We start from the raw sequence: 136794 nt of genomic DNA, 5'->3' as shown, positions 1-136794 counted from the left end.
GTGTCTATCTCTGTCCCACTTCAGGTCTCTCCCATTTCTCTTTGTATCTCTTTTCATCCATCTCTCCCTTCCCCTATATCTGTCTGTTTCCATCTCTATGTATCTCTATGTATCCCTGTCTCTCAGTTCCCTTGATAGAAGGGCAGTTGTTTACTTGAAACCCTGTAGACAACTAACAAATCATCCTGACACAGAGTAGAAGGGCCGTGGCGCTCACCTACTCCGTATTTCTCCCTTTCCCAGTGTAGAAGAGGAGGAAACTGAGGCCCAGAGATGGGTGGGAGGGCCTCTTCCAGGTCCTCACAGAGATGCAGGGGCAGAATTGAGACCCAAGCTTAGATCTTAGGACTCTCATGGGGACTCTGGCTCTCTTTCTTTCCCCAACTGTGGGTCTCAGTTACTTCTCAGCATCTATGACAGGACAAGGTGACCTGGGCTACTCCCCAGCTGCTGCCATTCCCCATTCTGCCTTCTCACAGGTGGAACCCTCACTGAAGCAAGAGGATCCATGGTCACAGTATGGGGCTCAGCTTCCCCAGAGCTGGGCTGGATGGAGTCCTGGGGCCTCATGGGTCAGGAGGCCTTGTGGGGAAAGGGTGGTGTTACTGGGAGGACATCAGTCAATGGGTCTGGCTATGGACAGAGTTCAGCCATGTTCCCATAGTTGGCCCTAGTTCCTGGGAACCTCCATCCCAGGGCCCTTCCAGAGAGCCTGGTGGTGGGATCTCTACTGGCAAAGGCAAGGGCTTTTCCTGCTCTCCACCATGAGACCCTCGCCAGAGGTGTCCCAGACTCAATCTCCCCTGTCTTCTCTCCCCATCTCTGGCAGAGTGGCTGTGATTCTAGGAACATTGTCCCAAAATAGACAGGGAGATGGACAGGTAGTGTCCATTCACTGATCACTGACATTTGACTGTTTCATGTGCATTGACTTTGGAAGATGGGTACTGTTATTGTCCCACTTTACATATGAGCCTGGGGAGAGTTGTAGCTGGTTAGTGGCAGAGCCTGGCCCCAGGCCAGGGGGAGTAGAGGGGGTAATTCTGCCTTCACAGAACTTAGGAGGGAGGCTGAGGGTAGGTTTACTGCAATTCCAGGCCTGTTAGGTGGGAGGCCCAATGAAGTAGTCAGCTTTCTGTCCTTTAGAGACTTCCAGTGAGTTTGAATACCAGGGATTCTGACCTTCACATACTGAGAAGTTGGCCATATAGGTCCCAGAAAGTCTGTGAGTTTGAGATTCTGGGATCATTTGAATCTAAGAAATGATGTTCTGTGATTCTGAGGTTCTGGCATAGTACCATTTAAAGACCCTGAGGGTCCCAGTATCTGTGGGATCGGCATGGCACTCCCTAAACTTCAAATCTTGGACTTATCCCTAACCAAGAAGGGCCAGGTCTGCAGGGCCCAGGGCTTGTCATGGTGGCCAGATGGACGTCACTCACCACATCCGCCGGCACCCACATCACCACACCTGGGCCAAGCCAGGTGCAGGATGGGCCAGCCAATTCTCGGAACGAAACCTGTGGGGTGGGGTGTCTGCCCCTTTGTCTTCCTCCTTGGTGCCGATGAAGCCCAATGCATCCGGCCGCCATGACGTCAATGGCGGAAAAATGTGGGGAAGTCAGAGGCTCTGACAACAGGGCCCAGATGCAGACCCCGATATGAAAATACAATCTATGTCCCAGAAACATCCTCCATGTGTCTTCTGAGAAATAGTCAAAAAGGGACGCCCCAACAGACAGTGCAGGAAGCTGGCTGCCCAAGCCCGGCCCTCCAGTACCCCACCACTAGACAGACCATATCCATGTCTCCTTTCTGAGAATGTATCTCTGCTTCCCTGAGTTGAGCCATTCCAGATGTGTTTGAGTAGGAGATTCCTTATAAAGTCCAGGCAGCTTCAGAAGTGACCATAAGCCATCTCTGTGGACCAAGCCAGAGGAGTGGAAAACATCCACTCATTCACTCACTCACTCACCAAAATTGCTACTAGTTTGCTCCAGCTTCTGTAATGAAGTACCACAAACTGGGTGACTTAAACAACAGAAATTTATTGTCTCAGTTCTGGAGGCCTGATATCCTAGATCAAGGTGATGACAGGGTTGGCTCCTTCTAGGGCCGTGAGGAAGAAAGTATGCATGCCTCCTTCCCAGCTTCTCATGATTTGCTGAGAATTTTTGGCATTCCTTGACTTCTAGAAGCATCACCCTGATCTCTACTTTCATTCATTCACTCATTCTTTCGCTTGCCTCCTCATGGTCACTGATGTTCTCTCAGGCCCTTGTTTTGAGCCTACACAGACCCAAACTCCTATTTCTCACTGTATAGTTCTAACCCCCAGAGGAGACTAAGAGTTGTGTATTTAGATTTTCACCCCCACCTCCCTGAGCACCACAGCTCTGACAACCCCCATGGGCTGATAGCAAAGAAAGGAAGGAGCAACTTCTCCCCCAGAACCCTTCTTGTATTCTCTTGGGCTGTTCTCAGCAGCTCTGTGCCCAATGCTGTGCTGTAGGTGGGATAGGGAGACACACATACATACAGCCCCAGTAGGGTACATGTGTAATAGATACACACACACACACACACACACACACACACTTTCTGGAGAAAGAAGTGGAGCTCTCAAGTCACCATGAGACTGTGGAATGCTGTACCTAGGTGTCCCCTTCAATAAAATGGAGATTGGATGAGGCATTCCCTTCCAGCTCTGACTTCCTTTCACGCTGGGATTATGGGATTCTGAGAAACTAAGGCCCTACACTTGGGGAGTTTGGGGTTCTGGAGCCATTATGACAGGCTTTCTGGATTGGCCTTGGATAGGGGAAGAGAAATAAGAGAGGGCATTCCAGGCAAGCCAAACAGCATACTCAAAGACTTGAAGGTCAGCTGGGGATAAATTCCTGTGAGGGCTGAGTCAAGGAGCTTCCACAGGTGCCGGGTCAAGAGAGATAGTCTCTCCTTCTCTCTGGCACCCTCCATGCCAGTTCTGTGCAGAGCAAAACCCAGAGGTGACCAGACCCTCCCTACCTCTGCCTGAACTCTAGACTCCTTTACCCATGTGCTCACTCAGCATTTCCACTCATATGTCTAATGCCAGACTCTTCATGTCCATTCACACCTGGATCATCACCCCTTTACCCAGCTCCCCTCATTTCTGCCATCTCACATCACATCAGCTCTGTCCCTCCAGCTTCTCAGGCTAGTACCCAGAAGTCACCTTGACCCTCGCTCTCTTACCCCCAGATCCAAGCTACCAGAAAATTCTCCTGGCTCCACCTTCCAAACATACTCAGAATCCACCCACTTCTCATCATCTTGCTACTGTCCTGGTCTGTGCCACCATCATCATTTACCTGGCCTGTTGCCTGGTAAATGCTTCTCTGCTTCTGTCCTTGTCTTCCTAGAGTCTGTCCCTCTCACAGCAGCCACAGGGATCTTTTGAGTCCATGCCCCCCTGCCACTCAAGTCCCAAATACTGTCCCAAATACACTCAAGTCACTGGGGTAAAATAATGCTTCCAGGAGAAAATCACAGATCAGCTCCAGTGGGATCAGTAAAGGTTGTGTGGCCTATACCAGATACAGGGAGGACCAGAGGGCTAAGGCCTGAAGACAAGCCTCATGTGATGGGGGAAGGAGCTGAGACCTACCCTTGCTGAGGCCCGACAAACCACCCCAAACCCCCAACCTCTCTCTGGAGGACACATCCCTACCAGGGCTGTACCATCATGTGCAGCTATGTGCTATCCCTTTGCAAGACTGCACATGGGGCATGTGTTCCAACACATGCACACCTGTGTTCCTGACAACAGTGTGTGTAAGCACATGCATGTGCACGCACACATGACCAGAGCTGAAGTCCAGTTGTGGCAGTTGTGGGACTTTTTGGGACATGTCCCAGCCAATGCTCTCTCTGACCAGAGGGGGTGTCCGCATGATTCGGGTGGTTGGGTATTTTGCACACCCCTCAGCACATGTATAACTCTTTCCCCCTGTGTCTCCACAGCCTGACCTCGGACACAGACCCAATGCCCAACCCCAAGCCAGCCAAGCCCTCGGCCCCTTCCATGGTACTCAACCCATCCCCAGGAGCCTCACCCAGCTGGAGGGCTACACCCAAGGCCTCAGACCTGCTGGGGACCAAGGGCCCAGGGGCAACCTTCCAGGGCCGGGACCTCCGAGGTGGGGCACATGCCTCCACGTCCTGCTTGAACCCCATGCCACCATCACAGCTGCAGGTGAGGCCCAGGGCCCATGATGGAGCAAGCAGGGTGGAGTACCTGGGCTTACAGGTGCCGACCTTTTCTTTGGCACTGGGCGGGGGGCCCAGCTGGGGCACAGGAAGTGGTTTTCTGGGTCTCAGGCAAGTCTGTGACTTATGCAGATGTCACAGGGCCAAGAAAGTCCCCACTTAGCAGGTCTCAGATATTCAAGGCTCTCCCCAAACTCCCAATCCCTTTCTTCAGGAGAGGAAATCCTATCATAATCCCACAAGCATGGCCATGTGTCCTCATTCCCACGTGACAGAGGAAAGGTCTGGGGCCCAAGGAGGTGGGATGACAGAGTTGAGGCCAGCTCTGCCACGTATTAGTTTGTTGATCTTGAGAAAGTCACTCAGTTCCCCTGAGCCTGAGTTTCTACATAGGTATAAAGGAGACGGTCATAGTACGTACCATGGGGGCTTGTGGTGAGGAACATATGAATTTGACATGTAGAGCAGTGAGGCTGAAGATGGCATCACTCTTGCCTGCCTTCTCCCCCAGCTGCCCTCAGTGCCCCTCGTCATGGTGGCACCCTCTGGAGCACGGCTGGGTCCTTCACCCCACTTGCAAGCACTCCTCCAGGACAGGCCACACTTCATGCACCAGGTATCGACCTTGACTGGGCAGGGGTGTGAGAGAGCTGGTGGGGGAATTGGGGAGGGAGCTAGGCTGGACAACAGTCCATATGTGCCCCTAGCTCTCAACAGTGGATGCCCATACCCGGACCCCCATGCTGCAGGTGCACCCACTGGACAGCCCAGCTATGATCAGCCTCCCGCCACCCACAGCTGCCACTGGAATCTTCTCTCTCAAGGCCCGACCAGGCCTGCCACCTGGTAATACTACTCCCCACAGCTCCACAGAATGCTAGAGCCCCCAAGTCCTTGAATGTGAGCAGTGTAGGCTGCTGAACCATGGCCCTCAGGTGTCAGATGTCAGGTTTTATCATCTTGGAAACTCCAACCTCCAAAAAATGTCAGGCTCAGAACCTGAAAGACACATAACGTCAAAATCACGGAACCACAGATCTCTGCAGAGTTAGTGAAAAGGTCAGCTCTTACAAATGGCAGCCTTTGAGCTGCTCCGCCAGAAACCTTGGATGCTAGGAACACCAGAGGCTTAGGAGGGTGGGTAGCTCAAAGGAAGAGGCCTTGTGGGCCACGTTCCAGAACCCAGCCCATAGTATACAGAAGTCCCCTGTCCCTACCCACAGGGATCAATGTGGCCAGCCTGGAGTGGGTGTCCAGGGAACCAGCCCTGCTCTGCACCTTCCCAAGCCCCAGTGCACCCAGGAAAGACAGGTCAGTGGGCAGGGTTGGGATGGACCCTTGCCTTGCCATTCCTTCCCCTGACACCCTCTGTCCCCCCAGTACCCTTTCAACCATGCCCCAGGGCTCCTACTCACTGCTGGCAAATGGCGTGTGCAAGTGGCCCGGATGTGAAAAGGTCTTCGAGGAGCCAGAGGACTTCCTCAAGTGAGTGGCCCAGGCCCATTCCAGTTCAGGGGAGTCCCCACTCTGTGGAAGGAGGTCTCAGCTCAGGCCTCATCCTGATAGGTAGTAAGATAAAAGAGGCAAAGGCTGAGAGTGAGAATTCAAATCCAGGCTCTGTCACTTACTAGCTGTAAGATTTTGGGCAAGTTACTTAGTTTCTCTGGGACTTGGTTTTCTCATCTGTACATGGGGCATAATAGTGTGTACTATTATTTACTTCCATTTTACAGACAAAGAAATGGAGGCCAAAGAGGTTAAGTGTCTTGATCAAGATCACCCACTTCCTAAGCAACAGAGCTGGGATTTAAACACAGCCTCCAGAATATGCACTAACTGTTTTGCCCTGCAACCCCTCATGCCAACACACCAGCCTGATTTAGTCGATCCCCAAAGTCCCAGCTCCTCAAAATAGCTGTTGCTGCCTCTCTTTAGCTTCATAACACAAAAATACAACACACATACACACACCTTCTCCAATCCTACCCACCTATCAATGGTGATCTGTCCTCTTCACCACCAGGCCTGCCCTCTACCTGGAATGCCTTTCCTGCTCTCACCTCCCTGGCTGCTCCCAGCTTGCCACTCTTCCAACATCATCTCCAACACCCTGGCCAGGCTCAAGTGGCAAGCTCAGGTCTGGCACAAAGGAGATGCCAAGTAGCATGTGTTGAAGGAATGAGGGGTGTGAGAGGGAGACTGAGGTAGGGGGGTGGGAGGCTGAGACACCTCCCAGAGGGTCTGAGCCCTTCCCACTCAGAACATTGAGCCAATAGGCCAGGACCACCTGCATGGAATCTTCCCCCTCCCCAGGCACTGCCAGGCAGACCATCTCCTGGACGAGAAGGGCAGGGCACAGTGTCTCCTCCAGAAAGAGGTGGTGCAGTCTCTGGAGCAGCAGGTGACATGGAACATGGGGTAATGGTGGGGGGATGGTGGGCGAACCTTATGCCCACCCTATACCCGAAGCCAAGCTCACTGAGGATGGGGCTAGCATGAAGAGAGGAAGTGGAAACGGCACTCCCAGGGAAGACCATAGCCTGTGCAGGGGTGGTGGAAAAAGGCCAGGTTGAGACCTCACTTTGTACCTGTCCTCACAGCTGATAGTGGAGAAGGAGAAGCTGGGTGCTATGCAGGCCCACCTGGCTGGGAAGATGGCCCTGACCAAGGCTCCATCTGTGGTAAGCTACCCTAGGCTTGATATTGGCACAGACTGCTGGGGAAAGGGGGTAGAGAAGAGGCCCTGCAGGGTGCAGGGGACCTATCCTTACATCCAAGCCCTGGGATCTCTGAACCCGTTTTCAGCTCCAAACATGCCCAAACTTGAGAATCTATCCCCTTCCCCTCACAAACCCTCTAACCCTAACCTCTTAAAACACCGTAATCTCGTTTTCAAAACAAAAGCAAATAGCTAGACACTGAACACAGACCGTGTGTCACTGGCAGGACCGTCAATATAACTTGCTGGGCCCAGGGCAAAATGAAAATGCAGGGCTTAAATTTCAATATGGCAACTGCAGAGCATTAAACAAAGTACAGAACCCTGTGTGGCTGTACAGGTAACATGCCCACGAGGGGTCCCTGAGTGACAGGTACTGCTTCTGAACACTTTGCTGGTATGAACTTATTCAGTCCTCATGATGCCACTGTAACATGGGCATTGCTATCATCCCTAACCCACAGATGAGGTTACACTGAGGCCAGGCACATTGAAGTGACTCTCCCAAGGTTGGGTAGTAGAGGAGCTCGATTCAACCCCAGCCTGTGGCCCCAGCATTGGTGAGCTACACACACTAGTGTCCACACCACGTTGTGAAAAATATGGCTCATGCTGCTTTGTGGGAATACACATCAGCCTGGAGTTCAGAAGAGGGCGCCCTTGCTTTTTAAAAAACACTTAATTATTTAAAATTTAAGTGGAAAGTTTCAGCCTCTGGGTCACCAGCCTCTCCCTCCCCACCCTCCCCAGGTGTCATCTGACAAGGGCTCCTGCTGTGTTGTAGCTACTGGCACCCCGGGCACCACCATTCCGGCCTGGTCCAGCCCCCAGGAGGGCCCCAATGGCCTGTTTGCTGTGCGGAGGCACCTCTGGGGCAGCCATGGACATAGCACATTCCCAGGTAAGGATGGTCTGTGCCCTGCATGGTGTCCCTGAACCCCTAATCCCCAGGCTGGCATCAAATTGGGGTGGGGGATCTCCACACTGCTTTTCCCTACCACCAGTACCTGGCCTTTGGAAAAACACATCCGTTTGAAGAAGTTTCCTCTTGGGGTTTCCGTAGCCTGCAAGCTCCCATTATGGTCTCAGATGTGTAGCCCTGTCTCCCCTGGGGATTGGGGCTTGCACACTATCCTGGGGGTTGGGGCTTCAGCTATTCCGTTTGGTCATCAGATGGGAGGGAACTACCTATGTAGTTTCTAGGGACTCTCGCTCTCCCCTCAGCCAAGGGAAAGTGGGGCAATTCATCCAAGTTCGCCAATCCCCTACTACACAGAAGACCTAGCTGGTTGGTGGGTTTAACAGGGATCAGGACCCTCAAGTATTATGCTGGTTCTGTCACCAAACCAGTTACATCCTTTTGGTGTGCAGGTTACTTCCCTCCTTTTAAACCTCATAGAAAATAAGCCCCATTTTTGTGGGAGTGGTATAGAGAGTGATACAAGTCATGTCAGGTACTCAGCAAACAGTATTTGTGATCATGAAGAGTGGAGGGTATGAGAGAGCATGGGGGTGGGGTTAGATGGAGCCTGACTCTTCTCTTCCCTTGGACAGAGTTCTTCCATAACATGGACTACTTCAAGTTCCACAACATGCGGCCCCCATTCACCTACGCCACCCTCATCCGCTGGGTAAGCAGGCAGCTCAGGCCAAGGAGAAGGAAGAGAAAGAGGGGGTGGGGACCTGCCTCCCAAAGTCCCAGCCTCCCTCTAAGCACCCCCAGGGAAGATTCCTGCATGGAAAAAAACAAAAAAAGCATGCTTCAGGTGTAAAGCCCTATGCTGGCTTCACCCCGGACCCGCTCTTAAACCTCAACCTAAATCATCATCCAGGCCAGGGCAAGCCAAATTCGGGCCGTAAACCCATTCCTTTTCACCTCATCCCCATACCTATTCTGCCTTCCTGACCTATAAAATCCCCCCAAAACTAACCTGATCTCTGCCCTTTGCCCTGAACCTTTTCCAGGTATTGCTCTAATTCCTTCCCCAGCCGCAATATGTCAACACATCCCCCAGCTGGACCCCATCCCTAGCCTCTTCATTGTAACACCTATCTGACCCTTAACCTCACCCCATCCCAACCCCTTCATCTGAATCTCCCCAATGCCTTCCCAGAACCTTCACCAGAGCCCACCTGGACTTTCATCCTAGGCCCACGCCTAATGCCAATTCTGAATCTTAACCTAATTCCTATGCAATGCTTCACAGTCCTCTACCCAGACCCATCCTGACCCCTAACCTCATTGAAGTTGTAATCACTGCCCCCTTAACTTAACCCCATTCCTAAATCCAAACAGATCAAATTCCCTGACTCTTAGCTTCACTCCACAACTAACCCCATCCCTGCCCCTTAACAACTATACACAACTAACCTCAATTTCACCACAACTACCTTCATTCTTGACCCTGAACCTAACTATATCCTTGGCCTATAAAATAACTAAATAACTAGGCTTATCTCAGACTCCTAACCTAATGCCACACATCATCCTGTCACATGCCCTTCAAATAGCCCTAGTCCATCCCAGCCTGAATCTAACCAACCCCTTCCCTGATTTTTAGCTCTGCCTGGCCCTTTACCCCTTCCAAATCCTTAACTTGACCCCATTCCTGGCCTTTAACCTTCCAAAACCTTGAAATCTCACCACTTAGAGAACCCCCACTCCACCTCCACCCCAGACCTTTAACCTAACTCCAGCCCTAACCCTGAGCTAGGTCCTGCTCCAACCTCAGCCCTGATCCCTTATGTAACCCCATCCCAGCCAATTTTTACCCCACTTTTAACCTTGTGTCTAATCCATTGCCTGTATACCATCACTCTCCCTCCCTTCTCCTGTTCCCACAATTCCACCCCATGTCAGATGGCCCAGGGTAGGCCACTGTCCCTCTCAGCCCAAATTTAGAGGAGCATCTCCCCTTACTACCACACACCCTAACTTCTAGGCCATACTGGAGGCTCCTGAGAAGCAGCGGACACTCAACGAGATCTATCACTGGTTTACACGCATGTTTGCCTTCTTCAGAAATCACCCCGCCACCTGGAAGGTTAGTGCCTCTGGAGGTGGCAGGGCTGGAATAGCCTCAAGTGCCACCGCGGTGCTGGGCCAAGCTGGGAAGGCCTGGGGCTAAGCTTTCAAATGTGATGGGAAGGGGCAAGATGTTGGTTTTGGGTAGGGACTGCTGCGCTCAGAGGATGAATGCCCACCCAGTCCTCCTACCCGCTGCCTGACTGGCTGGTCCTCCTTCCACAGAATGCCATACGCCACAACCTGAGCCTGCACAAGTGTTTTGTGCGAGTGGAGAGTGAAAAGGGGGCTGTGTGGACCGTGGATGAGTTTGAGTTCCGCAAGAAGAGGAGCCAGAGGCCCAGCAGGTGTTCCAATCCCATTCCTGGTCCCTGACCTCAAAACCAAGGAAAGAAGGAAGGACGGGGCCAAACTACAGGGCAAAAGTGACTAGGGGCAAGGTTAACAGGACTTGGACGTGCTCGCAGGAACCAATTAGTATGTGTGCTGACTTGCCTGCCTGGGACCCAACTACCTAGATGACTATCCCCCTGGATCTTATGCTGTGCACCAAGGCTGCTCAGAGGGGCCCCAGCCCTGCAAACCCACCCCTGACTCCACTCCAGCCCCTGCAACAGGCTCTCCAGGCAAACAAAATATTCACAATCAACCACACACGCACCCTCCCTCAGTCATTCACAGATGACCTCGGGCTAGAAAAAACACAGGTGCTCACAATACTGTCCATTAGACTCCTTACAAATTCTCAAATACAACGAGCCTGTCAGTACACTTCAAATCTGCACAGTTATACAGACAGTCACACCCAAGTAGTCTTGTCAACCCGCATACCCCAAAGCATACAACCACAGCCAGCCTTCGGGCCCTTTGGTGTACTGTTACATGAGGTGTGTCTTGACACCCACACAGAAGCAGCTTAGTGCCTTTAGGGTCTCAGGTTCTAGAAAGCCACAGGGACACATACTGCTCACACAGGGTCTCACACAGCTCCTGACACATAAGCTTGGTCACACAGCCCATTAAAACTCACCTGCACACCATACTCACACAGGCACATCCACACAGTGCCCCAGCGGGTTTCTTGAGTCCCATGCAGACACACATAGCCACATACACTTACTCGCCAAAATGTACCGTGTCTCACCCACCACCCACCCCTGCCCCACCCTGAGCCCTGTGCCCCCATCCATGCCTCAGCTTAGACTACAGACAGAATCCCTCTTTTATTTGGGATCCAAGGCCCCAACCCTCAGTATCCTCCCCAATAAACTGCAGCCAAGCTCCCACTTTCTGGATGTCTGCCCCAGATAAGGGTTGGGGTCAGGTGGGCAGGAGTCACCACAGTAGGAGGGACTTGGCAGGAAACACAGGACAAGCGCTTGGTCACCGCCTCCAACACCCCAAATTCCTGCTGAAGCCTGGGGTGGGGGAGACCTCTGCCCAGAGACCCTCAGGTCTCACGGACCCGCCCCAGGAGGCTGGCATTCTCCTGGCGAAGGGCCCGGTAGTCCTCTTGAATCTTCTCCAGGTTGCTGAGGGTCTTCTTGCCCATCTCCATCTCGATCTAAGGAACATGAATCACATCCCTTCAGTGAGCATGGCCTCTTTCCCAGCTCCTGCTCACCACACACTCTGTTACAGGCACTCAGGGCCCTTCCTGGGCTCCTCCCATCCAACCTCCGACAATAGCCTGCTCTGTCCCACTGCCAGGCCTTTGCATGTGTTGTCCCTACACCTAAAGCGTTGCTTGCTATGTAGCAGGATTACCCACCACATACTCAAGCTGAAGCCTCTGCCAGTGGCCCTGGGAGGCAGGCATATGAACCATCAGGACAGAAGCTGGAACTCAGAGTAGGCAACTTGACTGTCCCAGGTCAAGTGCATGGCTAAGGGGCAAGGCAGAGACTCCAGCCATAAGCTGTGTATGGTTCAATAGCCTGTCTTGGCACAAACCAAGGAGCTGTCCCCTGGCCTGCCTTGGTTTTCCCTCCCAGCCCTAGGCCTCACCTGCTCCTCAAGGTCGCGAACCTCCCGCATGATAGTGCCTGTGTCCTCAATGGTTTGGATAAGCTGGCTGCAGTTCTGGGGACAGTAGGAAGAAAAGACTTACACTCTAAACTGGCTCCTCCCAAGGCAGCCCCTGAGGCATGCTTCCCCCAATCACCTCATGCAAGGCAGCTAGATACTTGTAGGCCTTCCGAACAGCATCATCCTTCTTGGCATCCTGATCAGACAGAAAGGACCTCAAATCTATCAGTCGGATGCCCCTACCCCCCAACCCCCTACACACCACCTCCGGGAACCCACAAGGCCACCCTCTTCCACCCCCATGACTTCATCCCCCAGGGAGCAAAGCCAGGCCCCAGCATCAGTGTACCTACAAGTCTCACACAGGGCCCAGGCCAAGTTGGCCCATGAACAGATGGGCAGGCAGCAGCCCAGCCCCACACCACCCCTCTATCTGCCCCATCTGCCTCACACCTTGAACACAAGTTCATCAGTCACCGCAAATGTCCGGTCCAGCTTCCCAGTCAGAGAGTTGATTTCCTTCTGAAGCTCCTTTGTGTCAGACAAGATCTAGCAGAGATCAGGGCCATGAGCCTATGTCTGGGGTGGGACGGCTGACCGACTAAGGGCATTCATGTGCATGCACTCACATCCAGACAGGGCCTATGTCAGTGTGTCAGGGGTGGCTGGAGTGGACTGTGTGGGACTGTTCTGGGTCATGGTGTAGCCAGATAGCTCTACCTGTCAGAGGGCGCCTGAGGTCCCTATGTGGCCATGCTATACACATCTGCCCTTTGGACATGTCTGCCCATATGACCCACCCTCTAAGACCATGGCAGCATACCTTAGTAATCTCTTCCTTCTGCTTCCGGATGTTTCCCACTATCTCCAGGATACGCTGGGTATAGGCCAGCCTGGACACGTCTTTGGGCAGGGTCTCCAGCTCAGACACCTAAGTAGAGACACAGCAGACACTCCCCCAGGACCCATACCTAATGCACTCTGAGCCACCCAGGGCCCTGGCACGGGCCTTACCAGCTGCTTATAGACCTCCTCTTTCCTGCGGGCCTCCTCGGCAGCTGCCCGAACACTCTGGTGCAGCTCTTGAATCTCTGCCAGCCGTCGAGAAGATTCCAGCTGCCAGGACCCCATGGGTACAGGGCAGTGAGCAAAGCTCAGGGATGGCCCCCTAGGAAAATACCAAACCTGCCCCACCCACAGCCCAGGACCCCACCACTTACCTCTCTGCAATCCTGGAGCTTTCGTAGATGGCGGTATTCAGCAAGGAGAGGGACCCGGTGCTTTTCCCACTGGCCCGCCAAATGGATGACCCGCTGGGCACTGCTCTCTACCACAAGCTGGGAATGGTGGTAGGAGGGTACAGGTCATACAGGCTGGGCCCTTCCACCTCTGACCCTCCTGGTCCAGCCCCAGTACCAGCCCTACCTGCAGCTTGGCAAGGTTGGCAACCCCGTCTGGCAGCAGCTCCACCGCCCGGCTCTTTAGGCGCAGGGCCTGCTCCCTCTCCGCTGTGCTGAGCTCACTCTGCCGACACTTGGCCTCCACCTGGTACCCCAAGACTCAGTATCAGTTGGTGGGGGAGCTCAAATACATACCGCAGGCTCCTAGCCCACACTGAGCCTGGAAAGCCCTGGCCTAGCCCAAGCCCCCATAGATGATGACATACCCCTCTGGCCCCTATGAAGTTCGTGACCCCCTTCTGATATTGACAGAGACCTATAGGCACCAATGGGCACCCAGAGGCCCCTATGATGTCTCCACCTCCACACTTACCCCCAGAAGCCCTGATGAGCCCCATAAGCTCCTGCCTGTACCGATCCATCATGCCCCACAGATGCCCAGAAATGCCCACAAACCTCCTAAATCTCACAGACACCCACAAGGCCTGACTAATGCCCACAGACGCCTTTCACACCCACAGGTCCACCAAGCCCTGGAACCATACATCCCCCTGACACCCTCACTGATTCTCCTGAACTCTCAAGAACCCCACATATCCCCACAAAGGCCCTCATGAACCCTTCTGACATCTGCAGACCTCTACGGAGTACCTCTCATCCTTCTCAAGTCCCCCAAAGCCCTCTAGGCTAGACTTGTGACCTGACCCCAGACGGCATCCCCTCTACCACCCCCACCTGCGCAAGGCTGATTCCCAAGGTCTTCATGTTGGCTTCAACCTCTTCGATGTTGCGATTCACTCCCTCTAGCTGCTCCTGAAGGGCCTCCAGCTCCTGCTCCTGAGCTGCCCATGTGTCCTGAGAGGAACAGGCCAGTCAGGGTGGGGATGTCACACCCAGTAGACAGGCAAGAGCACAGGACACCCCTCACTGCTCCACTCACCTGTTCAGGCCACCGGGAGGTGGCTGGCACATCTGACACCTGAGCTGCTTGGGCCTCGGGCTCCTGGAGGAGGAGGAGGGGAGCATCCTCACTGTTGAAGAAGGCCTTGCCCCTCATAGCCCAGCCTAAACACCCCCCCAAAAGTATCCTTCTAACACCATACCTATGCCCACTCAACTGCTAATGACTACCAGGCTGTGACTATATGAGGATCAAGGAATTCTATGTGGCATCAGACTAGAATGTTTGCTCATAAAGAAACCTCCCTGATCCTGACAGCTTCTGCTCACCTGGCCCATCTCTGAAGCCCCAAGTTTCCATGAGAAGGATGAGCGCCCCTGTGGGTGACCATCCAAGGACAGAAGATATACCCGGAGGAAATTTCTTGGGGAAGCTTGGAGTTTGCACAATGAACACCCCTCTACCCTTATGGTTCCCACCCCTCAACCCTTTCTCCACTGAAGTCCCAGAGAAGTCAGTGGACCCCCTCTGGATACTAGCTCCTAGTGCAAAGAGGCCATGCCTGGTGGGAACATAGGCACTTGTGTGGATAAAGTATGATGTTCGTACATAAAGCAACCCTCCAAGCCAGTCTTGGCCCTATCAACATGCCCAATATCCATGCAGTCCCACCCACCAGAGAGAAGGTGAACTTCTCTGAATGTGTGAAGCGAGAGCCCTTAGGAACACCAGTTCTTGTCCCAGCACCCCAGGCCTGCAGCAGCTCTCCTAGGTCTCGGGCTTGTGGAGAGGGACCCAGCTGGCCCCACGTCTGACGCAGATACTCAGCCAGGTGCTTCTGCAGCCGCTGCCTCTGAGCCTGCCTGTCCTCCTGAAAACAGAGGGTAAGGTAAAAGGGTCAGGTATAGAAGCCCCCTGATCGCCCCAGGCCCTGCCTCCTCCAGGGAGCCACGTGACAAGGTGCTACTGACAAATCACACCCTCCAGCTTCTCCCACCAAGGGGGCACTGGACCCGCTCTCTTGGCTCATCAGTCTGGGAGCTCCCCCAGTGCAAGATCACCTCCTCATCATAGCCATGCTTCACCTACTCACTCCTCATACTAGAGGAGAATGTGGGAAGGTGGAGCAGTAAGCCTGCAGCCCCCAAATCAGAGAATGACGCAGAAAGAATATGTGGAAACAGGCAGAGACAAAGTCAGAGGTGCTGAGCAAAGGAGGAGGTGGAGGCAGAGAGTGGAAGTGAGAGAGAGAGATACAAGAACAGGAGCGGTTTGAGGACAACAGAGGAAATCTGATTATGAATGGTGCTAAGAGATCATCGTTAATTTTGTGAAGTAGGAAATGGCCCAGGGGTTACGTTAAAAAGTGAATGTCCTTATGAGTTAAGAGACATATGCTTAAGCATTCAGAGTTGAAATGACATGTCTGGGATTTGCTTTAAAGTGAAACTGAAAAAAAGTTGGAGGAAGGAACAAGTATGAAAGACACAGGGATGAGGACTGGGGGGGTGGAAATGGGAGGGAGGTGGGGAGACGGGGTGGGGGGGCTGGGATGGGAGAAATAGACAAAAAAAACTGTACTTGAAAAATAATTAAATAAAAAATTTTAAAAAAAGTTAGAGGAGACTAGATGAAGAAAGATTAGCACAATGCTTATAGTTGAAGGTGGGTGACAGGTACATAGGACTCATTAGAATGTTATGTCTACCTCTGTATTTGAAATTTTCTGTAAGTTTAAAAAAGACAGAAATAAAGATAGAACACGTGGCGGGGGGGAGCGGAGCGAGACAGTAAGACAGTTGCAGAGGTGGGCAGAGGGGCCAGATACAGGTAGACAGAGTGGCAGAGACACATCACAGAAATGAGGAAATAGAGGGGTGAGAAACAGAGGCAGCAAAAGCACAGAAGGAGAAAGTGACCAGAAGAAATAACGCAGAAATCTTGAGACAGAAGAAATAAGCATTACAGACAATGGCAGAGACAAAGAAAGAGTGAGAGCCTCGGGGGTGAAATAGGGAGGATGGAAGGAGATCCTGATTGTTCTGGCTGCTAGGAAACCTTGGGCACGTTTTCCAGTCAAACACACAGAGCACTACTGCCACCTGTATCTTAAAACAGAAAATTGAGATTGTGATGATATCAACTTGTCCGAAGTCCACAGCCTTTCTGACTCCAATGTTCTTGCAGGTGGGGAGCCAAGTACTAGATGCATGCAGAGGGGAGATGATGAAAGAGAAAGACAAAGTAGGAAAAGGAGAAGGGCAGAGGGCCGATGGGAGATAGAATGGGAGCAACGATGAGCAGGGACCTCCACAGCAGGGAGCTAAGCATTGGGCAGCACCTGGCTAGGAAGGCGAGATGTCCTGTGGACCCAGTCCTTGTCACCAGGGTGGTCCCGGCCTGTGTGCTGGCAGAGCTGAATGGCATGGCATTCGAGGAGCGAGGCCACCCTCCCAGCAGGATGAGGCACCTGGGCTGGGGCTGGTAGTAACAGGGCACTTGCCTGGAACTCTCGGGATTCTGGAAGCAGGAACAGAGTCAGTCAGCTCTCCCACCCACCTCACCGCGCGCCTCCACCTTTCTCCCCAGCACCTCCCCCACAGTCCCACACTCACCTCCTTTGGAACTCAACTCAGGCATGACCAGTCTACTGGCATGGAAAGGCTTCTGGGGGGCTGAGCCCTGGTGGGAAAACAGAATTAGAGCCTCTAGGATGAATTGTGATAGGAAGCACTGGCGGAAGGGGGCCAAAAACCTGAGCACCCAGATGAGACCAAGGAAAGCCAGGTAAAAACAAACAAAGATCAACAGGTGTTGGGGGTCCCACCTGGAGGTGCTGCAGTTTAGGGGTGCGAAGGAGGGGTGGAACCCAGGGCAGGGCCAGCTGGTCCCTAATGTGGCTCCCAATAGCTCGGAGAAGGATAGCTGAGTCACCTATCGGGGGGGAGAGGAGGGAGTGTCAATCAGGCGACAATGCCACAACTCCAAAAATACAGACTATGGGAAAGCAACCATCTCTCCCTGACCCCCATCCCAGAGATACATATCTATGTAGCTCTCAAACTCACACTCAGTCATTCAATAAACACTCACTGAGTACCTACTATGTGCCAGTCACTACTCTAGACTCTCAGGTTATCTCAGTGAACAAAATGATAAAGACCCTGCCCTCCTGGAGCCAGCAGGCTGGTAGAGGAGATCACGACTCATGTCAAAAGGACAATACAGAAAACTGTCAGGTAGTGATAGGAAAGAAGGATAAGGACTATTGAGAGGAGGATGTCATTTTAAACAGGGCAGTCCAAGAGAGGCCTCCCTGAGGTGACATGTGACCAGAAACCAAGAGACTATCTCAGGGGAGAATAATCCAACAAGTACAAAGACCCTGGGGCTGGAGTACACCTGGCATATGTGAGGGACATGAAGGAGGCCAGAGACAATACAGCAGGTGAGGGGGAACAGGGCAGGAGGCAAGACAGAGAGGGCCCTCCCAGCACCAACTCACCACCTGGTTCATCCCAAGTCCCGGTCCCTTCCCCACGCTCTGCATCCCCTCTCCCAGCCCCAATTTTCCTACCTAGGTCTTCTGAAGACACATACCCCCGCCTCCTATCTGGCAACCTCTTTACCATTTCTACCTCTCTCAGCCCCTATAACACCCAGGAATGCCACCCTCTCCCTTTGCCCTCACCATCCCCCAGGTACCCCATACCTGCAGGCTGGTCTGCATCCTCAGAGGCATCAGTAGGCAGACGCTCAGCCAAGAAGAGAAGCAGGTCCCGGAGATCAGGCTCACTGGGGTAGAGGAAGTTCTGATAGCCAAGCTCCAAAGGATAGCCCAGGTCCTGGGGGTTGGGGAGGGGGCCCCTATCAACCAGGCAGGCAGGCTGCTCCTGCCCTGGGAGCCCTGGGCCTAGACCCTAAATGCTCCCACTCTCTTACCAGCCAGCACCCTCCCACCCTCTCCTTGGTTCCTCAAGGCTTCTAGGTCTCTGCAGGAGGAGCCATAAAGTGATTCTAGTCAATGTTACAGAGAGCAAGAAATAAGATTAAAGCTCTAGACTTTCTAACTATGGCTCAAAATCCGAAGATCATAAAAGAGAAAATGGGTATTTCTGACTACATGAAAAGAAATAAAAATTTTAAAGGAAAAATATAATAAGCCAAGTGAAAAGACTAATGACAAGCTGGGAAAAAATATTTGGAACTCATACCACAGTGAATAAAGTGCTTAAAATTAAAAAGAAAAAAAGACCAACGATGCAACAGAAAAACAAGCAATAGGTAAGAACAAAGTTTACTGAAAAAACAATGAAAACATCTCTTAAACATATGGCAATATGTTCAACCTAGCTTAAAAGAGAGACATAAATTGAAGGAACACTGAGAGACTTTGCACAAGCATCAGTAATCTGGAACAACCTGAGGCTATTCCTGGGGTGTGCACTGGGAGGGAGATACTATCACTAAGGCAGTGTTCCTGCCCCAAGCCTGAATCTACTCATGAGAAAACAGAACAATTCAGACTGTAGGGCATTTCAGGATACAAACCCCCTGAACACTTCAAAAACATTTGTCATCAGAAAAGAAACAAAGAAACAAATGCAAAGGAGGACTATGGATATTTAAGATTACAGGTGTAACAATGAAATAAAATGTAATCCTTGATTAGACTCTGCAGTTTAAAAAAATAACCATAAGAGATACTTTTGTTACAACTGGGGAAATCTAACTACTGCTAGACCTTAGATACTATAAGATTGCATAGATGTGATCATAGTATTGTGGTTATGATGAAGAATGTCCTTTTGCTTAGGAGAGGCATACTCAGTTTTAGGTACGGAATGTCATGATGTAAACCACTTTCAAATGGCTCAGCAAAAAGAGCGTGTATGTATATATGTATATGTAGGTGTGTACATGTTTATATAGAGAAAAAAGAATTGAGCAAAATGTTACAATACAGGAAGCTAGAAGAAGGGTAAAGAGGTATACACTGTTCTATTTTCATTTTTCTTTACATTGGAACATTTTTTCAGGTACAAAGCCAGGGAGGGAAAAACTACACTGACATACCATTTCTTACTTACTGAATGGGGGAAAAAAATCCAAAAACCTGACAATACATTCAGTGGGAGAGGGTGTGAAAAAACAGACATTCTCTCATATATTGTTGGTGGGAATGCAAAATTAAAGTCCCAGTGAGGGTGAACTGGCAAACTCTAACCAAACTACATATGCATTTACCCTTCCACCTAGCAATCCTACTTCTGAGAGTTTACCATGAAGATATGCCTCCAACAATTTAAGAATATATATGTACAAGATTATTCCTTACAACATTCATTGAAAAATGTTGGAAACTCCCTAAATGTCCAAGCATAGAAGAGTGCTTGAATAAACTCTGGTACACACATACAATGGACTACTACTATACAGCTGTAAAAAGGAAAGATATTAAGATCTCTACTATTTGATATGAAATTATTTCCAGGATATAATCTTAGGTTTAAAAAAAAGCTAAGAAACTAGGTATATGCTTTCTTTTGTATAAGAAATAGGGAAATGGAATATATATTCACATTTGCTTATATCTGCATTTAAAAAAACTAAAAAGATACACAAGACACTAATCAAAGTAATTCCCTTATAGCAGACAGGTAGAGGTAATGGGGTGAATGGTTGGGTATGTGAGTAAGATGTCTCAAGGTATCATACTATTTCTGTCACACCATGGCAAGCTCTTCTCCTCTCTTAGTAGTAAATTACCCTTTACGTAGTTCGCAATTTTTTATATTAACATATCCCTGTTTAAACTATTGCTGGGGTTTCTGCCTCTAGACTGGACCCTGATTAATGAAATAATCTACCCAAAACAATAAATACTTTTTTAAAAAAGAGATTACAAGCTTTGGAGTAAAAAATATCAAAGTTGAAATCCAGCCTGTGCTACTTACAGGCTATAAGGCCTTGGACTGGATATTTAACCCCTAGAAGCTCAGTTTTCTAGCTGTAAAATAGAGCTGATAGTTCTTCCCCTATGTGGCTGTTTTAGGGGATAGAAGGGCCCATCAGGGTTCTGGGTAGGGACTGAAAAATGGGCCCAGAAATAAAGCCTTTTTGTGCCAGAGTTGCTGTTGGTCTGAAGCTGCATGGATTCTGAAATCAGACTTTCCTTAATTCATATCTAAGTTTTGCCTCTTACCAACTGTGTGAGCTCAGGCAAATCACTTAACCTCTCTGAGCTTCACTTTCCTCATCTAAAAAAAAAAAGGATATCAACAATACCTACTTCAGAAAGTTGTCATGAGAATTAAATGAGTTTAACACCATTTTACCACAGTGTCTAGCACAAAGTATACACTCAGAAAACATCATTATTACACACATATGTGTGTACTGGTTCACGACGTAAGATATATTTATTTTGGAGGGTCAGGGTCAAAAAAGTGAAAAGCACTGGCTTTTAAGCTACTTTACTTTGAGTTTTTTCCAACATCTGCAGTCAAAGAGTTGTGACTGATACAGAAACTCATTCCAGGGGTGGAGTGTGTGAAGTGACAGTCATCAAAATGTGGAGGTGGCTGAGTCGCAGACAATGGTGGCAGGAATAGGGCATAGGAAGAGGCAGATGCCAGAGTGTGGCAGTGCTGAGCCAAGGTGGGCTCCAGGGACAGCTCACAGCTGGATTAAGAGACACCCTTTCTGCTTGCTGTGGACATACTGAGGCTCAGGGGCCAGACCATCCCAGGAACTGAACTCTTGATCACTGAAAAAGCCATACTCTCAACCTCACACTAAATTTAGTGTGAGCAAAAGTAGGTCAACATCAAGTCCAGTGGGACTCTGCACTGAGAGAAGAGAGGAACAGAGAACTGGGGAAGCTGGACTCCCCAGGTTTTCCTTAACATCTCCCACTATGCACTCTCCTTGCCAAACAGAGGACATAACTTCCCCTTTAGTGCCATCCTTGAGAATATAGCCCTGGGCTAGGGGACAGTCTGCCTCATAATGCTACCAAGACTCCCAGCCAGAAGAACTTGAGAACTTCTGAGAGATAAATGAGCCTGAGAACTAAGGGATGGGCAGAGCCCTGAGGTTTATTGCCAAGAGACAGACACTCCACAAGCAAGGTCCAAATTCAAGAAACCTGACCACGCTGTCTCCTAGGTCCAGGTGAAAGTGTTCACTGTAGTCATTCTATTGGCCCTCCACCACCAATACTGGGTATACCAGAGTTACATTCATTCTGTTGCCACAGATTGCTGGAATGCAAGCAGTGATAACCAGGCCTACCCAATAATAGTAATGCCGCTTACACAAAGCTTATTATAATCCAGCTTTTCATTTAGTAATGCATTTTTAATCCTTATAGCAACTCTATGAGGTAGGTATAATTTTTACACCCATTTTACACATAAGGAAACTTAGGCCAAAAGAAATTAAGAGACTGGCCCAAAGTCACCAAGCTAGTGAATCAGGAGAAATGACATTACGGGGAGCCCTTGGATTAGTAACAGGACACAGGTCTGTACTGCAAAGGTGTGTACATCAGCAGGCACATTATCCAGGTGGAGACAGTTTTGCAATTATTCTCATGAGAGGCAGGATGTGTGTGGCTGCCACAGGGCAGAGTACAGTGTTAGTGCAGACCCACTGTCTTCAGTTAACCATCGTATTTTCATTTGGGTAATCATCCCTCCCCCTACTCCATGTGATTCCAAGTAGCCAATCATAGTGCCCTACGGATGACCAGGTGATCAGGCTGGACCAATCAGAATACATAGTGATTAATTTAGGAATGACCCCAAGAACCAAGGAGGGCCTTTTCTGAAACTGGGAAATGGATACTGTAGTGGGGGAAATTCTTGGTGTTAAGCTGAAAATGCAGGAGCCAAGGGCACCCCAGGCACAAACTGGATCAACTCATTTAATGCTCATAACAACCTGAACTTTATCACTTCAATTTCACAGATGAGAAAATTAAGGTCCACAAGGGTTAGGATCCCAGTTAGCAAGAGGTGCAGTGAGGATATGAACTAGTCAGGCAGTTTGACCAGAGAGCCAACAGCCTTCATGTTAAGCCACAAAGGGAGGTGGCAGAGAGGAAAGGCAAGAATTTCAAAGGAGCTTGGTGACTTTGTGAAGGAGGAAGGAAGAGGCTGTGTGCACTGGGAGGAGGGCACTCACCATGCAGGCCTGAGCCAGGCTCATGGCTAGGCGGAAACGAGCAGACATAGCGAGAGGCAGCAGGGGGCTGAGGCCGGAGCCCACAGCAGGGTTGATCACACGCAGGCAGCAGACAACAGCTTCTACGACCAGCTCAGTGGTGAAGGCTCGTAGGGTCTGCACTTCTGGAGGAACTGCCCTGAAGAAAAAAGGGGACAAGCTCAATGTGGGGGGCAATGAGAAAACAGGGATCGGGCTGGGCTGTGCTGCCTTCTGGAAGCCCTAGTCCTGGGGTGGGAATGAGGAGAATGTCCACAGTTCAGACAGGTCCCGGGTGTTGGTAAATGTGATTTCCATTTGGAAAACTAAGAACTGAGAATGTCTTTGGGTCTTAAGAACTTGGTGTAGGAGAACACCGGATGGAAGGGAACTGAGTTGAGAAAATCTCAAATTTCCCTATGCTTAAAGGCTCCAAATTTCTGGGGTCTGGAAAGGGCAAAAGGCCTATTGTGACATGATCTTTGAGATTATGTGTCCCCAGATATCATGTTCCCTTAATGTCAGGGGCCCCTAAATATTGAGCTGCTTGGGTTTTGAGACTGTATGTTGGGAGGTTGGGGTTTTCAGAAGTTCCAAATGTCAGAATTCATGAATTCAATATCTCTATACTAGGCGGATATTAAGACCACCTACTTTCAAGCAATCCAGAAATCAGGCTCCCTACATGTTGGTATCCTGGGTTTTCAGAGCCCTCGAATGCAGGAGTCCCATTGTGTCTGGGTCGCCCAGCATTGAGTCCACCAGATTTTAGGGTCCTGGGGTTTTAAAATCTCCAGGTGTGGGAAACTGGGTTTGAAATTTCCAAAATATCCAGTCCCACGGTTTTTTGGAGTCCCTGAGTGCTAGGGTCCTGGGGTTTTCAGTTTCCTGGTTCTCAGGATACAGGTGTCTCAGAATCTCCAGGTATCAGGGTCCCAGGGTAGTGAACTCAAGATCCACAGATTTCAGAGTCCCGGATCTTGAAGTTCCAAGGTTTTAACATGTCAAGGTGTCTGGATCCTTGACTTTGGGGTTTACCAAATGTCGAGTTTGGGAGGCCCCTATATGTCACTCTGTGTGTGTGTGTGTCTGTGCGCGCGCGCGTGTAAGGGGAATGGGGGTTTAGGATCCTGCAAGTTGGATCCTGGATGTCAAGGTCCAGAGTTTTAAGGTTCCCGGGTGACTGGGTCCGGAGTTTTGGAGTCCCGGATATGGGCATTCCGGGGTGGGCGGGGGCTGTGTCCTTACGTGCCGGCCTGGCGCAGGGAATGGATGAGAATTCGGTCTGCCTCCTCCATGGTGAAGCTATGTCCGGGTCTGGGGCTAGGTCCAGGGCCGGGTCCCAAGCAAGCGAAGAAAAGAGGCGCAGCTGTTGAAACCCAGCTCCGCGCCCCAGGTCCAAGGAGTGTCACGGGCTGCCACCGGAGAGCCGGGAAGTGTAGTTTCGACAGCGAGTGCAGAGCGTCCTGGTGCGGATGTGAGCGCAGGCGTGGATTAGCAATGGCTGCTAGGAGTTGTAGTTCTTCCGCCTACATTCTAGTGGGCACTTCCAAGCGTGCAACCAAATATAGCTTGTGTATGTGCGCACGCATGTGTTTTGCGTGTGTGTGTGTGTGTGTGTGTTGGGAGGGCGGGATGGCGAGTGACTTCTTGATTCATTCATTTAAGGTGGCATTCATCTTCTAGATTGTAGAAGTGTACAGACGCAGGGCCCTTAGCACAAAGTGTCCGGAGTTGAGTCTCAGCTCTTTTGCGCAAGTGTTTAGCTCAGCTTGCTAGACGTGCAATAGTGGGTAGGTTAAATAACCTCCCTGTTTTAGTTTCTTCATCTGTAAAATGGGGCTACAGTAGTCTCCCCACCCTCATGCATGGTTTCACTTTCTGCTGTTTCAATTACCCAAGATTAACAGCCATCAGAAAATATTAATTGGAAAATTCCAGAAATAAATAATTCATAAGTTTTAAATTGCACGCCATTCTGAGTACCATGATGAACTCTTGGGCCACCCATCTCCATCCTCCTCCCCTTCCCCCCCCCCGCCCACGCAAATCACCCCTTTGTCGCTATATATGCTACCTGCCCATTAGTTACTTAGTAGCCTTCTCATTTTCAGAAACATTGTTGCAGTATCACACTGCTTGTGTTCAGGTCACCCTTATTTTACTAAATGATGGCCCCAAAGTGCAAGAGTAGCAATGCTGGCAATTCAAATATGCCAAAAAGAAGGCATAAAGTGTTTCCTTTAAGTGAAAAGGTATGTATGCATAGGAAAAAAACATAGTCTATCTAGGGTTCAGTACCATCTGTTCTTTCAGTCATACACTGGGGGTGTTGAAATGTATCTCCATGTGTAAGAGGGGAACTACTGTATCTGCTTCCTAAGATTAAAACGAATTAACTCATGTAGAGCACGATATAATATGTGCCTGGCACATAATAAAGAAAAGAGTATGTAAGTTGTAGTTACTACATACCCATGCATTCAATAAATGCTCTGTTATACATATGTATACACTCCAAAGAATGATTACACAGTAGCCATCCATATAGCCATCATTCATTAAAAAGACCACCCTGTCTCCACTGCTCAGTAGTGCCATATATGTCATAAATCATAAATTATGAATAAATATATGTGGGGCTCAGGTTTGGAACTTTAATTTTTTTTAATTACTGTAGCTTTATAACAAGACAATATCTGATGTGGCAAATCCTCATCTTGTTCTTTATCAAAGAATTTTGGCTTTTCTAGGTCCTTTGTATATCAATATACATTTTAGAATCATTTTGTCAAATTCCATGAAAAACACTTTTGAGATTTTGTTTGAGATTGCATTAAATCTCTAGATCATCTTGGGAAGAATTGACATCTCCACAATTTTGACTATTTCAATTAGTTAATTTAATATATCTCTCCACTTACATTGGTCCCCCTTAATCACTTGATATCATTTGATAATTTTTTTCATGGAGCTCTCACACATATATTGTGTTAAATCTATTCCTATGTACTTCAAATTTCCAATACTGTTGGAAAAATGATATTCATTCTTCTCATTTTAGTTTCTGACTGTTTTGTGCTGGTATATATTTGTAAAAATATTTTTTAATCCATTGCCTATTCTGTTGCCAGGCTCTGATCCACCAATGACCCATCTTTGTCCCTGCTCACCCTCCCTTGTTATGGCTCTGCCCTGTGGCCTTAATCCCTGCAAAGCTGGGTGAATCGAGAGGGGATGTTTGCAGATGGCACTTCAACCTCGAAAGGAAGATGTCAGCATCTGAAGGCCAGAAAGGTGAGAGCAGCCTTCCCCCCCTGCAGATCCTTTGAGCAAGCCTGGGCTCTGCTCTACCCCTGGCCCCTCTGATTCACCCACTGCCCACCAGGACCCCAACCTTGGAGAGCCACCAGGTGACTAGAATCACCTTGTTCTCATCCCAGCCAGCCCTAAACACAGCCATACCTCCAACCCGTGAAGCTCAGCCTGACCTAGACACTGCCCTCTGTGGCCTCCAGGCCCCATCTACTGCCACAGTTCCTAGCTGAAACCCACTCCCAATTCTGGCCCTAGCCCCTATCCTACCGCCCACCCATCTTCAATTCCAAAGCTAGCCCCGAACTTAATCCTAACACAAACCTTACCAACCAGACGGCAAACCCCTGTTAAAATCCAAATCCCAACATGGATACAGACCTTGCCGTGAGTTACCCAACCCTAACCCCAACCCCTGGTTGTCAATACCGTTAGTGAGTGCTTCTCTGACTTTCCAAAATGAGTGCAGATCCATTTTTAAAGGCAAAAGAAATTGGAAAGAGAGAACACACATTTAATGATGGTGGTAAATTGAGGGCTTGCAGTAAGAGGCTTCCTGGGTTTGACTACCAATTCAGCCACTTCATCAAATCACTTAACCTCTCTTTTTACATCAGTTTCCTAACCTGCAAAATGGAATATTTGCTATGTGCCAGACAATCTTCCGAATACCAAACTAATTTAATCCTCACAACAACCCTATAATGTAGGTTCTCTTATTGTCATCCCATTACACAGATAAGGAAATTGATGCTCAGAGGGATTATGTAGCTAGCTCAAGGCCACACACAGCTAGCTACCAAGTGGTAAAGTCAGGATTTAAACTCAGAGAGGTTCTTTCCTCCAAAGCTGGGGCTCTTATTTTTTTTAACAATTTATTTATTTATTTTTAGAAATAGGGGAAGGGAGGGAGAAAGAGAGGGAGAGAAACATCAAATAGAGCTGGCAACCTCTGGCTTTGAGGGATGACAATCAACTGAGCTATGCCAGTCAGGGCTAAAGCTGGGGCTCTTAACCAGGTCAATCTACTGCCCCTCAGAGGCTGAAACAAGGCCATGGGAATCCAGAATGGCCTTAGCTAAAACCCTGGTGCAAAACTCAGATCCCATCCAAACTTAACTTCAGCTCCAACTTTGATACTAATTCTAATCCCAGCTCATTCAAATACCTAGTCCTAACCCTAAATCATAACTCAAGCACACTCTACTCCCACCTGTATTTAAACCCAACCCAAAAATCCACTCATTGAATTTAACCCTAAATCTGCCTCCTGCTATAAACTTAATGGTACCCCATGCCAATTTAAATTCTACCCTCAAGTCTAACACCAAAACCTACTTCTAACTTCTCTTGGAAATGTAATCTCACCCTCCCCTATAAACTCTCACTCTACCTGCAATCAACTCCAACACTAACTCTTACCCCTCAGTCCTTAACTCAGTTACCCCTAACTTTTCCTAATTTTACATGTTCTTTTCTCCTCCCCTCAGACAGAGGGATGGGATCCGGGAGGAGGCAGCCATGGTTGCCCCAATACCCTGTCCCTCCTGAGTTGATTTCTTCACACAGATATCACCCCAGAGCCCAATCCAGCCAATGAGGCAGGTCCTGGTCCTAAATGGGGGCTGAAACCTGGGCCTCCAGAATCAGGTGGTGAAATCAGCGAGGCATCAGGCCTGGGGACCCCTAAGCGAAGGACTCAACACAGTAAACACAAGACAGTGACAGTGGCCAGTGCCCAGCGGTCACCCCGGGCTCTCTTCTGCCTAACCCTGGCCAACCCTCTGCGGCAATCCTGCATCAGTATTGTGGAGTGGAAGCATCCTGCAAGGCCAGGGGTAAGGGTCACCTGGGTACCAAGAGTCAAAGATTGGGTCACAGCTGGAATGGAGGAGGGCTAAGGTCACCCGGAATCAAGGGTCAAGTACTGGCTTCAAGGGGGAGTTGAGAAAAGTGAAGGTCAGTCACTAGGGGTTCAAGAGTCAAGGAATAACATTATGGAAAGATTTAAGGATGGCTAAGTTTTCCAGGGGGGTCAGAACCAAGGCCTTGGACATAGCAGGGGCTGGGAATGTCAGAGCTGGTCACCTTGGAAGCAAGGGTGAGCATTGGGTGGGGAGGGCCCCAAGGGAATGTGGGGGTTCTGAGGCTGCTTTGCATGGGTCCTTGACTGTGGCCTCCTGAGGCCCTTCGACATCCTCATCCTACTGACCATCTTTGCCAACTGCGTGGCCCTGGGAGTCTACATTCCCTTCCCAGAAGATGACTCCAACACTGCCAACCACAACCTGGTAAGGCTTGCTCCACCCTGACCCGCCCTCAGATACAGACCCAATAGAACCACACTTCAAGTCTTCCAGCCAGGCCCCACCCTTCTCTGATTCAGAAGACCCATCCCTGCCCGGCCCCACCTTCTGTCCTGGCTGCACCATATACCCACAGCCCAGCCACCCTCAATTCCCAGCCCAAATAACTCCCCAGTCTCCGGCTTCACCCCCAGGAGCAGGTGGAGTACGTATTCCTGGTGATATTCACTGTAGAGACCGTGCTCAAGATCGTGGCCTATGGGCTGGTGCTTCATCCAAGCGCCTACATCCGCAATGGCTGGAACCTACTCGATTTCATCATCGTTGTGGTCGGGTGAGCGTCTGCGGGGGACACTCTTACTCTAGTTCAACTTCCCACCCCTGGCCCACTGATTTCGGAGCTCAAAGAAGTGACCACTTTAAACTGCCCCCATTCAGCAGTCAGAATAAGGAATATTAACATATTTTGTCTGTTTGCATTTTCAGTTAGAGACTTATGCTTTCTTGAGGAAAGGGGAGGGATGGGAGGGGGTGCCAAGGCCTCATCCCTTGCTCCCCCCTCAGGTTGTTCAGCGTGCTGCTGGAGCAGGGCCCCGGAAGGCCTGGAGATGCTCCGCACACTGGAGGGAAGCCGGGGGGCTTCGATGTGAAGGCGTTAAGGGCATTTCGGGTGTTGCGGCCACTGAGGCTGGTGTCTGGGGTCCCAAGTGAGTGTAACGCACCCCCGGGATTGGAGGTGGGGGGGGGCAGGCAGAGGACTGAATGGATCCCACACCTACTTCACCCGGCCTTTGCTCTCTGCAGGCCTGCACATAGTACTCAATTCCATCATGAAGGCGCTGGTGCCACTTCTGCACATCGCACTGCTCGTGCTCTTCGTCATCATTATTTATGCCATCATCGGACTCGAGCTGTTCCTGGGACGCATGCACAAGACGTGCTACTTCCTGGGATCTGGTCAGCTAATCTAACCCTCCAAGGATAGGACACGCCCCCTCCACTGGCTCCTAGGCTCCACCCTGTTCTCAAGGAAACCCCAATTCCAAAAGCTTCACCCTCAGGCTCAGGCTCAACCTTCGATAAATGAGCCCAATCCTTACATTCAAGACTCCACCCCCAATCCGAGACTAACACCATCCTCTCGATAGTAGCTCCACCCTATCACAAGAATCTACCCTCCAGTCAAGGCCCCCCTGCCCTGGACTTAGACTCCATCCTCCAGGACTGGACCCATATACCCCGCCCTTTCATCAAGACCCCCAACCCTTGCCTCCACCCCCTTTTAAAGAGACCCTCCAAAATTCACAAGACGCTGCCCTCAGGATGATGCCTCACTCTTATTTACAAAATTCTACCCCAAGATTTACAGTCCCACTCCCCAGATCGCTGCAGTAGGGACTCAGCTTCCCAGTGGTTCAGAATCCTGACCTGGCAGAGTCAAGGGCTAAGGGTTGTCCTTGATTTAGAAACATCTAGGACCCTGAGTTGAACGTCCCAGATGGACAGAGCTACAGGGGTGGCTGTGAATGTGGTGGGTGTGTCTGAGCCCAGAGCTCCAGTCTTCCCACAGAGTTGGAAGCAGAGGAAGACCCATCGCCCTGTACATCTTCCGGCTCAGGACGTGTGTGCATGCTGAACCAGACCGAGTGCCGTGGGCGCTGGGCAGGGCCCAATGGAGGCATTACTAACTTCGACAACTTCTTCTTTGCCATGCTGACAGTCTTCCAGTGTGTCACCATGGAAGGCTGGACTGATGTGCTCTACTGGGTGAGGTGGGAGGCGGGGACACAGTTCATAGGCTGCACTTGACTTTCTTCCCTGACCTCAGGCAGGAGTATCTGCATACCCTGAGGAATGCATGCCCTCTCTCTCCCCAGATGCAGGATGCCATGGGGTATGAGCTGCCCTGGGTATATTTCGTGAGTCTTGTCATCTTCGGGTCCTTCTTTGTCCTCAACCTTGTACTTGGCGTCCTGAGTGGGTGAGGAGCCTAGACACTCCCCTCATCCTGACCCTTAGCCTATGCCTCTTTTTGAAAATTTCTGTCAACCTAAGCAATCTTTGAAACCCACCTGAAACAACCCTTCACTCATACACTCAACATTGAACATCTACTGTATACAAAGCAGCATTTTAGAAAAGGAGCAAGAGACAAAATCCCTCCCTTCCTGGATATTACATTCTGAGAGTAGAGACAGACTATACACAATAAGCATACACAATAAATAATATACATGTAGTGTTTTATATGGAATATGTGCTATGGAAAGAAAGGAAGGGTAAAAATAAGAACGTGAAGGCTTCTGGCCAAGATGGTAGAACAAGGGGGGGGAATACGTGTGTATTAATTTTTTATCAAATCTACAATTATATTTTGGATTTATGTCACATTTGCAAAAGTTGCAGTTGAAGGTACATTAAATGGTCTTATGCCTTTCCTTAGTATGTATTATTGTGGATAATAAAAACATGTTTGCCAAGGCAAAAAATAGGAAAGGGGAGATCTTGCAGTTATAAACAGGGACAGTCAGGACAGACCTCCTCAGGAAGGTGTTATTTGAATAAAAATATGAAAGAGATAAGAGAATGATCCATGTGGCTATCTGAGGAAAGACCGCCCCACACAAAGGGAACAGACAGTGTAAAGGCTCCAAAGCAAGAATGTGCTTGGTGTATTTGAAGAACAGCAAAGAGGCCAGTGTAGCTGGAATAGGGAAGGTGAAAGAGCGAAGGTGGTTCCTCGACCTCACCCTCTATCCTCCTTCTTCAGGGAGTTCTCCAAGGAGAGAGAGAAGGCAAAAGCACGAGGGGACTTCCAGAAGCTTCGGGAGAAACAGCAGTTAGAAGATGACCTGAGGGGCTACCTGGACTGGATCACACAGGCAGAGGAGCTGGACATTGAAGACCCCTCAGCTGATGGCAACTTTGGTTCTGTGGCTGAAGAGGGCAGGGCTGGCCACCGTAGGCAACCCCAATCTAGCCCATTCCCTGCTCCATGCAGGCATCAAATGTGGGCTGCCCTCTGGAGACCCAATCCCCACCTGCGACAACTCTTGACCCAGCCTTCAATTGTGGCCTAGGATACAGAACCCAGACCCAGAACCAGATCCCCTTCCCAACTGTACCCAGAATAAAGACTCCAAGTACCCCCCCACACACACACACACACTCATAGCCCTAACCCCACCTCAGGCTATGCTCCACAACTGTTGTCTCTATCCCACAGGGCCACAACTGGAAGAGCTGACCAATAGGAGACGTGGACGTCTGCGCTGGTTCAGTCACTCCACCCGCTCCACACACTCCACTAGCAGCCATGGTGGGGGTCCATCCAGGTTGGGGAGCAGGGCAGGATGGGTAGGCAGAAGAGAAAGCCAAGGGTGGAACCCAGGGGTCTTCATGTGCTGACCTCTGTTCCCTGCCAACAGCCAGCCTGCCAGCCAGTGACACTGCTTCGATGGCAGAGACCCCAGGCGATGAGGAAGAGGAAGAGGGGGCTCTGGCCAGTTGTACACACTGCCTGTGAGGGTCCCGAGCCCTTAACCCCTGACTCAGCCATAAAAAACCCAGTCCAGATCCTCACTGCAGTGCTTACTTTAGCTTCCAACCTAGACCTCAGCCCCTGACCTCTGACACCAGCCACTGACAACTCCTCAACCCCTATGACACCCACCTCCCATCCCCCTCTTTTGCAGAAACAAGATCATGAAAACCAGAGTCTGGTAAGTTGGGGAAGTTATGTGACTCCTGGACTCCATGACATTATGAGCCCCACCTGAGTTCCCCAGGGCAGACTGAGGTAGGTGATCTCAGCCAATGGGTTCTCCTTTGCTCCCAGCCGCAGCCTCCGACGAGCCAACCGAAGCCTTAGGGCATGCTGCCGGAGGGCTGTGAAGTCCAATGCCTGTTACTGGGCTGTGCTGCTGCTCGTCTTCCTCAACACACTGACCATTGCCTCGGAGCACCATGGGCAGCCTGTATGGCTCACCCAGACCCAGGGTGCGCCACCCCCCCAGCACGCCACTGCTCTCCCCCAGCCTCTAATTCCCTCCACCCCAAAAGCTCCAATGCAGGATCTCTCAGGTGCCTCAGACCCCCAGACACTGCCTTCCGTGCAAGTAAATGCAGGAACCTTAGCTGGTCCCATCCCACCTTGTAGTTTACACTTATATAGTACTTGCTGTGTGTGTCAAGCTCTGTTCTCAGTGCTTTACATGAACTAACTCAACTTCTCTACACCACAACATTATGGGAATTAATTACTAAGGCACACAGTACTGAGCACCAAAGTACCAAAGAGTTAAGTGACTAACCCCAGGGCTCAGCTAGTGAGTGACAAATCCAGGCAGACTAGCTCCAGAGTCCATGCTCTTAACACCACACTGGAAAAGTTAACCCCTCTGTGCTCCAATCTCCCTATCTACAAAATGGGGCTAGTAATAATATTCACTTTGTGAGGTGGGTAGGAGGATTAAATTAAAGTGAAAAGTGTTTATAACATTGCCTGGCCTACATGAAGCTAAAATTTTATGAGTGGTAGCCCTTACTAGTATTCATTTTAATCTGAACCCCAACCTTAATGCTGAGCACACTTCTAACTTCAATCTTCAAACCAACCCCTGTCCTAACTAAAACCCAGACTCTAACTCTATCCTTGAATTGGAGCTTTCCCAAACTCATGAAGGTGAACTGAGGCCCCACCCCAAATCTTCCCCTCACCCCAGCTCAAAACCTCGATGAGTCTGACCTGCAAATTGACCCTATCCCTAACCCTAGCCCCACCCCCAGCCTGTCTATTCTGATACCATCTACCCCAGATCACCCCATGACCCCACCTTCCCACATGTCAACACAGAAATTGGCCAACCCCTTCCCCTCTCCCCACAGAGTATGCCAACAAAGTGTTGCTCTGTCTGTTCACGGTGGAGATGCTCCTCAAGTTGTATGGTCTGGGCCCCTCCACCTATGTTTCCTCCTTCTTCAACCGCTTTGACTGCTTCGTGGTCTGTGGGGGCATCCTGGAGACCACATTGGTGGAAGTGGGAGCCATGCAGCCCCTGGGCATCTCAGTACTCCGATGTGTGAGACTCCTCAGGATCTTTAAGGTGACCAGGTATGTGTGTGGCAGGGGGAGAACTTGAGCCCCAAACATAGACCCCAACAGTCCCCACCCAGCTCCAAAGATAACTTTATCCATATCCCCATTTAATTTGCAAATATCCATTGAGTGCCTACTATGTGCCAGGCATCTTTCCAGACCCCAGAGAAACACCAGGAATCAAAGCAAACACAAGTTTCTGCCTTCATGAAGATTCAAGTTCAGTGGGAAGATGTCTACTCCATTTCAATCCTGTTCTTCAGCCTCAACCCTGTCTCTGAACTCAACTCCATACTCATGCCCAACCCAAACCCCATCCCCAACCCTCAATTTTAACACCATCTCTAGCCCAACCCCCAACAACTTGTCATCCACAACTCCATTTACAACCCCAACATCCAATCCTAACGATATCTCCAACCTCATTCCTAATTCACAGGCTCATGCCCACCACTAACCACAAGCCCCACATCCTTAACTCCTAACCATCAGGCAATCTCCAACCACAACCCTGTTCCTAGCCCCAGGTCCAATCTTATCCCCATCCTCTCCTCTGTCCCAACCCTCAACCCCAACTTTATTCTCAACTGGATTATCTATAGCTCCAAATACTCCCCAATCCCTAACCCCAACCTCGACCCCAGTTGCAATTTATAATCCCAACCCCAGTCCTGATCCCAACCTAAAGCCCAGTTCTAGCTCCATCAATTTCCATTTACCCTCTATCCTAACCACACCTCCCATTGCTCCTCTAATGCTTAACCCCAGTCTCAACCTTCTCCTTTCTTCTTACTCTCACCTCACCCCAGCTCCAAAATCACTTCTAACCCTGACACCAAAGGTCATTTTAACCTATTCCACCCCAATGCATCCTAAGTTGGATCCCTGCCCTGGCTCCTGACTCACCACTGGACATGTCAACCCTGTTCCCTCTATCTCTGCTGCAGACACTGGGCATCTCTGAGCAATTTGGTGGCATCCCTTCTCAATTCGATGAAGTCCATCGCATCCTTGCTGCTTCTACTCTTCCTCTTTATCATCATCTTCTCCCTGCTCGGCATGCAGTTGTTTGGGGGCAAGTTCAACTTTGACCAAACCCACACCAAGCGAAGCACCTTTGACACCTTCCCCCAGGCCCTCCTCACTGTTTTTCAGGTGGGGCTTGGAAACCATGGGATGGGTGAGTCAGGGACACCTTAGGGTGCAGAGAGGGTCCCAAGAGCTTCATGGTCAACTGCCATCCCCAGATCCTGACGGGTGAGGACTGGAATGTGGTCATGTATGATGGTATCATGGCTTATGGCGGCCCCTTCTTCCCAGGGATGCTGGTGTGCATCTATTTCATCATTCTCTTCATCTGCGGCAACTGTATCCTTGGAGCCTTGGGAGAGAGTTGGATGGTGGCAGGGGTGGGGGTGATGGATAGGGGAACCTGGGCAGTCCACAGGCAGGCTACTTCTCCATCCTTTGCAGCCTGAGCTCACCCCAGACATACTGCTGAACGTGTTTCTTGCCATTGCTGTGGACAACCTAGCCAGTGGAGATGCAGGCACTGCAAAGGATAAGGGCAGGTGATGTCTGGTTCCAACCCCAAGACAGTCTCTCCCTGGATCCCTGTGTGGAGACCCCCAGACACATCCCACACCACCAGAGATGCCTCAGTCACCCTGGCAGTCCCCACCCCAGACCCAACCTGCCAGTCCTCATTTATTCAACATGCATTTATTGAGCACCTGATTTGTGCCAGGTCCTCTTCTAGATTCTGAGCAAACAGCAGGGGTCAAGGTAGACAAAATTCTCTCCTTCATAGAACTGCCATTTGAGCTGGGTAAGGCAAGCAAAACACAAACAAATGAATATATAGTATACTTTAAATATATGTAAATAATATGGGACAAAGAAAGAAAGTGAAATAAAATAACAAAGAAAAATAAAAATTGCTATTTTAGTTAGCGTAGTCAAGGAAGGTCTCTATATGGAGGTGACAGTTGAACAAAGAGAGCTGAATAAAGTGAGAGAGTGAAGTATGCAAATATCTGGGGGAAGAATGTTCAAGGCAAGGGGACATCAAGTCCAGAGGACCTGAGGTGATGATATTCTTAGCACATTCAAAAAGAAACACCAGAGAGACCAGTGAATCTGGAGTGGAATGAATAAAGGGGAAGAGTGGTAGATGGTGAGCTCAAGTAAGGGAATAGGGAGGCCAGACTGAGAGTGTTCTGGGCCACAGTGAAGACTTTGATCTTTGGTTTTGGCTTGAGTGAATGGGAGCCATGGGAGGGGTGTGAACAGAGGAGGGATGCGCCAGACTCAGGATTTAACAGGATCCTTCTGTCTACCGTGAGAACAGACTGTGGAGACAAGGGCGGAAACAGGGAACTTTTGTGGGGTCTAAGAAAGGTCTGTTCTGACTACAGTGCTCCTCCTCAGCCTTACCCATCTGCTGCAATCCTTAGCAATCACTGCCCACTCATCATTTCCTTACACAGGGAGAAGAGCGCTGACAGGAAACCCTCACAGGAGAATGGAGCTTTGGTGAGTTAGAAACCTAGACACTGTCTGCACCTCATACTACCAGAAATACCTGTCTATGTGTTTGTTTTTAACTCCAACCTCTGCCTATTCAATCCTTCATTATTACATCCCTGTGTGTCTCCCCCACCATCAATGACCCCCATCTTCCTGTTCCCAGATGCCTGCTGGAGAGAATGAGAAAGAGGAGGGTGCAAAGAATGAAGAAGCAGGCAAGTGACCAGGGCCAGGTGGAGAAGGTGTGGGACCCTAGGGACAACACCCAAACAGAGTTCTTGATCCTTGAGATCTTCCTGTCTGTACAGCAGCCTTTTCCAAGATCATCTCAAAAACAGTGGGCTTAGTGTGTGGCCGTCAACATTGGGACACTGAAATTAAAGATTAACAGATGTTTTATTTTACTGCAGAACTTCTCAGCCTTTATTTTATAATAGCATGTATATAGCTGTGAGGATGGCAGTGTTTATTCAACACACATTTGCTGAGTTCTTACTTGTCCCAGGCACTGCTCTAAGTTCTGGGAACACAACAATGAACCAAACAAACCAAAATCCTTTCTCTGAGGAGCTGACATTTTGGCAGAGAGATGGAAAGAATTTACCATGTAACAAGCACTGTTCTAGGTACTTTACATACATTTCCCAATTTATTCTCTCTTTTGATCTTCTGGTACCAGGTGTGGAAGAAGAGGAGGAGGAGGAGGAGGAGGAAGAAGAGGAGGAGGAAGAGGGTGCAGGGCATGTGGAACTTCTGCAGGAAGTTGTACCCAAGGAGAAGGTGGTGCCCATCCCTGAGGGCAGTGCCTTCTTTTGCCTCAGCCAAACCAACCCGTGAGTGCTGGGGGTGGGGGTGGGGGGAGGAAAGGCTGCGGTAGGTGGCGGGCCAAGGAGCAGCCAGAGTTCATCCAGGCATGTTGCAAAGACTGATACAACAGGCCTGAGCTGCATCCCTTGGGCTCACCCAATCAACTCTGTGGTCCTGGGTTCTAACCATGACCCATTCCCAACTCGCCAGACTGAGGACGGCCTGCCACACCCTCATCCATCATCATATCTTTACCAATCTTATCCTGGTATTCATCATCCTTAGCAGTGTGTCCTTGGCCGCTGAGGACCCCATCCGAGCCCACTCCTTTCGCAACCACGTGAGCCTTTGGGGGGGGCACTCCCAGGAATGTCCTAGTGGGCACAAGCCAGGATCAGGGTAGAGAGAAGGCGAGGACTCCTATCTGGGCAGAAAAAGAGGGGCAATAATGGCAGCCTTTACTGTATGTGCAGCACACTTGCACAAGTGCCAAGGGAGAGATCAGTATTCAGCTGAAGAGAAAGCTGTGCTCAGAGAGGTTGAACAGTCCGAGTGCACCTGTGTAGCTGGGTAGAGGCAGAGAAACCCAAATTTGAATGCTGGTCTTTCTGATGGCCAAACCTTTTGTCTTATAAAGAAGTTCTTGATAATCATGAGGGAGGAAAGGATGGAGGGAGGGAGGAAGGGACAGCAATGCATAGAGAGGTACACGTGTGTGTGGACATGCATGCACACACACACCTAGGATACCCCTTAGCCATGACTCAGTGATTCCCCCTCTTTCTCATTCCCCAGATTCTGGGGTACTTCGATTATGCTTTCACCTCCATTTTTACTGTGGAGATTCTACTAAAGGTAACTAATGGGCCTCTATTCATACCCCCAGTTACCCCAACCCACTCCCTACCCACCCCTGCAGCTCACCTCTCCTGTTTACATCCCCTCCTACCCCTTCTATCCCCAAATCTGGGGTCTAGCCTGATGACCTCTTACTCCCAGATGACAGTGTTTGGAGCCTTCCTGCACCAAGGCTCCTTCTGCCGTAGTTGGTTCAATCTGTTGGATCTGCTGGTGGTCAGTGTATCCCTCATCTCTTTTGGCATCCAGTAAGTGACCCTTTGCCCACCCCACTCCTCCAAGATCTGAGGCCAGGTCCAAATCAAGACCTGAGGACTGCTTCCTCCCCAGCTCTAGTGCCATCTCAGTAGTGAAGATTCTGAGAGTACTCCGAGTACTTCGGCCCCTCCGAGCCATCAACCGGGCCAAAGGACTTAAGGTAACCCCCACCCCACACAAACCCACAGGACCCAGGCCCTGCCCTGCCCCTAGGGCCAGAATCACTGGTCAGATTGATCATTTGCATTGATGCATGACCACATGAAACCACTCATGCCTCACCACTGGCCATGCAATCTGACCCATGTTCCTTAACCAATGGTCACATTTTTCTACTCTGAGTACCTGGTGTGTGGCCACATATCCTTACCCAGCAAATGCTTATTCCTGGCTGGTGCCCACATGCCCCTGTCCCACATCACTGCCCCTTGATCACATGTTCCTAATCACACATCGCTGACCCACAAGCACATGTTTCTGACCCAAGTCCCTGAGACCCATCCAGAGTCCCTGCCCCATGTCTGCTGTAGCCTGCAGTACCCATTAGCCATATTTCTGGGTACCTGCAGCACGTGGTGCAGTGTGTGTTCGTGGCCATCCGGACCATCGGGAATATCATGATTGTAACCACACTCCTGCAATTCATGTTTGCCTGCATTGGTGTGCAGCTATTCAAGGTGGGAAGAAACACTGGAGGGAGGCCCAGGCATGGATGAAAGCGGGGGTGAAATGTGCACCTACTTGACAAATATCCTCCCTACAGGGGAAATTCTACAGTTGCACTGATGAGGCCAAACACACCCCCCAAGAATGCAAGTGAGTGGCCAAGACCATGCTCTCATGGAGCTCAGGACCCTTCCCAAAGGCCACAGAAGCCCCTAAAGGTCACCAAGGCCTTTGAAGCCCCTAGAGCTTCCTCCCAAGAACTTCAGAGATACCTCAGATTTTATCAAGGCCTCCAAGACTCCCAAAACTCCCCAAGGCTCCAAGATACACCATCAGAACTCTCCCAATAATGGCAAAGGCCCTCAGATCTCACCAAACCCTAAGAACTCCCCAATACCTTCTCCAAAACCCTCTCTGCATTCCCCAGAGTTACCTACATTCCACTATGGACCTCCCAGCCATCCCCAAACACCACTTCCCTCCGCTGCCATGCACCACCCAATCCTCCACTTTCATCTAATGATTCCTGTGGATGGTAGTGCTTACAAGCATGGGCTTTGAAGTCAAACATTCTTGGTTCAAATCCATACCATAACACTTCTTAACCTTGTGATTTCTTACATTTCTTAATCTTGTTGAGCCCGATTTTCCACAACTAAAAAATAGGGATTTTAAAAATGCAACTCTCACAAGATTTTTTGTGAGAAGTAAATGAATTGCTACATAGAGAGTATGCTACAATGTAAAGTTATTATGTATAAAGCCTGGTGCCATGCCTGGCATAGACTTAATGCTGATCAAGTTGGCTACTATTTGTATTACTTTTTTCTGGGTAGTGATGAAAATGATGATAATGGTAATGAGAGCTAACATACAAGAATGGGGAAAAGTAGGTTTACAGTTGTAACACAAATGAGTAATACAATAATTAATAAATAATAATACAATAATAAACTGTGTTTCATGTACTCACATCTGCAAACCTATTTTTGCCCACCCCTGTATGTGGTGCCAACTATGTGCCACACATTATTTTCATTAATTGGCCTAACTAATCCTTGTAACAAGTCAGGAAATACATTGGTATTAATCCTATTTCATGGATGGGGAAAACTGAAGCACAGAGAGGTTAAATGCTTAAGGTCACTCAATGAGTAAGTGGAGAGGCAGGATTTGAACCCAGGCTACTCAGCTCTACCACTATGCCCTGCTGCCTCCATGCCAGGAGGTCCCAGTCCCAATTCCATGGCTCCCCACCCCTCCTCCCCCACCCAGACTGTCTGCAACATCCACAGGGGCTCCTTCCTGGTCTATCCTGATGGAGATGTGTCACGGCCCCTGGTCCGGGAGCGGCTCTGGGTCAACAGCGATTTCAACTTTGACAATGTCCTTTCAGCCATGATGGCTCTGTTCACTGTCTCCACCTTCGAAGGCTGGCCTGCGTGAGGGACAGGGCCCCGGGATGGGCAGGGAACAGAGAAGTACATAGAGGACTGGCTTAGAATCTGCTGAGGATGGGTGGGAGGGTATCTTCACATGTGATAAAGTCTCCCTTGAGACTGAATAGGGTTTTCTGGGGACTGGTGGGCATGTCAGAAGATGGTGTGGGTCTCCCAGTAGCTGGCTGGGGTGCTTTGGGAACCTGGGTGGCTGGGGTCTCCAGGAATTGGGTAGAGATCTCTGAGGAACTAGGTGGAAGTCTTGAGAGTACTGAGTAAGATTTAGGTGGAGGCAGATAAAGTCATTGCCTGGGGAGACTGGTTGGGGGGGGTCTCAAAGGAGATGGAGTGGGAGATTCAGGAGTTTCCAGAGAACTGCACAAGTCTATGAGGAAGTAGTTGGGGATTTCTGGGGGTATGGAGAAGGAAATTCAAGTTGACAGGACAGGAGATTTAGAGATCTTTGGGGGGCTGATGTGAGAGTTCTGGCAAACTGCCTGGGGATTTCTAAGTGGATGGAGAAAGGGACTTGTGGACGGACCTGTGGGAGTGTAAGGGATCTGGGGTGCTTGAGGGCCTTGTGGAGGTCTCTTAGGGTATGTGTGGAAGTCCTAGATGATTAGGTCAAGGGATTTAGGGATCTTTGGGGTGCCAAACAGGAGATTCTGGGGTGTCTATAATAAGCAGTCTGGGGAAGATCTCAGGGGCCTGGGATATCCTCTCACCTGCCTCCACTGGATCCCCAGGCTTTTATACAAGGCCATAGATGCACATGCAGAAGACCAGGGCCCTATCTATAATTATCATGTGGAAATCTCAGTGTTCTTCATTGTCTATATCATCATCATTGCATTCTTCATGATGAATATCTTTGTGGGCTTCGTCATCATCACCTTCCGTGCTCAGGGTGAGCAGGAATACCAAAACTGTGAGCTGGACAAGAACCAGGTGACTTTTGACCCCTGATCCATAACCACCAATCTCCCGCATATACCTTCTTGCCTCGGGACCCCACTGCTCACTCATGCCCTATACCCATATGCAGCGCCAGTGTGTGGAGTACTCTCTCAAGGCCCAGCCACTCCGCCGCTACATCCCCAAGAACCGACATCAGTATCGTGTGTGGGCCACTGTGAACTCTGCTACCTTCGAGTACCTCATGTTCCTGCTCATCCTGCTCAACACAGTTGCACTAGCCATGCAGGTCTGAGCTCCCCACCCTAACCCCTGCCAGACATTCTATTCTATCCACACAATCCCATGGTGAACCTTTAGAAATGCTTTAGGCTGCAAGTAACAAACCCCCCACTGACAGAGATGCTATAAAGATATTTGCCACATTTCTTCAAATTTAAGATCAGTAATTGTAGGTTGCATCCTGACTTCAGAAATCTAAGAATGTGAAAAAGAAATGGCAGGTGGCAATTGTAAGTTGCCATTGATTGTGATGTGCACCCCAATTTCAAAGATTCTTAAATGTGAAAAAATGTGTATCCTAGAGTCAATGAAATATGGTACTTACCTCACATAACATGAAGTGTAGAGGTAGACTGTTTGCTCACTGGTCATCAAAGACCCAGGCTCTATCTTTCTGCCCCATCATTCTTAGTAAGTTGGCTTTCATGCTCATGATTGTTGCCTCATAGTCACAAGATGGCTGCCACAGCTCCAGGCATCAACACTACATTCAGAGCATAAAAAGGAGGGAAGGTTGCATCAGAGGATCTTCTTCATTTGAACCTTTTATTGAAAAGCAAAAATATTTTTCAGAGAAGCTGCCCAACCAACAACAGACTTATGTTTCTGTATCAATAAAAACTAGCTGCAAGGGAAGCTAGAAAATCAAGAGCTGGGCTTTCCCTAAAAAAAAAAAAGAAAGAAAAGAAAAAAAAGAAAAGAAATCTTACCATTTGCTACAATACAGATGAACCTACAGGGTATTATGCTAAGTGAAATAAGTTAGACAGATAAAAACAAATACCATATGATTTTTACTTATATGTGGAATCTAAAGAACAAAATAAGCAAATAAATAAAACAGAAACAGACCCATAGATACAGAAAACAAACTGATAGTTGCAAGATGTGGAGGGAGTTGGTGGGCTAGGAACAAATTGGTAGTTACAAAATAGTCACAGGGATGTAAAGTACAGCATAGGGAATACAATCAGTAATATTATAATAAATATGCATGGTGTCTAGTGAGTACTAGACTTATCAAGGGGATCACTGTGTAAATTATATAAATGTCTAACCATTATACTGTATATAAATATAAAATAATATTGAATGTCAATATAATTGACAGATTTTAAAAATTGGTCTCCCCAGTATCCATAATAGGAAGCAGATAATGTGAGGGATTTGGCCAACCCATAGTGCCACCATATCCCCAGACTGTTCTCGCTTCTAGCCAGAGAACATTTAGTTAGGGATGGAGGGGAATCTCTGCTTCAGGCTCTGCCCCCACACCTAATTTTCTCCTCCAGCACTATGAGCAGACTGCTCCCTTCAACTATGCCATGGACATCCTCAACATGTTCTTCACTGGCCTTTTTACTATTGAAATGGTGCTCAAAATCATCGCCTTCAAACCCAAGGTGCTCCCCAGCCCTAGACTCACCTGCACTAGATGAATTCTTTGGGGTGGAACTCCTTGCAGAGCTCTCAGGGGGTGGGGGCTGCAACCAGGGAATCATGAGACTACAGAATGAGAGGGATCCAGATGCAAGCCCATCATGTGGTTCAAGCTGGGCCTTGTCTCCCCAGTTCCACCCCCACTACTGGCTCCCTACCCTAGCTTCCTAGATCTGAGAAGACAGGACTCTAATTTCCTCCTGCCTACAGCATTATTTTGCCGATGCTTGGAACACATTTGATGCTCTTATTGTGGTGGGCAGCATAGTGGACATTGCCGTCACTGAAGTCAATGTGAGTACTGGCCTCTCCACTAACCTACTCTCCCCCTACTAACCTTTCCCCACCTCAACCCCAGGGCTTTCTTTCAAATGTGTAGGTGACTCACTCCCCTTCACCTCACTTGTGGAGACTCAGTGCTCCTCATGCTAGCTCTATCCTTCTAAGTCCCTGTTGAGTTCAGCCAAAGTCCCCTCTACCAGCTCCCTAATTATATTTGCAACCTATCCTCTGGCTCCACCATCACCTAAAATGACTCTGTTATTTCTATGATTGCCTTCATTGCCTCTACATCACCCTTCGTTGGCTCCGTCATCTCCACCAACTCCTGCTTTGGCTCCATCATCTCTTGTGATTCCTTCATTGACTCCATTTCCTCCATCATCTCCAACACTGGGTCTTTCACGACTCTGTCATTACCACGGACTGCACCATTGGCTCCATAATCTCCTCCATTGGGTATTACATGATTCTATAACCTCGACTGACAATGCTGCTGGCTCCATATCTCCATCACTGGCTTCTGCATTGGATTCCGCATGGATTCTCTCATCTCCATCATCTGTATAAAACAACTGATTCCATAATTTCCTCCATTGGTTCCAATATCTTTCCTCTGTAATTTCCTGTACCCTCTCCTCTCCTTCCACCCTCATTATCAACTTTTCCCACAACTATCTTGATCCATACCACATAACCTTCCCCATCATCCCTTACCTAATCACTGTACCATCCATTATCCCCTATAACTGTTTATCATTCTTCCCTTGTTCTTGGGCCTGTGATCACATCATCTCTCTCACCTCTATCTTGGCCATATCTCCCTCCAGAATGGTGGTCATCTTGGCGAGGTACCCCCCCCCATTACTCAACGGGGATTTCTGGTTCTTTCCACACATACCCTTCCTTTCTTTTTTTATTAAAGAGTCCTTAGAAATGCTCCCTGACCACCCTAGAGCCTGACTTCTGATGGATTTAGGGGCTGGGGGGCCCAAACCATGAGGCAGGGAGGTGAGTGGGGCAAATGTGGGCTGAGCATACCCATCACATTCCCAACTCCAGAGCTCTGAGGACAGTTCCCGCATTTCCATAACCTTCTTTCGCCTCTTCCGAGTCATGCGTCTGGTCAAGCTTCTCAGTAAGGGTGAAGGGATCCGCACATTGCTCTGGACATTTATCAAGTCCTTCCAGGTAGCCACCCCATCCCTTTGACTACACCTTGCTCCTAGCTCACACCTCTCAGCCTGCCACTTTACCAGCCCTAGAACTGTATCTTCTAGTGTGCCACACCTGCCTACACCTTACCATTTCCAGTTTTCTCTCTTTTCTAGGCTCTCAAGTCCCAACATGGCTTGGCCTCACTGACCTTTTTCTATTGTATTTAATAGTGTATCCACATTTGGGATATACTGGTAGTCATGACATAGGCTCTTGGGGGATGGGCCACATTTCTCAGTAGGCCTAGGCTTGAGGGAGCAGGGGATTCTGGAGATTATAGTTCTCTGACTGGACCTGACTATTTATCCTCCTGTCCATCCCCATAGGCCTTGCCCTATGTTGCTCTTCTCATTGCAATGATATTCTTCATTTATGCAGTCATTGGAATGCAGGTGAGTGGGGACCCTAAGGAGCATCCCTTAGGCACTTCTCTGCTGAGGGGAGACAGGTAGGAATAGCCTAAAAGTGGGATTGGTGGGTGGGAAGACAAACAGACATGCTGGATGACACTGAGTCAATTCACATATCTGTAAAATGAGATCAGCAGTGCCTGCTTGTCAGGGTTGTGAGGACCCTTTGGACATTAGGGGTTGCAAATTGGGTGGCAACCTGTAAGGGGCAGGAATTCACCCCTCTGACATAGCCCCTGTGTGCCCACAGATGTTTGGCAAGGTAGCTCTTCAGGATGGCACACAGATCAACCGAAACAACAACTTTCAGACTTTTCCACAGGCTGTGCTTCTTCTGTTCAGGTGACATCTGTCCCTCTCCCACCATGTCAGTCCCCAGTATGCTCTTGTGGGCCCCAGCCTGCCTTAGCTGTAGAAATAACAGGAAAGCATGTGGTTCCATATTGTCTGAGCCCTTTCCTGGCTATAATCTGAATATTTTAGAATATTCTAGCCTCAGCCATCCTTTTTCTGCCTGTAAGATGTATCCCCTTCTTAAGTGCCCCATATGTAAAATGTGAACATGGCAGTCATTAATATGGCATGCCAGCTTTTTAAATGTCAAAATGCTATTTGTGCCAGATATAGCCCCTGGCAGGGAGTGGGTCATCTCCTAACCTCTCCAGTGCCCATAATGCCACTTGCCATGACTTCATACCCTCCCCTTCAGGATGACACTCCTATGTGATCCCCAGGTGTGCCACTGGTGAGGCATGGCAGGAGATAATGCTTGCCACCCTTCCCGGGAATCGATGTGACCCTGAGTCTGACTTCGGCCCTGGCGAGGAGTTTACCTGTGGTAGCAATTTTGCCATCGCCTATTTTATTAGTTTCTTCATGCTCTGTGCCTTCCTGGTGAGGACCATTTTCCCATAACCACCCCCAGTGCCATATGTGCTGGCCCTGAAGTGTCTGGGGATGTCAAATGAGGTGGGGAGCCCAAATCTTCAGAGTAGGTGAAAGGGCTGGCCTGTCAACAAGATCAATTCAGGAATTCATGACCCAGAGAACATACAAGATTACCTCAGCCTCCCACCAACCCTCCACATCCTGCTCTGCCCTCGACCTAACCTCTCTGCTCACTGGCCCACAGATTATAAATCTATTTGTGGCTGTGATCATGGACAACTTTGATTATTTAACCAGAGATTGGTCCATCCTGGGCCCCCATCACCTCGATGAATTCAAGAGGATCTGGTCTGAATACGACCCTGGGGCCAAGTATGCCCTCTAACCCCATACCTCTTATCCCAGAGGACAGTGCACTGTCCCATACAGTCTTCCAGCCCCAGAACCTCTGGCCTACTCCTCCCATCACCCATTCAGTAGATGCTCCAAGGTCCCCACTGCCCCTGTCCTCTGCCTTCCCCTCCCCAGTGACTGCCTTTCAATTCTGCCCTGGAAGGCCCTGTGGGGGTTGGTGGGGAGAGGTAGCAATGAGCTGGTGGGTCCTTGACAAAGGGCTGGAAGGGCTGTCTCCAATCCAGTGGTGCCTCCCACCCACTCTACCTGCCCAAGGGGCCGCATCAAGCACCTGGATGTGGTTGCCCTGCTGAGACGCATCCAGCCACCGCTGGGATTTGGGAAGCTGTGCCCACACCGAGTGGCCTGCAAGGTCTGTGCACCTGCCCACTCCCACCTTGCCTCTCAGACAGCTGTCCACCATCTGGCTGGGGTGGGCAGAGACTTTGCCTTAGATGAGGAGAAGGTGGTTGGTTGCATTATCAAAGGTTCTGCAGCTGGGCATTCATGCCTGCATCTAGGGCATTTGCCCAAAGTGGGTTTCATGTCCCTGATATATACAGAGACTTGTGGCGATGAACATGCCCCTCAACTCAGATGGGACGGTGACATTCAATGCCACACTCTTTGCCCTGGTTCGGACATCCTTGAAGATCAAGACAGAAGGTGGGGGGCGGACAGGAGTGGGAGGGTCCCTGGGGAGGCTGCAGGGAGCAAACAGGAATGGATGATGGGCCCCACTCCTAGCTCTGAAATTCAAAATGGGTGACTTTGGCTTCTCCAGACTCATTTCCTCACCTGTCCAATAGGGACAGTGGGTAACGGCGGTAGATGCTTGTGAAGCCCCTTCAACAGTGAGGGAGTGGCTGTGAAGGGCTCTTCCTATTGGCTCATGCCCGGTGCAGGGAACCTGGAGCAAGCCAATCAGGAGCTGCGGGTTGTCATCAAAAAGATCTGGAAGCGTGTGAAGCCGAAGCTACTAGATGAGGTCATCCCCCCTGCCGACGGTGAGCCATCCCCACCCCAATCCCTGAGCTGGCGTCTGAATGTTAGATCATTGCTCATCAACACAAAACCAGAACTGACTAGGGTAGGGGCGGTGAAGGGGAGCCCATGCTGTGGGTAGAATGGGAGGATCAGTGAACCCCTAAGTGACTTTGCTTCCTCTCCCTTGCCCCCCAGAAGAAGACGTCACCGTGGGCAAATTCTATGCCACATTTCTGATCCAGGACTATTTTCGAAAATTCCGGCGGAGGAAAGAAAAGGGGCTACTAGGGGCTGAGCTACCCCCAAGCACCTCCTCTGCCCTTCAGGTTTTCAGAGCAGAGTCTGGGTGGGTGGGGTATGTGGGAACAGTGTGGCAAAGGCTAACTGCCCTCTTGGTCTTATGGAGCCCATGTCACAGATGAGGAAACTGAGGCCCCAGGACCCACAGAGGGTCAGGGGTAGCTGAGGGGCTCCTTCCTCCACCCCACACTCCTGCATGGAAAGCAAGCTCAATAAAGGGGGAGTTTAGCCCCTGAGCTGTCCTGCTTCCCTATTTTTCCACACTCACAGGCTGGTCTGAGGAGCCTACAGGGCTTGGGTCCTGAGATCCGGCAGGCCCTCACCTGTGACACAGATGAGGAAGAGGAGGAAGATGAGAAGGACCCAGAAACAAACCAAGTGAGAACAACAAGTTTCCACTTCCCCAGGATTGTAAAGTACTCACTCAATCCCCTGAGTGTATTTGACACTGCTGCTAAGGAGAAGCATTCCCTCCTACCCCCACAATAGACAACTGTTTATTTGGTACCTACCACCCACTCAGTATCGGAGGGCAAGACCCAGACTCAGCCCAGTCCCTGGGAAGCTCATTGGAGATACACTATATGACCAAGTGACTTAGATATAACATGGATGTAACACTCAGTCCTGTGACTCCCACAGGCTCCGATGGACTCCCAGCCACCATCTCGTAGGAGCTCTGTGATTTCTGTGTCTCTACCTACTGGGGACAAACTTCCACATTCACTCTCCCTTGGACCCAGTGACGATGATGAGGGTGCTCCCAACTCCAGACAGTCCAGTGTGCCCCAGGCTGGATCTCATGCCCAGAGGTATGGTCAGGAGTCTGAGGGAAGATTGTGAGGGAAGACAGGGACTAGCCACTATATGGGAATAACTTCAGGGCGCATAAGAGTGAAGACTTCTAGTGAAATTTAGGAAAGATAGGATGGATTCAAGGGCTCAGGTGGGAATAAAGGGGAATAAGAGATTCCTGTGAGAAAGGCAATGCAAAGGTTTAATACAAGAAACACATCATGTGGAACTAAACAGGTTTAAGTTCAAATCCTGAATCTGTCATTTGCTGAGTGACCTTGGGTTAGTCACTCAGTTTTCATGGTCCTCAATTTCCTCACCTGTGAAAGGAGGATAATAATAGCAACTTGCCCTGGCTGATGTGGCTCAGTGGACTGAGTGCTGGCCTATGGACCCAAAGGTTGCTGGTTCAATTTCAGGTCAGGGCATATGCCTGGGTTGAGGGCCAAGTCCCCAGCTGGGGGCATGCGAGAGGCAACCAGTCAATGTTTCTCTCACACATCAATGTTTCTCTCCCTTTCTTTCTCCCTCCCCCTTCTATAAAAATAAATAAATAAATAAATAAATAAATAAATAAATAAATACATAAATAAATAAATAAATAAATAAATAAATTTTAAAAATAATAGCACCTTATCACATGGGGATAATGGAAGGATAGAATAAGATCACACCTGGCTTTTACTTTCCAACACCCCCCCCCCCATTTCCAGTGTTGAACTTGTTTCTCTAGCAGACCAACTTTGATTTTTTTTAATATTGAGTCTTTCCAATGAGAAAAACATCTCTTAAAAGAAATCCCAGTATCACTTTTAAATGACAGGTTAATTTTATGTTATACAAATTTTCCCCCAATTAAAAACAAATTAGAAGTATGGTGTTTCTGTAAGGGAGGGGGCATAGCACGAGAGGGAACCAGGGACCCAGAACCACACATTTGGGAATCTGTCTGCCTAACTTGCCTCTCCTTTCCCTAGAAGTTCTGGGGCTCTCATTTTCACCATTCCAGAAGAAGGAAGTTTTCAGCCCAAGGGATCTGAAGGGCAGGAGAAACAGTCTGAGGAAGAGGAAGTCCCGGGCCAGTACTCTAACCATGACAAGTAGGATGAACCCATGTGTGGGAGGGCAGGATTAATGGCACCGCATCGCCCCTTTCCAGGTCTGAGCTCACCCCCAGGCCTCCCTCCTTCCCATACAGGCTCTCCTACTTAGATGAACAGGCTGGGACCCCCCCTCGCCCAATCCTTTTGCCATCTCACAGACCCCAGAGATATATGGATGGGCACCATGCCCCACGCCGCCGTCTGCTACCCCCAACACCTGCAGGTGAGAGCATGCGTGGATCCCAGGGAACCCCGAAGCCCAGAAGGACAGAGAGCTTGGGATGCAATGACATTCTTCTTTGCCCCTGGGCATCCCCTATACTCCCACTCTCAGGTCAAAAGCCCTCCTTCACCATCCAGTGTCTGCGTCGTCAGGGAAGTTGTGAAGATTTACCCATCCCAGGCACCTATCATCGTGGGCGCAACTCAGGGCCCAGCAGGGCCCAGGTGAGGTGGGGTGGGAGCAATACAGTTTGAATTTATCAGACCCACTGCATGACAAGCCCTTCTGAAGAACAAGGCACATATGAATTCACATATCACTCTACCTGTGAGGGGAGTACTGTTATTAGTCCCAGTTTACAGATAAGAAAACAGAAGCCCAGAGAGACTTACCCAAGATCACACAGCTAGTAAGTGGCAGAGCTGAGATTTAAACCCAGGTCTTCTGTGCTCATAAATAAACTCAAGTTTAGTTTATATACATTCATTTTGACTCCAGTTGTGTTTGGGGGCAGGTAAGAGGTAGGCACAGAAAAAAGTCTTATATCCTCATACCCCAGCCATCAATTACTGTTGCTGTGTTTATTCTGGTCCAGGGTTCCTGGGCAACCCCACCTCAGCGGGGTCGGCTCCTGTATGCCCCACTGTTATTGGTGGAAGACAGTGCAGCAAAGGAGGGATACCTCAGCAAATCCAGTGGGCCACTTTGCACCTTCACCTGTCTGCATGTGCCTGGAACCCACTCAGACCCCAGCCATGGCAAGAGGGGCAGTGCTGACAGCCTGGTGGAAGCTGTGAGTCCAGAAAGGACATGGGAAAGAGGGATGGGTGAGAAGAAGAGGAGGGGGGAGCTTGAGAAGGAGGGAAAAATGGTCCCCACAGAGGAAAAAATGGTTCCCTCTGTGCTGTGCACATAGCTCTCCCTTTGCTCTGCAACTTGTACTCAGCATGACATGTGTGCCACTGTCCCCTAGACTTCCCTGCACATCCTTATGGGTACATCATTTATCCACACTGATCTCTCTGTGCATACTGCTTTGACTCCATGCTGTGCCCTCTGTCAACTTTGATTCTATCTGTGCCCCCAGGTGCTCATCTCTGAGGGCCTGGGCCTCTTTGCCCAAGACCCACGCTTCGTGGCCCTAGCCAAGCAGGAGATTGCGGATGCATGTCGCCTGACGCTGGACGAGATGGACAGTGCTGCCAGTGACCTGCTGGCACAGGGAACCAGCTCACTTTATAGTGACGAGGAGTCCATCCTCTCCTGCTTTGATGAGGAGGACCTGGGAGATGAGATGGCCTGTGTCCATGCCCTCTGAATTCCCACCCCTACCCTACTGCTCAATAAACTTCCTGCCCTCTCCTCCCCAGAAGGAGATAGGCATGGACCACACACTTGGATTTTGATGTCTTTGTGCTCTAGGCCTAAGGCTGCCCGGCAGCCCCCATCAATCCATCCCCACTTCAGCACTGAGTCACTGCCCACACACGGGTATTTCCGGAAACCAGGACAGCTAGGTCTGATTATTCAGCGTCAGTGACGGAGGGAGGAGGAGGAGGAAGAGACAGTAGCCCAAAAAAAGCTGGAGACAGAGTGGAGGTGGCAGGGTAGGGGGACAGCCCTGGACAGAGATGGAGGAAAGAGAAGAAAGGGGGCTTGGGTAAGGAATGCAGTAAAGTCAGAGATCCCACAACAGGTCAATCGGGTCAGACTGAGGAAGGACACACAGATGAGAAGAAAAGGATAAACCAGAGGAGAGTTCTGCCAGTAGAAAAGCCTGGAGATTAGAACTGACCTGGTAGGTGATGTGTCAGGCAGAAGAGTCCTCTGATGGCATCGGGAATTTCAGGAGGGCTAAATTGTGATCATCCTTTCTCCAACTTCCCATATTCTGCCTGAGAAAAAGAAAATTTAAATCCATTGGCAAAAGATATAGGTGACAGCAAAGGATGGGGCTCCCAATCTGGGAGAACCCTCTTAGGACCCATTTAGCTCTTTTGAGACCAGCAAAGAGTAACCCACTCTCTTCCCACACAGATCTCAGGCCTTCTTTTTCTGCTTCTTGCCCTACCTTTAGTCACTGCCCAACACGTGGGATCTCATTTGTTCAGTGCTATTTACCCAGCATTTACTTTGTGCCAGCCACTGTTCTGAGTTTCCCTCAGAGCAAACTGAGCTGGCTGAGACATGTAACATGACTTGTCCAAGGTGGTAGTAAGCCCCTCTCAAAGGAACTGAAGGCAGTGCTGAGAGTGGCATGGAATGGGGCCACCAGTGGGAAGGGTGTGACCTAGGATCTCCCCCCAGTTCTCAGAGCAGGGCTTTCTCATTGTATAATTTTTGTCAATTGAGCCAGTACTGAAATTTGAGGAAAGTCAGAACTGGAGACCGGGACTCAGAATAAGAGTTGCACTCGTCCTTGAAACAAAGGTTTAGAGTGGTCGGGCTGGTGTATTGTGGGAACAGCAAGTCATGGTCAGGATGTACAACGTGAAGGAAGATTGTTACAGGATGAGGTGGGAGAGGCTATCTGAGGCCAGATGATGCAGAGCCTTTCAGTGCCAGGCCCCAAACCCTGGGACTTTTCCTGAAACCAGTGGGGAGCCACGGGAAGGATTTAAGAAAGGTAGTGACATAGTTAACTTTGTATTTTAAATAGATGCTCTGTTTGCTGTGCTGAAACAGAAGGGAAGGGAAGGAGACTGGAGATGCTAAAATTAGCAGGAACAATGGTCGCCTTAGCCAGGGGAGGTGGCAGAGGAGATGGTGAGGAGTGAGTGGATTCCAGAGATGTGTAGGAGGTAAAACGAACCATTTATTTGGCCCTGTGCTAAATGCATTACAGTGATTATCTTGTGTAATCAGTGCAACAACCTTATAGGTACTGTTTTAAACCATCTTACATGTCCAAAGTCATACAGAATAAATATTAGAGGTGACATTTAAATCCAAGCAATTGAATGTCAAGACCTATGCTCGTCCCCCAATAATACAATAACTGAGAAGTATCCATTATGTATCTGTGTGAATTTGAGTGTGTGCTTTTAAAAATAGGTATACATTCAGATGATTCATGATTCAAAAGGTACAAAGGAGTATACAATGAAGTTTCCCTCCCTTCTGGAGGCAACCAGTGTTACCAGATAGCTTTTATGCATGCATAACATGTGCTGTACCCATAAGCAAGTGGCTAAGAGTAACAGATGCTGGAGCCAGACTTCCTGGACTCAAATCTTAGTTTCTCCAGTTACGAACTGTGTGACCTTGGAAAATCCTTTCACCTCTCTGCATCTTAGTTTCTTCACCTGTAAAATGAAGATAGTAGTAGTATCCTTCTCATAGGGTTGCTGTGAGGATTTAATGAGTGATGTGAGTGAAGCTCTCAAAACAGTGCTTGACACAAAATAGCCACAATTTAAGATGTTATTGTCTCTATAATTAAGATATAATCCTCCCTTCTCTCTGTACCCAATCCTCCCAGTTTGGCATCTTGCATGTCAACTAAATATCTTGGTGATCATTCCATATTTCCATACTATTAATGACAGTTGCATACTCCATTTTGTATAACTGTATCAGAGTTTATTGAAACAGGTCACCAGTAATGAGCACTTACGGAGTGTCCACTCTTTCTTATTATAAACAGTGCTGCAGTGTACCATCTTAACACATACATCTTTTAGCACATGTATGAATCCATCTGTAAGATAAATTCCTGTAAGTATAAATGGTGAGCCAAACACTAAATGGATCTGTAAGTTCGCTAGATTTTCCAAAATTACCCTCTACAAAGGTTATACCAATTTAACTTCCGCAGGCAACTTATGAGAATGCCTGTTTCTGGGCAACTGGCCAATGTTGAGCATTAACAAACTTTCCCATATTCACCATCCTCAAAGATGAGAAACAGTATTTTAGAAGTTTTTATATACATTTCTTTTAGTACGAGTGAGTTTGGAGCATCTTAAATTCCAGCTGTATTTGTGCACTGGATTTTATTGCATGGCAGTCACCATTGACTTTGGTGGGCCTAGTTTTAGTGGCATGCAGGAGGCGTAGTCCAATTAGGAGTGGGCTGAGGAATAAACAGGCTGTAAAGTGTAGAATTAAAGTAGGCAAGAATTTGACCTAAGAGAAAGAGAGAAATAGGGAAGATGGTTGGAAGTGGGAGGGATTTTAAGATGTGCTTAAAATACAGATGAGAAGAAACCCTCAAGACCTTGAACTATGTTTAAATTACAGGGATTTGGGGCACTGCCAATTACTAGCTGGGAGACCTTATGCAAGTCACTTAACCTCTCTGGGGCTTATTTTCCTTATCTGTAAAAATGGAGCTAACAGTCCTTACCACATAGGGCTGTTGTAAAGGTTAAATGAGTGGATACATTCAACAAACTCAGTAAAGGGCCTGGCAAAATGTCATACTGTAGAACTGAACTGAACGGTCCTGCTCTCCCCAGACTTCCACCTGTGTTTTCAGAGAGATAGATCTTCCTTGAACGTTCTAAGGGTTCCAGTTTCGGGGCTGGAATGGCCGCCAGTGACTTAGGTACAACCTCGGTGCGCAGGCGCGAGTGGCCAATGAGGTGGGGGCGCAAAGGGAGGAGCTGCGGCTGTCTCCGCTGTTCTGACGATCACACCCCTCCCTCCGCCGCTGCACTAGCCCTTGCAAGCAGGCTCCTCCCGCCCCCCGCATTGCTGATGCTGCTGCTGGCCGACATGGACGTGGTGAATCAGGTACGCGATCCAGCACCGCGGACAGAGCCCGAGGCTGCAGGGCCTCCCTGCTCGGGGCGCAGCTGATCCGCTGACACAGAGGTGGTGACCAGGGTCCTGGCCATGGACATCCGGCCACCCACGCTGGGCCGGGGGTCTGCGGCAGACGAGGGAAGAGGGAGGTAAAGAAGGAATGCGCCCTTTGCCGCAGCGAGGGCTGTCCTCACTGCCGCAGCGGGGGCTGCCACAAGCTCGGTTCTTTTACAGGCCTCCGGGAAGGGAGGAAGAGGGAGTCTTGGGGCTAGGGTACAGACAAGGGGGGAGAATGGGGAGAGTGGAAGGAAGATAGGGGTGCTGCGGATGAGCCAGGAAATAGAGCAACAGAAGGTGTGAGGGCGGGGGATGGGAGGAGGGCGGACAGCTGCCCCTCCCAGAGACCGTACCCTGGTAGAGAACCACTCCTTCCCCCAGAGTAGACCAAGGGGGTCGATCTGGTTTTGCCACTCCAAAACCCCTAGTCTCCCCTCCCCCAGACATATCCAGTAAAGCCATGTCCCAGCCTTCCCCACCTTAATCAGCCTAGACCCTCTGCCATCTCACTCTTCTCCAACACATTAGAACCTCACCCTTCCCTAACAAGTACCAACCCCTTCCTATCCTCATCACCCCAGACCACCCTCCATCACCACCATGTGACTCACCTTTACCGCTGCAGACCCTTCCCCCCATCCTAATGAATCCTGACTCCTTCCTCACTCATTCTACTGGATTCCTTTCTCCATCTGACTCACCTTTACCATTTCAGACCCTCTCTCATTCCCTAACCCATCCTGACTTAACCCCATCTTCCTCACCCCTGACCCTCTCTGCCAGCTACCTCACCATCTCTCCAGATCTCCCCGCCAGTTCTGAGCTCCCAGGGTCTTCTCTTAGGGAAGCTGTGCCCACGCTTGCCTAAAGTGTCACTCCTCTCCAAACGAATGTCCTCACTCCTTCCTGGAGGTCACATGCCCTATTCCCAGGGGTCATCATCTGATGGCGCCCCTCACCTCCCTCTCCATCCTCAACAACCCCATCCCCTCCCCACCGTTTCTCTCCTCAGCTGGTGGCTGGGGGTCAGTTCCGGGTGGTCAAGGAGCCCCTCGGCTTTTTGAAGGTGCTGCAATGGGTGAGTGTGGTCTGGACCATGGGGAGAGAGGAAGGTAGGTAGTGGGATCCGGAAGAGCAGGGATGGAGTTGGGGTGAGAAGCAAGCAATGGATGAGTGGAGTGGGGGTAGAAGGGGATGGTGGGATTATACTCCAGGGTGAAGTCCCAGGGGCTTGGTTGGGGCCAGAGAATGGATGGCCTGTGAAGTGACGTCACATAAGGCCAAGGGTACCCCCGTTGTGAAGTGGCAGATTGTGACGTCCTACCTCTTCTCCCGAGGTGAGAGAGAGGAAGGGGAGGTGGAGCTTGCAGCTGGTTGCTGTGGGAGAGATGCAAAGCCAAGAGAAAACCTGAGACAGTGAAAAAGAGGGAGAGAATGTGAGACAGTGAATGATGAAGATAGAGATGGAAATACTGAGAAAAAAGAAATACAAGAGATATGACAGAAAGGAGACAAACAGAAAGAGACAAAGAAAAGGTAGTCAGACACAGATGCACAGAGAACAAAGATGCAAAGAGAGATAAACACAAGAAGAGACGCAGAAAATGAAAAGGGGATGGGGAGAGAAAGAGACAGAAGAGGCACCAAGAGAAAGGAGGAAAAGAGAGACTGATACACAGAGAAAGGGCAGTACAAGAGAGACAGAGAGAGCACCATACAGAGACCAAGTGAGAGACAGCAGGAAGATAGCAACAGACAGAGAAACAGAGACATACATTCACACAGCGAGAGGGGAAAATAGAGAGAAAGAGACACACAGAGATACTAGAGAGGCAGAGATACAGAAGGCAAAAAGACATCTGAGAAAGACAAAGACACATAAAGAAACAGAGATACCAAGAAAAATAGAGACAGAGAAAAAGAGACAGATGGAAATAGAGACATAGAAATAGAGAGACTGAGACAGAAGAGAGAGAAGAAGGGAGTCAGAGCATTGCAAGGCACAGACAGAAGCACTAGGAGAAAGACAAGAAGAGATAGCCACACCCCTGTAATCAGCTTGTCCTTGGGCAGGATGAGCCCTGATTAGGGAATGGGGGTGGGGACCGGTCCATCTGCTGCTGCCTGTGCTGGGTCCTGATCTGTCCAGAGGAGGGCACCCCCACCCCACGTGCACACAGGCTCACCATCATGCCCATTCCTGCTGCCCAAGGTCTTTGCCATCTTCGCCTTTGCCACATGCGGCAGTTACAGTGGGGAGCTTCAGCTGAGCGTGGATTGTGCCAACAAGACCCACAGTCTCCTCAACATCGAGGTTGAATTTGAGTACCCCTTCAGGTGTGCCCTCACCCTAGCCCACCCTCGGTACCCTGACAGACCTGGGAGAGGAAGGGGTGGGGTGGGGCTGGACAACACCTTCTCCCCAGTGGCTCCTGCCCAGCCTCTACTCCAGGAGACCATACCAATTCAGGTCACTGCACATGCACTGAGCACCTACCTTGTGCCTGGCACTACTCTGGATATCTAGGACATGTAATGAGCAAGGCAAGCATAGGCTTCTCTACCTGTGGAGTAGTCTTCTCTCTTTCCTACTCCTTCACTAATAAACGTTCACTTAAAAAAAAAAGACAAGCATAGGCTCTTGCCCTCCAGCTATGTTCTAGTGACGGGGAGGGGCAGGAGACAGGCAATAAACAAAGTTCAAAAGTAAAAGTATATATAGCCTTAACACAGTAGGTTCTCAACGAATGTTAGCTGATATCATTATTTAATTCCCAATCATTCATTCCACACACATTTTTTTTTTTGAGAATCTGTTGTACTGCTCAAAGTGCTAGTGAACCAAACAGGCCAAAGCTCCCTACCCTCATGGAGCCAACATTATAAAAATCAATTAATAAAGAGGATAATTACAGATCAGAAGAAATTCAAGGGAAGGATCCTCATGCAGAGTTTTATGATAGAGAATAATGAAGGGGTGCTCTTTAGCTATAGGGAATGACTAAACCCAACCAAACAATTCTGATATTTCTTGAGCTCATACTCAGTGCTCGGAGCTAGGTACATGGGAGTGAGCAGAGGCAGGCAAGGTTCCTGCCCTAAAGGAGATATTTACTTCCTTGCTGGTGGGGAGGCAGAGACCCACAAACACAATTTCAATGAAGGCTTCTGAGGCTCCTCCACTACTTGGACAAATCACATAACTGCTCTAGGTCTCAATTTACCCATCTATAAAATGGAGTAGTACAGGGTTATGATGAATATTAAATGAATTATACTTGTAAAGTATTTAGCACAGTGCCAGGCACACAATAATCACTCCATAAGTGTTTGTTAACATAAGGAAAATAAGTAAATTCAAGGGACTCGGGAAAGAGGTCATTCATTGAGTCGGAAATTTGAGGCGGGGTAGCACTAAGGGTGAATGGAGGCTCAGGAGATCACTCAGGGTGAGAGGGCAGAGTGAAGAGAGCAAGCCCAGCAAAGGCTCTGAGCAATGGTTGGAAGAAAAGGAGGTGCCGGGGAGGTGTGGCCTGAGAGGCAGAAGGGCAACCAAGGATCCACCAGTTCACAGAAGCCAGGGAAGAGAGTATGGGGAGGGAGAGTTGGCAGCATGGGATAGTGCTGAGAGCAGACACTATGAGAATCAGAAGACCACGAAAACATATTGGCACCCCCCACACATTCCCCATGCCTAGGACCTCCGGTCCTGAGGATCTACCTTTCACCCACAAGTCTCCCACAAAAAAGTCTGTGCCATGGATCCCTCTGACCAACCTACCACTGTCCCAATACCCCCCAAGGGCCTTTCAGTCCCCCTTGCGTACTCCCCTTCCAATCCAGCACACTAGAAACCCAGCAGCTCAAACCCAGATTCAACTCCTAGCTCCAACATTTAACAGCTGCACAACCTTGAGCAGGTAACTTAACCTGGCTGAGATTCTGTTCACCTGTAAAATGCGTATAATAATACCTGCTTTAGAGAATTACAGGGGAAGGGTCATTAAATGAGGCATTTATACAAAATAGTAGGGGATCAATAAGTAGAAGCTTTGGGACCTTTGCTACACAAGGGCACTGGCACTGTTTGCTTAGTCTCAGGATCCTGTGCCCCATTCTGAGGTGGGTTCTGGGACCCCACCCCAGTCCTCACCACACACATTTTCCCCTATGAGTCCCTCCTCCATAATACCACAAGGAAGGCCTTAGTCCCGTGCCTACATAATCGGATCCTCCTCCCCTCAAATACACACATCCTGTTCCAGGATCCCTTCTACCTTCCTGTCAGTCTGTCTCTTCTTATTTTGTCATTTCTGGGCTCTCCTCTGCTATGCATACACTTCTTTTTCTTGGGGAGCTGAAGTAGAATGAGAAGAGTCAGTATGATGTAGGGGGAATCACAGGGTTCAAAGCCCAAATGCTACCATTCTTTCGCCATCTGTATGACTTTCGGCAAGCTAATGTACTTCACTGAGCCTCCGTTTCTGCCTCTGTACATTTTATTTAATAAACATTTATTGAGCACCTACTATATGGCAACGCTGTTTTAGGCCCTAGAGACACAGCAGTGAACAAAATAAAGGGCAAAGGCCTGCCTTCTTGTAATTACAGCAAAAATCAAGGGAAAATGATATGTCAAATGAGGTATCACTGCTACACTGGAAAAAATGGATCAAGGAAGGGGGCTAAGGAGTGCTGAGAGGGAACTGTTGAATTTTTAAGAAATCTTTATTGATGAGAGAGAGAGAGAGGGAGAAAGGGAGAACCCAAGACCTTGGTGTACCTGGACAATGCTCTAACCAACTGAGCCAGAGTGGGAATAGTTGAATTTAATTTTAAATAGTAAGATCAGGGAAGACCTCACTGAAAAGGGGACAGTTGAGCAAAGCTTGAAGGAGATGAAGGGAGCAAGACATAAAGATATCTAGAAGAGCATTCCAGTGCAAAGATCCTGGGGTGGGGAGGTGCCTGGTATGTTCTACAAATAACCAAATGGCCAAGGTACCTGTGTTAGAGTGAGGGATGAATAAAACTTCTTTCACAGCATGCTATGAGCAGCCAATGAAATGTGACTGGTACACAATAGGTGCTCTGTGGATGGTTATTTCCTCCTCTTTTGGGGATCTTGTTAATCTGGGGGACTCATGACTGGGCAGAAGGGAGGGGGAGGGGGTTCTTAAAGTCTGGGCCACATCTACCCACCTCTCTCTGCAGGCTGCACCAAGTGTACTTTGATGCACCCGACTGTAGAGGGGGCACTTCCAAAGTCTTCCTACTAGGAGACTACTCCTCATCAGCGGAATTCTTTGTCACCGTGGCAGTCTTTGCCTTCCTCTACTCCATGGGGGCTCTGGCCACCTACATCTTTCTGCAGAACAAGTACCGAGAAAACAACAAAGGGCCCATGCTGGTGAGCCCCCACATCCACTTGTATGCAAGGGCCCAATGGGACACAGAACCTCAAAGAGACAGCCATGTTCATAGGTCACACCAAATCCCAGACTGGCCCACCTGCAGGCAGCTACCACCCCATGTTACTGCTGCTGCTGCTGATGCTATGAATATCAGGAACACTACATTACAGAGTGACAGAGACACATTCATAGCCCACACAGAGTCCCAGACAGGCCTACACCAGGAAACCTGCCACCTCTCACACAACCACACAGTCTCAATGAAAGAAAGGAGCACACAGAGGTTCACTGTGACAGTCATGCTTGTCACGCCACACAGACACACTGATTCCTACACAGCTGTACTCATATACCCTCATCCCAGACACAAAATGACACATATTCCCACATTCAGATGAAAGTGGAAAGACACAGATTTGACAACCGTCCCTCAGAATTCCCTCATACCCACATCCTCTGTGTCACGCACAAGCCCAAGTTAGGAGGACCATCTCCAAGTGAGTGTTAGGGAAAAGGCAGGGGAGAGAGACAAACCTCTTCTGGGGGACCCCCTTACCAAGAAATCCTGTAACCTAAGGAGGCCCCACAGCCCAGCAGGAAGCAGACCACTCACAGTGCCATTTTCCTCTCTCCTGCCCATCCTAGGACTTCCTGGCCACGGCAGTGTTTGCTTTCATGTGGCTGGTTAGCTCATCGGCATGGGCCAAGGGGCTGTCGGATGTGAAGATGGCCACAGACCCAGAGACCATTATCAAGGAGATTCCTAGTTGCCTCCAGAAGGAGAATACATGCAAGGAGATAAGAGACCCTGTGACCTCTGGCCTCAATACCTCCGTGGTGAGCCCTGGGAAGCTGGCCAGGCTGGCTAGGGAGGGGAGATGGGTCACTTACAATGTGGGGAGTGGTGGAGATAGAGAATGAGGAAATTCAGTGGGTATCCAAGAGGGCTCCACAGAGAAGGCATACCAGCAACAAAAGCCTAGAAGGATTCGATAGCAATTGTAACTACTGTGACACCACAAACTGTGTCCAAAAGAGGAATATGACATCTTCTGTCCAATTAAATTTTGGAGATCTGGATCCCAGCCCCAGCCTAGTCAAACTCTCCAGCAACTCAGTACCCTCTGGATCCTGTTTCCTTCCTTACACGCAAAATGAGTAACTTGAAATACTTCCCAACTGGACGCCCCCTACTGACCAGAGTCTGTGTGAGGTCAAATCCCAGCTCTGCTACTTAAGTTTTGTGACCTAAAAGTAGTTAGCCTCTCAGGCCTCGGTTCCAGCATATAAGTTGCAAACTAAAAATAGGTCCTGTTCCAAAGTCGAATATTTAGTGTGCTAATAATACAGAGTGCTTAGAAAGGGGCCTGGCATATGGCAAATCAAATAAAAGTGTTACAGGTGTTGAGATTCCAACTCTGCCATTTGCTGGCTCTGAGACCTTAGGCAACTTCATCTCTATGGGCCTAAAATCTTCAGCTATAAAGTGGAGATATTACTTCCTGTCCCCAAATTGCATTATATTGTATATGTTTATTTTATATACATATAAAACATATTTTGTATTGTCCAACATGTATTTAATATAAAAGTATATACTGGGTTGGCCAAAAAGTCCATTTACTTTTTTCCATAAGACACTTTTTCATTTTCACCAATAAGTTTATTGATTTGGATATTTTGAGTATGTCGGCTATCTCCCGCTATTGGCTTCAAGTGGGTAGAGGCCAGGGGTGCTGCTAAACATCTTCCAATGCATAAGACAGCCCCGCAGCAAAGAATTATTTGGACAAAATGTCAATAGTACCAAGAAACTTCACAAACCACTTTTTAAAAAGATTTTATTTATTTTTAGAGAGAGGAGAAGGAAGGAAAACAGAGAGGGAGAGAAACACTGATGTGTGAGAGACCATATTTTGCCATGTATAATGTGCAGTGTTTTGCTAAAATTTTTCAGGGAGAAATAAGGATGCACATTATACATGGGTGGAATTATTACATGCCATGGGTATAATCCCATGTATGATGTGCACAAAAATGGGGGCACATTATACACAGCAAAATAGTATATCAACTGGTTGTCTCACACACAAACCACTTCTGACATGTTCAATCGGTCACAGCACCTTCTACACACACTGCATGAATCTTTTGTGTGTTCCAGTTGCGTTTCTACCTTTCTTGGGAATAATAAAGCTTAATACGCTGAAAATATTACTTTTCTTCCATCTTCAGTATTAAAATGGCTACGACTACACAAAATTCACCAATTTGATAAGTGTCTCTTAAATGCACATGATATGACAGCTGCCACAGTACAATCTAACAAAATTGTTTCTAATGAAGTTAAAGACAACTAAGCACTATTAGAGCCATTGTATGGAAAAAACACTTTGGCTAACCCAGTATTTATATACTTTATACATTTGTAGTTATACATACATACGTGTATTACACATCTATTAGTGATGTTTACCTATTTAATCAAGTGTATGCTTAATATTTCACTACATCACAAAATTAGATTTACTGTATTTTATACATGTATAAATGTGCATGTGTAACTTATAAATGCACAAACATATAAACAAATGTACATAATACTACTCTTCAACAACCCAGGAATCTGAACTCTAACACGCCCTACCCCTTCCCCAGCAAGGTGGTTTTTTCTGCCCATTGATGTTAATGCGCTGGGACTCAGGCGCCTGGATTTCAGAAACTACCACCCTTCTGGAGCCCGCAAATCCGAGCCCAGCGCGTGCTGCCTCAACGTTTCCCGGGGCGGCAGAAGCAATGGGTTGGGGATGACAGCTTGGCTTTATCTCCTCTCAGGTGTTCGGCTTCCTGAACCTGGTGCTCTGGGTTGGCAACCTGTGGTTCGTGTTCAAGGAGACAGGCTGGGCGGCCCCATTCCTACGTGCACCTCCTGGCGCCCCTGAGAAGCAACCGGCGCCCGGGGATGCCTACGGCGAGTCGGGCTATGGGCAGGGCCCTGGTGGGTATGGTCCCCAGGACTCCTACGGGCCCCAGGGCGGCTACCAGCCCGACTACGGGCAGCCAGCCGGCGGCGGTGGTGGTGGCTATGGGCCTCAGGGCGACTACGGGCAGCAAGGCTATGGCCCTCAAGGTGCGCCCACCTCCTTCTCCAATCAGATGTAGTCTGGTGAGTGACAAGCGACGGTGCGGCCAACGAGGGTACCAGAAAGAAGGTGGGCGGGTCAGTGAACCAATAAGAGTCCATAGTAAATGGCACGTGAGATGCTGACCTAAACAAATGAGAGTGGGGGTTTGAAAGAACCAATACAGAGGCGCAGCTGCAGGAGAGTGGTTCTTGAAGATGGGCAGAGTGAGGAGCCAATGGGAGAGGTGAAGCCACAGCTCAGAGGGAAGGAACGGAACAGAGAAACCGGCAAAGCAACCAATGAAAGGAGGGAATAGCAGAGGGACTTGCGTAGTGGAGAATCAACAGAGTGTGGGAGTTCTGGAAGGTGGAAGTAGTCTTAGAAGTGATTGATAAGCTAATGCGTCATGATAATGCAAATAGATGCTGAGGGTAAACTGGCTTGGATCGTAAAGATCCAACAAGCTCGCCTGTTTGGGAGGAGGCGTTATATCTGCCACCTCTCCTTCAACTCTCGAAGCTGAGGAGGTGGTGTGGAATTTCAAAGAAGGCAAAAAGGGATGGGGTGGGGGCATTGGAAAGGCTTGCTGGCCTTCTTGCCCGACCTAAAAAAGTGAGATTTCCTTCACATATGATGGGGGGGGGGGAATGGGAAGAAGAGAGTAGGGGATAGCGTGAGAAGGGAAAATCAAGGAGGTGGCAACAGATGGGTGGAGGTAGTTTCTTGCACTTTGGCCAGAATGGAAAAGGCAGGGAGGAGTTTATTACACATCCCACATCTAACTCATCAAAAATTCCTGTTGTTCCCACCTTCAAAATATATTTATAACCTTCCCACTTCTCACTGTCATCTCCTCCAAACATCTTAACAGGTTTCTACCCCCATTCCCATTCCCATTCTGTTCTGTTCACAGCACTGGGAGGGATACCATTAAATCTTAAGTCAGGCCACCTTCCTCCTGTGCTCAGAGTGCTGCCAGAGCTCCCATCTCACTCAGATTGAAAGCCAAGGCTTCACAGGGCTCTACCCAATCTAACCCCTCCCCTCATCTCTCTGACCTCTCACCTCCTACCACTGCCTCCCCGCCAAACACACATACACTGTTCCAGCCACACTGGCCACCTCGATATGCCAGGCACAATCCAACTTTAGTAGTGCCTTGCCTTAATACTTGCTTTCCTCCTGGAGTTTCACAACCACACCCAGCGATAACCTCACCTGGCCAGGTCCTTACGAGTCCCCTTTCTTACCGCTCTCATAGTACCCTGTGCTTTTCTTTATCACAGTTTGTAATTATCAGTTTATATGTTTATTGACTGTCTCTCCCACTAGACTAGGGGATGTGACCGTGACTTATTTATGCTGTACACACATCACTTAGAGCAAACCAATGTTAAGAAACATTTATTGAGGAAATAAATAATAGAAACAACATGAGACTTTTTATTCTTTGCTCAGAATCTTCCCATGACTTACACCTCATCCAGAGTCAAAGCTAAAGACCTCACAACCTAGTCCTATGTGACCCCATTACCTACTCTCTGATATCACCTCCCACCATTCTCCCTTGCTCATTCCTCTCATGCCCCACTGACTTCCTTGCTGTTCCTCAAAAACACTAAACATAGTCCCACCCCAGGGCTTTTGCACTGGCTCTGCCCTCTGCTAGGAATGCTCATACCCTATCCCCACACCCCACTCCCAATCAGTTCTTCTATGTGGTCTTCTCTGACTACCCTACTTACTACGGCAACCTTCCTTCCCTACTGGCACTCCTAATCCCCTCACCCTGGTCTACTTTTTATTTTTGCATTTCACTTATAATCACCTTAAGTCTGTCTCCCCTGCTACAATGTAAGCTCCACACAGATGAAGATCTTCATTTATCTCAATATAGTTTATAACCAATGACTAGAACAGTTCCTGTTAACAGACTTTTTGGGTTAGGGAAGTGAGGACCATAATTTCTTTGGTGCCTAGCCTGGTGGGGAAAATATATCTTCCCAGTTGGGGCAGCTGGGATGAACTGACTCCAGGAATCTGAGTGAAGGGAAAAGGAAGAAAAGGCATATCAGGCAGAGGGGAAAGCCAGGGTGAAAGCATAGCAACCCAGCCCCTCCCCAAGGGCAGCACCTGTGTCTGGACCCCCCTCTCCTTTCTTTGTCTTTTGTCTCCACAGGTCAGTGGAACCCAGGAGGACCCCATGGGTGGGCAAGAGCTCAGGAGAAGGCCTGCCCCCCCTTCTCACCTCTATACCCCAGGTCTCCACCTCTCAAGCCAGGAGACCCTTAACTGTCTTTCATTATATATATATATATATATATATATATATATATATATATATATATATATATATATATCTCCTGTCTCCCACTCCACACCACTCATACATTAGGGGCTCAATCTTTAGTGAGCCCCTCTCTTACCCCTAGCCCTTTCCCTGCATCCCTTGGCCCCTCTCTGTTCCCTGGCCCTGTACCCTGAAGTTGGGGAGGACTCTGAAAGAGGGACAGGGAGGAGACAGACCTTGGCTATGTGGGGAGGGTAAGCTTGACTTCAGACTCTCTCCCCTCTCTCCCTTCCTTCCTCCCAACTCTGGCCTTGATTTTTTTCAGCAATGTTTGAAAAAGGACCATTACAGAAAAATTCAACCCTAAGTGGGGTGGAAGGGGGGAGAAAGGCAGAGATTGGAGAGGTTGGGACCCAAGGTGGTCTTGGAGAGGAGCTCTGGTGGAGGGGACTCGTAAGCAGGGAGTTTGGTTCCAGACATACTGGAAGTGTAATGTAAAGGAGAGGGGTGTCCTAGAGCATTCTGGAGGGGAGCTTGGAAGGAGGCTGAGGGTGAGATTCTAGAAAGATCGGAGCTTTGAGTGAGGCAGCAGGTGGGCCTCAAAGTGATCAAGGCTTGTAGTAGGACTTAGTTATATGGAAGGGATGTGACTTGGGGACCTGGGGACAGGGTTTGGAAAAATGCTGAGAGTTCTAGAGGGGTGGGGCTTTAACCAGGCAGTAGGTGAAGCTCCAGAGTGGGCAGGTCTTGGATTGGGACCAGAGTTTATGGGAGTGGTGTGACTTGGAACATTTGGGAGACTGAGTTTGATTCTAAAGAGGACAGGCAGGAAGGGTGATTCAGTAATGGGCTGCTGTTGGAGTGAGGGCGTGGTCCAGATTCTAGGTGGGGTAGGGCTTAGAGTGGGACATGCCTGGTGGTTTCAGAGGGGACAGCCTGCCCAACCACTCCGCAATGGAGCAGTGAAAAGAATATGTTTTAAAGTGGGCAGGTTTGACAGTGGCTAAGGATTGTTGAATGGGTTTTGTTAGTGGTAGGAAGAATGTCCCTGGCCAAGACAAGGGACTGAGAGGGCCTGTTGGAGACCTGAGAGGTAGGGCTTGGAGGGTAAGGGGTGGGATCCAGAGAGAAGCAACCACACATGCCCTTGCCCACCCCACCACGGGACTGCTAGGTAATCAGAAAACAGAGCCAATGGGCCTCTGGGGCCAGCCCACCCCTCTCCCCTCTTCTCCTGCCTCCTCCCTCCCTCCACATCCCACCTGTACCCGGGTGGTTGGAGGCCCGGTCTGGAGCCCCTCTCCTACACCTTATGCTGTGTCTGTGATGTCGGTAGTGCCTGTGACCGTGTGTTGCCATTTTGTCTGGCTGTGGCCCTTCCCCCTCCCCTCCAGACCCCCACCTTTTCCCTTGCCCTTCGGTATTGTTTGAAGACTCCCTCCCAAAGGAAGAACAAATATGATTAATTATCCTCCTCTAAATAAACTCCTCAACCAACTAGTACCTCTGACTGGGACTTCTCAGTGTGTCTTTTGGGGGGACACAAAGGGAGAGAGGAGACAAGGTGAAGGGAAGCTCCATCCCTGACCTGCTGGACACTGTTCAAGTCATCTCACCATTTTAGGCCCCTCTAACAGTAGCGAAGCTTAAGTCATGCTCTGAGTAGCCCTGCGCAATGCCCCACTACTGGCCACAGAAAGCCCTGTCTTTCAAAAGTTCGGTTCTATTTCTGCTCCCTTAGCCATGCGCCTTCTCTGCCCTGCCCTCAAAATTTCAAGTTCGAATAGGACCCCATACTTCACAGGGAGACTTCCCTTTACCAACACCACTCGTATTCTTTAGACCCTACTGTCTCTTCATTTCTTTGCCTCTCCTCCAACTAGAAGACCGGGAGACCCAATAGGCTGCAAGGTCGGGAGGCGGAGCGCTGGGGTGACTCGTTATTTCATTCATTCATTCTTTTTAACCCCTCCAGGCTCCTCCCTTGAGCAAGGAGAGGCGGTAAATGTCTGTGATGTGCGTAATGGGGCCGGAGGGGGCAGGGAAATCCCTGGCGCCTGCGATGAAAGGATAGGCTGATCGCCGCCTCCGCCACGGCTAATTAGAGACCCCAACCAGGCGCCCGAGTTCTGACTGCGGGTCTGGGACCCCTTCCTGCCGGCCCCAAGGCACAGCAAGGCCTGATAACATGAAAGAGAGACTCCCAGCTCTGGAACTGAGCTCAGGGAACGGGATGTCTAAGAAAAAAAAAAAAACAAAAACGGGAACAGGGGAAAGAAGTTTACCAGATCTTCTCAGGATTTAGGGGGCATGACAAGTGGGGTGGGGACGGAGAGGGGAAGAGAAGATGGTAACCTAGTTAGTGACTTTAACCTCGTTATAAAACTCAAATAATCCTGGCTCTGAATGGATGGGAGCGGGGCGTGTGGCGGTGTATAAGCTCTACCTCTCTAATAGAGGCGAGGGAGCACCAACTGGGGCTGTAATGGAGTTGGGGACCATTTTTTCAGCGTTCATCGGAATAAAGAGTCCTTGGAACATCACCAGTGGAGAAGAGACCAAGGGGGCTTTAACCCCTCCCGCAAATAAGCATCCAAGATAAATGGACATAAAGCGCCAATACAAGTACCCTAGTGCACCACGTCTTGCATTCGGATCGCTACTTCCAAGTCGCCCTTCCTCCATTACAGTTCTCAAGCCCTAGAATGTTTTGTGAGAGGCCACGTGGCATCTTGGGGTTCTAGGGTGCGTGGCAGGAGGGCAAGAGGGGAGCCGCCCCCCCCCTCCCCCCCCCCCCCCCCCCCCCCCGCACAGCGCTCCTGGACTGCGTGCCCTTCACCTCTAGGCAGGGGGCGCCTTGGCCAGGGAGAGACACAAGCCCAGGGGCGGGCGCTGCGGGGCGCGCTCCTCCCCCACTAGTGTCAGGTTTACGGAACAGAGCTTCCAACCCGGACGCGCGGTGTCCTGGCGGCTGCGAGGATCTCATTCTCCTGACCTGGCCCGTCTTGACCCTGCCTGGGCGCGCCATGTTCGTACGTGGGTCCCGGAGGCGCCGCTCTGGGCGTTCGGTGAGCAAGACTCAGTGCAGCTTCAGGGCTTAGGGGTAAACTGAGGCCCAGGAGAGGGGGCAGGGGATAGGGATAGTGAGGAGGTACTCCACAGCAGGTTTGGGAATTCCCATCCCCAGAATTTCCAAACCAGAGGGGCTGGGGCTACTGGAAGCCTGTGGGTAAAGGAACGTGAAGATCTGGTGGCTCGCGTTCCCTAATCGCCCCTTCGAACTCCTTTATTAGCATCTCAAGGACCCGGTGTGCTCCCCTCTCATGTGAATTATGGGAAGGGATTCTGAGGACCAAAAGATTGGGTCTTGGGTTCCTGGATTGAGCAGGGTCCTTTCCAGCTTCTGAGGAAAGAGATTTCCCCTTGTACCTTGGTGGAAAGTGAACTGAAGGGTGAGGTTCTACACTCCTGGGGGCTGGAATACTGAAGGTCAAGGGATTGGAATTTGGGGTAAGAGGGCTTCTAGGCTTCCACTTGAGCAGACAAAGTTTTACTTCCTACATAAGAGGGTCTCCTTTTTTTTTTTTTTTGGTGGGGGTCTCTAAGTGGAGCATTGGTTTGGTGGTCCGGAGTAGTGAATAGCCTCAGGATATGAGGGGTAAGGTCCAAGGCTTCTTGGGGCAGCGTTTCTGAATGGATCAAGGGCCTCCGGAGGTCCTGGAGGAGGCTCTCCAGTTCCTTGAGTAAAACCAGGGCTTGGGGGAGTGGTTCATGTGTGGACCTCAGCTAAGGATGAGGTCTCAGACTCCTACCCCTGGAACTTGAGTGCTGCTGGCCTCGTGGGTGGAGAAGGGGCCGAGAGAGGCCTTCGGGGAGAGACATTCAGATTAGGGACTCTGAGTTCTGAGTGGGGAGAGTACTCTAAGTTTTGGGGGAGGTGTGTGAGGCCAGGAGGAATCAGAGGTCTGGCGGAGGGGGATCCTCTGCTGGGTGGGGGAAGTTGCGGCCGACCCGGGAAGGGGAATCCCTTGAAAAGGGGGCATAGAGGGAGGTGGCCTCAGCTGCCCCTCCTCTATCTCTGTTATGTTCCCCTTCCCTGAGCTCTGGGTGCTGTCCCAGCCTGCCCAGTGGTGCCCTAGTAAGACAGGCCCCGGCGTGCGGGCTCGGGCTCTGGAGTGGAGAGGAGGGCGTTGACTTTTCCCTCCCTGCCTCGGTGCCCGGCGGTATCCTGCGTCTGTCCGCTCCCCCACTACAGCCTCCCGAGGCAGAGGACCCAGACCGAGGCCAGCCCTGCAATTTCTGCAGGGAGCAGTGCCCTGGCTTCCTGCTGCACCGCTGGAGGTAGGTGACTATCGAAGGGAACCCCCAAAGACTTAGGCCACACCCCTGGGCATTAGCTTGGTCCACAGAGGAAGCTCAATCGGGAAAAGAGCCTCACACTCTGATTCAGAGCCCCACCTCCTGACTCATTCCCTATTGTCTGATTCCCAGGAGAGCTCCGCCCATAACACAGCCCCGCCTCGGAAGTGTCCTCCCCACCCATCCCAGTCCTATCTCATGGTCCTGGGCTCTGAGCATCGCCTACTGACCTCCAGCCCCCTTTTTTAAATTTTAAAGATTATATTTATATACTCTGGTTTCTCTTCAGATCGCATAAATCTTTCGCCTTTTAAAGATTATATTTATTTCCTTTTTAGAGAGGGGGGAGGGAGGAAGAAACAAAGGGAGAGAGACACCAATGTGTGAGTGATACATCCATTGGTTGCCTCTCACACGCCCCCAGCTGGGGACTTAGCCTGTAACCCAGGCCTGTGCCCTGACTGGGAATCAACACTGAACCACACCAGCTAGGGCAGCTCAGCCCCCTTCTTGAGTTAGGAGCAGCTTTCCCAGACTCCTGTGCCCTATCCTACTGGATCCCAGTACCCAAAACATCCCATAACATGCCACAAATAGGGCTCTATCCAAAAGTTCAGAGTCTCAGCACAGGCTAGAGCCTACCTCCAGGGAAAGTTCTGCAATGTCCAGGGCCTGTCCTGAGGGGAAGCTCTAATGTATAACTCCAGTCTCAGCCTCAAAGCCTCACCCCTATTCAGGCCCAGGTCCCAGAGCTGAAAGTAATGGGCCAGCCTTGAGACCCCATGGCTCCATCTCTGCACCTCCTGTGCCTAGGCTCACAGCCCCAACCCCTCTCAGCCCACCCTCAGGCTCAGAGTCCTTTAGTGGTTGTAATCTGCATGTTCCTGCCCCTCAGTTGGACTTCCTTGGGCTGCAGAGGGGTCCAAGTGGACTACTGTTTAGTAATTTGCCCCCATCCTGGCCCCTCAGGAAGATCTGCCAGCACTGCAAATGCCCTCGGGAGGAGCACGCTGTGCACGCAGTGCCTGTGGACCTGGAACGCATCATGTGTCGGCTAATCTCAGACTTCCAGCGCCACTCCATCTCTGATGATGACTCGGGCTGTGCCTCAGAGGAGTATGCTTGGGTGCCCCCTGGTCTCAAGCCAGAGCAGGTGACCAGAAGGCATCACCCACTGTTGCTCTCCAGTGGGTGCACACACATATTTCAAGTGGAAACCTATTTCTGGGGTAACACTAGGGTGTGTGGTCAGATGCCTATCTTTTTTTAAGCCTTTGTGACCTAGGGATAATCAGACCCCCAAAACTCTCAGGGAACCCTGAGTGGTCACTCAGCCAGTTCCTTGGATTCTGTTCACCCCGCTCCTGTTTTACCCTTACCTAAGGGTTTATCCTGGCATTTCATTCACCACATCTCTATTGATTCATTTATTCAACAGCTATTGAGTGCCTCCTGCATACCAGACACTGTTGCAGGCACTGAGGACAGGCTCCAACAATTAACAAAACTGTGTGTGTGTGTGTGTGTGTGTGTGTGTGTGTGTGTGTGTGTGTGTACGCCCCCACATAGAGGTTAGATTCCTGAAGGGAGCAACAGCCAGTAAGCAAATCTATACAAATACATCAGATGGTGAAAGATCTAGAATAGAAAAACAGGGAAGGGGTGGAGACATGTTAGGATTGTAAATACAGCACACAGGTAGGCCTCTGTGAGACTATGATGTTTGAACTTCCTGAAGGAGGTGAAGAGGGAACCATGCAGAAATCTGAGGCTAGAGAGATCCAGGCAAATGGAATAGGTAATGCAAAGGCCCTGAGGCAGGAGTGTGCTTGGCATGTGTGAGGAACAGTGAGAAAGCCAGTGCACTGGAGCAGAGTGAGCCACAGGAGAATGGTTGCAGGAGGGGTCAGAGAGATGGCAGGGGGAGGGGCACAGAAAGGACTTGGGCTTCTACACTAATGAGGAAGAAGCCACAAGAGATTTGTGAGCAGAGAAGGGATGCGATTTGTCTTAAGATTTAACAGGATCCCTCTGGCTGCCAAGCGTAGAACAGACTGTAGGAGTAAGGGTAGAAGCAGGGTACAAGTGAAAGGGAGATTACTCCAATAGTCTAGGTGGCCAATGACGCTTTTGGCGGTGGAAGTAGTAAGTGGTGGTCGGATTCTGGTTATATTTTGAAAGGAAAGCTGAGAGAATTTGCTTGAGGGTGGGAGAGAGAAAGGAGTCAAAGATGACCTTAAAGGTGCATGGATTAACTGATATGGGTTGAGCCAAGGCAGGAGTGTGTTTGAGGTCTAAGCATAAGTTTGGTTTTGGTATCTGCAGCTTGAGATGCCCATTTGACATCTGAGTGGCCATGTTGCTTGGGACTCAAGGGAGAGATTGATCGGAGCTAGAGGCATGTATTTGTGGGGCATTAGCCATGAGAGAGTATAGCTACAGGGTTGGATACAACTCCCAAGGGACTGAAGGGAGACAGAGGCAAGAGGACGAAGGATTGAGCCTGAGGACCCTCCCACATTCAGGGGTTGGTTAGTTGAGGAGGAACCAAAAGAAAAACAGAAAAGGAGCAGTAAATAGGTTTTTGTGAGGTTTTTTTAGAAGAAGGAAACCCAGGACCATGTGGTGTCCTGGAAGCCAAGGGAACACAATGTTTCCAGGAAGAGGGAGTCATCAGCTGTGTCCAGTGCTACCGATGGGTCAAGTTGGATGAGGATTGAAACCCGAACAATGACTTTAACAATGTGGATGGCATCAATGACCCTGATAGGAATAGCTTTAAAGGAAGGGCAGGGAAGACTGACTGGAGTTGGGTGTATAGAGAATGAATGGGAGAAGAGGAAGTGGAGACAGTGAGCGCATGTAACTCTTTTGAGGAATTTTTCGGTAAAGGGAAGGAAGAGAAAAGCGGAGCAGTAGCTGGTGGGAAAAATGGTGTCAAGACGTAAGAGAACTCTTGGTATGTTTGGGAGGTAACAAAAATGATCCAGCCTGTAGGTAGGAGAAATGAAGGGAGTCAGGAGACATTCCCTCTGATGACTTTAATTTTCTCAGAGAAGTAGGGACTCATCATTCCACTGCATTCCAATTACCCCTAGTCTCAATGGTTTTCTCCCATCCTCCACATCCTCCCAGGTATACCAATTTTTCAGCTGCCTCCCAGAGGACAAGGTCCCCTACGTCAACAGTCCCGGGGAGAAATACAGAATCAAGCAGCTGCTGCACCAGCTGCCCCCACATGACAGTGAGGTGAGGAGAGAGAAGACAGGAAGGGCATGCCAGGTAGGGGGCACAACCTGGGAAAATGGCAGGCAGTTGGAAAGAAATGGGCAGGATCAGAGGTGAGCTGATCTGAGGTGAAACATCTGAAAGGGCAGGGGCAATCAGGGGACATCCCTTGGCAGAACCACAGCTGGGACTTGGGAGAGGTCAGGGGTGGGTATTTCAGGCAGGAAGCAACAGCTATACAAAGGCCTAGAAGTAAACTTTTTGAGCATGGATGGAATTTGAAAGAGGGTAGCGGGGCTGACATCAGGGGAGGAGCCTGGACAACCTCCACTACCCCAGGCACAGTACTGCACAGCACTGGAAGAGGAGGAGAAGAAAGAGCTCAAAGCTTTCAGCCAGCAGCGGAAACGGGAGAATCTGGGGCGAGGCACTGTGCGAATCTTCCCTGTGACCATCACTGGGGCCATCTGTGAGGAGGTGAGCTATGGAGGGCCTCAAAATGTGAGTGGTGCCTTTGCTCTAAGCCCTGGGGTTCAGGTCCCATATCCCTATCCCTCTATTTGTCAGGGATGGCCTTAGAGTCTAAGGCCTTCCCGCCAGTGCTGTGTGTAGGGCCCCCTGGTGGATGGAACCTGTCCCTCAGATCCCACTGTTGGGTGTGGTCTGTCACTGAGGAGGCCCCAATGGACCTTCTCTATTAGCTTCCTGCCTTCAACAAAGTGGAGGCTGTTTGTCTGGTCCCCTTGTGGTTGAGCCTTATCCTTAAGAACCCACCCACAGGGGCGGGACCTATCCCTAGAGCCAGCTGATGGGTGGAATTTGTCTCTAAGCTCCCCCATGAGTGGAGCCTGACCTTAGATCCTACTGTTAGGTGGGGTCTGTCCCCACAGTTACCCCACTGGGCCTGGCATGTTTCTATGGTTTCACCAACTTCCCAAGGGCAAGACTTGCCTTTAAGGCCACCCACAATGAACAGGGCCTATCTCTAAGGTTTCCAACAAGAGCATGGTCAGTTTCTAAGGCACTTCCTTCCCCCATGTAGGCAGCGCCTGTCTCAAATTTACCCCATGGGTAAGGCCAGTCACAAAGGTCCACCATGGGGAAGGCCCAAGTATGACACAGACCTTGGCTGATCCTCATCTAACCATCTTGGTGAGGGTGACAGTGTTATTTATCATCTGGCAGTGTGGGAAGCAGATTGGAGGTGGGGACATTGCAGTGTTTGCCAGCCGAGCAGGACTGGGTGTCTGCTGGCACCCCCAGTGTTTTGTGTGCTCCACGTGCCGGGAGCTGCTGGTGGATCTCATCTACTTCTACCATGCTGGCAAGGTCTACTGTGGTCGTCACCATGCCGAACGCCTGCGCCCACGCTGCCAAGCCTGTGACGAGGTGTGTGCCTCTCTGCCCAGGGGTCGGGGTGGAGGGTGGGCAGGGCCGGGGTAGGCCCTGCTGATGGCCACAGATGGCCTGCACTCCACCCCCCCCCAGATCATCTTCTCCCCTGAGTGCACGGAGGCTGAAGGCCGGCACTGGCACATGGGTCACTTCTGCTGCTTCGAGTGTGAAGCATCGCTAGGAGGTCAGCGCTATGTCATGCGTCAGAGTCGCCCCCACTGCTGCGCCTGCTATGAGGCCCGCCATGCAGAGTACTGTGACGGCTGTGGGGAACACATCGGTGGGTTAACATGGCACCAGACAGGGGGATGGATGAACAGCTGACCCGCAGCCCCTGCTTTCTCCTGTTCTCCACCCCCAATGCCCTCCCCCGCTTCACTGTTATCACGATACTCTCAGTCTAGCCCAAGCACTATAGCCCTATACCCTTCACTGCAAGTCCCATCACTGATACCCTCCATTTGGGGAGGTGGGGCCATATTTTCTAAACCCCACCTACACAGTGCAGACACCACTATATATCTAGGCCCACCTCCAGAGTGACCTCTAATTCCCAGTACCCCAGGGCTATCCTTTCAGTCTAGCCCCATTTGGGAGGAGTGGTATGTGCCTGGAGGCTCTGCCCTAGTTTCCCCCCTTGCGGTCTCCCCTACACCCTTAAGCTATACCCCATTCCCTAAGACTCTTCTCCATTAACCTGGAAAACCGATTTTGAGCCAGTGTGTGTGGCAGGCACACTGGTGTGCTGTAAGGATTTTAAAAATGTACAATACCTGACTGCTTAGTCAGGCCACGGACATCTCCCTTAGATTGTGAAATGAAAAAAAATGACAACAGCCAACATAGCAATAGTCTTCAGGTGTGAATGAATCAACATTATACCCATTTTTGTCAGATTGGCAAAAAATCTATTTTTGGGTGTGCCACAGGTGTTTACTAATTAGTTTATGTGTGCCGTGAGATGGAAAAGGTTGAACACTGCTAGCCTAGATACGTCATATTTTCTAAGCCATATCCTACTCTTTAAGATCCATTCCTTTCCCACCGAGGCCACGCCCTACCTTCTAAGCCTTGTTCCCACCACCCAGACCTCTTTAAATCCACTCTCCTTTCACCCGAAGCCACCTTTTACTGTCTAAGCCTGACCCACATCTTAGAGTCAAATGCTCACCCCCTACTCCGGGAGGGAGCAACTGGGAAAGAGTGGGGGGGGTCGGGGGGAGCGGTAGGGGACATTTATCAGCTGGTTTCCAGGTGAGGAGAGTGAGGAACCCTATCGTGAGGACCAAACCTCAAATGTCCTGCTTTCTGCAGAGAAGGGCCCGTTTTTTTGGAAAGGTGGTGGGGAGAGGGCCTCTTGGGGTGCTCTGCCTCAGATTCCTGCTCTCTTCTGTGGAAGGGCCCCATTTGGGAGAGGTGGAACATGCCTGGGGGCTCTGCCTTAGTTTTCCCCCCTCTCGGTGTCCCCACAGGCCTGGACCAGGGCCAGATGACTTATGAGGGCCAGCATTGGCACGCCTCAGACCACTGCTTCTGCTGCAGTCGTTGCGGGCGAGCCCTGCTGGGTCGCCCCTTCCTGCCACGCCGTGGCCTAATCTTCTGCTCTCGAGCCTGCAGCCTGGGGTCGGAGCCCACGGCTCCAGGGCCAGGCCGCCGCAGCTGGAGCGCAGGTACAGTCCCTGCACCACTTGCAGCCTCCACAGCCTCTTTTTCTGCTGTGGAGGAGACATCTGAGCTCACCACCAAAGACACCAGTACTGAGCCAGAGCCTGGTGAGTTAACCCTTGAGTCCTGCCCAGCCACTCCGAGTCCTCCCCCTCCCCCAACCCCAGACCCCTCGAGGTGACTCACCCAGGCCCTTCACCTGCTACATCCCTGGCCATGCCCCCAAACCATTCCAGGCCTAGTCTCCACCCAAACTACACCCCCCACCCCCCCACCATGAACCCTGGTTCTGCCCTCTTCTGTAGAGGGCCCTTCCCTATTTCAACTTGTACTGCCTGAGTTCAAGTTCCTCTTCCTCCTCTCCAAACCCTTGACCTTCCACCCTATCAAAAACCTAATCTGTACCAGCCTATTCCATGCCCCTTCTGTCAAAGCCATGTCCCCTTGCACCAATCCATTCCTGCTCCTATGTTCCAACCTCACACTCCCCTCCATTCAGAGCCTGTCCCAGGCCTCATATTTCCTAGACTCCCCACTTCACTACCCCTCTCTGACCACTGCCCCAATTTCCCAGTCCTGATAGGGGAAAGCAGGCCCTTCCACAGGGCTCCTCTGGGAGGCGACAGATATAGGGACTCCCTACATCTCTCTTTCCAGCTGCAGGCCCCAAGGAGCCCACCCACTTTCTGAGAGGGGCCCCTCACCGACACTCCATGCCCGAGCTGGGGCTACACAGTGCTCCTGAGCCACCCTCAGGGACCCCCAGCCAGCTGGACCCTGAAGATGGTGCCTTCAGTCGACAGAGTGCCCCTCGTGTCAGCTTCCGAGACCCTCTGGTGTCTGAGGGAGGCCCTCGTCGGACCCTGAGTGCACCTCCAGCCCAGCGCCGCAGGCCTCGCAGTCCCCCTCCCAGGGCCCCCACACGTCGCCACAGCCACCATTATCTCTACCGCCACCGCCACCGCCACCAGTCTGGAAGACTTCACCACCATCAGTGTGACTTGGGATCCGGGTCTGACTCAGAATCTTGCTCTAGCTCACCCTCCAGCTCCAGCTCTGAGTCCTCAGAGGATGATGGCTTCTTCCTAGGGGAACGGATCCCACTGCCCCGGCACCTGTGCAGGTCCGTGCCTGCCCAGGACACTGCAATGGAGACCCCCAACTCTCCATCTCCACCGGCTCCTGCAATTTTGGGCCCAGGGATGCCTCGCCAGGCCAGAGACAAGAACTGCATAGTGGCTTGAAGGCAAGGCAGTCCTGGGAGGTTCTATTCCTCCATTCTCAAGTCAGTAGCTAACTTGAGAATACATCCCCTTCCTTCCTCCCTCTGTGCCATTGAAGTAATTTCATATTTGATGTAAAACAGGCCTGGCTTTTTTACCTCCTTGCTGTAGCTGTCCACATTCCCAATTCTTCCCCTCCTGATGCTTGAGATTTATCTATACTTGATCAAAGGATTAATTTATTCATTATCATACAGTCTAACAATCTGTTTATTATTTATTTATATTTATCCCTCCACAGAACCACCACCTCTCCACACTGAGGTTTATTGGAGTGGGCCACAACCTAGGGGCTGGACTGTGAAATCTGAGGCACACTTCTCCCTCATTTTGTGCCTGAGGTGGAGGCATAAGTCCAGGCAGAACTGGTGTCTGCTTTTGGATACTTGACACAGCCATAAAGGTGGCCACACCCAGGATGGTTGATTGGCAGGCTGAAAGACAAATTCTGATAAAGGCACTTTTACCTCAATTAGGGGACTGGGAGTTTGGCTAGAAGTGTTTGTAGGGTTGGGGAGGAGTCATTTCAATGGAAGTGTTATTTGCAGGTTGCAGAGAGAAATGAAGGGAGTTCACCTACACCGGGCCATCTGCAGGGTCTGCAAGTGAGGAAAACATGGAAAGCAGTTGGGGTCCATATGCCCATTTGACAAAAATACTGAAGCTTATGGTACTTATTGGCACTAAAGTCATAAGTACCAGCAAAGGACAAAGCTGGCATTCATACCCTTGGGATACCCCTTTCCTTCTCTCCTCAACCCCATCAACAACACACCCCTACATAGACACACACACACACACACACACACACACACACACACACTTACTTACTTACTTACTTACCAGTAGGGGCTGCTGTATGTCTTTGCTGCCTCAACGGGAAGGTGAAATAGGCATCAAAGCCAAAGAGGCACGCAGCGATTAGGCCCATCACCTGGAGGTGGGGATGGGAGTGAGGGGGTTGAATTAGGCTGGTCAACCTACTGGGCCTCATACCTCCTATCTCCAGGACTTCCCCGTGCTGGGATGGTGACTAAAGCCCCAGGTTGCGAAGCCAAAGAGCCCCAAGAAAAGATCAGGAAACTGGACTCTACCCCCACTCTCCCTTCTAGTACTGCTCGACACGGTATAGCCACATGGTGGCCCCACATACAAGTGGCACCATTCAGTGTACATTGAGACAAAGTTCTAGCAGATGGCAGTCTAGTGTGTTGACAAAGATCCTGTGTCAGGCAAAGGATAGCCCTTTTCGGCCAACAATGATCTTGAAAGAAAAACCAGGGCCTGGGCCAGACTTTCCTGCAGACACTGAGGACAAGTGTGGCCTGCTGTGGGTCACATACTTTCTGCCATAAGCAGAGACAGAAATGGCCCCTAGATTCTCAAATCTCTTTCTGTGCTTTGGAGCTGCCTTCACAGCGTTTACCCCTGCAATGATTTTGGAGTGGTTTCCTTTCTCAACGAGGACGACAATGGAGATGATCAGGTAGAGAATGGCCGCTACGAGGGCTCGGAAGAAATCCTGTAAGGGGTAGGGAGAAAAGGGAAGTCAGTGTCCAGAGTACCAAGACAATCCCAGCTGTCCGGGCCCCTCCCATGCCTGGCCATTTCTGGCCCCTTTCTCACACTCCAAGGCCAGTTGATGATCTGTATCCTGGTGTTCAGGTCACACATGTAGATGACAAAGAAGACAGCGGCAAGGATCATCTCAACCACTGACAGAGAGGAGTATGCCGATGTGGAGGCAATGAAGCAGATCAGAATCACCAGGCACAATATCTGGAAGGACAACATGAGGAAGGGGTCCTCCATCAATTCCTAGGGCTGTGGGGATGGGTTCAATCAGGGGTCTCAAACTCAGATGCCTACCAGGACTGAGAAGATGACAAATAATCATTGCTACACACTTGTGTTCCAAATACTTTTCTAAGAGCTGTACAAATATTAATTCACTTGATCATCCCAACAACCTAATATGTTGGGTACTGTTATTAGTATGTTTATTTTATAGGTAAGTGAGACACAGAGACGTTAAGTGACTTGCCCAGGGTCACCCCGCTAATAAGGGGTAGAGTTGGGCACCTCAGTTCCTCCCTCTTTCCAAGACAGGGGCGGCCTGCAGGGAGTGGCCCCGCCAGGTATTTTGAGAGCACTGTTGGAGCCAGCTTAGGGCCTTGACCGGGGCGGGACGTGCAGTTACTCCGGCAACCCCTTTGGGAAGCGGTGAGAGTGACAACGGAGGGGCAGGGCTCCGGTTAAAGGCACCGCGCCCCATTTACAAGTGAGTCAAAGGCGGTGCCCTCTTTGAGAGGGGCGGGAAAACGAGGCTCGGGATAGCTAAGGACCTCCCACCTCACCACAGCAGGGCGAGAAAGAACCGGGGAACGGCGGAGCACCCTACCCAGCGGGACAGGCTTGGGGCTCCACCCCAACAGACGCCGCCCCTGGGCGCGCTGCCAGCCCGCCGGTCCGTGCCCAGGCCGCGCCACGCCCTGCCGCGGGATGCCCCCCACCTCTCACCCCTCTGACACCCCTTCAATGATCCCACGGGTGAGTCCATGCGGTTTCCCTCCACGGCGTCCCCCATATGTACCATGGACACCTGGCCTCATCCCTTTGCCCAGCAGCTCCCGACCACCTTCTTCAAACCCCACTGACTTCTCTGCGCCCCTGGTTTTGGGCCTCCGCCACTAACCCACTTCCCCCCAGTCCCACTGCCTAGGGTCTCGGGCCACCTGCCTCACCTGCCTCGCCCGGGGCCACCCGGTTCCGCACGATCCGGCCACTACACCCCGCTTTTGCCCACCCGCCAGTTCAGGGACACTCACAATCTCAGCAAAGAGAAGAATTCCTTTGAGGGTGCGTGCGAAGTTGGTGCAGGCGGCCCAGCAGCCGGGGGCCGAGAAGCGCTCGGAATCCGCCATGGCGTGGGCCAGAGTCCCTAGGGGCGCGGATGATCTGCTCGCTTTCTCGCAGGTTCGAGGACACACTGCACACTCAGCCGTCTAGCCAGCCGTTTGGCCGGGGAGGGGGCCCAGGGCCCAAGAAGGGAGTGAATCACCACGCGGAACAGAAGCAGGCGGGGCCTTAGGGGGCCGGGCCAGGTGGCTGCCGCCCCGGAAGCCCCCTTGCCCCGCCTGCCTGCCGTGGATCGTCCCCACCCGTAGTACAGCTACTGGGCACCTCTTCTCCGGAGATGCCAGCCTTTCAGGCTTGGCACTTCAGGGTACCTTGAATGGTAATGGCGAGACCTTTCACTGTTTTAGAATACAAATGTACCCGAAGCTGCTACATCTCAGAACCGAGGGGAGCTTGCCTTTGGGAGGGAGTGACTTACTTTTCTTTGCTATAGGAAAAAAATAGTCAAGGTCCTATTGAAACTCAGATATGTTTCCAGAACTCGGAATATTTCAAATTTTGAAAAAAATTTCCCAGTGCATATATGATATATTACTTAACAGTCAGTGGGGAGTGAAGCTGCCCCATTTTTTTTAAGTTAATATTTCCTTCAAAGGTGTGAACATTCACAATAAGTGGAACAAGTTAGAACTGAAAATTGTGCCTCATAAAGTCAGGTCAGGTTTTGTAACCAAATGGTGTGCCAAATGGTGGGAAAACTATCCGTTTCCAGAGCTTTGGGGAATTCAGAACTGCAGATAAAAGATGGTGAATTGTGGAATAAAACTCTTAGCAGTGATGGGAATAAAACCTCTGGTGCACAGACCAAGAGAGAGCAGGGCCTGGTGAGCATCAAGCTGCTCTGTAAATGGAGGGAAACATCATCAATAATAGTGTCAGAACCCAGGGTCTGTCTGATTCTCTGTTCTGCAATCCTAGGGAAGTCCAGTTTTCTGGTTCTGAGGAGGAAGGCGATCAGTCCAGCCCTAGATGAAGAATGGAAAAGGATCATGGGTTTTATTACTAGGAGCTTGGCAAGATGAGGGGAAGGCTTCTGGAGTGCCAGGCTGGGTGACAAGGCTGACCACATTTGGAGAGTATGTTACCCTGAGCAAGTCATTTCCCCTGACTCACCCATTTCTACATGTGAGAGAGGCAGCTGGTTACAGGAATCTGGATCTCCCCTGAGATGTGCTGGGAACCACACTCTCTAGTCTGAACATTGGTTTTATTCCCATCTCATTTGAGGAGGCAAGGGTTGTGACTGGAAGGCCAGGATAGTTCAATCCAACAGTTTGCCTTCTCTCCATTTCCTAGCCCCAGGCCCTCAAAACCAAAGAAGGGGCTCCCCTCTTTCAGCCCAGTGAAAAAGTAATTGGATAGTGGAAGAGATGAAACATACTTTTACCCAGTGTTCCATGTGTGCTTTCCCACTCTGTGAAGACATGCTTGAGTTTCTAGAACATAACATACTTTGCTATGCATCAGGGCTTTTGCACTTGATGTTCCCGCTGCTGTCAATGCCCTTCCCCCAGACCTTTCTACATCTGGCTTCTGGTCATTCAGGTTCCAGCTCAAATGTTAGGTCTTTAAAGAGGCCAGCAGCCCTTCATAATTACCTTCCCCAACATAACCTCCTTACTGTCTTCATAACTCTCATTTCCTTCTTTTTTTTTCTGATTTGTTTATTTATAGAGAGGGGAAGGGAGGGAGAAAGAGAGAGAAATACTAATGTGTGGTTGCCTCTCACATGCCCCCCACCAGGGACCTGGCCCACAACCCTGGCATGTGCCCTAGACTGGGAATCAAAGCAGCAACCCTTTGGATCAGAGGTCAGTGCTCAATCCACTGAGTAACACCAGCCAGGGCTCACTTCCTTAGGATATTAGTAATTTTCGTATCTCTTCTGACACGTCTTGTCTTACCCTCAGTACATCAACTACACAAGGACAGAAATCTCTATGTTTTCCCCCCAGCATTTCCCTGGTGCCTATCACAGTGCAAGGTAAACAGTTGGAGTTGATTCATACTTCTCAAATGAAGGTGAGATTAAGGCTGGGGAATCAGGCCTTGATTAAATCTTGCTTCAACACCCCCACCTAGCTACATATACTCTTTGTGCCTCACTCCCCTCCTCTGTGAAATGGACATATCAAGATTATTTAATAGATGTGTAAGCAGATAGAAATACTGCAAGTGAAGCCTGTAGCAGGGATAAGGCCAAGTAAATGGTGGCTGGGGTTACTATTGTTAGTCTCCTGAACTGGGGCTCAGCAGTCCTTTCCTTACTTCTGTAGAGCCATACCTCTACCAAGCTCTGAGTCAGGGTTCACTTCTTCACCTCTTTTTTTTTAAAAAGATGTTATTTATTTATTTACTTTTAGAGATAGAGGAAGGGAGGGAGAAAGAGAGGGACAGAAACATGGATCAGTTGCTTCTCTTGCACCCACCCCCAACAGGGGTCAGCAAACCAGGCATGTGCCCTGGCTGGGAATCGAACCAGCCACCTCTTGGTTTGCAGGATGACGCCCAACCAACTGAGCCACACTGAGTTGGCTCACGTCTTTATACCCCAACTCCCAGCCTTTGCAGTCCTTCTCTCCTCCCCAGGGCTGCCCTGGATGCTCACACTCTGGTCCTTTAATTTCTCTCCCCACTCCTGGCCCCTCCCCACAGGAGTGAAAACTGCCCACTGACCACAGCTTCCCTTGTTGGGGAGATGAGGCCAAGTGTTCAGGATGTGGTGACAGCGAAGGTGACTGTACATTTCTGGCCTCAGACAGCACCAGTTTGGGGGCTACCCAGATTGGAGTCCTGCTGGCCATATAAGCCTGGGCTTTAGGGGCTCTGTTCCCAGGATGGAGGAAACTCTGGCCTCTCCCAGGACCAGGAACGCCCAGTGTGTGGCTTGCGCACACAAGCACGGCTGCAGTTTGTCACCATCTATGGAAGAGGGGGGAGCAGCCCAAAGGTTCTAACAGCTGTTTTTAGCCCAGCCCGCTGAGTCACACCTACCTGGCTCCACCCCAAAGGGCCCCAGGGCCCCAGCCTTTGCCCTGAGGGTGTCAGGCCGGAAGTAAGAGACCACAAGCTCCTGAAGAAGGAAGCTGCCCAGTTTCTAGCCTTCCTATCCAGCCACTGCCCAGGGTCTGGATGATTCAGGGCCAGGGCTGCGGGTATAACCGTTGTTCTCTCTCTGTAACAGGCCTCCCTCTGCATTCCTCACACACACAAAATAATTATCTGTGAGCCCTGCACACCTCCAAAAAAAAAGTGAAATTAATGACAGGGTAGAGAAGCAGGAGTTGTCAAAGAGTGGGGAGAAAGCATGCTGGACTGAAGACCAGCAGAAGCAAAGCCCCTCCAGGAGCATGAAAGAAACAGCATTTATTAGTGATTTCAAGAAGAGGCCCTCTTCAAAACAGGATTGACCCTCCCCCTCCTTTGCTGGGTGGACTTGGGAGCCCCACCCAGCCTAGAGTACCTTGGCAAGTCAAGACAGATCGGCAGATTTATTACCTCCCCACCCCGAAACGCCAGGCTGGCAAGTCTGGAAGGGCTGTGCCACTGACACCACGAGGGGAGTTTGGGCTGGTCGACTGTGCAGCAGGAGGGGGGACAAGGCCAAGTGGTGGTTCTGCTTGCAGTGCTAATGCATGGCTGATGGAGCAGGCCAGATTCAAGTGAGGCAGTACCAGGTGAACACGCAGCCATCAGATGTTAGCTGATGCTCAGTGCCTCCGCCTTCCAGCTGCCATCTCCAGAGCAAGCTGTGTGGCCCCTGGGACACCTAGGGCCTGGGAGAGCCGTTCCTGGCTAGGCACCAGCCAGGGTCCTGGGGAACCCGGGGATTGGTGGTCGGTGTCCCTGGGGCGGAGCTCAAGAGGAGGAACAGTGTGGCTGTCAGCTGCCCGCTCTGGGCTAGGTTCTGGGCTGCCCCAGGTCTTGGGTGTTGTGCAGGATTGAGGCTGCTGAAGCGGGGAGGCGCTGGCCCTAGATCTCATCACCTCTGGTCCCCCAGGATCTGGGCTGCAATCTGAGAATGGTAGGAATGCAGATTAGATTAAGTGACAGGGTAGGGTACAGAGAGCTGGGCCCCTGGGTGGCCAGAAGAATCTTAAGTGCTGAGGGAGACAGAGACAACACCCATGAGAAAAACCTTCCATTAAGGCCTGGATACACCCCCTCAGGAAACAATACCACCCTGCAAGACCCCCAATATCTCCTTTCCAGAAACCCAGCCCCTCCTGGATCCAGAACACACAACTCAGAAATCATTTCCCACAATACCCAAAGGAAATCAAACCCCTCCCATCTAAGTTCTCAAACTCTCCCCTTGCACAACCCACCTCCCTCTAATCCCTGCCCTTTCCCTTATGAATCCCTTGTCTTTAGGTACTAGACCACCTAGCCTCTACATCCCCATGCCATCCCCTACCTGTGAATACGACTCAGCCTTCTTCTCCAAGGTCCAGGACCCTTCCTTCCGAACACCTGCTTTTACTGCAGGCCCCTTCCTTCCTCCCCTTTCCCACTACTTCCCTTCTGAAATCCACCTTTATTCTCATCATGGGACCCTGCTAGCCCTGATGCCGCTTTTGAGAATGCCATGTCCCTCTCACAGACACCAAACTCCTGGCCCTCCCCACTGAGACCACCAAACCCATCTCACTCAGGACCCCAGACTTTCTCTACTCTGCAACCCTCTCCATCCTCTCAGAGATCCGAGACCCCTCTCCCCTGGGAAACCCACCGTCTCCTTTCCGAGGTCTTCCCTCCATCTCAGGCTTGCTGGGGTGGGTATCAAGAGGTCTGATCAGCACGAGGTGGAGCCGGGACCCACCTGTGCGAATTCGCTCCACAACCTGGGCATGGGTAAGGCCCTGAGTTGACTCTCCATTGACATGGAGCACAAGGTCACCGGGCTACAGGAGTACAAAGTGAGGGGTGTTTTAGGAAGGGCAAATTGAGAGCACCCCAACAAAGGATGAGGTTGGGGTAGCACCATGGAATGGAGGGTGCCTTATGGCTCACCTGCAAACGACCACAGCGCTGTGCCGGCCCGTCCTTCAGGAGCCCACGTATTGCCAGTGGAGTGTCTGTGCCTGCATCTCGGCCTCCACTTAGTGTGAGGCCAAAGCCTGCAGAACCACGAACCAGCTCCACACAGAACCGACTAGAGGCCTGAGGTGGCTTTGAAGCACAATGTGCCTTAAACTGAGTCACTTGGGATGGCGCCATGCATGTACCCAAGGTCTCTGACTGATGATGCTGGAGTAAGGACACAAGTGTACATACATTGCCAGTCTCTGGGCACATGGCCTCGATTAGGAGGACTAGGTGGTACCTGAGGCCGTTGTTCCATGAAAGTGGGATTAGGCAAGCGACTGTCCGTGACCTCTATGTCCGCAGAATCCAGCTCGTTAATGGCTGGGGGATGAAAGACGAAATCCAGGGTCCAACTGCATGTAAACTACCTAGGTCCTACCCCATGAGTTGTCATTCTAGCCTTATCTCATTAACTTGCCTCTAGATTGCACAGACAGAATCGCCCACCCATTCATTTAGTGAGGCTTTGCACACTGATATAACTGTCTTGATCCCGATTTCTTAAATAATAATCCTGGGCCCAGCTATTTGAATCATTCCCCATACCTTCCTACCTCCCTCCAATAACATGCAGACGCCAACCCCCAAATAAACCATAGGGCCACCTTGGAGGGTGCATAGCCAGGATTTGACCCCTGAACAATTCCAGGATCCACCCTTTTATAGCCTATAAATCTCAACCAATCCTGTCATTTCCAGCCCCACCCCAAGCATTTACAGGCTCTACCCTAAGCTAAGTGCCCTCCATTTGGAGCCTTCTTCACGAAGATGAGGATCCTCGTATCCTTAACTAATTTTCCAACACTCACCTACTGCAATAACCCTCCCAGTGTCACTTTCTAGAGGAATACGCTAGGATAACGATAAGTCTCGGCCACCTCAAATACCCCTCCCAACCCGGTCCTCCTAACCTAGCTGCACTACGACCCCGCCCCCCGGAAAGGCCCCGCCCTCAACACGCACCGTCCTTGGGACGCAGGCGCAATGTGGCACCCGCCCTGCGAACCAGCGCCGCCACGTCCGCCGCAGCCCGGGCCGCAAGGGGGCGCGCGTCCAGCCGCGACAGGAGCTGCCGGGCGCTGGGGCTGGCTCGCTGGGGAGCGCAGCGGCCTGCGCGGGAGGGGGCGGGGGAGAATAGGTCAGCACAGACCCCCCGAGCCTCGGTGCACCCCCAAACTCCTTTACGTCCGAAGACCTAGATGCTCCTCAAGGTCCCCGGAGCCCTCAGACCCTCCCTCGATAGTTCCGAGGAACAGTCGCTGACTGTCCCTCTCGTCTGCCGCTAGCCCCAGCCATCGCCTGTGCTCCCGTGGACCCACGCCGGCCTTCACGATATCCCTGGCAGCAGCTATTTGACCGCAGTATTCCTGGACACTCCGAAGACCTTGTGACTATCTCTGGAACTTTCCAACTGCCCCTTCGTCGCCCCTGATTCCAATCTCTTACCCCCGCAAATATCGGGAGGGTCCCCGATTTCCCCAGATGTCTCAGAGAACACGGTCTGCCCCCTGTGGCCCCGGGACTCACGACTCACCCTCCAGATGCCCTGGGCAATCCTCGTGGCCCACGCCGGGGCCCCAGATTGCCCTCCACTTATCCCCAGCGGCCCCCGCCTAAGCCCCTGGCATTCGCCGCAGACCGTGAAGTGCTCAGGCATCCCCAGTGACCCCAAGCAGACCCCTCCAGCACATCTCCCCGGAGACTCCTGAGAGCCCCCGGAGCTGGTGCGCAGCCCCGTGGCGCGGGTGCAGGTGCTGATAGGGGGCCTCGAACCCAGCCTGGGTCGCTTGGCCCCTGTCCGCAGCCGCCGCCGCCACCGCCGCCACCGCCGCCGCTGCCTGGGTACCAGGCTGCCTTGTTTACCACCTGTCTGAAGGGAACGGGAAGGAGCAGACAGGCGGGGCGAGGTGCGGTGGGGATGCGCCCATCTCACCCTCACCCCAGTACCTCCTCTGCTCCCCCTAGGGTCCGTGGTGCCCCCCGCACGCGGCTCCATGACCCAGAGTGGTCCGGGTGGACACACAGTCGCCAGCGACACGTTCTGAGCGCCCGCGGGCGCGCGCGCGCGCACTCACCTGGCTGCCAGCCCGGGCCTGGACGCCGTGAGGCCAGCCTGTTCCGTGCCGGACACCCCAGCCCGCGTGATGACCTACCTGGCGGCCTGCAAGGAGGCGTGGCTGTGGGCGCCAGCGCTTGGCCTCGCTCTGCCTCAGGGACGCCTCTGTCATCCCAGGACCCTGGACTAGGGTCCTCCTGCCATCCAGAGGACGTTGTTATTTCATGTGTGAAAAGGGGAAGTTGATTTCCAGAGACGTTAAGGGCCCTGCTTGAGCCCTGACACCTAAAAACGGGATGCAAAACCGGAACCCAAGTTATCTGGGAATTCTGTCGCCTCCAACAGACCTTTGCACATAGCAGACACTCATTAAATATGCCATGAGGATCTGCCTAAGCCAATCCCTACTGAGGATCTGGAAGAGTATGGGCGGCTGTGGAGGGGGGCCATCCTTGGAACCTTTGGGGCCTTGGGAGGGTGTATGGCCCTGAGCCTGATAGGGTTGGAGGCTCAAAAACCGGGGAAGGATAGGCTCCATGGAGAGTGCAGAGACAGTAGTAGGGTCCTGGACTTGAGGAGGCTTTGAAGGCACCTGGGTTGCAGGGGATACCAACCAATGAGAAGGGAGAAATGAAGCCCTTCCTAAGTTTGAGAAGCTGGAGGTGGGATCTGGGGACATAGGCCCAAGGGGAGAGCACCTGTGCATAGTACTACTGTAGTGGAGGGAGGAATGAGGACCAGTGAGAGATGGCCTGTGGCCAACACTTTGTGGAGAAAGATACTGAGGGCTAAAGGGGCTCAGGCACCTGCCCAGAGCCCAGCAGCCAATTGACAACAGTACTGGTGTCAGGCAGCTAGCTCATCCCCAACATTCACTTGGTCCATGACTATTTCAATGTGGGCCGTGGACATACTATGTCCTGATGTCCATTATGGCTGGCTGGGCAACCTCTCTTATCTACCTGTCAGGGTCCCACTGTTGTCATAGGTGAAAGGGATTGAAGGTCTCTGTTTTCATTCCTCCTACAGTCCCCTGCCTCTCCCGCCTCTGACATGGCCTTGTCTGTGGAGGTACATACTGGACCTTCTTCACTGCTCCACCTCATTCTTGAGACTTCAAGCATTGCAGATGGAGGGAGCAGCTTCCGTTCCTGGGCTTGGGGTTTTCAGAACTGATGGACGGGGTAGGGAGGTGCTTACAGATTGGGGAACAAGAGACTGAGGTCCTGCAGATCCCTGATGGGCGGACTTGCAGACCGCAGCATTATTGAAGGGCCAGAATGCATGGATGGTGAGGGGAGGCTGCCAAGCACTGAGAAGCCTCAACGCTTCAGAAAAAGGACAAGGAGCTTGACAACTGGATGGATGCTCAAGGGTCTGCAGGTGGGGAATTTTTTCCAGAATGAGAAATGCTTCGTCCTGGAAGATTCTGTGAAGCAATAGGATGTTCAAGGACAGCCTCTAGGATAAATTGTAGGCGCATGAGAGGGGATTCTCTGAGAGCCAGGTCAGAAGGGATGCAAATCTGGGGACAGTAGCAAGAATTGGGGTTGAGGTAGCAGTGCTGGTCACTGAGAATGCTGGCAGGGTTGGGGAATCCAGACAGAAAGCAGAGCGAGGCCAAGCGCTGGCGCCCACAGCCACGCCTCCTTGCAGGCCGCCAGGTAGGTCATCACGCGGGCTGGGGTGTCCGGCACGGAACAGGCTGGCCTCACGGCGTCCAGGCCCGGGCTGGCAGCCAGGTGAGTGCGCGCGCGCGCGCCCGCGGGCGCTCAGAACGTGTCGCTGGCGACTGTGTGTCCACCCGGACCACTCTGGGTCATGGAGCCGCGTGCGGGGGGGCACCACGGACCCTAGGGGGGAGCAGAGGAGGTACTGGGGTGAGGGTGAGATGGGCGCATCCCCACCGCACCTCGCCCCGCCTGTCTGCTCCTTCCCGTTCCCTTCAGACAGGTGGTAAACAAGGCAGCCTGGTACCCAGGCAGCGGCGGCGGTGGCGGCGGCGGCTGCGGACAGGGGCCAAGCGACCCAGGCTGGGTTCGAGGCCCCCTATCAGCACCTGCACCCGCGCCACGGGGCTGCGCACCAGCTCCGGGGGCTCTCAGGAGTCTCCGGGGAGATGTGCTGGAGGGGTCTGCTTGGGGTCACTGGGGATGCCTGAGCACTTCACGGTCTGCGGCGAATGCCAGGGGCTTAGGCGGGGGCCGCTGGGGATAAGTGGAGGGCAATCTGGGGCCCCGGCGTGGGCCACGAGGATTGCCCAGGGCATCTGGAGGGTGAGTCGTGAGTCCCGGGGCCACAGGGGGCAGACCGTGTTCTCTGAGACATCTGGGGAAATCGGGGGACTCTCCCGATATTTGCGGGGGTAAGAGATTGGAATCAGGGGCGACGAAGGGGCAGTTGGAAAGTTCCAGAGATAGTCACAAGGTCTTCGGAGTGTCCAGGAATACTGCGGTCAAATAGCTGCTGCCAGGGATATCGTGAAGGCCGGCGTGGGTCCACGGGAGCACAGGCGATGGCTGGGGCTAGCGGCAGACGAGAGGGACAGTCAGCGACTGTTCCTCGGAACTATCGAGGGAGGGTCTGAGGGCTCCGGGGACCTTGAGGAGCATCTAGGTCTTCGGACGTAAAGGAGTTTGGGGGTGCACCGAGGCTCGGGGGGTCTGTGCTGACCTATTCTCCCCCGCCCCCTCCCGCGCAGGCCGCTGCGCTCCCCAGCGAGCCAGCCCCAGCGCCCGGCAGCTCCTGTCGCGGCTGGACGCGCGCCCCCTTGCGGCCCGGGCTGCGGCGGACGTGGCGGCGCTGGTTCGCAGGGCGGGTGCCACATTGCGCCTGCGTCCCAAGGACGAGTCCTAGTTCCGTACTGGACTACGAGTATCTACAGGAGGTCTATTTTATTAACATTACCAGAGCTTGTCGAGTATTAAATCTGGCACCAGTAGGGGTCATTGACATGTGTATTATTTATGCTATTTGTTTAGCTTTACATCTTTATGCTTATTATTGTACACAACTGGCATTCACAGATTTTTTAAATTATCTTGCCCGCACTTCCCACAGTAGAACACAGTCACGTGCACAAAGTAGACAATCAATAAATGCCTGTGAAACACCTACACGAAGGAGCAAATACCTGGCAAGAATGAGTCCACTTCCTACCACTCCTACCTTCCTGAAAAATTACATTTCCCCGTGTGCTTGGCGAGAGGCGCTTCTATGAAGTTAAAGAGCAACACTTCCCACGGCCAGGTATCCGCCCACGTCTGTCAGATGCCGCAGTGTTTTGTGGGAAAAGTAGTTCTAGAGGTCGTCCTTCGGTCCCGGCAAACTCAGCCCAAACTAAACTTCCCAGCAAGCCTCGCACTCGCCTGGGAAGAGCTGCAAGATGGCGGACCCCGAAGAGGGTGTTTTGCGGTCGGCTGGACACTCCACTGCCCCAATTTCATTCAGCTTCAGTCGCACGACCGCCCGAAAACGGCTGACAGACCGGGGAGACGGCGTGGGTGCGGCTCCAGAAGAGAAGGATTTCTTGAAGACCGTGGAAGGGAGAAAATTGCAGAGGTGATGCTCTGGGTCTTTCATCCCTTGGAAATAGGTGCGGTGGGTGCAATCAGAATTGATTGTCTTGGTGACAGTGGCCTGGAAAGCCTATCTGAGGAAACTCATGGAGGCGAGCAGGCGGGAGTTTGTAGGACAGCTGAAGAAATTGAGACTGATGGCCGTGGGGATTGACAAGAGAATACATCCTGAGAGGCAGTGTCTTTAGGATTTGGGAACCCTGAGGTGTATGCGTTCTGAGAAAGAAAGGAGAGAATGACAGGACCCTTAATGTCTCAACTGAAGTGGTGGGGCTTCTCCGGTATGGGAAATGGGATGGAGTGGCAGATCGAGGTTGGGGGAGGCCATCATCAGCTTAATTCGGAAAGGAGACGGAGTAGTATGGTCAGTGGGTGCTGAGCCACACACACCCCCACCCCCGCTTAATTCTGGGGGTCTGAGGAAAGGAGAGACTTCACGAAGAGAATCTACCATCAGGAGGTTGGTGTGGAGCCTGGAACTAGAAAGAGTCTGGACTTAAGGTGGTGATTTGTGGGTCATTGTGGAAGCCATAGACTGAGGACCGATTCCTCAAAGGCACAATTAAGAGTTGGGGGTAGAGGAGGGAATCCAAAGAAGGTACCATCAGAGACATAACTGGAGAACCAGACAGAACGGAGGGAGGGCGTGGTTTGTGGGACAGGGTGGGGGTGAGTTTGGCTCTTGTATTTTCTCTGAACGAAGGGGTGTGGTTCAGCACCCACTGACCATACTACTCTTCAGACCTCATTCCTCTGTGTCCGTATCAGTGTGAATCCCTCAGAAGCCCCCAAGGAACTCGTCATCCCTTTAATTCAGAATAGCTCTCGAAGACAGCCACCAACCCAGGCCCCTGGCCCATCCACAGATGTGAAAGCCACAACAGATGGGATACTTTCCCAGGCTGTAAAGGAGCTCATTGAGGGTGAGTGATCCCCCTTTGTCTTGCTCTGGTGAAGGAGTGGGAGAAAAGTAGAAGGATATGGTGGGATCTTATTGTTCACTCCCATTCTTCCTTAGAATCCAAGAAGTCTCTGGAGGAGAGAGAGAATGCAGGTGTTGACCCCACGCTCGCTATCCCTATGATCCAGAAAAAATGTACCCCCAACGAGGAAGGGTCAGACAGCGAACCCCAGGCTGAGACAGTGAGCTGGCCTCTCACCCCCTTCTATCCCAGCCTCTCTTTTCCATGTCTGCCAGCCTTGCCTCCCTGTACAAATCAAGGAAAGTCTGCGTGTACTACAGGCCTGCTGCCTATTCCTTTCTCCTTCTATCCTTTGGAGTGTTGGAGAACACCAAGGAGACCGAACATGAAGGAGTGGAATGAGTGATAGGGATGGGTAGTAGATGAGGTCAGAAGTGGGGATTAAACCAGGTAGGGCCTTGTGGGGCATGGTGAGGACTTTGGATTTTACTGTGAATGAGATGAGAGCCGTGAGAGGGCTCTGAGCATAGAAGGGACAAGACTTATGATTTGACAGGATTTCTCTGGCGCTTGTGAGCAGAACAGACTCATAAGCAGGAACGGAAGCAAGGAGACCAGTAGTCTGGGCTAGAGATGATGGAGACTGAGACCAGAGCAGTAGGAGTGAGACCTGGAAGGTCAGGTAGGGTTTAGTGAGAAAGGGAAGAGCAGGATGAGTACTCCTAATGGCAGCAACAACCCAGGCAATGGCATGGTGGCAGGAAATCGATGTGATATATCTCTAATAGTGAGGGAACTTATGGGGTGTCTGGAGTGAGTATCAAGAATTGAGCAGGTGATGATGGGAGGTGAGAACATGAGGTGAGGGTTATGTCTACAAGGTTTTTGCCTTTCATAGCTGTGGACTCAGTCTTTTACCTCTTCGTTCAGTCTTTCATAGCTGCAGACTCAGTCTTTTACCTCTTTGTTCACAATTTTTTTTATTTTACTTATTTATCTTTAGAAGGGAAGGGAAGGAGAGAGGGAGAGAAACATCAATGTATGGTTGCCTCTTGTGTGTCCCCTGCTGGGAACTGGCCTGCAACCCAGGCATGTGCCCTGACTGGGAATTGAACCATGTTCCTTTAGTTCCCAGGCTCGTGCTCAATCCACTGAGCTACACCAGCCAGGGCACAATTTGTTTTTAAATTTTTTATTTTTACACAGAGGGGAAGGGAGGAAGAGAGGGAGAGAAACATCAATGTGTGGTTGCCTCTCCTGTGCCCCAACTGGGGACCTGGCCTGCAACCCAGGCATGTGCCCTGACTGAGAATCAAACCAGCAACCCTTTGGTTCACAGGCCAGCACTCAATCTACTGAACCACACCAGCCAGGACCACAATTTTTTTTTTTGGAGATGCTTCTTTGGGAAGCATCTTTGGACCTAGTTTTCTTACAGCCCCAGACCACCATCTCTTTTGACTGAACAGTTCTCATTAGCCTTCAGATGTTCTCTGGTTTCTTTCATCATAAAAAAGAAAAAATACTTTTACTTCCCTCTCCATTCTGTTCTACCTTTGGCCTCATTTTTCTCATTTTTCCTCCTCTTGCAGCATTCCACATCCCAATTGATCACGGTTTCATCCATCCTTCCTCTCAGCCAATTTTTCTTAAAAGGTACAAAAGGGAGAAAAAATTTAAATTCAAAAAAGAAAAAAAGAACACCTTTGACTCCCTCTTTATTTTCTACCCCATAAACTGGTGGCAGCATTCTGTCATGTCCCTTTCCAAAATACATGTAGAATCTGACCACTCTTCCCCATCACTACCACCAGCCAGCATGCTGGTCTGAACCACTAACATGTCTCATCCGGACTATTACAGTTTCTTACTTACTTTCTTTCTTACTCCTTGTGGCTGCCACCCTCTTGTGACACCTGCCAAGCTCTCCTAATTAATTTCTTTTTTTAATTGTTTTATTTTATTTTTTTAGTTTAATTGTTGTTCAAGTACAGTTTTCTGTTTTTTACTCCCATCCCAGCCCACTCCCCTCCTAATTAATTTCTTAATCACTTCTCTGCCTCCACATCTCTGTTTCAGTCAGGTTGACTTTCATGATGCTTTTCACACATACCAGATCTTCCCCTGCCTCAGGGCCTTTGCGCTTAACTGTTCTCTCTGCTCGAAACACTCTTTCTTATATCCTCATGGCTCTCTGCCATCTCATTCTCGTCTCTGCGCAAATATCAACTCAGTGACAATGCATTCTTCATCTTTCTCATCTCCTTAACCTGCTTAATTTTCCTTCATATAACGTATTGCAACCTGACATGTCATGTTTTATGTATTTTATGTATTCTGTGTCCTACAACTGGAACGTAAACCCTACAGGGGCAGGATTTTTTTGTCTCTTTTGTTCACGACTTTATCCCTAGTACCTAAAACAGTACCTGGTACTGGGCACCTTGTAAGCATTTGAAAGACTGACCTGGAATATTAAAGGAGGGATGGCAAGAGGAAATCCCTTGCCATCCCTTGAATCCTGACTGGTGTGGCTTAGTTGGTTTGGCACTGCCTCTCAAACCCCGAAAGGTCGCTGGTTCAGTTCCTCATTAGAGTACATGCCCAGGTTGTGGGTTCAGTCCCTGTTCAGGGCACATGCCAATCAATATTTCTCTCTCATATCAATGTTTCTCTCCCACATTGATATTTTTCTCCCTCTCTTCTTCCCTTCCCCTCTCTCTAAAAATAAATAGGTAAAATATTTTATTTATAAAAGCCAACTTGAACTGACTAGAAAAGAAGCATTGAGGGTCACCAATAGGTGATAGCAAATTCATGTCAGAGGGCTTATGATAAGCAGAGCCTGACTGTCGTTCCTCCACCTGAACCCACAGGTGCCCAAGGAGGCCGATTACGAGGCAGTCCCTGTGGAGGCGTATGGACTGGCCATGTTGCGGGGCATGGGCTGGAAACCTGGCCAAGGCATCGGCCGGACCTTCAGTCAGTGAGTTCTGGGGCAGGGCGGTGGGGACAACAGACAGGGCAATGAATGAGACCCCTGTGGTTATCGTCCATCCAGAACCATCTAGGCATGGGACGGGCACGTTACCATCGTAACCAATTCAGTAGTCTTTTCCACTGCTGTTTCAAATTCCTGTTTGCCCTTTGAAACTCCATAATGGGATTTCATTTATGGAAAGATTGCCTGTCTGGGCATCGGCTTCCCTATGTGAAAAATGGGGGCTCCTTTCCTCCCAGAGCAGGCCCACATTTTTCCTTCCCCCCCTTCATCTCCCAGGTGCGTTACCTTTAGCTTCTGTCTCCTAACAATGTCCCCAGCTTTAGTAAGTGTACATCAAAATTTTTAAAATGAGGATAATAACAGCATTGACTTCCCAGGTCTGTTGTGATAGTTCAGTAAAATTATACATGTAAAATACTCACAGTAGATGCTGACCCCAAATAAGCATGGATAGACATTTGTTATTATCACACAGACTTATAATCCCTTCTCTACAGTTCTAAACGCCAAAGAATTCTGAAAACCAGTTTTTTTCATAAATCTTTTGGCAGTGAAATGTGACCGGAATTAACATAGAGTGTTTTATGGTGTGTTTCACCTGCTAGGTGTGAATATCTATGGTTTTCCCTGTACAAATAGTATATTTGGTTACACTATATATCTTATGTAATGGATGGCATACATAGCACATTATTATGTTGAACCGAATGAAATTGCCATTTCTGTAGGTCAAAAGCAGTCCTGACATGAGATGGGGGAGTATATTCTTAAAAATACAGAAAGGGTGGGATCTGGGTAGGGGTTGGGGGGTAGAGCATTGAAGACTGTAACATCCCCCAACAAGCTCATATTCTGTGCTCACTGCAGAGTGGTGAAGCCTCGTGTCAACTCACTGAGGCCCAAAGGGTTAGGGCTGGGCGCCAGCCTGACTGAGGTCCAGGCCGTGGCCTCCAGCGGTCCCCACCGCCTGCCAAAGCCAGATGAGGAGCAAGAGAAAGATAAGGAAGCCCAGCGTCAAGGACTGGTTCCCGGAGGAGCTGTGGTGGTTCTTTCTGGCCCTTACCGAGGCCTCTATGGGAAGGTAAGGAACCAAGATATGCTGGGAGCCCAAGGCAGACAGCAGGAAAGATTGCTGTGAGGCTCAGAACTAAGAAGAATTGGGTTTGGGCTAGAAAGCCTGGAAGCCCTTGTCTTTTAGGCCTTCCTGGCTCATTGCCTCATTTGCTAACTCAGGACCACTTGCTGGGTTTTTCTGAGCCTCAGTTTCTAACTAAAGGAGAGAGAATACTATATGCCACAAGTGCCCTGAGGATTAAATGCTTCAAGTATGTCTAAGAACCACAGTCTGGTAGGGGTGATAGAAGGACTCATCCCAGTCTCAGACCTCAGGGATCCAATTCAGCTGGGAGAGACACAGTGATCAAGCCTGGGCTTCATTCTCGGGGGTCACAGTCTGCTGCAGAAGACACAGGGGTCAGGCCAATTAGAGGTAGGGGTGGACAGCTTGGTCCTAGAAATGTGGGTCGAGTCAGTTCAACCTTTGCCTAACTTCTTCCTCTCAACACTTCAGGTGGAAGGCCTCGACCCTGACAATGTTAGGGCTATGGTTCGTTTGGCTGTGGGGAGCCGCATGGTAACTGTTAGTGAGTACTGCCTACAGCCTGTCTCCCAGAAGGAATTTGACAAGAACTCCTCAGATCTCAGTAAGTGAGCCTCTTACCTAGCTGTGGGAATTGGAGAAGCATCCCAGAGGGTGGTAGGGCCTGTCTCGGGCAGGTGTTAGATCTGCAGAGGGGAGGGGCAGCCAGGTAGGCCTGGCAGGTATGCTTGGTCAGAGGTCAGGAGATGAGAATGGAGAGAGTGCTTTCTTCAGTTTGATTGAAGAAAGGTTGACCTAGTAACCCCAGGTCTCTAGCCTCTTTCCGAAGGAGAAGAAACAAGCGTGCAAACTAGTTTCTACCCCTGGAGGTCTTTGTCTATTTTAGGGTGATGAACCTCTCTTTTGCTAGGGAGTGAGAACAGCTAGGACTAAGGCTGAACAGGGGAGGGAGGCATTTTAGGCATGTTGGTAGAATGGGCAGTTTAGCAGGTGGGAGCAAGTGGAGTTCTCCAGGACGCCTAGCCCGCGCTAAGCAGTTGACTCAGGTAGGCACTGTCAGCACAGGCTGGGGCGATAGTAAAAGGAAGACTTCCTGAAGGAGGCCACAGCAGTTGAGAGGAAGGGGAGACCATTCCAACAGTCCAGGCAAAGGCATGATGGTAAGAGGGCACACTTTGGTGGATGAGAGGTGGCCCGAGGCTGAGGTGTGGCCTGGAAGGAAAGATAGTGAGACACTGAAGCTCTTTCCTGGTTCTCCTCACACCCTCTTGAATAGGCCAGGTGAGCAAAACTTATCCAGGTCAAAAGAATGGAACACCCTCGTCGTCGTCACTGAAGGCCTTCCAGAATCAGGACCCCCTCACCCGGCGGGGAACAGAAGAGAGGAAGCGGAAACACCTTCCAGACCGGTGGGGCCCTGGGCATCTTGGATGGCAGAAAGAAGATGGGGGAGGGTGGGGAGGCTCCACAGTCAGAGAAGGCTTCTGGGGCAAGGCAGATGCATAGAAGGAAACTCGAAACTGCAGTGTGGGAGGGTTTTATAGCATCAACAAAATTGAGGTGACCAGAATGCACATCCAGCTGAGCTTGGTGTCTGCCCCATCTCCACAGGCAGGACAGGCCTCCATCCAAGAGTGAGAAAGTGGCCTCCAGGAGACAGCACTGGTTGCACAGGGACCTGCGTGTGCGGTTTGTGGATAAACTGCACAAGGGCGGGCGGTATTACAACACCAAGGTGGGTACCCCACAGCCTAGGTTTGCTTCGTCCCCCAGGGATTGAGCCTCTTTCACTGTCTGACATTCTCTCCTCCCCTGACCCTTTCCCCAGATGACAATCGAAGATGTCGTCAGCCCAGATACTTGTGTATGTCGGACAGATGAAGGCCAGGTCCTGGAAGGTGAGCGCACGGGATGGCCACTGGGTTGTTATCATCCTAGAGGCTGATCAAGAAGGCTGTCTGCCGTAGCTGGGTGTTTCAGTTGATTGGAGCATCGTCCCATACACCAAACAGAAAGATTGTGCATTTGATTCCCAGTCAGGGCACATACCTAGGTTGCAGGTTCAATCCCCAGTCGAGGCACTTATAGGAGACAACTGATTGATGTTTCTCTCTCACATCGATGTTTCTCTTTCTCTCCCTCTCACCCCTCCCTCCCTCCCTCCCTCCCTTTCTCTGTAAAAATCAGTAAAAACATATCCTCAGGTGAAATTTTTTTTTAGAAAGGCTGTCTTAGGCCAAGAGCCTGCCAAGGCAAAGGCTGGGAGATGGGGCAGAGTTAAGGTTTTTTGCAAGGCCCAGCATCCTAACACAAATTAGACACTTATCTGAGCCTCACTTTCCACATTTGCAAAATTAGTATGGAAATGACCTGTTTCTCCTATTGTGACTGGTGCCCTATTGGGGTGTGTATTGAGCTCCTCTTACAGGGCAGGGCTTACAACATGGTCACAGTAGGCAGCGTCTGTTGTCACCACCACCCATCACCATAATGCGTAAATGCCTCCTTTAGAACAACTATTGCTAGGAACTGTTCCTTAGGTTTCCTCATCTATGAAATGGGGTGGTGGGACTCCCATCCGTCAGTAGGGTACAGCATGGCCGCAGGGAATACAGAAAAGGCCCTTCTGACAAGACTGTGGCTGGGCCGGCCCTTGGCGGCAGACCTCACTCCCCTCTCCTTCTCTGTAGGTGTCAGGGAAAACATGCTGGAGACCCTCATCCCCAAGGTCCAGGGCAAACAGGTGATGATAGTGCTGGGACCACAGGCTGGAAGGGTGAGTCTCAGACCTGGGAATGGGGGTGGGAGCATGCAGGGGATGTGCTGGGGTCAGGGTTGGCCTAGCTGACTCTGCCTGTCCGTATTCTAGGTGGGCCGTCTGCTGGGCTGGAACAGAGAGCAGAGCCAGGCTGTGGTGCAGCTGCAGAGAGAGAATCGGCTGGTAGAGCTTCACTATGATGCTGTCTGCGAGTACAGGGGCCCCAGTGACTCAGACGAAGACTGAGCCATGGACTCATTCCATTCCCCCAGGCAGTTACCTGTTCTGTACAGTTTGAAAAGCCTACCTTTGTGAAGGTGGGGAGGCCATTGTCCAGCCTGTACTTGGAGTGCAGCCCTGGGACAGGGACAGGACACAAAATGGATAGACCAGAGGGAAGCTGGAAACAAACCTAGTACTTACCAGCAGTTAGTATAAAATAAAAACCATTTCAAATACTTAGTAAAATAAAGAGCTCATAAATGGTGTGCTGAGCTGTGAGTGGAGGTGAGAGCCACGCTGAGGTGGGAACCATTTCATTTTTCAACCCCATTGCCCTGCTTGGGCTGCCACACAGTTTAAAGGGTCCATCCATCCGGATGGCTCAGTTGGTTGGAGTGTTGTCCCATATACCAAAAGGTTGCTGGTTCGATTTCTAGTGAAGGCACATGCCTAGATTGTGGGTTTGATACCCAGTCAGGGCACATACAGGAAGCAACTGATCAATATTTCTCTCACATCAATGTTCCTTTCTGTCTCTGTCTCCCCACCCCTTCCTTTTTCTCAAATCAGTTAACATATCCTCAGGTGCAGGTGAAGATTTAAAAAAAAAAGAAAGGATCCATGCCCTGACTGGTGTGGCTCAGTGGATTGAGTGCCAACCTGCAAACCAAGGGGTTGCTGGTTTGATTCCCAGTCAGGGTGCATGCCTGGGTTGTGTGCCAGGTCCCCAGTAGGGGGTGCATTAGAGGCAGCCACACATTGATGTTTCTCTTCCTCTCCCTCTCTCTAAAAATAAATAAGTAAATCTTTAAAATAAAAATCCCTGGCTGGTATGGCTCAGTGGACTGGGCACAGGCCTGTGAAGCAAAGGGCTGCAGGTTCGATTCCCAGTCAGAGCAGATGCCTGGGTTGCGGGCCCGGGTCCTCAGTGAGGGGTGTGTGAGAGGTAAGCACACATTGATGTTTCTCTCCCTCTCTTACCTTCTCCTCTCTCTAAAAATAAATTTTTAAAAATATCCATTTGGTAACAAGCTCACTTGGAACACAGAAGCTATGAAATTCGTTCCCATAAGCAGATAATACAGAGTCTGGAACATGTCTGGACAACTTTCTAAGCAAGAGTCCTAATAGTGACTCTGCTTCTAGTCTTGGTGCAACACAGATGCCCAGATGATAACTTGAGCCAGTGATAGGAGTCAAGAGGAAGGGAAGCATCTACCCATGAATGGCATGTGTTAGCACCACCTTCCAGGGAAGCCAGTGAATCTCATGGGCCCTATTTTAGTCCCAAAACTTGGGCGTGAGGGTAAGAAACTTTTGTCTCGAGTAGAATTTCTCTGGTTGCTCCAGGTAACTGGATCCTAAAAAGATTGCCAAAGACAAAGAACCTTCAAACTTTTCTGTTTAGTGGTGTGGGATACAAAATCAGCAAGGGAAGTCAGCTCTAGGCACAGTTGTTTCTGAATCATCCCCAGTCACTAAGTTAAGTTGTTGATGTAATAAGTACAATTTGAGTTAGATCTAGGCCACTGGTAATAAAGTCCAAATGGGTTAGAAGGTGGTACAGTGCTGAAGAATTTAAACACCCCTAGAGCAGGATAGTAAAGGTAAGCTTCCGTCCCCACCACCAAGCAGATGCAGACTGCTGTTTAGAGCCTAAATGAGCTGGCCACATCCATGGCCATGTGCTCCTAAAAAAACAGATGACTAGAAAACCTTCCAATGTTTACCAACTCCAGCATGAACTACACTTGCGCAGACTGATTTACTTTTTCATCACCCCTAATTAATTCCAGAACGCATATGTGTTTTCAAGATTGTCCAAACAAGGTTGTTCAGGCAGATAGGGACAAACCTGTACTCCCAGTTCCTCCAGTTCACCAGTCATCGTGATTGCACACTACCCTTTGAATTCCATGTTTGGTTGTATTTTAATCCTGGGGGGAAAGGTTGGGATTCTAGAAGTTCCCAATTGGGCATGTTCAGTAGTCAGCTTCCTACACTGTATGTGCTTCACCCAGTCAAGAAGGCCTACTCCTTTCTCCAAATCATAATAAGTCCATCTTGTTAACACTCTTGAGAAGGGCTCAGATCTCCCAGGGGGAGGGCACTGGTCCCCTGTGTCTGCCCTGCAACATGGCATGACCTGGCAGTTTTGGACAATCCCTTCATCTCCTCCATGCACCATGATACTTAAAATACATCTTTCATCAGATTCTGATTTCCCAGAATTAATGTCTCTTCACAGCCTGTTTTTTAAAATGGCCTGAAGTTCTTGAATACTGTCCCATGTCCGGAACACTGAGCCCTAGGCAGAGTGCCTAGTCCCCTCTGACAGACCATAGGGCCTTTTTGTGCTTCCCCTGACAGGATCCCTCTTGGTCCTTCAGTTTGAAGACAGAGCTCGTTTACATTCTGAGAAGTGTGGACAATATTAGGTGCCGTTCCCAATCTGCCCCTTGTTTATTGTGCACAGACTTGTTTCTTAAGACCCTTTGAGTCTGCACCGTTCTCTCTTGGCCTGCTGCTTGATGTTTGCCTGCTGCCAGGGTTGCCCCTTGGGCAATAGTTACTGTAGCAACAGTTTCCATGAGTCTTTGAATTCTCCACGAACCACTCACAAGGTGGGGACTGTGATCCATACAATCAGTCCAGACCGGATTCTTCGATATTACAGGGACTGAGCAAGATGTTGGTGAAGAAGTATCTGCCTCTTCTGCCAAGTCCCAAAAGTTTCCCTGGTGGCATGCTGCCTCTGTTGAAAACCGTGCAGACACTGACCCAGGAATTTGTGGCAGCAAACTCAAAAAGCAGCTTCTTTGGCCCTGACCAATGTGGCTCAGTTGGTTGGGCATCATTCCATGAAGTGAAATGTCGCTGGTTCAATTCCCAATCAGCGCGCATGCCTGGGTAATGGGTTTGGTCCCTAGTTGAGGTGCATGTGAGAGGCAATCAACTGATGCTTCTCTCTTGCAACAATGTTCTTTCCCTCTCTTTCTCCCTGCATTTCCCTCTCTTTAAAAGAAATTTTTAAAAAGAAGTAGCTTTTCTGCCTTTCATAGAGAAGTAAATTATTTGGGTGTTTGGGAGTGCCTTCTGTGGCTGAGCTTCATGGGTTATATAGAGGTAGACTCTTCTGACATGCCTTCTTCAGCCTGGGTATGCTCCTCTCCACTTCCATATTGAGGCCTCTTGATCTCCATGTCTGTAGCACCACACAGAGGGATAAGTACCTGACACCTTAGAAAGCTACATGAAGCGGGTCTTCACCAAGTTTATTCAACAAGCATCTGTTGATCCTCTACTGTATACCAGGTACTGTTCTGCATCTAGGGATACAATACAAAGTAAATGATTTCATCCAACAAATATTGAGTCCCTACTATATGCCAGGCATGAATCTATGTACTGGGGGTACAGCCATGAACAAAGAAAAGATCTTTGTCCTTGTGGACCTGACATTCCAGTAGGGCTGAGAGATGATGAGTGATAAGCATAAGAAGGAAATTATTCGGGTGATAAGAACCATAGGGAAAAAGAACAGCACGATAAAGGGGATCTATGGTGGGAAGATGGCAGGATTCATAGGATGACCAGGGAAGGCTTTACTACAGAGGTAACACTGAGCAAAGAGAAGAAGGAAGTGAGGGAGCATAATGCAGCTATCTGGAGAATGAGTGGTCCAGGAAAGGCAAACAGTGAACATGCTGTGTGGTGAGATCATTGCTGGTGTACTAGGGGGACAGTGAAGAGTCCAGTGTGGCCACAGGGAAGGAAATGAGGGAGACAGAGGTAGGTCAGGTCAGATAGGCAGTGCAGTGCTTTGAGGGACACACACACTTTCACGGCCACACTTAGTACACCTGCCCCTTCAGTGCTTTGGTCAGCCAGGCTGATATTTGCTTTTTGGAACTGATTCTCCCACTTGCTGCCCAGTAAGTGTATTAGCCTCAGTCTTGGGAAGTATCTGCCTTCTCAGTCTTCAGAGGGGTCTTTGGTCCCTGGCTTCCACTCACCCCTGGTCTTTTACCACTTCTTTGGGAGAGTTATCATTGCCTGTAGATCACCAGACACCAGCAGAGAAAGGGGAGAAGCACTACATGTGTCCTCCAGTTTCCTTACAGCATCTCAGTGAGAGAACTAAATGCCACGACTAATTTTGTTTTTTGCTCACTAATCTTTTGGGAGTTCTGATTGTCCTCATAACATCATCCCATCTGGTAATAGCTGTTCATATTTGGGGCCCTAAGAGATTATTTTTCATGCCTTCTATCAGAAACATCACAGAGTGATATGGACACGGAAAGAGATGTTGGTGGCCTGTGCAGGCAGAAGAGGATTGTAGTATTTCTAAAACAAACAAACAAACAAACATGTATATACCTGTGAAACCATCACCACAATCACGACAGTGAACATATCTTTACCTGCAGAAGTTTCCTCTGCCCCCTGATAATCCCTTCTTTCTGCCCTGCTCTTATCCCCAAGCAACCACTGATCTGTTTCTGTCATTATAGTTTGCAGTTTCTAGAGTTTTCCATAAATGAATCATTGAATATGTACTCTTTTCTGTGTGACATGCTTTACAAAATTATCAGAGATTCATCCATGTAGTGCCATGTATATTCACACAGCATAGAATCCACCTCTTTATACAATTCAGTAGTTTTAGTGCACTCAGAAGGTTGTATAACATCACCAATATACACTGCCAGAACATTTCATCACCTCTAAAAACAAACCCCATACCAATTAGTACTCACTTTCTGTTTTCTCCTCCCCAAGGCCCCTGGCAACTACTCAAATACTTTCTATCTCTACAGACTTGCTTATTCTGAGTATTTCATAAAAGGAATCACAACCATACAATATGTGGCCTTTTGTGTCTGGCTTTCTTCATTCACTATGTTTTCAAGGTTGGTGCATGTTATAGTATGTGTCAGTACTTCATTCCTTTTGTGGTTTAATAATATTCCATTGTATAGATATACCACCTTTTGTTTATTCATTCATCTGTTGATGGGGATTAGTCTTTGTATGGACATATACTTCTTTTTCTTGTGGGTACATGCCTAGAAGTAGAATAGCTGGATCATATAATAACTATACTATGTTTAATATTTTAAGAAACTGCCAATATCCCAAATGTCCAGCACAATGTGGTATATAGTAAGCTTTCTATGAATAATTGCTGTATAAAGAATAATTGACTTATAACACACACAAAAAAAACCCCTGCCAAACTGTCTCCAAAGGCAATCATACCATTTTACATCCCTAATAGTGTCAAAGTTCTAGTTCCTCTTCATCCTCATCAATTTTTGGTATGGTCAGCATGGTTTTTTCAAAATTATATATTTTTATTTTTTTAATTTAAGCTCTATTGTATTTTTTCCATTATCATTTAGTCCCCTTATACTTCTCTCCCCCCAGCAATAACCACTGTTGTCCATGTCCATGAGTCCTTTTTCCTTTCTGCTCACTCCCTCCACCCCCTAATCTTCCACCCATTAGCTGTCATCTGCTCTCCATTTTGAGTTTGTCCTCATTTTCCTTGTTAGTTCAGTTTGTTCATTAGATTCCACATATGAGTAAGATTATATGACATTTATCTTTCTCTGACTGGCTTACTTAGCATTATGTTCTCCAGGCTCATCCATACTGTCGCAAAATTTTCCTCTTTTCACAGCCAAGTAGTATTCCATTGTATAAACGTCCTATAATTGTTTTAAGTATGGTCAGCATTTTGATTTTATCCATCCCGCTATGGCCATACCACCTGGTATGCACCCGATCTCATCTAACACTTTTTTTAAAGCATCATTCTCTTCTAATTCTGACATCTGTGTCCATTCTAGGTCAGTTTCCATTTATTATTATGGATCATGTTTTCCTTTAAAAAAAAAACAAAACACCTTTTTCCATGGCTGGTGTAGCTCAGTGGATTGACTACTGGCCTGTGAACTGAAAGGTTGCAAGTCAGGGCACATGCCTGGGTGCAGGCCAGATCCCCAGTACGGGCCGTGGGAGAGACAACGGATTGATGTATCTCATACTTCTCTCCGTCTCTCACTCCCTTCCCCTCTCTAAAAGTAAATAAATCTTAGGGAAAAAATAGTATGGTAAATGAAAGAAACCAGTCACAGAGGACTACTTGCATATTGTATAATTTCACTTGTATAAAATGTTACGAATAGGCAAATCCATACTGGAAAGGGCAATGACTGATAAGGGGTATGAGGTTTCTTTTGATGGTGATGAGAATGTTTCAGATTATGGCCTGATTGGTATAGCTCAGTGGATTGAGCGCAGGCCTGTGAACCAAAGGGTCGCAGGTTTGATTCCCAGTTAGGCACATGCCTGGGTTGTGGGCCAGGTCCTCAGGAAGGGGGCACATGAGAGGCAACCACACATTGTTGTTTCTCTCCCTCTCTTTCTCCCTCCCTTCCTTTCCCTAAAAATAAATGAAAAAGAAAATGTTTCAGATTGTGGTGATGGTTGCATACCTCTGTAAGTATACTTTATTTTTAGTTTATTTCTTTGTATAGTTTTTATTCACTCTCTAAGAAAGGAAAGGGGCATGGTGTGGTGAGATACACCAGCTGTAAGTATACTTTACTTTTTTAAAGATTTGATATATTTACTTTTAGAGAGAGGTGAAGGGAGGAAGAGAGGGAGAGAAATATCAGTGTGTGGTTGCCTCTTGAAGGTGCCCAACTGTGTAACCACTGTGTATCTCTGAGCAGTCTCAGAGATATGGCAGTGACAAAAGCCCAACTGAATTAAATCAATATGATCTGGGACATGAAGAAATATAGCATAAAGCCCTGGCTAGTGTGGCTCAATGGATTGAGTGCCAGTCTGTGGTGAACTGAAAGATCACTGGTTTGATTCCCAGTCAGGGCACATGCCTGGGTTACATGCCAGGTCCCCAGTTGGGGATGTGGGAGAAGCAACCAAATAATGTTTCTACCCTCTCTTTCTCCCTCTCTCTAAAAATAAATAAAATTCTTTTAAAAAATATAGCACAAAGAAGTCCAGAAGCCTGGCTTTCCTGAGGAGCATAGCAATGGAGTCACTCCATGGATGTTAATAACACAGTACGTGAAACCATCTAGAGAGATGGCCATCAGTAGAGGTACAGCTGAATAATGCTACATTTATTCCACAGAATATCATAAAGTCAGTTTAGATGGATAAATTAAACAGATGTCCACAATATATTAATAATTTTTAAAACAATACTTGGAAAAAAACGATGGGTGGATTATATCAATGCCAATATCCTGAGTAGTATTTTAATATAGTTTTACAACATGTTACCTTCGGGGAAAACTGTTAAAGTACATGGGATTTCTCTGTATTATTTCTCAAAACTATGTGTGAATCCACAATTAACTCAAATTTTAAAAGTTGAATAAAAAAAATTCCATTATGTACATAAATAGGGACTTTTTTCCCAGAGTAAACACACCTCTTGCCATCAAAACACCATTTTCGCCCTGGCCGGGTAGCTCAGTTGGTGGACCAGATATGCCAAGGTTGCAGGTTTGATCTCCGGTCAGGGCACATACAAGAATCAACCAATGTTTGCATAAGTAAGTGGAACAACAAATCGACGTTAATCCCTCCCTTCTCCTCTGTCTCTAAAATCAGTAAAAAAATTTTAAAAGCCCTAGCTGGTGTGGCTCAGTGGACTGAGTGCCAGCCTGCAAATTGAAGGGTCACCAATTCAATTCCTAGTTAGGCTTGTGGGCCAGGCCCCCACGGATGTTTCTCTCCTCTTTCTCTAAACAAACCAAGAGCTGGCTGGGGAAAAAAAAATCCCATCCCAGGTTTCTCAAAGACAAGAGTGAACGATCTCAACTTCTTAAGTCTCCAGAACCGCCCCACGCCTGGAGGGTTCCTAGTCTTCTCTCTAAGCCTGGACAAACTACTTGTTAACAAGGCGCAGCCAATGTAGCCCACCTCCGAGGTCCGAGTCTCATTGACCCAGGAAATTGACGCCAGTAACCCCTCTGCGCAGGACCAGGGTGGGAAATCCTCAGCCCTTTCCCGTTCAGCAAGGGGAAGACTCTCTAGCCCACCCCTCTTCCTTCCTCTCAGACTCGTGGCCATGGCCTTGCCAAGCCTCCTCCACTCTCCGCTCCTTCCTAGCAGAATGCCATTTTCACTCGCGTTGTTCCAAAGCCACAAAATTTGGACCAGTAGGGCTGCGGTCTCATCTTCCAGCCGAGTTGAGTCATTTCCGGTGACAGATTCCCTCCCCCGGAAGTGAGACCAATGTAAACACCGGAACCGGGCGTCAAGGCCCTGGAGGTCAGAAAGCCGGGCCGCGGGCGGCACCGAGAACAGTTCTGGGGGTCGAGAGGCGCAGAGGTCAGGTCAGTACACGTGGAGCGGAGCTGGGATATAACCTCAGAATTGTTCGGGGTTTGGGGTTAGGCTGGAGGCTTTTTGATCAAGGGGCTTGGTGGATAAGGGGATCTAGAACGGGGATCTTGACGGGGCGCTGGTGTTGGAAAGACTTTGAGGTCTTGGACATGAATAAATGCTGGGGACTGGAGGCTTTGTCCGAGGCATCTCAGGGCAGGGTCCTTGGGTGGCGCAAACCTTCGGGACAGGAGTCCAAATAAGGAGATCTTGGAAGATGGGGACTGTCAAAATAATGGATCTTTGGGGAATGAGGTGGTGGTGGGGGGGAGGTAGTACAGGGAGGGGAAGAAAGTGGGCGAGGCTCTTGGAGCACAGAGAGGCATATGCCTGGGAAAAGGTCTTGGGGAGGTCCGAAACTGTAGGGAGTGTGGGGGGTCTAGGACCGACATCTTAAGGCCTGGGGCAGGAGTCTGGGAGGTTGAGTTATCTCAGGTAGGGATTTTGGGAGATGTGTATCCTGGACAACGGTCTTAAAGGGGTAGGGGTGTCCTGGGGTAGGATCATGGAGAGAGGTTAAGGGGTTTGGAGGAGGAATCTGTCAACATAAGAAACTCCAGACCAGTTGAGAATTTGTATGCGTTTATTTGAGCCAAAACTGACTACAGTTGCCAGGAAACAACATCTCAAATGCTTTACAGAATAATAGTTTGCAGTTTCTTTTATGCATTTGAGATTAAGATGAGACCATAAAGAAGATTACACATGAAGGTGGAAGAAATCTAGATGAGGACCAGATTAGAAAGGGAGTCTGAAAGGTGGTATTTCAAAGGTGCGTTAATCTAGATTGAAGAAACTATGGACAGGGCTTGCTTAAGGCAAAGATAAGCCTTTTACTAAAGAAGTTACATGCCTGGGATGTGACTGCCTACCATGACCTGCCCAGTTAGGAATTTGTAATCAGATCATCCAGTGAAGTTAACGTTCTATAGAATCCCTTTTTTTGTTGTTCACAGATTTTAGGGAGACAGGATTCCTGGGGGTAGGTCCAAGTCAACCCATGTTGAGCTTGGGGACTTCAGAGCACATTGAAGAGGATGTCCCCAGGGTAGGGAATTTGGAATGATAGGGGATTCTGACATAGGGTCTTCAGGGCATAAGGGAATCTGGGGAGACATCCCAGAGTGGTCCTGGTTGGGCAAAAGTTAGCCCATCTCACGGTAGTCAAGGAATCCTGAAAGGGTTTGGGGAAACTTGTGAGGAGGAAAGGTGTGAGAGCACTCTAGGGTGCTGGAGTAGGTTAAGGGGTTCAGAAGGGTATGAGGAGGGGCGTTCCTGTGAGTGGTGGACCAACCACAGCTGGTCTTAGGGTCAAGTCATGCAGGTGCAGGAGGAGGTGGATGTCCTACCCTCCTGTCCCCATTTGTTGACAGGTAGAGTTGGGTGCTAGATTCAGGTATGAAGATGAGAAATGGGTGGGGGTGACTCCAGGCCATATTGGGCATTGGGGCCAGGATGAACTGGGATTGGACTGGAGATGTCACCAGGTCATTTACTGTCTTATTACTTTCTGACAAGCCATTTGTGAGGGCTGTGAAGTAAGGAGGAGGTGTGGGGTCCAGGTAAGAGTAGCCTTGGAGCTGGGGTCAATCAAATGTGAGAAGATAGGGAGGTTCCTGGCCATACGGTTTGGAGTCTTGGGAGTTTAGAGTGAAGACCCCAGGACTCTTCCCTCTGTTTTTGCCTTCTTTGCAGTCCTGCTGGGCTTAGTAGAGTGGGAGGTAGAATAAGAAATCAATTAGGGGCAGGAGTTCTAGGACTTGGAAGGCAAACAGACCACAGGACTCTCCCCAACCCTACCCACTACCTACCTCCAGGAAAGCAATCCTGGATCATGTCCCAGCAGCCACTTCGAGGAGTGACCAGCCTGCGTTTCAACCAAGACCAAAGTGAGACTTGTGCCTATACCCTTGTGGGAGGGAGGGAGGGAGGAAGGGTGAGAATGGTCAGAGATGGTTGTTAAGCAGCCCTGGCTTCCCACCTGGGCATCCTTTGAGGCAGCCTGGATTCCTCCCATTCCCCAGGCTGCTTTTGCTGCGCCATGGAGACAGGTGTGCGCATCTACAACGTGGAGCCCTTGATGGAGAAGGGGCATCTGGGTGAGCCATCGGTGGGGGTGAGGCAGTGGGCAGAAGGGATGAAGGAACGGGCTCCGCATTGGCTCTCACCCCTGCTAATACCCTGGTCCTTGTCCAGACCATGAGCAGGTAGGCAGCATGGGCCTGGTGGAAATGCTGCACCGCTCCAACCTGCTGGCCCTGGTGGGCGGTGGTAGCAGCCCCAAGTTCTCAGAGATCTCAGGTACGTGCTCTCGTCTCATCCCACCCTTGACCCAGATTCCCTGGAATCCTAGCCTCCCCCAGGCACCCCAAGGCAATGGCAGCTGAAGATGTCAGAACACTTTAGAGTCACACAGTGAAGCCTACAGCTTAAAAGTCATGGGTTTTATAGCTTAAGAAGCTTGGTGTTTTTGCTTCACTTAACAAACATTAATGGAATGCCTCCTGTATGCCATGTCTTCACCTATAGTGTGCTTGCCGTGAGTCTGGTACTGTTCCAAATACTGCACATGTATTAACTCATTTAACCCTCACAATAACTCTGTGGTGGGAGGTATCATTATTCTCATTTCTATGGATGAAGAAACTGAGGCCCACAGAGGTTGAGTGACCTATCTAAGGTCATGCAACTAATTGGTTTTAACATCTTCAAGCTGTCTCCCCAATGCCACTTGCCTTGACCCTCAAGTGCTGTCTTATTTTAAGGGTTTTTTAAATTCCAGTGGAACGTGGCAAGAGCCTTGTTATAGACAAGTGACAGAGCCTGATATTTCTCATAGAAATCTCAGGAGTACAGGGACTAGGACCTTGGACGCAGAAATAGTTAGTGACAGGAAATTACAGGCCTGGGTATGAGTCCCTGCTTGGCTGCTGATGAATACTCAATCCATTCAAGCCTCAGTTTCCTCACTTGTAAATGGGTACAACAGTTCTAGAACCTGTTCTCTCAGGAATAATGCCCACAAGTACTCATGCTGTGTGAGGCTTGCATTGGGTGTTAGCAAAAGGTTAAAACAAGTGGATTGAGGTCCCATGGGGAGTAGGGGTGGGTCTTGTGTCACCAGAGATGCCTTTCACCTTAAACCTTGACCCCAACAATGCACCCACCTGCCCGGCAGTGCTGATCTGGGACGATGCCCGGGAGGGCAAGGACTCCAAGGACAAGCTGGTGCTGGAGTTCACCTTCACCAAGCCGGTGCTGGCTGTGCGTATGCGCCATGACAAGTGAGCCTGAGGAGGACTGTGGGTGGGGGGCAGGTAGGAAGTCCCAACAGCAGGCGAGAAGATTAGTCCTGCCTGGACATTCTGCCTTCCCCTCACGGCCATCCGGTGTTGTGTGCTGCCCACAGAATCGTGATTGTGCTGAGGAACCGCATCTATGTGTACTCCTTCCCCAACAATCCCCGAAAGCTGTTTGAGTTCGACACCCGGGACAACCCAAAGGGTGAGAGGACCCAGATATGCAGGAGTAAGGGCAGGAGGCAGTGGATAGGGTGGAGGGGAGAAAATGAAGAGCAAACAGAAGGGGCACACAGAGAGAGAAATGGGAAAAGAGCGTCAGGGAGAGAGTTTGCAGAGATGCTCAGATGGCCTGAGATGCTCATATCCCTCATGTGTCCATCTTTCCATTCCTTAGCCAGTTCTCTCTCCCCACCCTAATCCCTGCCCCACCCTTTGATGCCCCAGATATCAGTGCAAAAATACCTAATAAGCGTATAGGTGGGTGTGTCAGGGATCCCTGTGCCTCCTGAGGCTGCCACAGCTGTGTAGGCAAGAAGAGACTATATCTCACTGGTGGGCAGCACCATGAGGGTTCTGTGGGTAACATGTATCATGGGAGATCAAAGTCCAGCCCTTATCCAGCTCTGTCCATTCTGAGACCCTGCCTGGCCCTTGCCTCCCCTTCACCACCCCCCCCTCCACCCAACTTCATCTTTACATCCTAGGGCTCTGTGACCTCTGCCCCAGCCTGGAGAAACAGTTGCTAGTGTTCCCAGGACACAAATGTGGGAGTCTGCAGCTTGTGGTAAGTTTCCCAGTGGCCAGGGGTGGGTAGGTGGGTGGGCTAGTTCTCCCTGTAGACTCTGAGACCCTGCCATCCTTACTACCCGAAGCCCAGACTGCTCCTTCCCACCGTAGGACCTGGCAAGCACAAAGCCTGGCACTTCATCTGCCCCGTTTACCATCAATGCACATCAGAGTGACGTGGCCTGTGTGTCCCTAAACCAGCCAGGCACTGTAGTGGCCTCAGCTTCCCAGAAGGGCACCCTTATTCGTCTTTTTGACACACAGTCCAAGGAAAAACTTGTGGAACTGCGCCGAGGCACTGACCCTGCCACCCTCTACTGGTGAGCACAGGGAATGAATGGATGATGGGCCAGCAACTCCATGCCGTACGACATGCTGGCGTCATTGCTGGTCTGTCTTTCAGTATCAACTTCAGCCATGACTCCTCCTTCCTATGTGCTTCCAGTGATAAGGGCACAGTCCATATCTTTGCTCTCAAGGATACCCGTCTCAACCGCCGCTCTGCGTGAGTACCCCCATCCCCTGCCCCACCCTGCCATGTCCCCCTCCCCCTGCCCATGTACCACACCTGGGCTAAGTTAGTGCTGCTTGCAGGCTAGCTCGCGTGGGCAAGGTTGGGCCTATGATTGGACAGTACGTGGACTCTCAGTGGAGCTTGGCAAGCTTCACTGTGCCTGCCGAGTCAGCCTGTATCTGTGCCTTTGGTCGTAACACTTCCAAGAATGTCAACTCTGTCATTGGTGAGTGGGACTAACCCTTGACTGGGGGTATTGCATGGGCAAAGGCCTGCAGGTTGGACCTAAAGAGTTGTAGGGAATAGGGGGCCTGAAGAAGCTAGAATGGGTGGTTCAACTCCATTATCACCGAGGGGAATGGCATGCAGGCAAAGGCCTAGAAGGAGACTGTAGGCCATGGGACACCTGGATTCAAATGTGTGGTTTGGCAGCTTCTGACATTTTACTGATCTTCCCTCTCCTCCTCCAGCCATCTGTGTAGATGGGACCTTCCACAAATATGTCTTCACTCCTGATGGAAACTGCAACAGAGAGGCTTTTGATGTGTACCTTGACATCTGTGATGATGATGACTTTTAAGGACCCTGTGTGGGTTGTGCTAGAGAACTGCGGTGGCAGAGTGCAAAGCATTTATGGGGGTGGGAGTGCTGGAAGCCACCAGCAAGCAAGCACTAATGGGGTAGGTGCCCACTTTCCACTCCGCAGAGCAATGCCTAAACAGCGCATTTCCCCCAAGCAATTATTGATGATTGTGCCCTTAAAGACTGGGTGCCCACAGAGCCAGGCCAAGGACTCAGAAGCAGCAGATGCTCTGGGCTCCCAACCTGGAGAAGACCAGGGACCCTGAGGGAGTGCCCTAATCCAACCTGTGGTGATTAAAAAAAGAAAAAAACTTCCTAGAAAGAGCCAGTCTTTGGTGAATATGAATAAAAAGCCCTTAATAGTATTTATGGCTGGACCTCGGGGGTGGGACCTGAAAGAGATGAGGCTGAAAATCCAGGAAAGGTGTGACCGACTTGGACAGGAAGGAGGTGGGATCGTGCTCCAGTCCTAATGAAAGTCCCTGCCGTCATCTCTGCTACATCTGTTTGCCTGCTTACTGTTACTGCGCCCCCTTCCGGGAGCGTATAGGAACTTGCTGCGGATACTTAGTTTCCCTGCAGCCCCAGCTGCCTTACTGTTCCGGTATTTGCATCCCCGGTCACGTGTTTTGCTGCGCCTGCGCTATCTACCTGGGTCGATAGGGTAGCAGCTGCCCCGCCCAGACTCCATTTCCCAATGTCCGCTGCAGTATCGCGGGGAATAACGGGCGTTGTAGTCCTGCTGCTCTTCTGCCTGGTCCAGCTACATCGACTTGCAGGATGTCGGAGGTGCGGCTGCCACCACTACGTGCCCTAGATGACTTCATTCTGGGGTCCGCGCGTCTGGCGGCCCCAGATCCATGCGACCTACAACGATGGTGCCATCGCGTCATCAACAACCTCCTCTACTACCAAACCAACTACTTTGTCTGCTTCGGCTTCGGTCTTGCGCTGGCTGGGTGAGGGAGGGAGGCGCCAGTTGGCCGGGGATGCCTGCAGGTTATAGAGGGTGGCCCCGCGGGATTCTGTAAACTGGGAAGGGTAACTTGGGGAGGCGAGGCTGCAAGGCACGGGAAGGCACATTCGGTAGAATTGGAAAGTCTAAGGTGCTTGGGAGTGGGGGGGGGACTTGAAGTGAATGGGACCTAGTTATAAGGAGGGCCTGAGGCTGAATACAGCCCGGTTGAGGAGGGCACGGGGGGGGGGGGGCTACTGGGACTAGAAGGAAGACCCAGAGAAGATGGAGAACGTGGAACTGAGGGAGAAACGGCAGGGAGGTAGACCTGGGTTGTGAGTGTGTCTGGGGGTGGTGGGGCAATGTTACTGATGGGGCCAGGTAAAGGGGGTCCTGGAGGCCTTAGGGCAGGGACAGGGACGTCACAATGGTGGAGTTGAAGGGTTTGGAGGGTGAACTTGTGGAGGATCTAGGTTTGGAGGGGAGTCTGTCTGACTGGAGTGCGGTAGGAGCAGATACCTGTTGGGGAACTTGAACCCAAGAGGGAGGACCTAGGGATAGAAGGCCTGAGACCTGAGAGCAATGGAGAACCTGGAGGAGGGACTTGGTAGGGTTGGAAGTTAAGGGTGGGGTCTAAAGCCTGGAAGGGGGTCCTTTAAGGACCCTGGGCCTGGGAGAGGGAAGTGTGCTGACACAGAAGGCCTGGAAAAAGAATCTGCAAGGGTTGGTTGGGCTCAAATGGGTTTGGGGGCAGGATAGGGTGGGGTTACTGGAGAGGGGCCCAGCATGGGTAGGGTCAGAAGGAAAGACGGGGGAAGGAGCCTATCAAGGTGGGAGGGGCTGAAGCTCCGGAACATGGACTATAGGATTGAGAAGAAGAGAGTCGGAAATCCTGGAGGGTGGACCTATTGGAAATAGGGCTGGCAGGAGGGTCCGGAGAGTGGGGACCTAAGCTCTTAGGGCTTGCATGGCAGTCCTGGGAGGTTTGGAGGCAGGGCGGCTCTCCTCAACTGATCTACTGGCTTAGTTCTATTGTCCCTGCAGGTACGTGCGCCCGCTGCACACCCTCCTAAGCGCACTGGTGGTGGCGGTGACCCTCGGGGTGCTAGTGTGGGCTGCTGAGAGTCGCGCAGCCGTGCGCCGCTGCCGCCGCAGTCACCCCGCCGCCTGCCTGGCCGCAGTGCTTGCCGTTGGCCTCCTGATTCTCTGGGCAGTGGGCGGCGCTTGCACCTTCCTGCTCAGCATTGCTGGGCCTGTGCTTTGTGAGTCTCCACTACCCTGAGATAGCGGGAACAAGGCCAGCGCTTGGCCCCAGGCTGGCCTTGCCTTGGTTCCTGGGTGGAGAGGGGGCTGGGAGGACCCAGTGGGTGTGGCCACACTCCTTTACAAAGCACCTTCCCTGGCTTTGCTCCCCTTGTTTGGGAACGCCCTTCTTAATTCCGCTTTTCTGGCTCACTCTCCTGGTATTAAGTTTCTTCCACCAGCGACATCCCCCTTACTGTGTGCCTTCCCTGGCCACTCCCCTGTTGCCAGGCGTTTGCTCAGCCACAGTTTTCAGGATCAGAGGTGTTCTCTCCACTGACCAGTGGCCTGCCTGTACTGTTCCCCTTTGTGGGCCGCCATTGGCTAAAGGCTGATGTCCCATTCCACTGACCACTGACCACTCCTTTCGGTATTGCCCATAGTGATCCTGGTGCATGCCTCGCTACGCCTGCGCAACCTCAAGAACAAGATCGAGAACAAGATTGAGAGCATTGGTCTCAAGCGGACACCAATGGGGCTGCTACTGGAGGCGCTGGGACAAGAACAGGAGGCTGGATCCTAGGGCCCTGGGATCTATATCCAAGACCTGGAGAATGCTATTCCCACCCCAACTCATAACTGGGATTCAAAGCACTTTCCCACCCCTTAAAACAGGAGCCCCTTGTCCATTTCAGAAAGCAAGACATCTATAACCACTCCTCTGCCTCAGCCCTGAGATCCAAAACTGGAATAACCCTCATATCTACCCAGGGGACCAGTCTTCCCCAACCCTGAACTTGGGACACAGAGTCACCCACATCCAGCCCAAAACTGGGGCTTGAAAACCTGAGTGTACATGGCCAATGTCAAACTGGACAGAGATACTCCCCCAACCCCAAACTGGGACCTACTTGTACCCCATGCTCAACCCCAAAGCTGCGGGATGTGGGACCAAGGCATTCTCAAATCTTGAACCTTAGACCAAGGTTTTTCCATGCCACACCCCAGCTTTGAACCCAGATCAAAGCATTGCCAAATCTTGACCCTAGGACCCAAGTTTTCAGTCCCCCTCTGGGTGGAAATCAGGTATCCTGACCCTTTTGAACCCTTGGCCCCAAGTCACTCCATTCACCAGTCCCATTTGCCCCCCCCCTCCAGCTCTGCTTAGGGATTCTTCCTCTCATCCTCTGCCAAAGTTCCACAGCAGCAAGGGCCATGGGGGTGGGGGTAGCCCCAACTTGGAATGAAGCATATATATATATCAGTGTTGCTGCAGCAATAAAGGCTGTCATGTGGCTCAAGCCAATTGGGCCTCCTAGATAAAGACTGCACATTTCAGTGGGCTATAGCGGCCTTCTGCTTTTCAGTTCTGCTAAGACTCTTTCTGATTGGGTCTCTCTGTGAAATATGCGGGCTGATGTGGCGAGCTCTCCTTCTGGGAACATGTTACCATAGCGGCATTAATGCACAGGTAGTTGAGGGCACGCAGTGTTCCCATTATCATTTGTATGACTAAAGGCTCTTGCTCAGGGATAGCCAGAAATCTGACCACAGGCAAGAGAGTTGACACACATGACAAAACAAGTAAAGTCAAACTGGTTGACATCACAGGCTATTCCCATGGTTTTATATTTTTCATAACATGGTGTTAAAAAAAAATCACCTGGTCTTAACTATGGCTGTGGGTCCCAAGACAAGGCAGGGAGAAGAGTTAACACATGGGTTCGGTTTACACATTTATTCTAGAAATCCCCTTCCAGTGTGGGTAGTGTGTTGGGCCCCAGTTCCGTTGGTACAAAAGAAAAGTTTAACACCAGGTTAAGGGGGTATGGGGACCCCCCCCCAGCTCCAGAAAGTCACAGACAGGTATAGAAAACACAGCTTGTGTAGATTTGTTTAAAAAGTGGTGGATGGAAGGAAAGCCAAGGAAGACGTGACGCAGCCTATGGCCAGGCGTCACCTGAGGATTTTACTGGCATCTACCAAGTTCCACCACGGCAGCATCCAGGACACAACACACCCAAGGGCTCTGTCCTTGGGCCCTCCTGCAGAGCCTCCAGAGTAGAGATAGGGAAGAGGCTGCCGCCAAAGGCTGGGCCATCTCACCCTAGAAGCAGAGGAAGTGGGCACAGACAGGCAGATAGGGATGGGGGCTCCTTCTGGTACCTATGGAGTGGGAAAATGAACCCAAGCCCGCCCATCCAGATTTCGGTCCTTCCAAATGTAGGCAGAGAGCTTAACTCCCCAACAAATGCCCTGGTGGCGGGGGTGGCAGGGACTTCTGTTCACATTAGAGCCCCTAAGCTGCCCCGAACAGGGCCCCACGACTCTATATGGTCCACTTTGTGGAGGGGGTTCCTGAATGGAACAGGCTGGGCATAGGACAGGAATGAACCCAACCAGATGAGATCACAGTTTCCCTTTTGTAAAACCTCTAGTGTTGGGGAAAGACAGTGAAAACCTAAATCACAGCTGTAAACAGAAATGGAGGAGGCTTGGAGCTCCTACTACACCATCTCCCTCTTTCAGACTGTGAGGGCCCCCAGTTCCCAGCACAGTATGAGAGGAGAAGCAGGGCATCAAACACCTTCATGGGCCTATGGGGAGCCAGGGGCATTGGAAGAGGTTGGTGCTTCCCGCCCAGGACCAAGAGCAATCACACCCTAGGGCTCAGCGAGGTCAGCTGTGTGCTCTCCAGACTGGAGTCATGCCCAGGACAACAAGGGGCATATCAGAAGGGTTCAAACCAGTGTCCCCGGGGTCTGAGGGTCAGAACTGGAGGACTGCTCCCCCTCTAGCGTCAGGTCACTTAACCGAGCGCTCAGCTCCGGGGGGTACAGGAAGTCCACGTAGTATCTTTAGAAGGGGTAGCAGGAATCCGGAGGACAGGGTGGAAAGACAAAGAAGAGAGGAAAAGAGGATCATTAAAGAGGTAGAGGGAGGCAAAGGACAGCACCTTAAGGCTCAAAAGCATGGGGTGTGGCAAAAAAGAGGAAGAGAAAAATGAGGGCACAGGATGTCCCTTCCTCCCAGCACCCTGGTTCCAAGGTTCATTTTCAACTGACATGCACTGGTTGTTAAAATATTAAAATTCATCTACATCTTGGTAAAGAACTGCTGCTACCAGGGCCCAAGATACCCCTCCACCAATACCCCACGGACTAACGTAGGTCAGGCAGGGCCCAGTGACCCTGTGCCAAGGCTGCAGCTAGCACTCTCATGGTCCAAGTCAATTAGCTCTCACTACTACCTGCCCCTTAGCCTTGAGACCTCTGCTGTCTACCTCAAGAGACCCCTACCCATCAGTAAAAGCACCCCCCATACCTGCTGGAGACAGGGGGCGCCGTGAAACTCCTCGAGTGCGGGAGGGGTGCCTGGTTGGGAGTCCCATACAGCGCCTGGCCCACCTCATAGCAGCGGGAATGGAGGAAGGGTGGGTGTTGTGGGCCTATGTGGGAGAGCACCGGCCGACGCTGGGGCACCGCAGCCACTCCCGAGTTCCGGATGTACCAGTCCCGTAGCCCCTCCAGGGCAAGGCTCTTGTGGCCACTGCGCTCGCCAGCCGGAGGGATACGGGTGGGTGGAGGCATCCATAGCAGAGGATTTGGATGCACCTCTGGGCCCTCTGCAGCCTCCAGGGGCAGGCCACAGGGCTTGGTGCGGGTGGCACGGGTGTGGGGGTCTTTGCTGCGAAGGAGGGGGCTGCTGCCATCAGCTGCATACACAGGTGGTGGGCCTGGGAACATGGTGAGGAGCCCATCCCGGCGGGAGAAGGGTCCTGGGACCTCAGCTGTAGGTAGCAGCTCTCCTGAGCCTGGCCCACCAATACCACGGGGCAGGCCCCGGTCCAGGGAATAGTCCAAGAGGAAGTCCCCACACACAGGTGGGAGTCGGGGGGGCCCACGGGAGGCAGGGGCAGCTGAGCTGGGCCGGGCAGCCCGTGGAGGGTCTGGGGGGCCAGCTGTGCGGGAGGAGAAGGCGGGGACGGGTTGGGGGCACTCATACAGGACCTCGCTGCTCTTGCAGACCGGGGGACCAGTGGCAGGGGGAACCAGAGGTGCAGGTGGGGAGCCAGCTCCCCCTGCAGCTGCGCGGTCTACTAGCAGGGCCTCGGAGCTGTTGCTGCGGCGGGTGCGAGCTGCAAAGAGCGAGGCGCGGTCCGAGACTGGGTCTGCCCGTGGAAAGCCCATCTGGGAGTCCTGGCTGCCCGACCACTGGCGAGAATGGAGGCCTTCAGGTCTGGGGGAGTGGAGGTGGGAGTGATGGGAGGAAAGTCAGGTATGTCGGGCAGATGGGCTGAGTGCCCTAGGTCTGTACCAGACTTCTCTTTGAGCCTTCACTTCTTCATCCCCAGATGAACCCAGAACTAGACATTGTGTGTATAAATTTGTTAGGTAGAGAGGTATGTAAATGGCAGCAGAGGTTCTGTCCCAGACTTGGGGGCAGAGGAATTAAAAATGTATTGGGGGCCCTGTGGCTGTTAGCTCCAAGGGAGATGTCAGTGTGTGTAGGGCTAGAGAGGAAATGCTGACAGGGGAAGGCCCACAGGAGGGCTCTTCCAGACAAATATGACCGGCACCCTCTGCTAAGGCACTTCTCATGGCTCCCCATCTCCTCTGCAATGAGGTCCTAATCCTTAGGCCTGGAATTCAAGACCCTTTCTAAACTTTCCGTCCCCACCCCCTGCATTTGTATGAACCATCCAAAACTATTATCCCAATAGCCACCATCACAGAGTGCATGTGCCATGAGGACCAAGGCTGTTTTGTTCATAGCTTAAGAAAAGCAGGCACTAGTATTTAGAAAGCAGTAGATGACAGTGGTTAAAAGCATGGACTCTAGGGTCAAACCTGTCTGGGTTCAAATGCCAGGTCTTTGGTTTACTAACTAGCCACTTAACTTCTCTGTCCCTCAGTTTCCTCATCTATAAAATGGGAATAACAATAGCACCTCCTCCTAGGGATCTTGCAATGATTAGATGAGTTGATACCATGTAAAGCACTGATCTCTAGCAGATACTTAGTACTCAGTGCATGTTAACCAGAACTAAATTATGCCCACAATATCTTTCAAAGGCAGGTATTATTATGCCCATTTCACAAATGAGGAGACCAAGATTCAGAGAAGGAAAATGACTCGTCCAAAATGCACAGAAAAGCCCATAGGCAATCATTAGGGTTTCTGCCCCAAATCCCCACCCACTTTTTCTCTACCAAGCAACTCCTATTCACCTTTCACAGCCCAGTCTCTCACATCCCACACCCTTTGGTAATGCTCTCTCAGTTAGAACTAACTGTTCCCTCCTCTGATCCTCAGACACACCCCCAAACTCCCTTACTTGCACAGCTGGGGGCCAGTGCCCCGGGTGAGGACAGGGGTGGCAGGCACACTTCGCCCCTCAAAACTGGAGGCACTCCTGGGCAGCGAGCGTGTGGGGCTAGAGAGAGATGAGCAGGCCCAGGGAGGGGTCCACATTAGAGACAGTCCCCAGCGGCAGGCCCCCCTGCCAGGCAAGGTTCAGGACCCTACTCCTGGCTCATTGAGAAAGGAGGGAAGGGTCTTATCCGCACCTGGTGGGGCTGGCCACAGAGTTCCGCCGGCTCTTCAGGTCCCCATAAAGGTCTGATGGGGGTGGTTTCCATGGGGTTCGCCGCTCAGGGCTGCCCCCAGATACGGCCCGCAGCTGGTCCCAGGTCTTGGGTGGTGAGGGACGCTCAGCCAGAGGGAAGCAGCCACGAGGCTCCTCTGGGTGGAAGGGAGACAGAGGGTGGGAATTCAATGAGAAGGGGCACAATAGGTTGTGGGCAAAGCAAAGGGTTAGGGTTCGGGAGGCAGGGAGGGGCAGAGGGTTGGGCAGGGCTGAGCAGGCTAAAAGTAAAGACAGGAGCCCCACTGGAGGATGTGCCATGGCTAAGGAGAAGCTGCAGAGGGAGGGGAGGGACTGAACATCAAAGGATGGGGGGGTTGGGTGACAGGGGTCCTCACCATTATCATGGCTAGCCCCAGACTCTGAGAGGGAGCTGCTCTCCGAGTGCAGAACTACATCATCTACAGGCAAGAAGGGAGAGACCCCAGCCCATCCATACCAGGCCTAGGGTCATACCCTTATACCACTGGCAGGTCTCCTCCCCACCCTGTACCCTCTCTGATAATCTACCTTTACTTGAATCCCAGACCACCAGAGACTTGACTCTGAACTCTCCTGGGGCCTTATGGATCAGTTCCCAATGGCCCCAACCTTGCCCAGAGCTGGTTTATCACCACCCCTCTTACTGTTTGGGTTCCTTAGGTTCTGCCCGCTGCCCATTTTTCAATGGCTGTGCCCCCACCCCACCTCTACCTTGTCCCTCAGCCAAAGCCCATTCCCATGCTTGCACTGGTGAGATGACAGAGCATGGCTCACCTTGGCTAAGCTGAGCAAGACGGGTGCCCAGGCAGACACCCTGGGCCGTGATGACTGCCCCTGTGGACAGTGGGAGCACCGGGAGGCCGAGGCGGGCTCGGAGGTCCCCGAGCTGCTCCTCCAGCTCATGCAGCCTCCGCAAAGCATCTGCTTGGACCTGGCGTCGGCGCCGGCGCTGCTCAGTACTCAGCTCAGGGGCCAAGGCCAGGCGACGGGCAGCTGCCGCGATCTGCTGCTGCACTGACACCTCTCGTTCCAGAGCGTCGAGAGCCAGCTCCTGCGAGGCCCACCAGAGGGGGCGGGATAGAATGAAATGTTAGGAAATGCCAAGCACAGGGATCAGGAGGTGGCACGGCCCATCTACACTGAAGGCGGGACCTGTTCCTTCTGGGGGGTGGAGCTTCTTCCCTCTCCGAGTAGGACCTGTCTGGATGACAGTCTGGGCCTATTCATCTCCCAGAGGGCATTAACAGTTTTCCTAACAGTTAGAGACCAGCATCCTGTCTCTGACTGGGAACTTCCCTCCCTCAGGGCCACATTCCTTTTCATCTTGACCTCTCCTTCCCCTGAATGCAATCCCCCCCCAACACTCTGCCCAGGTTCTCTCCAGGCTCCTCCTCTGTATCTGTTCCACCCCCAACTTGTTCTCCCAGACCATCTGCTCACCTCAGCAGGGCACAAGGAGTGGTGTGTTGGGTTGGGAGGTGGCGGAGGATAGGCTCGTGCTGCAGGGGGCCGCCGGCGGACCAACTGGGGTCGTTCACCAGGCTCCAGCGGGCACTCAGGGGGAAGCTGGCCTGTTAACTCCTGGGGGGCAGAACGGCAGGGCTCAGAGGCTATCAGAGGTTAGTTGGAGTGATGGAGCAAAGTGGTAATGACTACAGAAGCTACAGAAGTCCTACTAGGAGCCCAGTTCTGCTTAGCATAGGATGCTTGTTATTTCTCTTCCTCCTCCCAATTCTCCACCAGGGACGTGTACAGCCTGGACTCCCAGCCCCTTGATGGCCCAAATCCCAGGCAGTGGGCATGGGAGGTGGGAAGGCTTGTTTTGAAATTCGTAATTTCTGATTTTTTATGAAGATGACACAATCTATACACTGCATATTACACAACATTCCTTCAGGGCCTAGTGCTATATGCTCTGAACTACATTCTTATTATTTCTGGCAAGCTGTGCAGACAGTCACACCAAGAAGGGTAAATCAACACTATAAATCACCCTGTGTCAGTTCAGATCAGATTTTGCTGCCAAATTTTGGAAATAGCAATTGTTTTCTGAGGGTTTTTGAACTTCAAATTGTAGATGGGGGTGGGGGATGTGGGTGTCCACTGCCATATTTTATTGATTCTAAGAAATTTAAGCTGAACTTTGAGAAGCTAGAGAGTGACAGGGAATTTGCAGGTCAGACAAGTGGCTCAGCAACGGCCACCCCAGTCTGTCTACCTAGGGCCCCTGGCTCCTCATCCCCACCTCCTGCACATTTAGGGCCAGGCCCTTACCGCCTCTTGGAGGCACACTTTGCGTAGCTCCTGAAGCTTCAGGCTCAAGGACTCCTGCAGAGCCCGCTGCCGGTCTAGCAGTCCCCTCAGACGCTCTGACTTCACCTGAGGGACAGCCTCTCCAAACAGGGCAGCTGGACACAGAGGGAGCAAAGATCAGTGGGGTAGCCGAGGCATCCTGCGTCTTGTGGGGCCAGGAACCATCCCTTCCCCAATGGGCTGGCCGGGGGTGACTCAGAGTAAGGGAGGCAGCGGGTGGGGTGGGGGGCACAGACACCAACCTGAGGCATTGAAAGTGGGAGAACTGATCAGCTGACCTTTGACTTCCATCCTGGCGCTGTTGAGAGGCCGTGGCTTTTGGCGGGACAAGGCCTGGCAGTGATACATGGGAGCCATTAAGAAAGCACATGTGTAGTCCCCCCATCCCCATTCCACCCAGCTTCCCCACCCCAGGAAGAAGGGATCCCCTGACCCCACCCATCTGCTTGACCTGCCCTCTCAGACTCTATATCAATGTCTGGCCTCCACTTGGCCCTGGTACCTTGGTTCCCTTCCCATTGAGTGGGATCAAAGCAAGTGAGGAGCTGGGTAGACTTACGACGCCTCCTCAGAGGCCCATGGGCCACAGTCAGGACTCTCACCTGGGAAGGGAGAATGAATATAACAGATTCAAACAACTATAACAACAGTGAGCACTTATTAAGCACCTGAGCGCCTGGAACAGTTACCTTATATGCCACATTGAATCTTCACAACCACCTAGTGACGGCAGTTCTGTGATTATCAGTACCCCCAGTTTAGAGATGAGGAGAGTAAGACACAAAGAGACAAAATAACTTGCCTCTGGCTAAGGATAGAGTCCAAGCCCACCCCTTTGGTCCAACACTCCCTCCATCACTAAAGCCGTTCCAACCCCACCAATTCCTCACAAGCTTGCAACATATCTAACCTTAGGGCCTTTGCCCAGGCTGTGGCTGCTGCCTGGAGTGCTCTTTTCATCTCTCACCGTGCCAGCCCCTGGTCCTCACATTCTGGGACTTAAATGTGGGGACTTCCAGTGGTGGGCCCCCACATTACTTCCCCTCACAACTGCTGTCCAACAATAGACTACGTCCCTCATACATACACGAAGACAGGAAATGTGTTTGTCCTATTTTCATCAGTATCTCTGGCATTCAGAACAATTCTGCATGCACAGCAAGTGCTCAGTGAGTGTCTGCTGGGTGAATGAAAGAATGATGAGGCAGCCGATCCAGGGATCAAGCCTAGATCTGTGGGTTGCTACTTGTCTCATCTCTATCCTGCAGCTCTGGTGTACAAGGGAGAGTATGCACTTGGCTCCAGGACCCCCTCCAGACCCTCTGCCCACCCCAGCCTGTCCTACACCCACAACTGCAGATAACAAGCTGACTGTCTCCTGCCTCTTTCTCTGCCCTAAGCTGCCCTGGCTGGCCATGGGGCCTGCCTTGGCTGGCGGCCAGCCCTGCCCTCGTCCCCTCCTCTGGAGTTTGCTCTCTCCCTCCCACATCCTGCTTAGTCCCTAGCTGGGCAGCCAGGTGACATCACCTGCTACCACCTGGCCTGACCTGGGTGGCAGGTGGCTGGGAGGGCCTCATAAGGCCACAGAGGTCCCATCCCCACCTACCTCGAACTCCCCAGTTTATTACGACATGTTGGCTAGGTGTGGAGAGGACCCAGTCAACTGAGGAGGCATGGGTCCAAGCCCCTTCCCCATCTACACATTGGGAAATGTGACCAAGCTGCTAATATGGCCTATAAGTTCCTCAGCAGTCCTCTTACCTGCCCCATAGGATCTGTATACCTCCTGTGGTTCCCTGCCCTCAACATCAGGGATAGAGGTCCGGACCTAAAACCCTTTTGTGCATCCAGGCAGCAGCATGTGCTTTGTAGAGGCGTTCACATGCCCGCCCTCTGAGTTCTAACACTGTCCAGCACAGTGCGGTTTCCTTGAGGTCCCAGGTCAGCCTCCTCTGCCCCTTGGATTCTGGGAGTCCTTCTAGCCCAGCTTTCATACAGTTTGAGAAAATCTCCCTGGGCTCCCCTAAACCTTCCTCTACCCCTAGAGGACTCCACTTCTCCCTGGTGGGCCTGTTCTCTAGGACTGGTCTTACAATGGACACTAACCTGCTTCCAGCCTTCCTTCCCTGGGAGCTCACAGCATCTTGGAAGTCAACATGGGGTCCAGAAAGAAACCCTGGCTCCACCCTATTGGCCTGACCTTGGGGACATAGCTAGGGCCTGAGTCATGGGGTCACTGGGTAGGCTAGACACAGAGTCCACGCCCCACACTGGACTTCCAAACCTCTGCCTCCGAACATCTGCCCTTGGCACTTTTGCCTTGGGGCCCAAAGTTGCCGGGTGCCCGTCCAAAGATGATAAACAGGGGATCCCAGCAGACCCCTCCCCAACACCCTCCCACACTAGCCCCTAGGTTTCCCCACTGGTGGCCCTGTGCTTTCCCAGAGTCCCAGGATGGGCTGTAGCAAGAGAGCTACACAGAGCACTCCCACACCCAGAGGCGGGCCTAGCAGGTTTTTCAGGTCTGCCCTTCTGACACCACAACCAAGAAATTCCTGGCTATAATGACTGTTTACAATCAAGACACCTCACTGGGTGGCACCCCAACACCTTCAGTGAGACCCCCATTTCCACATCCTGCCACCATGGAAGCAAACACAAACTCCCAGTGTCCAGATTGTTCATATTGCCCTAGGGGCCCCCTGCCCCACTCTAGGTCTGGGCTTCCCTGAGAGGCTGAGCCTGGGGCGGAAGGAGGGCAGAGGCTGCTCCCGCAGGGAAGGAAAGGGGAAGAGGAAGTAGAGGGAGTGGAGAAGGGGGACTCTGGCTTCTCTTCCCCCGATCCCTTCCCTTCCTCCATTTCCGGCAAGGGATCGGTTTCGTGCCAGGAAAGGAAGTCGTATATTTTGGGCTTCACCTATCTACTCAGGCCCTCCTTCCTCTCTGTCCTCTTGTATGGGTCTGGCTTTTTCCCATAGGGAACATTAGTCCACCCATACCCACCTCTCCCCTCCTTTGGGCCCGTGTTCCCAGGTGCTCACCAATACCAGATAGGTGCTGTGGGTGGCCTCAGGTACCTGAAAAAAAATAGTTGTCTCCACCAGGCCCGGATCCAACTGGTAGTGGCAGTGAGCAGTGAGTGCAGTGGCAGCTGCCTAGGCCACCTCCCACTAGGCAATGGCCCAGCCTACCTGGCCAGGGACTGGGCCAGCCCATACCTTTTAACCCTTGCTTGCCTGCCACCGAAGCTCAGGCCACCCTTAGAGGAAATCTTGGGGTCAGGTACCCTCAGGGTGTCCAGCATGGCCCAGAATAGAGCCTGGACCTCCTCCCTCACCCCATACACCAAAAGACAACTGGGGAAGAAGGGCTAAGGGTGATGGCAGTGGCAGCTGCCTCTGGTGCTGCCCAAGTTCCCAGATCACACTCTGTCCAGCCCAGGGAAGCTGGGGAGCTGGGGTCTGGTGAGGTGCTAAGGACCCCGGAAGCCTGGGATGTAAAATCTGTAAATCGTGTGTGTCTCTTGGCAGTCTGCATCCCGTTCCTGAGGCCCCTGCCCTTTCTTCCCAGGGCAGACAAGGGTGTGAGAAGGCCTCGTGGCAATTACTACCTTCATTGAGGTTAACAGCTTCCCATCTAGGGACAGACGAGGTCAACTTTTCTAAGAAGAGACTCAAAATCCTACCACCTTCTGCAGTTCCAGGAGAAATCATCCTAGCAGACCAACAAAACATGCATGTGATTTAACCCCTCCCAAGTCCCTACAAACCTGGGTGGATGGTACAGACCCAGCTCCTCATAGCCAGCTTGTAGATGTGGAAGCTGAGGCTTGGAGAGGTGAAGAGGCCTGATTCTGATCACAGAGGTATAACAGCAGGTCAAATCAGGTCTTGGGGGACTGGGTCCTGGGTTGAAGGCCAAAAGAGGCTACTCCTGCAAGGGAGGACGAGTGGGAAGGGGGACTCGTGCTGCTTCACATCCACACTTGGTTCCCCAACTGTACTCTTCCTCATTGGGCATTTATGGCCAAGAGTGAAGGCAATTGAGGGCTCTGAGTCCCTGTGATGTGCTGTTTTCCCCACACCACCACCTGGGCTCTGCACCTGCACAGCACACACCATATACTCTGTGCTTCCCTTGGGACCTCAGGCCCAGCCCAGGCCCCTGCAGCAGTCCATGCTGTGAGGCGAAAGGGCAAACTGCCTGGTGGGCCAAGCCTGGAGAAGAGCTCCCTCTGTATCAGCAATGCCCCACACACAGGCCTCCTGCTACCCTGCCCACCTTTCTTCCTGAGTATGAGATTTCTAGCACTGAACACAAAGGCCCTTTTCATGACTCCCTTCTCCCCCCAACCCCTGCGCTGCCTGGAGCTGGTAGAGGCAGCAGTCATAAGATGGGCAACTAGGTATTGGTGGGGAGTGTCCTGTCAGCCATGGCCTCTCCCACCTCTGCTAAACACCAAGGGTGTTGGAAAGAGGGATTTTTATAGAATCAGACATGAGAGGGACAAAGGTATCTGGCTGGCAGTGCAGATTGAATCTCAAGGCTTAGTTTTCCTCATCTGAAAAATGGGTAACTGGTGCTTATAGAGTCAAAAGAGGCTAAAATCACTTTGGATGTCAGTTCACAGTGCAAGGTCACTCACACCACGTCACTCATGACCGTCAATAACAACGATAATAACCTGACACAGAGGTGGGCTGATGCAGAGTGAGGAGGACAGAGAAGGTAACTGGGCCTCTTGGGCCAGGCAGACAGGCAGGGCAGAGTCACATGCGTACATCACTGCCCTGGTCCATGACAGCTTGGAAGCTGGCCAACCTCTAATTCCCACTGCAGCTGGGACTGGAGTGTCAGGTAACCTCATGAAGAGGTAGCAAGTGGTGGATCTGGGGTTCAATCCAGCTCTGCCACTAACTGGCTGTGTGACTGTTTGGACAAGTTCCTTAACCTCTCTGGGCCTCACTGTCCTCATCTGTAAAATGGGGATGATGATGACCCTATGTACCTCACAGGGTTGTTGTGAGCATGACACGAGCTAATACATTCAAAGATTGCATAGGATAGTGTCTGGCCCAAGCTAAATGCTCAATATGTACTGGCTGCCACAGTTACAAGTATACCAAATTCAGGAATCAAAATATGTGTATATATGAGGTCTGCCTGGGAAAAGTCCAACCGTTGTTAATAGAACGAGAATGGTTTGTGCAATGTCGATGTATCCTGGCAGCCAAGGAGAGTGGAGTGGAATGTGCATGCATCAGTAACAATGAGTTCACTATACTAGTCACTGGGGATGGTAGACCCCATTGAGTGAGCATGTGTACTGTGTGGCCATCACATTCAAAATGACCGAGCAAGTAGAACGACGAATCTGCATCAAATTTTGCATTAAACTTGAACATTCCTCCATGGAAACTATTCGGATGATTCAGAGGGCTGCAGCTACGGCAACTGGTGATTGGCAGCTTCATCACGACAACTCACCTGCTCATGCATCACGTCTCATGCAGAGGATTTTGGTGAAACATCAAATCACCCAGGCGACTTAGCCCCCCTACAGCCCAGATTTGGCACCCTGTGACTTCTGGCTTTTCCCAAAACTAAGATCACCTTTGAAAGGGAATAGATTTCAGGCCATCGATGAGATTCAGGAAAGTACAACAGGGCAGCTGATGGTAACTGAGAGAACTGTGTGAGGTCCCAAGGTGCCTACTTTGAAGGGGACTAAGGAGTCATTTCCCCATGTATAATGTTTCTTGTATCTTGTACCTTCTTCAATAAATGTCTCTACTTTTTATATTACATGGCTGGTTACTTTCTGGACAGAGCTCATAAATATGACAGACCTGGTATCCTTCAGCCTCACCTGATAAATTTGAAAGAAAGCTGTTTTCCCTCAAGTAACTTGTCCAAACTGTCACTACCAAAAATCAAGAACTAAATATATTCAGGTGAATTTCTGAGACACAGCCAGTATTGCTTAGCCTTAAAACCCTCCTTACGTGCTACCCAGACTCGAAACCCTCCCTTCTTGCCAAATCAGACATATTTGAAACAGAGCTGTTTTTCCTCATTATCTAACCTCTCCCTACTCAACATCAAAAATGCAGAACCAGATATATTCACACAACACAGTACCCTTACTATACCAATTCTTGCCCCTGGAACTCAGGAAAATGAAAAGTTTTGAATAGGCTTTGGAGTTAGAGCCATTATTCCTCATTATCTGAACTCTTCCTACTCACTATGTAAAATGCAGAAACATTCGTTTTTAAGACTTTATTTATTTATTCAGAGAGAATGGAAGGAAGGGAGAAAGAGAAGTAGAGAAACATCAATGGGTGAGAGACACATGGATGGGTTGCATCTTATACACCTCCAACTGAGGAACTGGCCTGCAACCCATGCATATGTCCTCACTGGTAATCGAACCAGTGATGTTTTGTGACTTTTCGGTTTATAGGGTGACACTCAATCCACTGAGCCACACCAGGCAGGGCATATTTACTTGGTTTTGTTTTTTTTTAACAGCCAGTTTATCAACACACCACCAGAAACATATGACAAAGAGGAAGAGCAAAAGAACTGGCAGAAAATCACTGTACCTAGATACATAGATGATTGATAGACAGACAGACAGACAGATAGATACATATGTATGTGTGTGCATGTATATAAAAATGCAAAACCAAAGCACCTTCAGATATGTTGGGGGTCTTTCACTGCCTGAACTATCCACACTCTCCCTCTCAGAACTCAGGTTGAGGTTTGTGTTGTTATTAATAAGTTTGGACAAATGTTTTAGATAAATAAGATTGTCATGATGTCTCATTCCTCAGACTCTCACTACTCTCTATAAGAAATGCAGGAACAAAACATAACTGAATAATATGTTACCTCCTCACTATCCAAATTCCCCCTGACTCTCCTCAGAATCACGGAGATTCGGACAACATGGGAACTTTGTTGTTGTCACTGTTACTACAGGATGGGCATGATTCTAACACCCAGTGACTGCCCCCCAGACCTGCCCCACAGAGGTTGGGTGAACTTAGCACTAGGATTAGTATACTTACTGCTAAGGGAGGGGGGATAAGCCCCTGCCCCATCCCACCCTAATCAAGCCCTGAAGTCTCTGGCCTAGAATGGACCTTTTTTCTGGCCAAGAAAGCAGGGATCGTGCACCCAGGGTCAAGACCAGGAAATGGGGTGACACAACCTAGAAGTCACACATACCCTTAAGTCTCTCAGGCCAACATATTTGATCACCTCACCATGGGGCAGCCCCCAATCTAGCAAGACTGGAAATATGACACAGACCTCACAGACTCCAAGAGAGTCAATGAATAATTTAGGGTGTTCTTCCACACTTGGGGAGGGTGGAGAGCATGGGAACAGTTCTATGCCCTCCTAAGGCAGGGTGAGAAATTAAAGTTCTGTGTGAGATCACTGGGTGGTAGCAGGGGAAACCACATACAGAAACCACTTCAGCCACACGAGGCCCACGAGGCTACTAGTACTTGTTCATGATAAGAGAAGCATTTGGGAAGAACTTCAGAGACAATAAGAACAGTGGAACCTCCAAGTTTAGAGGAGGGTATAATGGGACCACTGTCCTTCTGGCTCAAAGGAGATGGAAAGCGGGTGTTAGGAGGGAGGGGATCTGAATAGGGTGGAGGAGCATGGTTACAAATGGACCAGGGGCATGGGGTTGGGAAAGGATGAAGGGACAGGCCAGGAAAGAATTTAGGGGACAAGATAAAAATCTATGAAAATCAGGAGGCTGCACAGAGAAGGAGCCAAGACATTCCAGGATATGGGATGGAGTGAGGCTCAGGACCAGGGTAGAGAAAAAGTAGGGGGCAGCAGGGGACAAAAAAGCAGAGCAGGGGTCAGGGTCAGTATAAGAACAGTAATCAGAAGACATGATGGGGGATAGGCTGAGACAGTGGTCAAAGAAAGGGATAGGAAAGTGGGCAGGTACAAGATGGAGGTAATAAACAGAAAAAGACTAGGATAGAATGAGGATAAGAATGAGGACAGTGTTGGGACAAGAGAAGACAGGGGGAAACAGCACAGGGTTGAGGGCAGGAATAGGGCAGGAGACAGAGGAATGGTCTAAAGGTGGTTGCCAGGATGGAGCTCAGGAGTCAGGGAAAGGACCAGGGGGACAGCACAGGGTGGGGAGAAAATACAGAAGTCAGAGGTCAGGAATCTGGACAGGTGTGGAAAGGACTTGAGTAAGCGAACAGGATAGGACTGTAAAGGGTTCAGAGACTGGATAAGAATTTCGGAAACAGGTTGGCCAAGCATCAGGACAGAAACTGGGGTGATCAGGAGGACAAGGCAAGGTGAACTTCAGAGATGGAACAGGGTCAGACAAGGATCCGGGGTCAGGCCAAGGATTCTAAGAACAGAACTGGATGGAGTTTGGGGTAAGGACTAAGTACTAAGTTTAGGGGGACAAAATAGGGGTTGAGGATGTCGCCAGGCCAGAGATGGTTAGGTCAGGTCAGATCGGAGGTCCTGGTGTCAAGACCAGGCGGGGTTTGAGGTTTAAAACAGATATATTCAGGTTCGGCAGGGGTTGAAAGTGAGACCACAGGGTCAGAGGTCGGGGGTACGCCCGCAGCTACATCCCCGTGGGAGTCTGGGCCCTCACCCCACCCAGTCTCCTCCCTGCCTCCCCTTCCTCCCAGAGCGGGCATTACTCACCTAGGGTCCTCGCCCCTCAGCATAGGCGGGTCGGTGTGGGCTGGGAGGGATGGTGGGAGCGCCCCTGTCTCACGGCCCCCCTGCTTGTCCCCGAGCTCACGCCCGCTCCCCTTCCACGCCCTATGGTGGGCCGCGTTCGGTGGCACCACTGTTAGCCGTGGGGGCCAGATGAGGGACGTGGGTAGGGTGGGAGAGCAGCGCCGGCTCTGACGCTGGCCTGGCGGTGGACCCCGGCCCCCCCTTCACGAATAACTCGGGTTTGTCTGCTCTCTGCTGCACGGCCGCTGAGCTCCAGCCTGCGGGCTGGGGTGGGGGGGAGGGATGGGGGAGCTGACAGGGGGCGGGACGCGAGACCACAGCAGCGGAGGAGACCAAGTGCGCAGGCGCCAGTTCAGGTTGTTGAGCCGGGGGAGCGCCAGGAGCAAACCCACTGGGAGCGCGTGCGCACACGCCTTTTCGAGGGTGGCACAGCGTTCCCCTTCCACAGCCTCGCTCCCTCCCCCCAGCCACGCCCCCTCAGTGATCAGTCTGGCACCCCAAGTACCCTGCTAACGAACCACCAAGCAGTACCTCAGACTGCCTTCTGTCAGAAACCACCACATTTCTAAACTCCCCAAACTACCCTTCGTGCCCCAAATGCACCCCAAACCATTCTTCATCATCCCCTGAATTGTATCCCCAAACTACTACACACTGATTCCAAGCAATACCCCCAATCTGCCCTCCATGGACACCCAAGCTGTACAAACTACCCTCCACCACCCCCAGATTGTTCCCTCAAGTCATCTGCAATCAGCCCTGGAACCACTAACCTCCAAAAAGCCCTTTCAATCACCCTCCATCTACCCTCAATATACACCCTGAACACCTTCTATTGACCACAAACTACTCTCCATGTACCCTTCTAACCATGCTCTATTCATCCCCAAATGGCTCTTCAAGAACACTCAACACCACCCCAAACATTCTCAACTACCTTTGGTGTGGCCCCCTTGTACCCCAAATCAATTTCAATACTTACTGGCTCCACCTCCAAATCATGTTCCATGAACCCCCTACCAAATCTTTCATTGACCAACCCCATACCTTGCGACCCTTATCACTATCTGATATAGTCCCAACTATTCAATGTGATCCTTTAACTGTACTTCAAACTACCTTCCAACACCATCTCCACCTCCAAACCACGTCCCACAGATCCAAACTCCACCTCCAAAGCACTGTCCAACAGTCCCCAACTATACCTCCAAGTAATCACCAACCTTCTCTCTGTAGTTACCCAATTGGACCCCCAAATCATAGTTCACTGACCCAAATATACAGGGTCTGGGACAAATAACACCCCTGTTTTATGACCTGGTAATCTACACCAAATCTTTTATTACAAAACCCTAAGCATTTAACGTCTAACACAACAATATCACACTCAAGCATGCCACGTGATATATATATATATATATTTTTAATATTTTATTTATTTATTTTTAGACAGAGGGAGAAAGAGATGGACAGAAGCGTCAATGTTTGGTTGCCTCTCACATGTCCTATGCCCCACACCAGGGAACCCAGCCCACAACCCAGGCACGTGCCCCAACTGGGAATAGAAACAGCGACCCTCTAGTTCGAAAGCCATTGATCAATCCACTGAGCCACACCAGCCAGGGCCCTTATGACATTTTAGGTGAAATGTTCAGATTGCTGTCCATCTCGTGCAAGACATTCACATATCCTACCAACCACACTCAGTGGCGTTACTTCTGCTGCACCCTGCATTGGAAACCATCCTCCAATGATTCTTCCTTAAAAGAACTTTTATTGAGGTATAATTTACATACATAAAAACATTTTTTAATTGTTCTATTGTTCAATTACAGTGGTCCCCATTTTTCCCCTATTATTCCCCCCTGCCCTACCCACTCCTACCTCCCACATTTGATCCTCTCCCCTTTTCCCCCGTTGTCTTTGGCCTTGGGTCCTTTGTACATGTTCCTTAACTTGACCCTTCCCCCTTCCCTTCCCCTTTGACCACTGTCAGTTCTTTTTGTAAAAATATATTTTATTGATTATTCCATTACAGTTGTTCTATTCCCCCCTTCATTCCCCTCCACCCTGCACACACCCTCCCCACACCCTCCCCAACCACTCCCCCCTGTAGTTTATGACCACGTGTCTCAAGTTCTTTAGATTCTATATTTCCCCTACTATTCTTGCCCTCCCCTATCTATTTTCTACCTACCGTTTATGCTACTTATTTTCTGTACCTCCTCCCCCCTTTTCCTTCACCCACTCCCCTGTTGCTAACCCTCCACCTAATCTTCATTTCAATGGTTCGCTCCTGATCTAGCTGTCTTCTTAGTTTGCTTTTGTTTTAGGTGTGGTTCTTAATAACTGTGAGTTTGCTAACCTTTCACTGTTCATCTTTTTTATCTTCTTTTTCTTACATAAGTCCCTTTAACATTTCATAGAATAAGGGCTTGGTGATGACGAACTCCTTGAATCTGATCTTATCTGAGAAGCACTTTATCTGTCCTTCCATTCTAAATAATAGCTTTGCTGGATAGAGCAATCTTGGTTGTAGGTCTTTGGGTTTCATGACTTGGAATACTTCTTTCCAGCCCCTTCTTGCCTGGAAGGTCTCTTTTGAGAAATCCGCTGACAGTCTGATGGGAACTCCTTTGTAGATGACTGTCCTCTTAGCTCTTGCTGCTTCTACGATTCTCTCCTTCATTTTTTTAATCTTGGCTAATGTAATTATGATGTGCCTTAGTATGTTCCTTCTTGGGTCCAACGTTTTTGGGACTCTCTGAGCTTCCTGGATTTCCTGGAAGTCTATTTCCTTTGCCAGATTGGGAAAGTTCTCCTTAATTATTTGTTCAAATAAATTTTCCACTCGTGGTTGTTCCTCTTCCCCTTCGGGTACCCCTATAATTTGGATGTTGGAACGTTTAAAGATGTCCTGGAGGTTCGTAAGCCTCTCCTCATTTTTTTTGAATTCTTGTTTCTTCATCCTTTTCTGTTTGGTCATTTTTTTTCTTCCTTCTGGTTCACTCCCTTGATTTGAGTTCCAGTTTCCTTCCCATTACTATTGGTTTCCTGTGCATTTCCCTTCATTTCAATTAGTTTAGCCTTCATATGTTCCTCTAATTTGTGACTAAAATCAACCAGTTCTGTGAGCATCCTGATCAACAGTGTTTTGAACTGTGCATCTGAAAGTTTAGTTATTTATTCATCGCTTAGAGTTATTGGCTCTGGGGCTTTGAGCTGTTCTTCTTGAGCCATAATGTTTTGCTCTGTTTGTGCCTGTTTGGTATAAGGAGTAGAGCTTAGGTGTTCACCAGGTCGGGGCCACCCAGTTTGCTGGTTTGTGATGCTATATGGGGGCGGGGTCAGAGAGGGGAAATAGCGGTCCCCTCTGCTGCTTCCCGCCGCTGCCGCTGGGGCCTGCGCAGTCTGTCTCAGTCTCACTGCTCACTCCTTCGCTGGTTATCTGCACATGAATGTATGACCGCGGTCAGCCCTCAGTGGGTCCGCTCGATTCTCCACACCTGGGATCCGCCCACGGCTGCTGTCGCACCTGGGTCACGCGCCCGGGTTGGTCTGGTGGATCTTTCCTGCCTGGCCCCACTCTGCTGCTGACTCTGCCCCTCTTACCGGTCTGGCTGAACGGGTCCTTGTTGTCAGACTTCCATATAGTTCAATTTTCTGTGGTTTGGCTGTGTTTTTGTTGCTAAAACTTGGTTGTTTTTAAACTTGGTTGTGAGAGAAGGCAGAGTGTTTCCACCTATGCCTCCATCTTGGCGGAAGTCAACACTGTCAGTTCTTTATTTCAATGTTTCTAGTTCTATTTTGCTCACTTGTTTTGTTGATTAGGTTCCACTTACAGCTAAAATCATATGGTATTTGTCTTTCATTGCTGCCTTATTTTACTTAGCATAATGCTCTCCAGTTCCATCCATGCTGTCACAAAGGGTAGGAGCTTCTTCTATTTCTCCACTGTATAGTATTCCATTGCGTAAATGTACCACAGTTTTTTGATCCACTCATTTACTGATGGGCACTTAGGCTGTTTCCAGCACTTGGCTATTGTAGATAATGCTGCAATGAACATTAGGGTGCATAGGTTCTTTTGAATTGGTGTTTCAGGAAAAGTCACCCACTTTAAGTGTACAATTCAACTGTCATAGTAAATTTACCAAAGTGTGCAATAATCATTACAATCCAGTTTTAGAGAATTTTCATCATCCCAACAAGATCTCTCTTGTCTGAATAGAGTTAATCCCCATTCCCAGTCCCAGTCCCAGGCAACTACTAATCTACTTTCTATCTCTGAAGATTTGCTTTTTCTGGACATTTCATATAAATTCAATATGTGGACTTTTGCCATTTGAATTCCTTCACTTAGCATAATGTTTTTGAGGCTTATGTTGTAGCATATGTTGGTGGTTTGCTCCTTTTATTGCTGAATGATATTCCACACAATAATCTTTAACTGCTCCCCAAAGCAACCCCTAAGAGCTTCCCAATTACAACTTATGATCACGCTCTGACATCCAGACCTCAAAACAGGCCTCCAAACTGCATCTGAGATTGTACCCACCAGCCCTCAACTATATCCCCTAACCACACTCTCGATTCTCAAACTTCATCACTAAATTACCCTTCCAAAGTTTCATCTGTACCTCCAAACCTCTTTCTAACAGTCCCCACTTTACCCTCGAATTGTTCTCTAACTCCCAAGAATATCCCCAAGGTTCCCTTTCAATGATTCCCAACCCTAACCCCAAACTACTCTCCAACAATTACAAACCTTGCCCCTAAAATGCCCCTTTCAGGAACCCCCAAATCTACTTCTAAATAACGCTTAACTACCTTCCCTTGGCCCCAGACTGTATCTCCAAACCACTGTTTAATGACCACTATACCCAACTTTATCTTAAATTACATGCTACTACACCACAAAACATCTTTGAATTTTTCCCAATCATATCACCCTAACCACCCTCCACAACCTCCCAACTATACCCTAAACCAGAGATTTTCAACCTTTTTCATCTCATGGCACATGTAAACTAATTACTAAAATTTTTACCCTGGCTGGTATGGTCCAGTGGATTGAGTTCTGGCCTGCAAACAGAGGGGATGCTGGTTCGATTCCCAGTGGGGGCACATGCCTGGATTGTGGTCCAGGCCCCCAGTGAGGGGCACATGAGACGAAGCCACACATTGATGTTTCTCTCCCTGTCTTTCTCCCTTCCTTCCCCTCTCTCTAAAAATAAAGTCTTTTTAAAAAATTCTGTGGCAAGGCCCCAGCCAGGTAGCTCAGTTGGTTAGAGCATCATCCTGATATGCCAAGGTTACAGGTTTGATCCCTGGTCAGGGCACATACAAGAGGCAACCAATGAAGCAACCAATTAATCAAGCAATGAATGTATAAACGAGTGGAACTACAAACTGATGGCTCTCAAATAAATAAATTAATTAATTAATTAATAAAAATACTACAAAATTCTGTGGCACACCAAAATATATGTTATATATATTTGCCAATTTGACAAAAATAGGTATAACTTTGATTTAGTCACACTGGACAGCTATTGTTATGTTTGCTGTTGTCATTTTTTAAATTTGACAATCTAAAGGAAAAGGCCTACGTGTCCCGGACTAAATAGTCAGGTATTGCATGTTCTAAGGATTCTTGCAACACACCAGTGTGCCTCTTATGGCATACTGGTTGAAAATCACTGCCCTAAGTTGCCCTATAATAGACCCTAATGCTCTCTGTAAGCATTCCCCATTTGCTGTCCCAATCTCCCAACTATACCTCCAAACCACCTTCTAACAACCTCCCAAACCCGCTTCAGTTTTCCCTTTGATGGCTCCAACTGTACCCAAACACTTTCCAATGGCTCCTAATTATACCCTCAAATTGCCCTCATAAACCCCAAGCATAACCCCTAAGTGCCTCCAACAACCCCTGAACCTACCCCCAAGCCATTTATTGTTGCTGTGACAAATTACCACAAACTTGATAGTGTAAGGCATAAGAAATTTATTCTCTCACAGTTCT

At 50.3% G+C, this 136794-nt stretch overlaps 11 protein-coding genes across 34 annotated transcripts in view; 7 read left to right on the top strand and 4 right to left on the bottom strand.

Moving 5' to 3' along the window:
* Positions 1-11106, top strand: part of FOXP3 (forkhead box P3) — a 19273-nt gene extending 8167 nt beyond the window's left edge. For 4 of the 9 annotated variants that reach the window (XM_037159136.2, XM_037159163.2, XM_053670616.1 and 1 more), the window contains 11 exons: positions 4006-4237; positions 4763-4867; positions 4959-5097; positions 5475-5736; positions 6275-6388; positions 6565-6652; positions 6852-6932; positions 7721-7871; positions 8525-8601; positions 9913-10014; positions 10221-11106. In XM_037159136.2, the coding sequence (XP_037015031.2) occupies positions 4006-4237; positions 4763-4867; positions 4959-5097; positions 5475-5736; positions 6275-6388; positions 6565-6652; positions 6852-6932; positions 7721-7871; positions 8525-8601; positions 9913-10014; positions 10221-10370 (1501 nt within the window). In that variant the 3' untranslated portion in view covers positions 10371-11106. The remainder of the gene's footprint in view (positions 1-4005; positions 4238-4762; positions 4868-4958; positions 5098-5474; positions 5737-6274; positions 6389-6564; positions 6653-6851; positions 6933-7720; positions 7872-8524; positions 8602-9912; positions 10015-10220) is intronic. The other 5 variants (XM_053670618.1, XM_053670617.1, XM_053670621.1 and 2 more) reach the window with 5 other exon arrangements.
* A 93-nt stretch (positions 11107-11199) lies between these two features.
* CCDC22 (coiled-coil domain containing 22) lies at positions 11200-24001 on the bottom strand. 3 transcript variants are annotated; one of them, XM_037159118.2, is made up of 17 exons: positions 23781-24000; positions 22515-22692; positions 18037-18169; positions 17152-17258; positions 16940-17006; positions 16666-16844; positions 15001-15195; positions 14364-14426; positions 14159-14278; positions 13449-13568; positions 13244-13360; positions 13038-13139; positions 12847-12954; positions 12477-12572; positions 12160-12219; positions 12003-12077; positions 11200-11559 (listed from the first exon to the last, which is right to left on the bottom strand). In XM_037159118.2, the coding sequence occupies exons 1-17, from the start codon at positions 23828-23830 to the stop codon at positions 11446-11448; spliced, it is 1884 nt and encodes a 627-aa protein (XP_037015013.2). In that variant the 5' UTR covers positions 23831-24000; the 3' UTR covers positions 11200-11445. The 3 variants fall into 3 exon arrangements, with proteins under 3 accessions (XP_037015013.2, XP_037015020.2, XP_053526590.1); XM_037159125.2 differs by lacking the exon at positions 12477-12572 and having other exon boundaries at positions 23781-24001; XM_053670615.1 differs by lacking the exon at positions 13038-13139.
* A 1766-nt stretch (positions 24002-25767) lies between these two features.
* On the top strand, positions 25768-50441 carry CACNA1F (calcium voltage-gated channel subunit alpha1 F). The gene is made up of 48 exons (XM_053670643.1): positions 25768-25829; positions 27417-27666; positions 28033-28138; positions 28348-28487; positions 28718-28860; positions 28958-29110; positions 29724-29920; positions 30031-30134; positions 30924-31114; positions 31380-31472; positions 31582-31675; positions 31849-31875; positions 31992-32152; positions 33041-33266; positions 34199-34406; positions 34499-34619; positions 34741-34822; positions 35741-35786; positions 35944-35995; positions 36460-36613; positions 36798-36927; positions 37383-37442; positions 37587-37693; positions 37776-37863; positions 38273-38380; positions 38467-38519; positions 39665-39811; positions 40555-40756; positions 40854-41012; positions 42298-42408; positions 42656-42739; positions 43555-43575; positions 43787-43915; positions 44269-44334; positions 44603-44694; positions 45087-45246; positions 45485-45612; positions 45910-46006; positions 46197-46299; positions 46539-46640; positions 46816-46946; positions 47191-47298; positions 47563-47733; positions 48691-48815; positions 48893-49041; positions 49153-49265; positions 49637-49834; positions 50129-50441. Exons 1-48 carry the CDS (start codon positions 25805-25807, stop codon positions 50357-50359), a joined length of 5946 nt encoding a protein of 1981 aa, XP_053526618.1. The 5' UTR covers positions 25768-25804; the 3' UTR covers positions 50360-50441.
* Positions 50442-53696: 3255 nt separating this feature from the next.
* On the top strand, positions 53697-66179 carry SYP (synaptophysin). Its single transcript, XM_037159201.2, has 7 exons — positions 53697-53778; positions 54860-54925; positions 56060-56184; positions 59062-59257; positions 59907-60098; positions 62097-62427; positions 64566-66179. Exons 1-6 carry the CDS (start codon positions 53743-53745, stop codon positions 62421-62423), a joined length of 942 nt encoding a protein of 313 aa, XP_037015096.1. The 5' UTR covers positions 53697-53742; the 3' UTR covers positions 62424-62427; positions 64566-66179.
* A 1440-nt stretch (positions 66180-67619) lies between these two features.
* Positions 67620-76798, top strand: PRICKLE3 (prickle planar cell polarity protein 3). Of its 2 annotated transcripts, none has more exons than XM_037159222.2 (9): positions 67620-67744; positions 68932-69017; positions 70005-70188; positions 72171-72284; positions 72603-72740; positions 73593-73652; positions 73752-73938; positions 75131-75430; positions 75981-76798. In XM_037159222.2, the coding sequence occupies exons 1-9, from the start codon at positions 67703-67705 to the stop codon at positions 76565-76567; spliced, it is 1698 nt and encodes a 565-aa protein (XP_037015117.2). In that variant the 5' UTR covers positions 67620-67702; the 3' UTR covers positions 76568-76798. The 2 variants fall into 2 exon arrangements, with proteins under 2 accessions (XP_037015117.2, XP_037015107.2); XM_037159212.2 differs by having other exon boundaries at positions 73449-73652.
* Positions 76799-79698, bottom strand: PLP2 (proteolipid protein 2). The gene is made up of 5 exons (XM_037159234.2): positions 79435-79698; positions 78233-78385; positions 78033-78128; positions 77450-77540; positions 76799-77205 (listed from the first exon to the last, which is right to left on the bottom strand). Exons 1-5 carry the CDS (start codon positions 79528-79530, stop codon positions 77183-77185), a joined length of 459 nt encoding a protein of 152 aa, XP_037015129.2. The 5' UTR covers positions 79531-79698; the 3' UTR covers positions 76799-77182.
* A 3173-nt stretch (positions 79699-82871) lies between these two features.
* On the bottom strand, positions 82872-86675 carry MAGIX (MAGI family member, X-linked). 2 transcript variants are annotated; one of them, XM_037159246.2, is made up of 6 exons: positions 86561-86675; positions 85577-85723; positions 84852-84934; positions 84539-84775; positions 84258-84429; positions 82872-83540 (listed from the first exon to the last, which is right to left on the bottom strand). In XM_037159246.2, the coding sequence occupies exons 1-6, from the start codon at positions 86607-86609 to the stop codon at positions 83236-83238; spliced, it is 993 nt and encodes a 330-aa protein (XP_037015141.2). In that variant the 5' UTR covers positions 86610-86675; the 3' UTR covers positions 82872-83235. The 2 variants fall into 2 exon arrangements, with proteins under 2 accessions (XP_037015141.2, XP_037015147.2); XM_037159252.2 differs by having other exon boundaries at positions 84539-84766.
* A 2975-nt stretch (positions 86676-89650) lies between these two features.
* GPKOW (G-patch domain and KOW motifs) lies at positions 89651-98525 on the top strand. 2 transcript variants are annotated; one of them, XM_053670645.1, is made up of 12 exons: positions 89664-89918; positions 90022-90230; positions 91016-91170; positions 91266-91390; positions 94047-94156; positions 95042-95255; positions 95745-95877; positions 96550-96682; positions 96885-97008; positions 97102-97171; positions 97964-98049; positions 98143-98525. In XM_053670645.1, exons 1-12 carry the CDS (start codon positions 89886-89888, stop codon positions 98275-98277), a joined length of 1527 nt encoding a protein of 508 aa, XP_053526620.1. In that variant the 5' UTR covers positions 89664-89885; the 3' UTR covers positions 98278-98525. The 2 variants fall into 2 exon arrangements, with proteins under 2 accessions (XP_053526619.1, XP_053526620.1); XM_053670644.1 differs by having other exon boundaries at positions 89651-90230; positions 91065-91170.
* An 8008-nt stretch (positions 98526-106533) lies between these two features.
* Positions 106534-112235, top strand: WDR45 (WD repeat domain 45). Its single transcript, XM_037159292.2, has 11 exons — positions 106534-106637; positions 108504-108575; positions 108711-108785; positions 108883-108987; positions 109865-109970; positions 110096-110190; positions 110693-110772; positions 110886-111094; positions 111178-111279; positions 111369-111514; positions 111759-112235. Exons 2-11 carry the CDS (start codon positions 108521-108523, stop codon positions 111866-111868), a joined length of 1083 nt encoding a protein of 360 aa, XP_037015187.1. The 5' UTR covers positions 106534-106637; positions 108504-108520; the 3' UTR covers positions 111869-112235.
* A 100-nt stretch (positions 112236-112335) lies between these two features.
* Positions 112336-115391, top strand: PRAF2 (PRA1 domain family member 2). Its single transcript, XM_037159311.2, has 3 exons — positions 112336-112829; positions 113870-114087; positions 114511-115391. Exons 1-3 carry the CDS (start codon positions 112651-112653, stop codon positions 114648-114650), a joined length of 537 nt encoding a protein of 178 aa, XP_037015206.2. The 5' UTR covers positions 112336-112650; the 3' UTR covers positions 114651-115391.
* Positions 115392-115710: 319 nt separating this feature from the next.
* On the bottom strand, positions 115711-131028 carry CCDC120 (coiled-coil domain containing 120). Of its 11 annotated transcripts, none has more exons than XM_053670603.1 (13): positions 130728-131028; positions 125779-125942; positions 125013-125086; positions 122512-122611; positions 122252-122342; positions 121971-122104; positions 121137-121277; positions 120471-120747; positions 120053-120115; positions 119638-119812; positions 119406-119504; positions 117392-118306; positions 115711-116923 (listed from the first exon to the last, which is right to left on the bottom strand). In XM_053670603.1, the coding sequence occupies exons 5-13, from the start codon at positions 122298-122300 to the stop codon at positions 116809-116811; spliced, it is 1968 nt and encodes a 655-aa protein (XP_053526578.1). In that variant the 5' UTR covers positions 122301-122342; positions 122512-122611; positions 125013-125086; positions 125779-125942; positions 130728-131028; the 3' UTR covers positions 115711-116808. The 11 variants fall into 11 exon arrangements, with proteins under 11 accessions (XP_053526578.1, XP_053526585.1, XP_053526579.1 ...); XM_053670610.1 differs by having other exon boundaries at positions 122569-122611; XM_053670604.1 differs by having other exon boundaries at positions 125051-125086.
* Positions 131029-136794: the final 5766 nt, after the last annotated feature.

This window comes from Artibeus jamaicensis, unplaced genomic scaffold (genome assembly GCF_021234435.1).
Source record: "Artibeus jamaicensis isolate MK-2021 breed Jamaican fruit bat unplaced genomic scaffold, CSHL_Jam_final contig_60, whole genome shotgun sequence".
Classification (NCBI taxonomy): Eukaryota; Metazoa; Chordata; class Mammalia; order Chiroptera; family Phyllostomidae; genus Artibeus; species Artibeus jamaicensis.
Note: the sequence above shows the minus strand (reverse complement) of the source record. Positions and strands in the feature narration are given on the sequence as shown.

Excerpts from the sequence above, each read along its gene's own strand:
- CCDC22 (XM_037159118.2), bottom strand. The coding sequence starts at position 23,830 with ATGGAGGAGGCAGACCGAATTCTCATCCATTCCCTGCGCCAGGCCGGC. Across the intron at positions 14,427-15,000 it reads AGAAGTTCACCTTCTCTCTG|GAGCCCGAGGCCCAAGCAGC; the intron begins GTGGGTGGGACT and ends CTCCTCCTCCAG. Across the intron at positions 12,078-12,159 it reads ATCTAGCTGCCTTGCATGAG|AACTGCAGCCAGCTTATCCA; the intron begins GTGATTGGGGGA and ends TACTGTCCCCAG.
- SYP (XM_037159201.2), top strand. The coding sequence starts at position 53,743 with ATGCTGCTGCTGGCCGACATGGACGTGGTGAATCAG. Across the intron at positions 54,926-56,059 it reads TTTTGAAGGTGCTGCAATGG|GTCTTTGCCATCTTCGCCTT; the intron begins GTGAGTGTGGTC and ends CTGCTGCCCAAG. Across the intron at positions 60,099-62,096 it reads CTGGCCTCAATACCTCCGTG|GTGTTCGGCTTCCTGAACCT; the intron begins GTGAGCCCTGGG and ends ATCTCCTCTCAG.
- CACNA1F (XM_053670643.1), top strand. The coding sequence starts at position 25,805 with ATGTCAGCATCTGAAGGCCAGAAAG. Across the intron at positions 27,667-28,032 it reads ATCAGTATTGTGGAGTGGAA|GCCCTTCGACATCCTCATCC; the intron begins GCATCCTGCAAG and ends TGGCCTCCTGAG. Across the intron at positions 29,111-29,723 it reads GTGCTACTTCCTGGGATCTG|AGTTGGAAGCAGAGGAAGAC; the intron begins GTCAGCTAATCT and ends GTCTTCCCACAG.
- MAGIX (XM_037159246.2), bottom strand. The coding sequence starts at position 86,609 with ATGGAGCCGCGTGCGGGGGGCACCACGGACCCTAGGGGGAGCAGAGGA. Across the intron at positions 84,935-85,576 it reads GCGCCTGCGTCCCAAGGACG|CCATTAACGAGCTGGATTCT; the intron begins GTGCGTGTTGAG and ends TTCATCCCCCAG. Across the intron at positions 84,430-84,538 it reads AGCGCTGTGGTCGTTTGCAG|CCCGGTGACCTTGTGCTCCA; the intron begins GTGAGCCATAAG and ends GTACTCCTGTAG.
- PLP2 (XM_037159234.2), bottom strand. The coding sequence starts at position 79,530 with ATGGCGGATTCCGAGCGCTTCTCGGCCCCCGGCTGCTGGGCCGCCTGC. Across the intron at positions 77,541-78,032 it reads ACTCCAAAATCATTGCAGGG|GTGATGGGCCTAATCGCTGC; the intron begins GTAAACGCTGTG and ends CCCCACCTCCAG. Across the intron at positions 77,206-77,449 it reads ACATACAGCAGCCCCTACTG|ACCCTGCAGATGGCCCGGTG; the intron begins GTAAGTAAGTAA and ends CCTCACTTGCAG.
- PRAF2 (XM_037159311.2), top strand. The coding sequence starts at position 112,651 with ATGTCGGAGGTGCGGCTGCCACCACTACGTGCCCTAGATGACTTCATT. Across the intron at positions 112,830-113,869 it reads TTCGGTCTTGCGCTGGCTGG|GTACGTGCGCCCGCTGCACA; the intron begins GTGAGGGAGGGA and ends TTGTCCCTGCAG. Across the intron at positions 114,088-114,510 it reads CATTGCTGGGCCTGTGCTTT|TGATCCTGGTGCATGCCTCG; the intron begins GTGAGTCTCCAC and ends TATTGCCCATAG.
- GPKOW (XM_053670644.1), top strand. The coding sequence starts at position 89,886 with ATGAAGTTAAAGAGCAACACTTCCCACGGCCAGGTATCCGCCCACGTC. Across the intron at positions 91,171-91,265 it reads TGTAAAGGAGCTCATTGAGG|AATCCAAGAAGTCTCTGGAG; the intron begins GTGAGTGATCCC and ends ATTCTTCCTTAG. Across the intron at positions 97,009-97,101 it reads GGCGGTATTACAACACCAAG|ATGACAATCGAAGATGTCGT; the intron begins GTGGGTACCCCA and ends CCCTTTCCCCAG.
- WDR45 (XM_037159292.2), top strand. The coding sequence starts at position 108,521 with ATGTCCCAGCAGCCACTTCGAGGAGTGACCAGCCTGCGTTTCAACCAA. Across the intron at positions 108,988-109,864 it reads CAAGTTCTCAGAGATCTCAG|TGCTGATCTGGGACGATGCC; the intron begins GTACGTGCTCTC and ends CCTGCCCGGCAG. Across the intron at positions 109,971-110,095 it reads GTGCGTATGCGCCATGACAA|AATCGTGATTGTGCTGAGGA; the intron begins GTGAGCCTGAGG and ends TGCTGCCCACAG.
- CCDC120 (XM_053670603.1), bottom strand. The coding sequence starts at position 122,300 with ATGGAAGTCAAAGGTCAGCTGATCAGTTCTCCCACTTTCAATGCCTCA. Across the intron at positions 122,105-122,251 it reads TCCCACTTTCAATGCCTCAG|CTGCCCTGTTTGGAGAGGCT; the intron begins GTTGGTGTCTGT and ends CTCTGTGTCCAG. Across the intron at positions 120,116-120,470 it reads TCTTGCTCAGCTTAGCCAAG|ATGATGTAGTTCTGCACTCG; the intron begins GTGAGCCATGCT and ends TCTTGCCTGTAG.
- PRICKLE3 (XM_037159212.2), top strand. The coding sequence starts at position 67,703 with ATGTTCGTACGTGGGTCCCGGAGGCGCCGCTCTGGGCGTTCG. Across the intron at positions 67,745-68,931 it reads GGCGCCGCTCTGGGCGTTCG|CCTCCCGAGGCAGAGGACCC; the intron begins GTGAGCAAGACT and ends CCCCCACTACAG. Across the intron at positions 69,018-70,004 it reads TTCCTGCTGCACCGCTGGAG|GAAGATCTGCCAGCACTGCA; the intron begins GTAGGTGACTAT and ends CTGGCCCCTCAG.